The sequence below is a fragment of the Rousettus aegyptiacus genome, unplaced genomic scaffold (genome assembly GCF_014176215.1).
Source record: "Rousettus aegyptiacus isolate mRouAeg1 unplaced genomic scaffold, mRouAeg1.p scaffold_m13_p_2, whole genome shotgun sequence".
Taxonomy (NCBI): domain Eukaryota; kingdom Metazoa; phylum Chordata; class Mammalia; order Chiroptera; family Pteropodidae; genus Rousettus; species Rousettus aegyptiacus.
In genome coordinates this window covers 120,474,870-120,600,429 of record NW_023416295.1, presented here as the reverse complement: position 1 = coordinate 120,600,429, position 125,560 = coordinate 120,474,870, and the positions used below count along the sequence as shown (strand labels likewise).

At 39.8% G+C, this 125,560-nt stretch overlaps 2 protein-coding genes, 1 long non-coding RNA gene and 3 pseudogenes across 4 annotated transcripts; 4 read left to right on the top strand and 2 right to left on the bottom strand.

The window, feature by feature from the left end:
• Positions 1-6,074: 6,074 nt before the first annotated feature.
• On the top strand, positions 6,075-71,879 carry RASSF3 (Ras association domain family member 3). 2 transcript variants are annotated; one of them, XM_016139907.2, is made up of 6 exons: positions 6,075-6,355; positions 61,225-61,332; positions 63,680-63,917; positions 65,840-65,949; positions 69,339-69,470; positions 69,622-71,879. In XM_016139907.2, exons 1-6 carry the CDS (start codon positions 6,245-6,247, stop codon positions 69,625-69,627), a joined length of 705 nt encoding a protein of 234 aa, XP_015995393.1. In that variant the 5' UTR covers positions 6,075-6,244; the 3' UTR covers positions 69,628-71,879. The 2 variants fall into 2 exon arrangements, with proteins under 2 accessions (XP_015995393.1, XP_015995392.1); XM_016139906.2 differs by having other exon boundaries at positions 6,076-6,355; positions 69,339-71,879.
• LOC107508203 lies at positions 21,020-34,126 on the bottom strand (annotated as a pseudogene).
• Positions 71,880-80,495: 8,616 nt separating the features above from the next.
• GNS (glucosamine (N-acetyl)-6-sulfatase) lies at positions 80,496-117,833 on the bottom strand. Its single transcript, XM_016139905.2, has 14 exons — positions 117,486-117,833; positions 113,337-113,396; positions 110,186-110,392; positions 108,412-108,477; positions 107,882-107,980; positions 106,198-106,365; positions 104,535-104,617; positions 103,003-103,121; positions 101,211-101,314; positions 92,924-93,025; positions 88,681-88,788; positions 87,602-87,712; positions 86,130-86,290; positions 80,496-83,212 (listed from the first exon to the last, which is right to left on the bottom strand). Exons 1-14 carry the CDS (start codon positions 117,675-117,677, stop codon positions 83,140-83,142), a joined length of 1,653 nt encoding a protein of 550 aa, XP_015995391.1. The 5' UTR covers positions 117,678-117,833; the 3' UTR covers positions 80,496-83,139.
• Positions 83,212-92,770, top strand: LOC118613659. Its single transcript, XR_004955630.1, has 2 exons — positions 83,212-83,694; positions 84,823-92,770. It is a non-coding gene; the product is annotated as an uncharacterized LOC118613659 (long non-coding RNA).
• LOC118614544 lies at positions 94,388-94,506 on the top strand (annotated as a pseudogene).
• Positions 104,298-104,416, top strand: LOC118614871 (annotated as a pseudogene).
• Positions 117,834-125,560: the final 7,727 nt, after the last annotated feature.

The following is a 125,560-nucleotide window of genomic DNA, read 5'->3' as shown; positions in this document are numbered from 1 at the left end:
GTCAAGGGCTTTGAGGATCTAAGAAAAAAGGTAATGGATCATAATGATAAAGAACGTTTTCATAAGATATGTGCTTTCCCTTGGCCAGTTCTTATCAGAATAATGAGGAAATGCAGAAGCTTCAGATGAAATCTACTTGAGCACAGACACCAAACTATATTCATGAAATTCTCACACTGCATAGTATCCCTTGCATGAACTATTTTTGCTCATCCGCGTAGGTCTGAGATATGTTGGATTGACAAATCTAGTGATATGAGAGACGATTCGTGTTTCTCCTTATCTTGTTCTATACACCTAGGAAACCTGCAGGCTCATAGGGAGCATATCATTTTTGTGGGTACAGAGGATGTGTCCAAACATGGAAATATCCTTACATGTAATCATATAATTTTTTGATTTAATCCCTATAAGAACTCTTCAAGGTAAGTACTATTATCCCCCATTTTCCAGATATGGAACTGAGGCTTAATCAGATGAGACAATGTGCTGTGGAGCACACATCTTAGCCTGCATTTTCAACATCGGCAGTCTGATTTCCAAGTTCATGTACTTAACCACCAAATACACTGACTCCACTTATTATATTGTTTATTTCTGTTATTGTTGTGAATATGATGGAAGTAAACAGAGTGATAGTCAGTGTAGTAGTGTAGCTACCCCACTGCCTCTAACGACAGGCAGCCCAGAAGTAACCAATTTCCACATCTTTGAGTTGGAGTGTCACAGAATTTTTTCAGAGAAATTTTATCACATCTTTTTTTTTTTTTTTTTTATTCTAAAGCCATTTTAAAGACCAATCCTTAGGGGGAAAGTTCTGTTTGTTTAAATGTGAGAGAATACCTTTTCTGAATTATTTTCGGGAGAACTATTTAGTTATAATTTTGAAAATCTTATCTCTGATTCTGTATCTCTATTGATTCTATTCAGTGTTGATGGAAGAGAATAGAACCTGGCAGAAGTATGATTGGAGGGACTTTTCCAACAGAAAATAAACAAACTAATAAATAATGGGAATATATCAGTTAGGATGATATGGGCTGACTGAACTGGCTTACACAATACAGAAAATATATTATCATCACATAAGAAAGAGTCCTAATTAAGGCTGCTCCAAAGTCAGTTATTTCAAGGACCCATGCCAGTTCTTTGCATTATTATGCATTGCCATTTTTAGCCTGTCAGTTTTGTCCATAAGATGGCTACAGAATTCCTAGGTACCACGTTCAGGGATGACAAGGTCTAGGGGAAGAAGAGACAGTCTTTTTTTTGTGAGTCTTTTTAAGATGGGGAAATTTTTCCCAAAAGCCACCCAGCAGACTCTGTCTTAGGTCTTAACGACTCAGTGGCCAGGTCTGTGACACCTGTTCATGCCTCAGTGGCAAGGGTCCACCATAACCCTCTGAGACTCGGGCCTTACTGCTGGGGTTGGACCTCCTTCCTCTAGAGGGGAAGATTCCTGAACAAAGTCCTTGTTTGGCTAACAAGGAAGTGGGTAATGGATGTTGAGTATGTAATGTGGCCTAATATTTGAGGTAAGAAAGACTAAAACTTGCTTGGTCCTATTCTATGCCAAAGGCTTTATATGGTTTTTCTTGCTTAATCCTTATAGTAAACTAATAAGGGTAAAATGGGGACACTGTTATTCCCATCTTAACTCACGATAAATGTGAGGCACAGAGAAGCTGATGAAATTGTGAAAGGTCACACAAAAATTAGTGACAGTGTTATTCAAACTCAGGTCTGTCTGACCTCCAAAGCCATTTTTTTTTCCCCTGTATGACATGGGTATCAAAGTAACAGTTGTCAATCACATGACTTTTTAAAATAAATCTCTCTGATAAATTATCTTAGTTCTTAGCACATCTTAAGGATATTACCTATGATTATAGTCACACAGATGTAATTATAGTATGTATGATATTTTATGACCTGCTTTAAAAAATACTTGCCAATCTCATGAGTAAAAAACATACCTCTTTTCCATTTGCTAGATTTTCATAAGCCTTAATAGTCTATTCTATAGTCAGCAACCAAAGGAGTCCTTTAAAAATGTAAGTCAAATTATGTCATTCTTCTATTCAAAATTTCCAGTAGTTTCTCACCTCAGAGCAAAAACCAAAATCAAAGTCCCTATAATTGCTTCTTAGGCATTATAAAAACAGTAACTTCTATGTACCTATTACTTTTCTGATAGCAATTCCTACTCTTTTTCCATTCATCCATTTCAGACACACCAGCTTCTTTGTACTTGCTGTCTTCCCTGCCTGAAATGCTTCCCCAAGGATATCTGGGTGGCCAGCTCCTTTACCACCAATGCATCTTTCCTGAAAAGTGACCTTCTCAGTGACAGCTTCAATAACCAATCTATTTAAAATATTCTTTATCTTTCTTCCATGATTTATATGAGAGTATTTATTACCTTCTCACGTACTATATAATTCCCTTATTCATTTTGCCTGTCTTCCTCCAACTCACACTAAAATATATACTCCACTAGAACAAGGATTTTTGTCTGTTCTGATGTATCCTTTGTGCTGAGATCAGTGTCTGACAGATAGTATGTGCTCAATAACTATTTGTTGACTGAGTGACTCTTTTAAGGTATAAATGACTGCTAACTTATTTATATTTCTCCTTTTAGGAACTGATTGTCATGTCCTTTGGTTACTTTACTAGGTGTTCAAAGTTTTTATTCATTTATATGAACTCTTTATATTTAAGAATATCAATTATATGGCAAATATTTCCCCCATTTTTTTTACCTTTTATCATTGCATATGTTAAAATATTTAAACTTTTACATAATCAAATCTAGAAATTTTTCCCTTTGTGATATTGTTTTATTAGGACATGTTGACAAAAGGAAAATTTTACTTCTAAATAAATGTATTTAAAGGGTGAGCAGCACCTATTTTTTTCTGCATTTATTATATTTATTTGAGTTTCTATTTGTGTATATATAAAGAATCTGAATAATGATTTAAACTTTTTGATATATAATCACATTTATACAATTATTTTTCTTCTGTGAGGTTTATCTGTTGAGCAAGAAGGGTAAACCATTACTAAAGCCTCTCTTTTATATTAAGTTAAGGAAAATAATTTGATGTTCAGGATGATTAAACTTAGAAAAACATTTGTGTTTATAATATTTACATATATTTATTGTTTTAAATACATTTCCAATTTAAATAAAAGGTTACTAGGCTATAAATCTGAATCATTAGGCTCTTGTGTCACTGAAACATTTATGATAATAGAACCCACTTATAAATTCTATTCTCTGTTTGACAGTAAGTCTTTTCAAAACTTGGTTGCATGCATTTATTTATTCCACCTCTTCCTTGAATTTTAAATGTTAAAAATGTCTAGTTGCTTAATGTGACATTTTGAATTTTTACAGACAAATACTAATTTCATGAACCAAATTTTAAACTCATAATATTTTAAAATCAAGAACACTATCAGAAAAATGGAAACATATGATTATGATGTTGCGTTTAGGAAACAGAATGCCGATTCTCCTTTCCTTTGGTTTTTCCTTTTTGTTTAAAAGCGTTGCTTCTACTTCATTAGTCAATTGTGCCTTTTCGTTATTACTAATTCTAATGGTGTGCTGACAGATATGAAAATTAATTCAGTCCCTTGTAACTTAAAAATAATACCATGAAGAAATCCTTTTTATGGTATGATGAATCATAAAGCACTTTACTGTACTTTTCCTTCTAATATTTTTCTTCAAAGTACTCAGAAACTTTAATTTTTTCTGAGTGGGATTATTTTCCTATTTCCACATACAATAGAACAAGTTATTTAAATTCTTTAACCTATGCATTATTCTTAAATTGGAGTATTCAATAGGGATTATGTTAATAAAATAATGGAAACCAAATAACAAAAATCTATCATGAAATAAGTAAATCATCTTATCCCCTTACATTAGTTTATTTTCATGGTACATGTAGGGATCAGCTTAGACAGGGCAAAACAATATGGGATTTAGAATTTCTGGTTTCTAATTATTTGGAGCTGCGTGGCTAGTGTGGGAGAGGAAAAACAATTTTCCTCTAACCCTTCTAAGTTCTTCTGGCTGGACTAATAATCAAATTAACATGAGATAGATTAATAAGAGAAAATGACCAAATTTATTACACATGTTCATACAGAGGTTCCATAAGAATAGAGGGCCCCCAAGACAGATCAGGCTGTTTATATGCCATCTTGAGCTAAGGAGAAGGAAAGTTATGGTTTGGAACTTTAAAGAGGAGAAAGGTAATTCACATGGAGATGGAAAAGTAAATGTATGGTAAAATAGTGTTTGCTAGGCCATCTTTAACAATGAGAAAGAGGACTTTGGTCAAAGTGGCCTTGCTATGGTCCATTCCATCTATCACACCTAGTTCATATTACCTACAATTATCTATGATAATAGCTCCTTTCCTGGAGCAGACCCTCTATCTAAATACTTTTAGGCAGAGAGATGGTCTAAGGTTTTTCTTGAGTCATTTAAAAAAAAACAATCAGCTTAAAATAATATATATAAAAAAAGGCTTATTTGGGGTGGCAGACTTTGCTTCCCCTCACTTGGAAGGCTTGTATGTTGCAGGGTCTTTAAAATGGGTTGCAACTGCAAGGCCTGCCTGATAGAGTTGTTGTGAATCATTTGGGGTTAAGACACAAGTTTAAAAGCTGGATACGTGAATGAATAAGCCTGAAAGAAGGGAGAGCAGGCTTGCAAGACTGCTTTCAGCTGGGGATAGGATGATTCATGAGCCAGTTCCCTCCTTCCCATCGTCTGCCGTCTAGCTCTCCCTCCCACCGACCAGGGACCAAGCAGAGGACCTAGAAGGGCATCTGAAATACTTCAGATCAGAATGTGCCCAGCCCCATCACCTACAGTTATCTTTCTCTTTTTAAGCCTCATCTGCTCTAGGTGTAAAATGAGCATGAAATAATACTATCTACCTTATAGAGTTGTTTTGAGGATTAGAGATAATGCAAGAAGGTTTAGCTATAATGGGTGAAAAGTTTGTTTCCTAATCCCTCTCTTCCCCTCCTAATGAAATCTCTCCCCAAGTCCGCTCACCAGAGCAGCGCTGAATGAAGCGTCAAAACTATCTGTCAGGATCTCCGCAAGGAAATTAGTGTGATTTAAATAAATTCAATAACAGTAAGGTGTAAATGACTGGCAGTCATAGGTGGCTCGGAGGGAAAATTTGCATTTTAAAAGCGATTTACCTGACTGGAAGGATTTCAGAATATATGGACTCCCCCTCCCCCCTTTTTTGGTAGGAGAATAGAATTCCCTGAACCCTTTACTCAATCACCAAACCATGCCTTGTCGGTTACAAGTGGATTGTGGGAGGCGGCATTTAGAAATCACATTTAATTAATAAGTACTCGAACTATAGAACTAGTTCATTCCCCTTTGCACCAAGTGGCCTCTAAGATCATATCTGGTAATGAACCCTTGCTAGAGAGAAGGGCGACAGGAAAAGACCGAAGTTCAACTGAATTAACAGGATGTTTTCATTAGAATAAACTCAACCCAGTCGTTACCTCCCCACTAATCTCCGCTAACTTTTAAGTTAACCCTCCTGGAGGGGCGAGCTGCCCGGGCTCTGCACAACGCAAAACCGCTGCAGAACGCCCGAGGATCTGGGGGCCCCTCGGCCGGGCAATCTCCACCGCCACCCGCTGCACCCGGGGTGGGGGCGAACGGTGTGGTGACAGCGGAGAAAGTTCCCTGCTGTGCTCTGGCCCTCCCCAAAACCCGAGCTAGCAGAGCGGGGGGAGGGTGGACTGATCAGTTTCCGGAAGGCTGGGGGAGCGACTCCGAGCGCAGCTCCACCAGACGCAGTCATCGAACCGGGTTTCCCCGGTTCTACAGCCGCTGTAAGGGAAGACCAGCGCGCCCGGGGAGGCGGGCCGCGCGCCCGGACCTGCGACTCACGGGGGCGTGCCGCGAGCCGCACCCCGAGGGCCACGCGGGGCGGGGGCGGGGCCGCGGGAGGCGGGGTCGCCAGGCTCTCCAAGGCCCCGGCCGCGCCCGCAGACCAGCGGGGAGGCGGCGGGAGGGGCCGGGACGGCCGGATTGAGCGGCGGTCGCAGCTGCAGCAGGACGGCCCGCCGGCGGCTCGGGGCCGCGCGCCGGGAACCTCGCGGGGCGGGCGGGCACGGCACCCCCTGCCTGGCCGCCTGCGCCCCGGGGAGGCTGCCCGCGCGCGACGGGACCAGCAGCATGAGCAGCGGCTACAGCAGCCTGGAGGAGGACGCCGAGGACTTCTTCTTCACCGCCAGGACCTCCTTCTTCAGGAGAGCGCCCCAGGGCAAGCCCCGCTCCGGCCAGCAAGTGAGTGGTGCGCGCGGCTGGAGCCCGATGCCACGTGTCTCCGCGGGGCGAGGATGCTCGCAGGGAAAAAGGAGGGGGCCGCCGAGACGTGGCTTCTCCCTTTTTGGATGCCGGGGTCGTGCCTTGCTTGAGCTAGTGCATGTGGGCGTGCGGGCTTGCGTTGGGGGCGCCCCAGGCGAGGAAAGGAGGAAGGGCGGGGAGGCTGAGGCCGGCCCCTGCCTTCCGTGCCAGATGGCCTCTGCGGCTCCGTCTCGGGCGGCCGCTGCTGGGGGGCTCTTCTCAGCCAGGAGGCGTCCCCGGGCCGCTCCCGGCGTTTCCCCTGCGTCCCAGGACTCACTTCGTCCCACCGCCTCCCCTTCCGCCCCCCCAGGGGCAACGGCCGCGTCCTCGCTCGGGCCCTTTTTATTGGTCAGTTCGGTGGCCTGTGGCCCCTCGAACGGCTTAAGGGGCCGCGTAATAGCCAGGCGTGGCCGTGGTGACCTGGCCTCGTCCACCTTTGGGGTCCAGGCGCCTCATCTGTGTGTTGGGGGGGATCGCTGAGAAACGCGGGGCCTGATGATAGTAGGCGCTCACTAAATCTTTACTGCGGGAGTCCAGGTGGTGCGTTTCCTGTAAAGTCAAGTTTATAGGCGCCTTGAATGTTTTGCAAATAAGTTCCGGGACTAGGTAAATACTAGCGGGCGATAGCTGAGCCTTAGGCCGGTTTCTTCCTTTTTTGGAGGAAGCATTCTGTGGGAAGCATGACTTGGGAAGAGATGGGAAGAGAACTTGGGCCAATTTCGCTGACCGTGACCGTGTTTTTCAGGGAGGCTTTCCCCAAACGGGACACTTGGGCTGGACTTCTAAGTCTGGCGCTTGAGCCCCGCGGCCTCCTGGTCCTGGAGCCACACCAGGAAGCCCTGCCAACCCAGCCAGGCTCACATCAGATTAGGGAAGGCTGTAATGGAACAAATTGGTTGCTCTTAAAAAAAAACAACAGGCGCGCACCAACATTGCCGTCAGATTTGGTCCTGGAGACTAGAAGCAAGGAAAATCGTTCAGGGCCGGATGATGAGTTTTGGGAGGAGTGAGGACAAGTAATGTGCTAGGATTTCCTTGCCAGACCTTTTAAGTTTCTTTAACCACTTTCTGAGGTCAAATTTCTTTTTCTTTTCTTTTTTTGATTTGGAGGTTCTAGTCTTTTAAAACCTCTTTACTCCCAAACCAGAATGGGGAGAGGAACAGCGAAAGGCAAGAGTGAAGTCAGGTGCCTTTATTCAGTAGCAGGTGATCCTGAGTAAAGTCCAGATGATCCTGAGTGAAGTGCTCCCCTCTTTATTGTTTCTACGTCTTAAGGCCGCACCACTTAATATTCACTTCAAGAGATGTCTTCGTCATCTGGGTCTGCTGTAACAAATACTGTGGACTTGGCGACTTAAACGATTATTTGTTTCTTACAGTTCTGGAGACTGGAAGTCAGAGATCTGGGTGCCCTCATGGCTGAGTTCTGGCGAGGACTCCTTCCTTGACTTCCTTCAGTGTCCTTGCATGGAATAAGGGCTACCTCTCTTTGTCTTATAAGGACACTAATCCCATAATGGGGGCCACCCTCTTGACCTAATTACTTCCCAAAGTCTCCACCTCCAAATACTATCCCTCAAGGGCTTCACCATGTGAATTTTGAGGGGTCGCAAACATTCAGTCCATAGTAAGTGAGCTCTTATTTTCATTAGGGTGTATTCTAATGGTGAGAGTTGGCCTTGAAGTTTGGAAATTAGAAATACCCTGCTTCCCCCAACCTGTTATGGAAAAATTGTATTTTCTTATGCTTTTTTCACTTTTCTTTTTTTTTTTGTGGCCTCTCCCCTTTCTTTCCATTTTCTGCTTTGTATTTTCTCCTTCCACTCATGTTGCTCTTATCATTTTACAATTTGACCGAAACTTGTCAGAGATGGTTGTGCTGGTTTGAAGTCTATTCCAGAGTTGGCTAGCGATCTCCACAAAACTTAACTGATTCTTGGATTATCCAGGTGTGAGGTACTTCTTCACAAGGGCCAAAATAGGTTGGAATGGTCTGAGAATGCTTTAGTGCTTTAAAAAGTAAAAACATGTATTTTTTTTCTCGGTTTACACATGTATGATGTTCGGTTATACTCATTTATATAATATTCATCTAGCATATATATTATACTCATGTTATTTAGCATTTAGATTTAATCTCACATTAATAGGTATTTTGAAGTATCGTGCCGAAAATCAGGATAGTAAGACCTAGTTCTTTGCTTGAAGAATTTAATATGTATTCTGAAGGTTCATTACTTCTGTATTTCCCCTTCTAACATAACACATGCTAAGTGCTGAGTTATAGGACTTGTTTGTAGGTGGAGAAAATGTTCCACACTCTGAATTTTAGTAGGTATTTTAGTTTATTTAAAGAGTTGATTGAATCTGTTACATTCCTAATAAGATTTGTGAATTAAGAAGGTAGAATTTATAAATATAAAGCAAGGCACTCTCGTAGAACATTTTTTACCTAAGGTTAGATAAGCCTTTTTCATTTCAGTATGCTGGTGATTCTAAGAATAAGGTATGCACTCTGACATAAAGTGTGATAGTGAAATTTATCTTTTCTCTAGAGAGGTGGAAAGAGAGGCGTTGCCATAAAGATCTATTATTGATAATAGTGATTTTTTTGGTGCTGAACCACCTGGTGGAAAAGCCAGGAAAATGCAGTTTCTAGAACTCTTGAAAATATCCAGAGAAAGCAAGATGTTTGTGGTAAATGCAGGATGGGGAGAGGAGGGAGGGGGTGAGAAATTTCTTTCTTCTTTTGCCAAGCAAAGGAACATAGCCCAACGTTTTTCTGTCGCCAACAATAACAAAAATTTTACAGATATAACACAACTGTTATTACAGTTCTTATTTTATGTTGATATCCTCTTTTTTTTTTTTCCAAAAAGTGTTAAAAACTTGTATGGTGGTTATAAAGGGAATGAACACAAAGCCCGTTTGTGGCAGTTTGAATGTCATGTTGATTGCTGTATCCCCAGGGTTCTGCTTAGTACCTGACACACAGTGATTGGTCATTGGATACAGTATTAGTTAAATGAATGGATGCTTTCCTGGTTTGCTAGTAATTGGCTCTTCATAGGGTTTGAATGTTCCCTATCTTATTTTCCCAAGAACCCTCCAGAGCATTAACCTAATGAAAGGTAAGGCCTTGTTAAGTGGTTTGACTAAGGTGCCACACTTAGGAAAAAGGCTGGAACTCCAATTTTCTTGTACAAATTCTACTTTTTTTGTTACTTTGTGGCTATAAAAATAATTTAAAATTTTGATTTTCCTGTTGCAAATATGGACGTCTATAGTTTAGGAGTTTCTTAAAGTGTTGACCCTACTCGCTTTCTGCATGTATCTTTATTACAGTATTTGTAATTCATACTTGTGGGTTCACTATATCGTTTCAAGCAGAACCACGAATGTGGGCGGTTTTGTAATTCATAATTCTCCTTTCCTGATTTTCCAATAAAATAAAACTACCTAAAAATACAGGATACATTATTTAGACTTCCAAGAGTAGAAATGGACTAAAATCATTAATATTTTGGAGCATGTCTTCCCCCATATCTAAGGTGATCACTTTTCTTCCTGAGTGTTTGGTAGTTAATAGAAATAAGAATATGGGACACTTGTTTTCCTTTGAAATATATTAGCCAAGAGTTCTTGAAAAACTTGAAATTATCCTCCGAACTACTCACACTTTTCAAAAATTTATACTGAAAGATTATTTAAGAAGGCAAGTCTCCACATAAGACTTCACATAACAGGCCTCAAGCTGGCCCTTTGGATTCTCTCATTATTGTAATTTAAATATTATTATGGCTCTCTGGTACTGTGTTTTATTGTTAGAATCAGTAGTAATGAGTTACACTACTGTATTCAGTGTTTCCATGGGGGTAAAAAGAATGTTTACAACATCGAAAGTATTTTGGCTATACTAACATTTTACATTAACTTTTAATCCCTGTGTCATTATCATTTTCCTCATTTCCCATTTTATTTGATGAGTTTGATGAGTTTGGTTACAGGTTTATTAACTTCATTTTTCTTTTCAAAGAACCAGCTCCTGTTTCAAACTACCAAGATCTTTTGTATTATCTTTTTAGACTCATTTATTTCCACTCTAATCTTTATTATTTCCATCTTACTCACTTTAGGCTTTGTTTGTTCTGTTTCTAGTTACTTTAGGGGTAAGGATAGATTGTTTATTTGGGATCTTTCTTGTTCCTTGAGGTAGGCTTGTATTACTATAAATTTCCCTCTTGGAACTGCTTTGACTGTGACCAATAGATTTTTGGGTTGTGTTTTTATTTTCGTTTTTCTTAAGATATATTTTGATTTCTTCTTTGATCTCATTGTTAACCCATTTATTGTTCAGTAGCATGTTATTTAGCCTCCATGTATTTGTGTATTTTTCAGTTTTCTTCTTGTAATTGATTTCTAGTTTCATACCATTGCGATCAGGGAAAGATGTTCAATATGATTTCAATCTTAAATTTGTTGAGACTTTTTTAGTGGCTTAACTTGTTTTGTGGTCTATCCTGGAAACCGTTTCATATGCACTTGAAAAAAATGTATATTCTGCTGCTTTGGGGTGAAGTGTTCTAAAAATGTCTAATGTGTCATTTAAGGCCACTATTTTCTTGTTCATTGTCTGGATGATCTATCGATTGATGACAATGGGGTGTTAAAGTCACCTACTATTGCCGTATTAATGTTAATCTCTCCCTTTATGTCCGCCAATAGTTGCTTTATATATTTAGGCCTGCCTATGTTGGGTGCATAGATGTTTACAAGGGCTATATCCTCTTGTTGGGTTGATCCCTTTGTCATTATGAAATGTTCTTTGTGTTACAGCCATTTTAAAATCTGTCTTGTCTGGTACAAGTATTGCTACCTTCGCTTTTTTTTGTTTCCATTTACATGAACTATCTTCTTTCATCTCTTTATCTTTAGTCTGTGTGTCTTTCGATCTGAAGTGGGTTAATCCCTATATTGCTGAATGTAAACATTCCCACCAGTCCTTTTGCTTGGTGCACAGTGACTTGCACATCTTGTCTCCATGTCTGATTTATTCTGCTCTTCTTACACAGTATTAATCCACTGGAATTTTGTGTTTGTGTGAGCAGGACAAAGACTCATTCCTTTAACTGAATTTCAAAAGAAAATTAGTCACCAATGTCATATATTCTTATTTATGAACAATATAGTCTTTACTCCATTTTTTTCTTCTGGCTAACTCGGAAGATGTGGAATTATTTGGAAAGCAGTGACACAAAACATTTATGAAAAGAAAAGCTAAAAATATCCAATAATATGGTTATTCTTTTTAGACTTCCTTTGGCAGTCAGTGCATGTCATAACTATAAACATTCATTTTCTGGGAGAAAAACCGAGGCTGACCAAATGCTTTGCACTGTGTCCTGATCACTGACTTTTAGCCCCAAAGCAGCAGCTCATGCTAACCCCCAACTTCCCCACACAAAGTGGCTGTCTTTTGATAAAGGTCTTGGTTTGAGGCTTGCTTTTCACTTCTAATTTAGCCCAAGGCCATTTGCTAGCTGGCCCCTCTTCAGAAGGGATGATGAAAAGACTGAATAGGATCTATGATAGATACATGCTCTTATATGACATACCTTAGCTAACTTAGCCTGTTTGCATGCTTGTCTCATTGAAGAGCTAATACACATTGCCTAGTAGGAGATTTTATTCTGGCTAAACAAATATTGCCTGTATTAACAAGGCTCAGCTCTCTGATGCAACATCTTTTACATAATAGCATATAACTAGGATTCTAGTCATATTAGCCTTCTCTTGGTTCCTTTCAGGATCCAAATTATTCCCCATCACAGAACCTGGACCCAAAATTGCTTCCCTCAGTTCTCTTTCACATGTCAACTTATGTGACACCTTCTTGGAGAAGTGTTCCAGTCCAAATAGGCATCCCTTCCTCTTAAAGCCCTCTCCTCTTTTCCTTCATAGCAGAAATTATAATTTGTTATATTTTCTTTATCAAGTATTGAGACTAGCATGTTTACCAACACATAAAATAAAGGCCTGGACTTAGTAGAGAAATGAAAGGCTACTCTTTACGGATGGATGTCCCAGTACTTGGTACTCTTTAATTTTCCTTATATACAAATGTACACATTTTTTTTGCCCTCTGCCAGCTAGACCATAGGTCTCTACAATATCTTAAAAATGGTGATATCTGTTATTACTAGTTAGCTATAAATCACTTTATATTTTCCACTCATTTTAAGAAAGTCCATTATTAATGGATTCAACAACTTATTGAATGCTGACTGTGTGCCCCACACACATAGGCTTGGCCCTGGAGATAGAGCAGTGAACAAAATGAAGTCCCTAGCCTCACTTAGTAACATTTTTTTAAGAGGTTGTCAAATAGACAAATTAAAACATCTCTCTAATTTTCCTTTAAAGATCTTGTTCCTTCAGTATAAAGGAAACTTTAAACTGTTGACAGTTTTCAGGAGCACACCTATTGTGTAAAATGTGGTGTGGAATTGTTGACTGAGAAGCATATCCTTGAAAAACTAGTCTCATTTCCCTGTTGACATCTGTCCTAAAATTGTAGGTGACTGTTCCAACAGAAACATGATCATGCTCAGTATATAAAATACATTACACAGAGTTAATAACTCTAACCAGAGTTTACCAAACTCTTGAACGAAGTTAATTTTACAGGTTTCTCTTCATAGTTCAGTTCTGGTTTGGCTCTCAGTGGCTAGTCAAATGGTTTTTGTTTACTTGTAAATTTTTTTTTTTTAAGTGGAGAGGGCCAGAGTTGCACTACAAAGGATATCAGAGCTCATAAAAAATAATTAAAATGTGAAATACCTGTAAAAATGTTATGGGTAATTCTGAAATAGAAGTGACCACCATTCTAAAGCCATACTGTCCAATATGGGAGTCACTAGCCACACATATGGTGATTACACCCTTGAAGTATAGCTAGTCTTAGTGGAGTGCTGTAAGTTTGAAATACCCGCTGGATTTCCAGGACAAAGGAAAGAGAATATACAAGATATCAAAACAATTTTTAATATTGATTATGTTTTGAAATGATAACATTTCGGATATACTGAGTTCAATAAAACTAATTTTTACCCATTTCTTTTTTAACGTTTCTGTTGGAAAAATTTTTAGTTGCATACATGCTTCACATTAGATTTCTGTTTGATTGTGCTGTTTGCTAAAGCAGAACTGCTAGCTCTTGCTAGGGTTTTGAATCTCCATCATCTAGGTGGCTGCAGGTGGGTGGGTGAGTGGGTGAGTGGGTGAGTGGGTGGGTGGGTGGATGGATGGATGGATGGATGGATGGTGTTCTAGGAAGATTTTTCTCTGTGAAAGGGAGCTTGCCTGTTACTGTTGGAAGTAGTTTCCACCCTATTTTTGGGTCACACACACCAGCATTTTGGGGCCGTGAAACTTTTGTGTGGTGAACTTCCCTTTTTTTCACATTGAGCTGATAGGATAAAACTGCTCTACATTCAAATTGCAACTTCGCTCTCAGTTTACAGAGAATAGGGCTCATTATGTCACAGAGTATTAAAACAACAAGAGTAATATACATTTTTGGACCATAGTTGCTTACTGATGCTGCATGATTTAGTCAGCTAAGAATAATTTACTAATTATATATTGCAGCACTCAGCTCTTTTTTCCAGATGCTAAACAAAGTGAGATAATTAGAGTAAAAAGGATGAATTTGGGAATTTGAGACCATAAGAATAGATTTAGAAGGTCTTGAATTTAAGAGATTTAAAATGCAATCAGCAAAGTGTTTTCATGGACTTAATGCAGGTCTGGCAGAGGGTGTGTGTGTGTGTGTGTGTGTGTGTGTGTGTTAAGATTGCGAGGGTGGTTTTCTAAATTCATTTCCCAAGTGTCTGTTGATTATTCACAATGTGCTAGCTAGACTGGTACTGGGGCTTTGGTGAACAAAACGGATTGAAACCTGCTCTCATGGAATTCAGTTAGTAGTCTATATAGGTCATCTCTCATCCATTGTAAAAAGCAAAATCTTAATTAAGAATTTGGCTCCATATTTTTTGAATATGCTAAGAAACTGAGTAATTTCCTATAAGCATATCTTTTTTTTTTTTTTTTTTTTGTAATGGAAGGACTTTAAGCTTTTGGCTTTAGGGGTAGTCAGAGCACTATGTTCTTAAAATTTCTAGTTTTTTTTTTTTCTGTCATTTGTCTGTTTTATGTAATAATCATACTGTAGTGACATTTAAAAAATTGTGGTGTTATACATAAAAATTTTTATCTTAACCATTTTTAAGTGTATAGTCCAGTAGTGTTAAGAGTATTTACGTTGTTGTGTATCCAGTCTCCAGAACTTTTTCATCTTGGAAGATTGAAACTACCTATTAAATAATTCCCCATTTCTCATCCCTCAGCCCCTGACAACCACCATGTTTACTTTCTGTTTCTATGAGTTTGCCTATCCTAGGTACCCCTTGTAAATAAGTAAAACCATACAATATTGGTTTGTTTTGTGTTTTTTTGGGTGACTGGCTTATTTCACTCAAGGTTTATCTATGTTGTAGTACATGTCAGAATTTCCTTCCATTAAGTCTGAGTAATATTCCATTGTGCGCATAAAACACATTTTGTTTATCCATTTGTCAGTGGATGAGTATCTGAGTTGCTTCTACCTTTGACTATTGTGAATAATGCTGCTATGAACATGAGTATACAGATATCTTTTAGAGACCCTGTTTTCAATTTTTTCAGATATATAGGTATATCCCCAGAGGTGGCATTAGCCAATCATATGGTAATGCTGTTTGAGGAAAACTGTATTGATGAATTTGAATCCTGCTATTTAAGCTTAGAATTATGAGGTGTTGCTGCATGATTTCACCAGTCGTTTTCAGGTCTACATTGTGTTTTCTTGAATAGGCATTATTCTCCATATATTGGAAAACTTGGATGCTTTTAATTTTTGCAACCATATGTAATAATATACTGAACATCTTGGGCAAGAAACCGTTTTCCATTATGGATTACTTTTTTCAGATGGATGCATAAAATGGCATTTAACAGAACATGAGGGTATGACTGTTTTTATGGCTATAGTTATATATTGCCAATTTAAGGCTATGTTTTTTAACTAATGTTGTGCACCCTTAGCTCCACTAGAGATAGTCATTAAAATGGAGGGGAAAACTTTGTAAAGGCACCTCATCGTTATTTCATTTGCATTCCTTTAATTAACATTACATTAATATTTTTCTGTACTTCTAAGTGGCTGTTCCTCTTGATGTGAGCATTGTTCACGCACAGCCTTGACCATGTGTCTCTTAGGTGGGTGGAAATCTTGAGAGCACTGCTCTTGAGTTTCATGCATACGTATTTAGCTCAGTAGATGCTTCCCCTTTTTTTCAGTCAACTGAACTTGAGGTTATTTTTTTGACTTACTGTTTGTACTAAAGGGTCATTACATATTCTGGCATTTTGAAATACCTTAGAGTGTGTTTAAGGCTGACCTCACTGAAACAGGGAGCAAAATGCTTGTTACTCCTATAATTATGACACAGGAAAGGCATTCCTAAGAAAGCATCAGCGTCCTGTGAATACACCATGGAGTACAGAGGGTGGGGAGCTGGATGATATGTCTCTTACTAAGCATGCCAAAAAGGGCAACTGGAAGTGCCTGTTTATCTTTGAATTTCGATACATCTAGTGCCAGTTTTCCAACTACTGTGATAGACTTAGGAGGAACCTAAGTTATCTTACAAGTAGGATGGTAGGACAAATGAGTAAAAACCTCACCTACCAAAGAGGATTTTTATTTTTACATTGTTTACATATAAGCTTACTGTCTTTTGTTGGAAAATTGCAATTAAATGGAATCTGGCATCCCTGTCTACTTTAAGGGCTAGACTTTGACAAAAATTGTTGCTTAATCTCTCATACTCTGATTAACTCCTAGTTTGCTCTGATTGAATTTGTTTCTTCTTTCAGAGTGGTTTAACTGAATTGTTTGAAAAGATGTAAAGAGTTTTTCCTGACTAGGTAGACTGTGAACCCTCCTTAATCCTCCTTATTCTTAGACAGCTCAAGCTTACACTGATCATTTCCCACAAATGCTTATGTCGAGGAATATTTTTTTGATATTTTGTCAGTTGTCATAGAAATTTGTGTGCATATGATATAGTTCTCAAACAGCAAAACAAAGAAACACCCCCACCCCCAAATTTTATGAAAACAGAAAACAACATTGCTACATGCATTATACAGGAGGAAAAATACTAATACTGAAATGAAGTTAACATTCTATAGGGTCTTAACAGTTAATAGAGCAAGGGAATTAGAATTCACTTGATTTCATGGATTCTAATTTCAGTGGAACATTGAGATGGGACATTAACAAAAATTTTATCGGTTTAGGCCTTAAGCAGATACAGATTAAATGGCACTGCACAAGTGAATTCAGGGATTCTTGGCTGTAGTCACTAATTTCTCAGCTATTAGAAAATGTAAATATCATGTAGATGATTTAAGAAACAATAATATTCTATTACTTTTGCCCATTAAAGGTCTGTTTCTTTTTGTTTTAAACAGGCTTGTGGATTGCTTTTTCTTGCCAGTTTTCCTTTGAGAGGAAGGTACTGCCCTTCCAGATCTTTCTGAAGTTTGAAAGTTGTGGTACTGCTTTTGCTGATGGCCAGCAGTGGCGTTTGGGGGATGGGCAGTCAATTGGAATGAGTTTGGTGGTGCCGCTGTGTGAGGTGGGGGGTTTGATCCTTGGCTGTCCTGTTTATTCTGTGAACTCCACCGAAAGCATGATTATTCCTGCCATTTGGGGGAGAGGATTTTGGTAGAGAAAAGAGAGTACCTTTCAAAAAGGCCAACCTATCACCAATATCAGCAGGTCAACTTAAAATTCATTCTCACCAGAGGTAGTTGTTTACAGTTTCAAAATTAATATTACAGTGGGTCTTGACCTTTTGAGCTGAGGGCTAAAAACTTTTACTACTGAGAAAAAGAAAGGGAACTGGATTCAGTTTTTGCGATGGGCTAGAAGGGTGTATATTCATAATTGATGATTGGTTGCAAATAGCTATATAAGGCAGCTGAGTTAAATCAGTGCTGTGTTGTCTTTGGCTGGTCATCGACCTCTTTAAGCCTCAATTTCCTCAACTGTAAAGGTGCATACTTGGCGAACAACAAACAGTAATAAATGTCAGCAATTGTTATTTAAAAGGTTTTACAGCGTGTGATTATGTGATCATGTACTTCTCATTTGAGGATGCTAGGCTGAATGGAGAATTGACAATGATTGAGAAATGTGAAGTGAACTAATAATCCAGCGAAAGAATAGAAGACGGCAGGGATTAGTTTGTATCTCTTTGGCTTAATCGATCAAAATGAATTGGGAAGCTCAATGTAATTGATCAGGAAGGAATTTAAATCATCCTGGAGGATGCTTAATTTTTTCTTCCTTTCTTCCTTCCTTCTTTTCTTTCTATTTTTCTTTCTTTCCTTTTTTAAAAAAAATCTCAGTAGCACTCTGGTGCCTTTGTTTTCTGGTAAAGGGGCCGTTTCCTTCTCACCAAGCCTAGGCCACCTATCAAAGTTTTCACCAGCTTCTTTTCCCTTTAAAGCAATCCACCACTGGAAAGAGAATGAGCAGGCATATGAAAGTGTGGTTCTTTAGCCCAATAGTTTATGTATAAGTGAACACATTGTATGAAAGTTTTTTTTCTTTTTTAAACTTCTATTTTCCCTCTCGAATCTGCCTCTGGTTGCAGGATACTGGCTGCAGTTTTGCCCCAGGCTGCTGGCTTGACCCATGACAAATTCCACTTCTTCCTGGGGGCTTTCCTTCCTCCAGAAGGTCTAGGTCGCCTTGCGCTCATTGTTTAGGGGCTTAGTCACTGTCTTGGTTTCTGGTTTTCATAAGATCAAATCAGATGAGGTAATTTATGTGAACTGTGTAACCACTGCACAGGGAGATGCTGCGGCTGTCATTGGAGTCCCACTCCCTGGCCTGTGGCTGGGTTGCCAGCCCTCTGGTCTCCCACCATGGCACATCCAGCTCCTCTTTGTGCTGTCAGGCACATCCGCAATCAGGAGACAAGCTCGCTTACGCAGAATTCGCATGCAGGCATGAGAGCTCAGTGAGTCAGTCATGTGATCTGTTTGGCTAACTCTTTAGAGTTCATTTATGCTCTGTAAAACTGGGATGAGTGTTGGAATCTGGTGGGAAACCTCTTCCTTTGGGACACGTGAGCCCCTTGGGATTTGCTATTCCCTCTCCACCCCTAACCTCCCATTCCTTTGGTTGTGCGTCTTACAGTAAATTGGTTGTCTAAAACTGGCTTTATATTCCGAATACCATTGTGAATATTTTTAGTCACTTAAGATTTTTTGAAATTTGTCTAGCTGTGGTTTTACTGATACACTCTTATGTAAATGGTTAGCATTAATTCATATAAAGGACTCAGTGTTATCTAGCATGAATATACATGTTTAATAAAGGTTAACTTATTATTTGTAGTAGTATTAGCGTTATTAATTTAAAAAGTTTGGTAGGAGCTTTTACTAAGACTGTAGTTCAGTAGAAAAGTCTAGGGATCTAGAACTGGGAGACTATCTTGGTTTTGGGTCTGTCATTTACTAGTTCTGGGAGCTTGAGCAGGTTCCTTAACTGCTTTGAGTATCAGTTTGTCAATCTTGAAAATAGAGGAGGATTAAATGAGATGATGTGTGTGGAAAGTGTTCCTAGATTATAAATTGTTACATAATTGCAAGTGTGACGGTATCACAGGTGTTTAGAGACCATGATAAAATTGTTTTCTCCTACTTTTAATATATATCTTGTCTCTTGTAAATTGATTATAAATTCTCAGCTTATAGTATTTTGGATGTGACACTTATTTAATAAATAGTTGTTGAAAAATGAATATATTCCTCCATCTCATTCATGTTGGTGTTTATGAGGCACTTGGATGCTTTTGAGAAAGATGATATCACTGTTGGATGAGTCAGGGGACTTGAGCAAATTTAGTTTTTAAGCCTTCCGGATTATCCTGTCTGTGAGCTTAATGAGGGCAGGCCACGTCTGTCTTGTTCACCACTGGATCTTCATTGCTAGTGTGGCACCTGCTGTAGGGCACAGAGGAGACTGTCAATATTCGATAATTGATCACCTGATTTCCATTTGATCAGACTCGTATCAGAGTTATCAAGAAAAAGAAGTTGGATAACAGCAGTGAAGTAGATTTGTTTTGGTTTCAGGGGGAGTAATAGTAAACAGTGGTGATAAATTCTGTATCATGTGAGAGTGAGACATGTAGGTGAAATGGAAAGTATATTGGGCTGGGGTTGTGGAGACCTGGGTCCTAGGCCTGATCCTTTATTAACTAGTAGAGGTAGCTTTGAGCGAGTTACTTAACCACTTTGGGCTTCAGTTTCTTCCTGAAAGGCCCTGTCCAGTTCTGTGACAAACAGTAAATTTATTCCAGAGCTGAATTCCTGATTGGGGGAAAAGTAACGGAGATAAAATTTAAAAGGGAGTCCATGAAATGTATTCCGATGCCAAATGAATTAGTTTGGAAACAGCAATCTTAGGTTATATCTGGTTGGGTGGAGTTGAACTTAAGTGAATTGATTAGTCATTGTTGTTTGAGAAATGAGTAGACTATGTAGAACTATTTCTTTTCCTAAAGAGGGCATGCCTTGGAAAAGAAATCAAGGCGAGGAGGTTATGGGTAGAGTATTTAATTCATCCGTATATGGTGTCAATAAGATGGGTTTTATGCAAGCCGCAGGGAACATTTAGTTGTTCTGAACTTATATATTGCAAGAGTTATTAATAGAGTGTCAAGAAGTATTTAAGAAAGGGCCCACGAGCAGTGCCATATTCCTCAAACTCAGGGCAGGGTGGATGTGTGAGAGTCATCTGCTTCTTGAGAAGGCTAGGACAGTAGGAGTAGTTTGGTCACTGTGCTTCCTGGAAGGGGAGATGTTTGTGAGTTGGTGTGCAGCATGTGGGAGTGAGGAATTTCCTTCGGAAGATTTAATTTTTTGTTTTCTGTGTGTCTTTTATTCCAACTGATCTTCACTTACCCTTGACAGGTAAATGTTCTTCGAAAACTTTTAGCAAGTTAAATCCTGTTATAAACCACCAGAGTCTATTGTCTAATACAACATATCGAAACGTGAGGCTTCCAGAGACTTCTTACCCCCCTTGTGTAGAGTGCCTTACTTGGCCTCTCCATTCCCAAATCCTAGAATACCAAGTTCAAGGCGCATTTCATATGTCTTGTCCTCTGATTGCACAGAAATATTTTAGTATTGCCTTCCTGACAAGAATGAAAATGCTTAAGGGCTAGGAACGTTTGCTTTATAGAGGGCATGTCGAACGATTCACGAGTGTGATGATTGACTTGATTCATTATTGAGGCATTGTCTTTCCTGAGAAGAATTATTTTTAATCTGAGCAATTTATTTAGAACTTTCATCTGTTTCTAATTCCATATATACTTCAGGGAACATTTTTAGCAAGACCTATGGGGAAAGATATTTCTCATTGGTTTTTTTTTAAATGAGAGGACAATACGTTTTTATTTACTTTCAATAAGTTTAAATCCTTGAGGGATGCGGCATTACACGGAGTCCGTATCCAGTGGCCTTAGCAGGAAAGTTGCTTTGGAATTTGGCACAAACCCTGCTGCTGTTTCCATGACGAGTTACCTTTCCCCAGATTACCCTGGTTTTGTTCTCTTTGGCACCACAGAGTCACTATGCCATTCTCTGCCTTATACACATAAGCATATCCCTTACCTAGATGGAATTCAGTTTCATCTGGAGCATAAACCCCTTCAGTTTTAAAAAGAGCCATGTGCTCCCTCTGGTTCCAGAGACCCCACTTATAGCCAGCAAAAGTGTAGGCCTTAGACTACAGGCTTCTAGATGTATTTCTTATTTTAGAAGTCCTGTTCCCAGCTGGCCTCCACAGGCTCCAGGGTGGAGGGAAGAGCAAAAGGTAATTTATTTAAAATTTGGCTTTTTGACGTTTGAGGGATTATTGATAATTTAGAATGATATAACTGTAACTCCAGAGATATAGGCTAGGTGGAATGGTTCCTTTAAACCTGAAGAGTCCGAGGTTTTCTGCTATTTTTTTTTTTTTTTAGCTACACTGAATGTGTTTAAATGCATAATTATATGAAGTTTTGTTTTCAGCCATGAAAATCATAGAAAATTATATTTTTCTTGTAACTCCTGTTCTTTTCAATAAACATATCCTTGTATCCCTGAAATCTGTGGTGCATTTTAGATCTGGAAAATGTGTGATATGATAATATAAAGAGACGGCTGATTTAACTACTTACATTTTGTGTTCATTTGAATTTGAAATGTTGGCCATATGAAATGAGAATCATGTCAAAATGGTTTAGGTGAACTAAAATGTGTGTGAGCATTTTGTGGCAAGTCAAGCACTGAGTTTTCAGATCCTAAATGTTAGTTGTTAAATATTATTCGAAGTATCAGAATTTACACATAAGCATTCCATTCATTTAGGCACTTACTGATTTTAACAATTTTAGTGATCAGAAAGGAAAATGTGGACTGAACTATAAAGATGTGTAATTTGTCACCAAAAAAAGTTAGTCATACAAAATTAAACACCTTCTTGGAAATATTGAACCTTTCTTCTTGGCTGTCGGAACACGTGTTATCCAGTCATGTCCACCCCAGGAGTTACTTCTCTGTAGCCAGTTCTCTGTGGCTGTTTAGTTCTTGTGGTGGGGAATGAAGGCAGTGAGAGTGGGGGATGGGCCAGATTGGAGATATTGATGAATCGGGAGGCTTTGGTAGCATTGAATGTGAGTGTTGAGGGCGATGAGAGAGAGGAGTCAGGAATGAATTGTTGGTTTTTGCTTGGATGACAGCAGGATTGATGCTGTCATTCACCAAGAAAAGGAATAAAGAAGAAAGATCAGATTTGGGTGGGAAGATAAGTTCAGACAGTGTATTGATTTCAAGTAGTCAGTAGATACCGAATGAATGAACCTGGATGTGTTATTTGAGATGTCTGTCGGGTATCAAAATTTCCCAGGCTGGTCGTCCGGAAGACAGAGGAGGAGACTTGATCCGGGGAGAGAGCTTTGGGATTTGTTGAAGCCACGAGGTCTTCAGATAGAAAGAAGCATGGAGGATACCAGCATTTAAGGGGTAGGCTGAAAAAGAGGCTGTGCCTCTGGAGATAACCAAGATGAGTAGCTAGTGAGGTAGGAAGAAACCTAGGAGAGAGCGGGTGTCCTGGGAGCCGAAGTAGGGGCCCAGCTCAAGAACGAACAAGGGGTTGGTCAGTAGGACAAGTGCTGCAGAAAAGCCAAGAAGGACTGGGGTCGAGCCCTTAGGGGGTCTCTGGAGACCCTGAGAGGCTCTTCAGTGAACTGGAGGGTGGAGGTCAGACTGCGGAGGCGGGAGGAGGAGTGAATAGCTGTGGAGGAAATGGGGAAAGTGAGTGCGCGCTGCTGTTCTCTGCAGCTTGGCTGGGAGGAAAAGACAGTGTAATAAAGTGAGGAGGCCATAGGTGAAGGGAGGTTCTAGGGCTCTTGTCATCATTTTTAGATGAGAGACTTGAGTGGAAAGAAAGAACAGATATCGGGAGTGAGGATGAGGGTTAGGAGAAGGGGGCTGTTGAAAGAGAAGGCTGCCTTCCCAGTGAGAGGGAGGGATGGGATTTGGACCACAAGTGGAAGAGGACTGCTTAGAAACGATGGCTGCTTCTTGGAGAAGGGAGGTGGCAGTTAAATCTGGAAGCAGGCACGTGCTAAAAAGGGTGGGTGGGTAGGTGACTAGGGGTTTGCATTAGTGGCAGGTGGGCATGGATGGAGGAGGGGTGTGTGTGTGTGTGTGTGTGTGTGTGTGTGTGTGTGTGTGTGTGTAGAGAAACGTTCAGAGGCAGAAGACTGAGTGCTGATCTGTTTGAAGAACCAGCTGGGGTTGTGGGGGGTGCAAATGGTGTCATGCTCTGGGTGTGGTCTGAGTAAGGAAGAGTCATTTAGGGAGAAGTAATGTGGCCGGATCTGTGATTTTGAAACCAATGGCAGTTTATGGCAGAGTTTAGAGAGAGAGGGAGAAATATTGTTTGTGAGGCTGTTACAGTAACCTGGGTGAAGGTCATTAGGGCTTTAAATGGGGGCAGTTGCAGCGGGAGAGATGATGATTCCAGAAGTTTGAGTGGGCAGATTGGTACTTGTTGACCAGTGGGGGGAGGGAGAGGAAAGAGAAGAGGGAAGGGAAGAAGAAGGAGGTGGGAGGTGCCTGAGAGGACGTCATTGTGGAAGTAGAGAACACAGGAGGAAGAGAAGCAGGTGTAGTGAGGGGGTGGGACAGTTCAGTTTTAGGCACATTGACACTAGCTTTTGTGTAGCTAGTATCCATCTGGCAACCAGAATCAGGGGTCTGTGGTGCAGGAGAGTGGTCGTGGTGTGAGATCATTATCCGTGAATTGGAACTAGTTAAGATTTATTTGAAGGAATGAGAAAAATCTTGACGTGGCTATGGACTTTAAGAGTAAACTTCTCAGACTATTTTAGCATATTTTTAACTTTCTTAGAAAAAAGCCTCTGATGACCAGAATGTGGACATGTGCCCCAAATAGCTGAAAATTAACATGACAAGATGTTAGGGAATAAATTCAAGAAGTTTCAGTAGAAATGCTGTTATCTTAGTTTTTTCTTCTTTGGTTAAAATCTGTATCTTCAATCCTTTTATTATTTTTGGTAAGAGACTTTAGAAGACTGGTGGGGAACAACTGGTAGCATTTCTGAAAAGTCCTTGAAGGTGAAATATACTGTGTTGAATTGTGGTGTCATTGCATTTTATTCCCTTGCTTTTGTACCAGTGGATAACTAAAAATTAGGTATATTGATGCAGTGTCCAGAGATGAATTAAAAAACAAGGTGGTTTAAATCTCTTTTGGGGAAATAGGCTGATTACAATTTATATTTCGCTAAATACTGGTTTGTAGAACCTTGCTTTGGGATTTTCCACAGAAATCTACCTTTTTTTCTTTTTGCTTTCCCTTCTACAATGTGTAAGCAGGTAATATTTCTGTTCTGTGGAAATGTTAATTAAAACAGAAGTGAATTTTTAAATCGGTGGGATTTCCAGCAGTTTGGTGGGCGTTCTAGAATCTATATAGGGATGTGAGTGATGGTGCGTGTTCTCCCCAACCCTCCGCTACTCTTTGTTGAATTATTGTACTACTTCCATTTTGATTTAATGCTGTAGGAGGGAGATTACTGTTCATGCTTTTATGGTATCAACGAACATTTATTGAGTGGCTGCTTCATACCCAGTGCTTGGCTCTAGGGATTCAGAGACAAATAAGCCAATATCCTTGTCCTCAAGAGCATACTTTGTAGTGGAAAGTCATAAAGAGCTGTTGTGATATTGTGATTTATTAAATATATATTTACATTTGGAACAAAACTCCTAAAACCCATGGAATTTTCTAATTGTTAAGGGCTATAAAAGTGAAGTGTCTTTTGTTTTTCATAACAAGCCCCTTTCAACCACACTTAAGTTTATGTTAATGAGGTGACTTGAAAGCCCCTAAGGATTGGGAGGCTAGTTGCCAGGGGAACCAACCACATGACTGGAGAGTCTGGGGGAGGGGATAGGGACCAAGGATTGGATTGGCCAGTGATTTAATCAGTCATGCCTATGTAATGAAGCCTCCATAGAGTCCTCACTGATGGAGTTTGGAGAGCTTCCTGGTTGGTAGATACCTGGAGGTGCTGGGAGGGTGGCGTACAGGGAGAGGGCACAAAGCTCCGAGTCTCTTTCCATACACCTTGCCATATGTGTCTCTTTCTTTGGCTATTCCTGAGTCACGTCCTTTATATTAAGTGGGCAATAGTAAGTAAAGCACTTTCCTGAATTCTGTGAACCATTGCAGCAAATTATCAAACCAGAATTGGGAGTTGTGGGACCATCAGAAGCACAAGTGACACCCTAGACTTGCCATGGGCATCCGAAGTGGGAAGAAAGATTTGTAGGTCTGAGCCCTTAACTTCTGGGGTCTACATTAACCCCAGGTAGATAATATCAGAATTTAATTAAATTGCAGAACACCCTGATGGTGTCTGCAGAGAATTGCTTGATGAGGGGGAAAACACCACCATATCTGGTGTCAGAAGTGAAGTTTGTGAGTAGTAGAGCAGAGAGTCCAGAAAGTTTTTTCTTTCAACTGGAAGGAGACCATTGCTGATACATGTGGAAGAGGCATCGTGACTGCTGATAACAATGATGGCTTGCGTTAGTGGCATACTTAAAGTGCATGTTACCTTTGTAGGTTCAGTTCATCCTCCTACCAACTCGGTGAAGTAGGCAAGGTTATTCTCTTTGCACAGAAGAGGCACAGAGAGATTGAATATTAGCTGGTAAATAGAGGAACCGTAAGTAGAAACTGAGCAGTGTGGTATGAGAACCCACACTTCTAAAGAGTGGGGAAGTGGCAGTCAGCCTAGTTAGTGTGACTCTGCCACATTAGCAGAAATCGGGATGAGGACTTAATGCCGAGTGCATGGTGCTTGGGTTGGGAGTTGGGGGAGGGGTGGGGTGACAGAAGGGGAAGAAATCAAAGAGTGAAGGTTAAGTTAAGCCTGGATGGACTAGCCAGAAGGTGATGATGGAGACCAGATTATGAAAATAGGCAATGACTCCTTTTACATCAAGGTTTACTCTGTGATCCCTAAAAATACATAGTTTTGCATATATTACTCGTTTACCATGGACATTCGGAGAAAGCCTAGGACCTTTTAGTTTATAGTGTTCTTATTTTCATACTGATTACATTCATTGTCATCCCCAAAAGTACATGTATAACATGGGTAGAAATTATGATGAGGATAATGGGAGCAGCTCACAATTCCGAAAATGTTGGGGGTTTCTGCGTGGTTTATTTTAATGTAAAGAGCAGTCTCTAATTAGTAGGCTTTGGAAATTCGTTTCAAAAAATGTAAATGAAGGAGTTCAAGAAGCTAATTGTATACTGCTGCATTTTTGTTTTCCTCTCAGATCAGAAAGAAAAGTTAAAGGACCTGGGTGTGTTCCAAAAATTAAAGTAAGTCAGTCACACCCTTATTGACACATTGAGATTGCTCAAATATTTGCAGTAAGTATTACTGAGCAGGGCCGAGGCACAGAGCTTAGTACTAAATACAGTTGGGTTTATTACCAGAATCCTCCTTCCCTATAAGGAACTCTCTGGGATTTTATGGGGAGACCGACATAATGGGATGCCACTTGTGAACAGTAACAGCTGTGGAAATGAGCATAGAGCAACCCAGGAGAGATTAAGATGAATACATTTAGGAGACCCATAAAAACACCCTTGATTTATTCTTTTGTGCAACTGTTGAGCAGTTGAGAGACTGAAAAGAGGTATACCTATTGGGAATACCTCCTGAAGGTGGAAGAAGCTTGGCTTTTGGGTGTTGGAAGGATGGAAGCTCAAACAATGACTTATTTTTTTTTCTGTAGAAAAGGCACTAGTGCGTGTTTTGAAAAGGTTTAGATTGCTTCAAAAACATAATGCGTTTTATAGACTTAGTTTCAGAAATGCTGTGTGTCTCTAATAGGGATCATCTCCAGGGGTAGGTAGGTAGTATGAGTAGTTACTTTCAAAAAACACTGCAAAGAATGTGTACAAGATTGGGATAGCTCTTAATTTAGGATGTTCCCTTCTACTCTTTCCCATAGTTATCAAATCAGATATTTCTGCAAGAGAGTCCAAGATTGTAATAGAAAGGAAATTAAAGGAAATTATGTTTTGAACTATTGTCAGAGTAAATAAGAATTTCTTGAAGCAGATCAAACTGTTAGGAAATAGTAGCTTTTCACTATCATAAAGTAATTCAGAATGCATTTATTACATAAAAGTAGCATGAATACCTTTTTTGTTACCATCCTATTTAAAAGATAACACATTGCAGATATGGTTGAAGCCCCTGGACTTACTTCCTGGCTACATTTTCTCTCTCTTTCTTTCTTTCCACTTTTTTTTTTTTTTTTTAATAATTGCTGCCCATTTTATACGTTTGCAACTTGTGTCTGTGTAAATTTCAACATTAGCAGTGTTATTGTACTGCTTTTAAAACCTGTAGACGTAGTATATGACATGTTTTCTTCTATAGGCCACTTCTGTTGTTCAACCTTGTTTTTGAGATCGATCCTTCTTGCTCTAGTTCATTCTTTTTAACTGCTGAACACACTATAGTGTATCCATTTTCCTGTTGACATTTAAGTATTATTTCCTCCCATTTTTCTCTATAACAAATAAACATCTTTGTGTTTTTCCTTTTGCATGTGTGTGAGACTTTCTATAGGTTATGATCCCGGGAGCGGAATTGCTTAGTCATAGGTAAGAGAATGTATCTTCGTGTTCGTTGGCCTTAGGTAGCACCTGCCTTAGATAAGTGCATGAGCTCAATCATTAAAGTGGAAAGCTTGAGAATTAAATTATTTCCTTTTAATTTGTATGCTAATATTTTCTGGAACCTATAAAGGAACTGTGCAAACTTGTGGTTTGGGGGAAAATGGGATACAGAATAAGTAATATTTATTATGTGTGAATGGTTTGTAACGTCAACTGGTGGTGGTTGGCACCAATTTAAAGCTAATGGGTCGTCAGGAAACGAAACCAGCAGAGGCATTTCTGGCCCTCAGGCTGGGATGCAGAGGCCTTGGAAGTGGATGGAGTAGACCGAAAGGGGACTGAGTCGCTAGCTGTCCAGCCTTTTAATGGAAATTTAAGAAGGCATTCCCTAGGAAATGTTTATTAAAGCAATCCCAAGGTGTGTGTGTGTATGTGTGTGCGTGGGGGGGGGGGGAAGCCAACAGGAATCCACAGTTTGGGGTGCGGTGAAGAAAGAAACTATTCAGTGCAGACAGCTCGGTTTGACACAGAGCATGTCTGCAGAATAGCTCGATAGTGTTGCAGCTCAGTTATGGAACCAGCGGGGCTGTGAGATGGTCCTGGGGCGAAGTGGCCTTGGTGTGAGGCCTCCCTCCACTGTGGCTGCTAGGCTCTGTGTTTTAAAATTTGAACCAAGTTAGCCACAGGAGCCTTTGCTGGTAGTTATCTTCTTTCTCAGGGTCCACAGTCACTTTTGTAATTTTTGTAAGTTTCTGTTTCATTGAAAAATACATGGTTGTATGTTTTCTTCCAGAACCACAATGAAAGATTTCTATTAAAAAAATTTAAATTGTATTCGATTCTCAGCACACACTTCAAGTTACAGTGAGTGTGGCCTGGTGGGGCAGGGGAGACTTCCAATAGATAACATATTTGTGGCATTAAAATTTTCTATATCTCTAAACCCTCATGTCTCAGGGCAGTCAAGTAGAAGGAAACAGGTGTCTGAATTGTGAAGAACGGCTTAAATCAAAGCAGGATCTTTTTAAAAGAATCTGGTGTGTTCCCTTTTGGTGAAAGAGAGTTCTGTTTTTTTTATTGTAGTCTTCCTGCTCAAGCTGCCCAGGTTTAGTTTGCGGTTCCTAAGATACCTGTTGGACTGGCTTTAGGCTGATAATATCAGTGCTTTCATATTTCCTCCACATTTTTTTTAAAGAACATTTATGGTAACATTCTTCAATAAGATCCTCAGACCATTTGCTAGTAGGGTTTAGTTACTTCTCCAAACATTTATTTCCTTCTGGCAGGAATTAATAAGCGAGCTCTTTCTCATGGATCTTGCCCACGGTTCTATGATGTGTCTGTCATTATTGACAGAGACCTTTTGAGGAAATGCAACATGAATGATCTCCTTGGCATCTATGATGAAGAAATGAGGGGGTAAACTTTGCATTTTATGTGGATTGAATGTAGATTCACTAACTGATTTATCTGAGACTTCTGAAGGCCTTTTATATTTTCCTCCACAGGTTTGGATGTAGAACTTTAAAGCTGGTGATGGTTAAAATTAAGAACAAATGGGAAACCCTATGGATGTGGGTTCCTGTGCATCTATACAGTTGTTGAGACTGGGTTTGAGAAGTATCTGATTCCAAGGGACATTTAAGCAGTTAATCCTTTGATGAATACCTACCAACATTTATTCGATACTGTGTAGCCAAGTCTCCTTTGTGACTCTGCGTACCTAGTGATTCTTCTCCCTGTATTTGAAGCCACCTAATTACAGTTTGTTGCAAATTTTCTTTCTACTGCATTAGGCTTCCTTGTAAACTGATCAAAATGAGCTCTGGTTGACAGCTCACCTGGTTATTTAAATTGTTTGCTCTATCCTCTGATCTAGCTATTCTGTTTCTAAAAATTTATCCTAAAAAACAAAACAACAAAATAAAACAAAAAAAACTTAACAAGGATACATTAAAAGATCTTTTAGAAGAAGGCTCATCAAAGCATCCTTTTTAAAAGTGGTGAATTTGGAAACAGTTTAAAGGCCCAACATCAAACCCGTCTGATATATAGACGTAGAACTACTTAAAATTGTTTGGAGAGTACAGTGGTTAAAAGTACAGGGTCCGGGTCCAGACTATGTAAGTTCTAATTTTGGTGCTGCCACTTAGAGCTGTGTGACCTTGGGATAGTTTCTTTCTTTTATTTTATTCCCTTTTTAATGTAAGATATACATAACAAAATTTATCATTTTAACCTTTTTTAGTGTATAATTAAGAGGAATTAAATGCATTCAGATGTGGGCAAGTTTCTTAATAGAATTGATCATTGTAACTAACAGCTATCTTTGGATTATTTGAATATCAAAGAAGTATTAATACATGTAAAAAGCGTTAGAATATATATTCATATATATATGGAGAGAGACAGATACACACTTTTAAAATAAAAAATTATATGTGTTTAAGATACACAATGTGATTCCTTGATATACGTATACATAGTGAAATGATTACTACAGTCAAGCCAAGTAACATGCCATCTCCTCACACAGTTACCTATTTTTGTGATGAGATACCTGAAACCTACTCTTTCAGCATGTTCCCAGTATTAAATACAGTATTATAACTATAGTTATCACACCATATGATAGATCTTTAGATTCACTCACCCTACGTAAAGGCAGCTTTCTACCCTTAACACTTCAGCTATTGTTGTTAAAGTATTCAATACACAGATATTCATGAAATTTTAAAATGGAAAAGGTTTGAAAACAGCATGTATAGTTTATCATTAAATACAAAAATAGAAAAAAACTGGAAAGACTTACATCTGGTTGATAGGATAATCTCTTTTTGCTTCTATTTTTTTCTTTCCTGTAATTGCCCTGTTTTGCTTTTATAACTGGAAAAAAAATTTTTTTTTTTGCATACAAATTTTATTCTGGGTTGTTTGGGTGAAAACACCCAAAGGTCACTGGCAGGGTTAATCCTAAAAAGAACAATTTGATTTTTCATTTTATCACAGAGTTTTATTTGTTCCCTGTGACTATTTAAATAAAGTTAAGATTCATGGTGGCAAAAATACACTTTCATACAAATACAATTTCCTAAGAGTATCCTTAAAATTGTATATAATTTGTTCATCTTATTGTGGCATTTTGTTTTTCTTAACTATAGTTTCCCGTTCATTCAATTTTGCATGTTAACATTTCTGAAAATAAATATTTTATTCAGTGGGGTAGTCGGCCAGATGGCGGGGTGTTTATAATTCAAGGAAATAGCCTAAATTGTCTTCAGTTGAAATCACATAAAAAGCTAGCAGTACTCTGATTAGAATTTTATAAGGTACAGAGCCAGGAATTCTACACTTCCTGTGCCCAGGCTATTCAAACTGTTCCTGATATGAAGATGGCGAAAGTGAAGGAGGAGCTGAGGGCTGGGATAGGGCAGGAGTGAGAGCCAGGCAGTGAAGCTGGAAGTGACTGGCAGCTGAGGGCTCCCTTCTCAGCAGCATCACGTGTTACCTTAAACAACGTTGTAACTTTCTTAATATTTGTTTAAATATAAATATGCTTGCTTCTGAATTTTAAGTGAGATTGCCTCAGGTATATATACCATGTTTATCCTAACTTCCAGTGTACCTAGGAGTGCTCAGAGATTTGTGTATATGCTGGTGTGAGAGGCAAGGCCTAGATAGCTTGGGTATCATGGATTCAGGTGGAGATTGTTTATGGTTTGCATGCTCTGAGAGAGCTTCTCTGAGTTTATTCAACAAATATTGAACACCTGTTCGGTTAAGAATTTTTGTGGCTTGGGCTGAAAGGGAGTGAGGAAATAGACAAATATGTCAAACCGTTATTAAGTGATGAATATGTGCTGTTTTAATATATGTACTGGATTTATGAATTATTAAGTGATGAATAGGTACTGTGTTAAGTGCTTAATTGTCTTAGTTATTTATCACAGCAGCCCTATATAATAGGTACTGTTACCGCCCTCATTTACAGGACAGAGTACATTAGAGATTAATTTATCTTAAAAATTTTTTCATTTTGAAAATTTGTGTATTTTAGGTGTTTATTATATTTTATTAAGTAAAACCTTTTAAACTATCTTTTTATTAAAGTTTTTGGTTAACAAAATCATATAGGTTTCAAATATATAATTCTATAATACATCATCTGTATATTCCATTGTGTATTCACCACCCAAAGTCAAATCTCCTTCTGTCACCATATATTTGACTTCCTTTACCCTTTTCTACCTCTTCCCAAACTAAAACTTTATTACTAGTCTTCTATCCTGCTATCTCTTACCAAGGAAAACAAAAAAAAGGAAAGGAAAAAAAAAAAAGAAAAAAGATTGTGGTTAAGAATGGAGCATGTTGTGTCTTCAGACACAAAATCTTGATCTTATTCATGTAGATACTTGAATTTTAAAAATTTAAACTAATATAAAGCAAAATGAACAAATCTTAATTGTATAGCTTAATGCATCTCTCCCTCTCTCCCTCTCCCTCGCTGTCTTTCTCTTCCTTTGACTCGCTCCTCTCCTTCTCCCCCTATACCGACCACGCATATCAAAATACAGTGCACTTCTGTCACTCCAGAAGGTTCCTTTGTGTCCATTCTTAATCAGTAATCTCCTCGCTCCTTAGCTAGAACCGCTATTCTGATTTATATCACCATAATTTAACCAGCCTCATCTTGAACTTCAAATAAATGATGAACTCAACTCACACAGTTTGCAGTTTTTTTTTGCAGCTGACATCTTTTGCCTCGTGTAATGTCATGTGATTCATCCACATTGTTGCATGTGTCAGTAGTTCTTTATTGTGTGATACTCCATTGATGAATATGCCATAGTTTATCCACTTTCTCAATGAACACTTGGATTTTCAGCTGCTTTGAACGTTCTTGTAGTGCATGCCTTTTGGAGTGGACTGCTGTCTCCACTTATCCATGGTTTCACTTTCCAAAGTTTATTATCCATGATCAACCGCTGTACGAAAATATTAAACAGAAAATTCCAGAAATAAACAATTTATAAGTTTTAAATTGTGCACCGTTCTGTGAACTACACTTCCTCTCATCATGTAGGCATTATATTGTCTCACATTATCACCAGAAGAGTGAGTACAGTAAAGTACAATAAGATATTTCGAGTGAGAGACCACATTGATAACTTATTATAGTAGGTTGTTATAATTGTTCTATTATTAGTTATTGTTAGTCTCTTACTGTACCAAATTTATAAATTAAACTTCATCATAGGTATGTATGTATGTACAGTAAAAAACAAAGTATACATAGTCTTCAGTACTATCTCATTGTCAGGCATCCACTGGGGATCCTGGGGCCTGTCCCCCATGCATGAGGGGAGATCAGCTGTGTTGCCTTTTCCAGTGTGGTTAGACCAGTGAGCATGCCCACCAGCAATGTATGAGCGTTCGTTCGCTCCACATCCTTGCCGTCAATCTTTTTTAGATGTTTGATTTTTAATTGCTTCTTCAAATAGGGAGCTTGGGAGAAGGTTGTTGATTGGTGTGACTTGGATGGGATGAAGGTAAATTACCAATATACAACTGGCCATAAGGTTTTGTCCAGCAACTTATTTAGATGTATCAGTTGTTTCAGTGACAACCAAAAAAAGGAAGGATGAATTCTACCCTAATCCACTTTTACTTTAAGCCAGCTGCGTCAAAATTCTAGTCTAATTTTGTTTTTCCAGAATAAGAGACTCATCATCCCCTATTTTTCTTCCTATTTTAATGTCGAAATATTTAAAAAATCACTTTACTTCAAATTCCTACAGGAAATGTCGTACTTTAGAAAAAGATCAGCGTTTGATTTCTCCTCTATCCATTTCTTATGTTGAAATGGAGTGAAAGATCCAGAAAAAAAAAAAATGCCTGTGATCCAGAAACAATTTGATGATCCAGTAACTATTATGACAGTGTTTGTTGAGAGCCTCCTTTGGGTCAGGCTCTGTGCTAAGCAATTTGTATTCCTTAGCTCATTTACTCTCTATCACAACCCGGTGAGGGATAGGTACTGTTATTATTCCCATTTTACAGATGGGAAAACTAAAGCCCTGAGAGGTTAAGTAATTTGCCCAAGTTTACGCAGTAGTAACTGCAGAAGCTGGAATTTTAATCCAAGTCTATCTAATAACAAAGGGCGAAATTAGACTCCCTCCTTATGATTACTAGTTTGTCAATAATTAACTAAATGATAGATCTCTACATAGTTATGATTTACCAACACGAGTTCTCTTTAACTGAGCTTTCCCCTCCCTCACCGCCATCCTGCCAAAAGATAAATGAAGTGCATATTTGTTTTATTCCCCAAGTTAATTGTTTTTAGTTCCCTTGAGGAGTATAAAATAAAATGAATGGGAAATAGGCCCAGTCTTCAAGAGTGCTGAAGATTAGAAATGCTAATGGCCAACCGGGGCATAGAAAGTATGCAGGAGAGGTCCCGATGAAGTACTGTGGCTGCCGAGGTGCCAGGCTTTGTCTAGGAGGTGTTTGGCCTGTGCCTGGAAAAGTGGCTGTACCTCAGACATGGGGGCCGGCGGTGGGCCACCGGTTAGGGAGTGGCATCTGTGCCCTAAATTGCATAGACTTGTGTTTGATGGGGCATGAAATGTGTGACAGGCGCAAAGTTGGTGGGTAAGTACCCCTCAGGTCCCAAGCAGGTCAAGGAGGCTCACTCTGGAATGTCTGGCCACGCAGCCTTTGGGAAGATTAGTTGGGCAGAGTTTGGCATTGCAATAGGATATCTGCCAGTGGGACCGAAGGTTGGAGGGAGATCTGGGATTGGGGAAGGAGACATGAAACTGGTTGTAGGCGCAGTGGGAGTGGATGAAGTCTCCTAACAGAGCTCTTGAAATTACACCAGCCTGGGCCAACCTCAGAGCTTCCGATTGGTGGTGGTTCTGGGCTTACAGCAGCAGTCTCCTTGGCCTGTTCTGATGCACTTTACCTCCCCATTCTGCAGGTAATGTGGGTCTAGGGTTCCCCTCTAGGACACCTTCACATCTCAGGAGGAGAATCAGAAGACAGATTCTGTCTTGATAGCCAAGGGAGCAGGATTAAATGTTCCTAAAAGGTCTTATTTCCAAAGTGGTCATGCCATCCCGGCTGTAAACCTTTCCAGAACAAAGAACTTGCGAACTTCCCAGGCTGCCACTTCTGGACAATTTTAAGGACCTGAGAAGCTTTTTGGTGAAATATGCCAATTGTCTCCTTGTATAGCTTTCAAAGAATGGGTCTTGCTGGGCGCACAAGGCTAGTCCTGCCTACCTGTGATACTCCTTATGGTTATAAACACAGTTTCTACAGCTCCCCAGTGTTCCTTTTCCCCACACCAAACATCTTCAGTGTACTCTGTAGTTTTCAGAGCCTTCATTCTGATTCGCTTTAAACAATTCCTCCATGCCACTATTGCTCTTCAAATAAGACATCCCCAAATTTAGGCATCTGACCAGCCCAGAGAAGATTGGGACCATTCAGTCCTTTCTTGTTATATAGATAATACACTTCTGCATTTATTTATTTATTTTTTTGAGAGAGAGCATGGAGGGATCCCAGGTATAGACCTTAACTATATCTTTACTTCATCTTGGAGTCTTCTGTTCTTTGAGCCTGTGCATCTTAACTGTGTTATCTGGCCCTTCTCCTAGCTATTTTTATTTTTCCCCCAAGTTGATAAGCGCATTTGATCCTCTCCCAGCAGAACGGGAAGCAGTGCCTAAAGCTAGGCCGAGGCAGCCCTGCCTGGATGTCTCTATCACATGACTCATAATGTGTTCAGTTATGAGCTGACAGATAAGACCAAATTCTAATATTTAATGCCTGACTAATGAGTTGTCCTGGGCATGCTAAAATAAAAAAATTGCCTTTGCACCCCAGGAGATGTTTACTAGGAAAGGAATTTTGCGGATCTTGTCTTTTCCTGTACCTTAAAGAAGCAGTTGGCACTAAAGTGATGTGTTGTTTTTGGTATTTCATACTGATTCTTACACACTTTTGCTTAAACTATATTGTAGTCATTGGAAAGTCCCGGCCCTGAGTATTTACTTTTAGTCACACTGTTCTGTAAACTTTAGGATTGGGCATGTAAGAGTGTTTACATGGTTGGTTTTTTGCCTTTTACCTCTGCTGCCACTAACACTGATTTCTTATGTGCTTATCAAGCAGCTTTCGAGAGGTATTTGCTATATGTGCTTTGCTGAATTTGATATAAATAGATTTGAGGTTGGTGTTTGAAAGTGCCCTATAACCATGTGCGGAGCTAACTTACCAAGGCTATGTTACTGCATTTCAGACACTCAAGTCTAATAATAGAAAAAGCAATCTCTTCACAGGCTGAGTCTCTCTGGTGCCCCTTCTTTTTTTTCTTTGGTTTAAGTGCTGACTAAACGTCAGGAACTTTGCTAGCTTACTTAATTTAAGGCCCAGGATCTATGGAGAGGCAGTAGAAAACGATAATGACCACTATACCTTGAGATGAATATATTAAGTTGTTCTTACGGTGCCATTTAATATTTAATTGTAGACTTGGTGACATGTATGAATTGTTTAAACATTATTATTTTGAATTATTGGAAGTGCTAAGGCAATAGTTTTAAAATTTGCAGGAACAGATGAGTTGATTAAATATCGGATATCCATGCTTTTCAAGATATTAGCCATTTCCTTTTTTTTACTGAATAACAATGAGGAAGCGTTATCTTAGCTAGAAGTTAAGGCTGAGGTTCTAATGGCAGAATAAACATTGCAATCTTATGGTTTCTTGAATGATGTCATTTTATGAATAGGTGATATATTTTGATTTTGCTTTATAGTACCAGATCTGTGATTTCTTCAAAGACACTGTCCCCTTTTAAACTTTCTGTATATTTTGGTGTTTGCTGTAGCACAGTGCTTTCTTCATTGTAGGCACTCAGACTTTTCTTTTTAAAACACATCCCTGGACCACAGTTTTACAGACATTATATCTATTTTCTAGAGGAAACAGATTAATCTGCTTCCCTGGCTGGTGTTTGAGCAGCCCTCCAACTGGGGGAGTGTCCAGTGCAGGTTCATTTTGGCAAAGGATATTTTTGCTCCAGTGTCAGATTGCCAGTTCTGCTGTTCTCCCCACTCTGATCCCACTAAAATCAATTTAATAGCACTGGGATGAGTCATTTCTACCTTGGCACAATAATCTTGCCAGTAGTCTAACTTTTATAATTAAAACTCTGTATCCCACCTGGAATGAATTCACCAAGTGAACAATTTCAGTCATGTTTCCTTAGCTATTGATATTGACGTCTGTGAGTACTATTATAAGAAACTACTTATGGTAGATTTATTGACAGAAGAACTAATGACACTAGTACCTGTCCCAGGAAAAATCAGCTCCAAAGTGAAATGAGAGCAAAGGAAGATCTTTAATTCAAAATGGTTTATGGATGAAGCACATGCATTCCTCTAAGCAACACTGGTATAGATCCGTAGAGGCTTTCACATCTTACATAATGCTCACAAGTTTTTCAATGTAGTATTCAGCTCTCTGTGATTATAAGTAAATAATTTCTTTTTTAAAAAAGCTTGAGATTACATTTTTATTGCTTCATCTAAGAGGATACAACATCAGAATTAAAACACACACACACACACACACACACACACACACACACCCCCTTCCCGTTTTTGATGGGAGAGAGGCAGGAAGTGCTGCAGAACAGGTGGGCACATACAGTCTTCATGATGGCAGTGAGGCTGGGGACAGAAGAGACCTGGAGATTCTAGAGAGGAGTCCTCTCTAGAAGTACATATCTTAGCTACTGTTACCTCTTTAAAAGCTTGTAATCGTAAAAAAAAACCAAAAACTAAAAGATACTACTCTTTTAGGATCATACATTTATGGTTTTCGTTTTTTTTTTTTTTTTTCAATCATTAAATCTTTTAATCCTAACTATAAACTCAAGTTACTTAAGGAGAAAAAGATCTCGAGATGTGCCTAGTAACAAAATTTCGGAACACAATTGTTTACTGGAAAGAATTATTTTTGGGGTTATTTGTGGTACATGTATATATGCATTTGAAGATAGTGGACAAGTAGTTATTGGACTTTTTAAGTTCTTGCTAAGTACTTTGGGAAATGTAGAAGGAGTACATGACTATCAACTAGATATAAACATTAAGATCATATTTATGGGAAAGAGGTGTGTGACTAGTAATGGTTGTAGTGTTTCCTTTTAGGTTGATGAAAATATTGTAAACTTAGATGGTGGTGATGGTTGTACAACTCTGCATATACGAAAGTCATTGAATTGTAAACTCCAAATGAGTGAATTTTATGGTGTGTGAGTCGTGTCTCAATAATGATGTTTAAAAAAGATCTTATTAATGAATTTGCACTTCAGAGAAGATTCCAAAATTACTTGGTGTTTCTGCGTGGCTTTTTGTATTTTCCAGATCACTCAAAGTAGGTGAAATTAAAGACGAGGAATGCCAAACACTTGTATCTCCTGGTGATGGGGAAATGCCGAGTGCTCCTGTATTTGTGTGGTGAAAGTTGTTTACACAAGCCTGAGTCTGTAAGCCCAGTGATAAAAGTGCTGAAGACCCACTCAGGCAAAGACTGACCAGAGAAATGGGCCTGCCTGGTGGGAAATCTAGGATTTCCTGATAGTGGTCCCTTAATTTGTGGACCATTCTGGGCTGTCAACAAAGTAGTAGTCTAAAGCAGCGGTCCCCAACCTTTTTGGCACCAGGGACCCATGGTCCTATGAGAATCTAATGCCTGATATCTGAGGTGGAGCTGAGGCTGTGATGCTATAGCGCTGGGGAGTAAGTGGCTGCAAATGCAGATGAAGCTTCAGTCCCTCACCGCTCACCTCCTGCTGTGCGGCCCTGTTCCTAACAGGCCACATCCCGGAACTGGCCTGTGGCTTGTGGGTTGGGAACCCCTGGCCTAAAGTAAGAGTAAAATTCCGACATGCTGGAAGTGGATGAACCTAAAAGAAATTACGCTAAGTGAAATAAGACAGTCAGTCACGAAAGGACAAATACTGTATTAGTCCACATACATGAGCTACCTAGAGTGGTCAGATTCATGGATAGAGAGTAGAGTGGTGGGGGTAATAGAGGGTCATTTTTTAAATGGATATAGAGTTTCAGTAAGGGAAGATGAGAAAGTTCTGGAGATAGATGGTGGTAATGGTTGCACAATTATGTGAACCTACTTAATGCCACTGAACTGTACACTTAAAAATGGTCAGGATGGTAAGTTCTGTGTTAGATATATTTAACTACAATTAAAATAAGAGTCAAGCCTCTTAGAAGAAAAGAGAGTAGTAGGACAGGGTATTTGGATTCTTTACCAGACTCGACACCTTTTTTGACGATCTCACTTCTGCTCTTGTCCTGAGTGTATGTGAGGGACAACCAGGATGCTTTTCGAGGTCCTTACCTGCTCCACCTTCCTTCTAGTTCAGCAGTCACTCATGGAACATCTCCTGTGTTCCAGAAATGGAGCTTGGCCCTGGGGAAGGATAAAAGTGTGTGCACCCCAGGGCATTTATAATCCAGAGGGAGGTCGGGAGAGATGCATTTGCTTAAAAAAAAAATTGTCACATTGCACTGCGTTCATTTGTGGTAGGAAGCGTGGGTGGCACTATTTAGGTAGTATTTGGTGGGTGACAGTGTCATGTCTGAAAACCTAATTTAAAGTAGTCACATCAACATGTGGCAGAAATTTGATACCTGCAGACATATTCTTTAAAAAGACAGAGCAGCTCTAGAAGAATAAGGGTTGCTATAGCCTAAAAATCTTCATGGAAAAAAGAAATCCTCGTGGTGCCAGAGGAACTGTGATCTCTCTGTGAGGAGCCACCAGATGAGGATGGAGGTGAACTGATGGCTACTGTTTCCTGAAGCAACGGAAGAAAGACACATCTCGTTCCTTAGGGGACTGGTGAGCTAGTCAGTGGAGAAGACTAAAATACAAATGTGTATTTAATTTGTAAACAAAACGGGTTTACAGAGTGTCTTGGTCCATTTGGGCTGCTCTAACACACCACCGTAGACTGAGTAGCGTATAAATAAACCACAGAAATTTATTTCTTACAGTTCTGGAGGTTTGGCCGTCCAAGATCAAGAGGCTGGCAGATTTGGTGTGTGGTGGGGGCCCACCTCCTTGTTCACCATAGCTTTTTTGCTGTATCCTCACATGACAGAAGGTCTCTGGGATCTCTTTTAGGAGGGCACTAAGGCCTCATGACCTAATCACCTCCCAAAGGCCCTACCTCCTAATACTTGAGGGTTAGGAATTTCACATATGAATTTTGAGGAAACACAAACATTTAATCTATAACACAAAGCAGTATATAAATGAGAATTAATTGACAGAAGAGAAGCATGAAAGCCAGGCGGGTTAGTGACAGTGACCATGAGCTCAGAGACCTTATTTTCGAAACACATCGTAGTCCTGTTAATGTTTTTACGGAGATATCATTCTCAGAGGCAGTCTTCATCTGTTAAATAAATTCTTTACAGGGGAGGTGGAAAAGAGGTGAAGTCGGGGCAAGGATGTGATATTTTTGGAACAGTTTGAAATACCAAATAATTTCCTGGTAAGATTAGATGGTTAAACCTGAACTGTGGTTATTCTCTTACTAATGAAATAGTCAAAAAGCAAACTGGAAAAGCTCGGAAGAACTGGTTTTCTGGCTCTTGTGCTGAATTCTGAGTTGTGTCCTGAGCACGCTGAAAAAATGTTGGCTTCATTCAACAAAGCCGGAAAAAATGTTGGCTCCAGGTGAGGGAGGAATCAGTTTTTGTGGACTACCTTTTTTGTTTTGAGGTTTGTTTGTGAATTTCATAATAAAAGTAAATCAGAGTTTATTTTCCTTTCAGTTTTCCATAGAGGGGAGGGAGTCTGGGAAGTTTGCTCCAAGTCAAAGAATAGCAAATTTTGAAAAATCAAATGCTAAGGATTATTAACAATGTTTCTGGAAACAAATCCTTTGTCCCCTACCCCCAACCTGATCCGGAAAAGGAAAACTAGAAAAACACTTAAAGTGATAATTCTTCTTTTCACTTATTCACAATTCCATTATCATTAACCAGTTACATTTAGAAACCATTGTTTGGTTAGGGACAAATACAACTTCACTTTTCATAAGAAAGGCTAATACTTTGCCCATTAATCCAATTTCCTGACCTTTAAAGAGTAAGTAGGTCATGAATCAAAATTTTCTTTTTTTAAATAGGTGGTGATACGATCATTTGTTTTTTTTTTCTTATAAAAGCAGGGACATTTTTTAAAATGTATTTTTTTTTCCCAATGATGAAAACAATACACACTCAGTACAGAAATGTTGGAAATAAAAAAATGGAGACATTTCAGTCTCTTTCACGATAACCGTTGGTTTTGTCTTGAGCAAGCTTCGTCCCTGTGACCTGCCTTTTTTCATTATACTGACCTTTCTGGTTTAGAGGACGTGTTTGTGGAGGGAGGGCTTGTCAGGGACAGTGGAAGCAGTTCTCTCTGGTCTTTTGAATTTGGAGGATTTGGGGAGGCAGTTATCCTTTCTCACCCCATCAACTTGTCTTTTTCTTGGAGAGCTCAAGGAGCTTCGCTTTGAATTCGTTAAATGTTAAATTCCATAGTTCTGGATAACAGAACGTTAACAGAACATTCTGCAGCAGCCCCTTACTTGTGAGGGTGTGTTCTCAGGGTATGTGTCTAGGTCAGGGGCGTGAAGTTGGAAGCTTCTGTAGAAGGAAGGAGCCCCCATGCAGCAGGCATTGGGTTCAGATTGTCGCCACTCACTACTCAGCGAATTGTGGCTGTGACAAGTTTAATGCAGTTTACTCGTGTGCTTAGTAACAACATTTCTTAGGTTAAGTGGTCTGATTTACTTCGTGCAGAGCAGGCTCTCAGACTTCTCTCCATAGGTGCTAAATGCATAAACATCTGTTTGTTTCTTTTATTCAGGAGTGTTTCTGAGTACCACCTATGTACCCAGGCCTTGCTCTCGGTACTTACTAGACACCGAAACAGAAAAATCCCTGTTTCCAGGGAGTTCAGATTCTTGTGGGGAAGGCAGTCATAAACAAGCTAAATGCCTAAAATATAAGATATAGTACATAGTGAGTACTAAGAGAAAAAAGTAAAGCAAGGAAAGGAGGAAATGAATGTGTGTTGATGTGTGTGTGTTGGGAGAGAGGGAACATTAAATTATTTAACCTGCAATGTAGCTGCAGGTTTTCATGTGTGATAGGCCTTTACTGCTGCAGCCGGAGGCCAGAATTCACCCTCTGCTGAAACGGACCATCCCAGCTGTCTCTGGCATGGTGTTTCCGGGATCAGGTGGGTTCTGGATCTCGCCTGGCTGGGAATGAGGGCTCTCGCAACAAGGTTTGGGGTTTGGGAGGGTGTGTGTGTGGTCTTTGGCCATACAAGAAGAGTGTTTAGAATATTGTCAAGCATTCAGTAAAATTTATCTATTATATATTAACGCTTTAGCCATTATGTTTTGTGTTATAAAACTCAAAGTTTTAAATAGAAACCCAAAGGGCCACTTTCTTGGAAAAGGTGCCCAGTTTGGAGCATAAACTTAATGTTGACCACCCTTCCCCCAATATTTTCCAGACTGGTACTTCTTTCTTCAAATCTCCTATCACCTCTCTTCCACCCCTTTTCATTCCCTGGGGCCATATTGGAGGACTAGGTTTTAAGGCAGGAACATGGGTAATGCATATAACAAAGGTAGCTTGTGTTGTCATCTAGTGAGTCAGGCAAAAGGAAGAAACATCATCAAGAGTCAGTTTTCTAAAAAATGTACATGGATAAAGGGGGAGAGAGGATAAGAAATATAGTAAAGGTGTGGTATATGCTGCTTAGTGGAGAAAGAATACTAAGTATAGCTAGTTTAGTGACTAAATTTGTGTTTTGGAAAATACAGAAATTCATTCAGGGATGCAGGCTTATTCTGTGTCACTCACACCTGCAATTTCTCATTACTGGTATCAAAAATTATACTCAAACTTTAGCGAAGCTACTGCTAATTCACTTCCCTATGTAGTATTTGTACCTCAGTTTAACTAAGTCATTTTAATAGATCTTCATTGAAAAATGTTAGAATTATCTCCCCTCCCTAAAAAACCAGAGGTTCAGAATTAAAAGGTATGTGGTTCTCTGTTGGTTATGGTATTTTGTGAACTAAATCATCTAAAATCAGGAAAGCAATGAAGTCTAGTGGAAATTTTTAGCGTGCATAAATTTGGGGCAGATTAGTCTCTACATCTCAGTTTTTTCACATGTGAAATAATTATCTCACAAGGTTGTGATGATTAAATAGATATATGTGTGTCTGGCACAAGGTAGATGCTAAAATTAAATCTGATTTGGCTTGTGTCAGAAATAGTTTGGACAGTCCTGATATTGACTGAGAACCCTCAGTCAGATTGCCCAATTAATAAGCATTAATTTTTAATGTTAGATTTTAATTTAATGTTATTATTAAACACCAAATTTATTTACTATTATTACAAATAGTAGTAGTAGTAATGACGATGGTAGCCAGCCAGACATTGTAAAGTGCTTTATATGGGTTACCTTAGTTACTGGTGGGAAGGGGGAGAATGTCTCTCTCCCTCCCTCCCTCTGGGTTCTTGTGGTTGGATTAATAGTAAAATTGACACAAGACAGATTAATAAGAGAAAAAGCAATGTAATACTTATGCACGGGAGATCATAAAATAATGCTCAGTGAGTGCCCAAGAGCTGGCAGCTTTTATATCTTTTACACAAACAATAAATTCATGAAGAATCGACAGGACAAAGAAACTTAGGTTTGGATGCTTATTAGTGAGGGATCTAAGCTTGTGCATATTAAATTACTAAGAGAGTCACAAATTTTGTTTATATATGCTCTATGGCCCTAAACTCTCTGTGGTGACCAGGATGTCTCTCTTATTAGCTTCCAGGTACAGGGAGGGCACTTTTCATATGGGAAGTTTATTCCTGCTTTCAGAGAGACAGAGACAGAGACAGAGAGACAGAGAGAGAGAGAGAGAGAGAGAGAGAGAGAGAGAGAGAGATATCAAAGTGTTCTTACACTGGCAGTTTCTTAAGTAACTAATTAAAAATAATATGCCACTGGGGATATTTTGGGTTGGCCTCCCTGGGCCCCCTGACATTACTCTGAACAAGGACCGTCTGAGGGCAGCTATTTTTATTATGTTCATTTTGCTGACAAGAAACTGAAGCTTAAGTGAGATTAAGAGATTTCTAAAGTAATGAAAGAAAAACGTTGTATTAAAAGATCACTTTTTTTTTGGTCAAGATAGCATGATTTGAAAAGTCATGGGAGGTTGCTTATAAAAGATAAAAGTAAGAGCTTTCTTTTTTGGATCAGTTCAGTGTTTTGCAGGACAAAAGCCAGTTTGCCCTTAAACAAATGGACACTCAAATATTTCTTGTTGACCTTAAATGAACAACCAGATATTTCTCCAGCAAAATGGGTTTATTTGAGAACAACACAGAACTGCAGCTAAGCACATGCAGTCTCATGGCAAATCATGCCAAGTCCAGAGAACAAAGGAGAGGGACTTTCTTTTATAGAGGAAAGGGGGAGTTCACAGGTACTGCTGTAAACAAAGAGTCCATTGGAGGAAACTGGGAGTTAAAAAGAGTAGTGGCTTTTCATTGGCTGAGTTGTAACAATCTTTCATTGGCTGAGTGTTTGCCAGGTGAGGAAAAGATCTTTTTTCGGCTGGAGTAGTAGAGTAGAAAAACATGCTCCTATTGGAGATGGAAGGCAAGGCTCTTCCGGTTTGAGGTAATTGACAGTGAGTGGTAGGGTGGGAGAGCTCCCCCTACAGGCCCTCCCAACTCTAATTTAAATGAGGTTTCTGTTTATTCACACTCTCATCCTCCAGTCTCTACACACGTAACCGTGTTTCATGCATATAATAACGGGCCATTAGAATACTGATTGAATGGAATCCTAAAGTCTGGTGATATTTTGGTCAAGGAAGGATAGCACATACAAAGGCAGTCCTATAAGATTAATGGAGCCAAAAAATTTCTTCTGTTCCTAGTAATATAGAGCAATGTATCCCTCATGTGTCTGTGATGATGCTGAATAAACAAATCTACTGCTCAGCCAGTTGTGTAAAAGTATAGTGTGTATATATATAAATATACATACTGCACATATAATTATGTACAGTATAGAATAATTGATACTATTCATAAATGACTATGTTATTGGTTTATGTATTTACCATACTATTTGTCATTATTTTTTAGAGTGTGCTCTTTCTATTTATTAAAAAAAAAATCTTGCTGTAAAGCAGTGCACCCTATTATGCTGGCAGCAGCCTCTTGCATGTCATGTTTGCTGTGTCTCTTGATTACATCTCGTTCTCTTGTGCTTAGTTTAACGTGTGTGTGTCATACGGTAACATGCTGTACAGGCCTGTAGTCTAGGAGCAATAGGCTATAACCGATAGCCTAGGTGTATAGTAGCTATACCATCTAGGTTTGTGTAAGTGCACTCTGATGTTTGCACAGGGACGAAATTGCCTACTATCACATTTCTCAGAATGTATTCCGTCATTAAGCGGCACATGAGACTGTATTTTCATAGTCTTCTTGAAAAGTCCGAAGAAGTTTCTAACTTTGCTTTCTTCTAAGTTGATGTGGTCACCTGGGAAATAACTGGCCTACTGCTGACTATTAGTTCCCACAGGAATGAGAGTCCAGCCTGTAATCTGTTTTTCAGGGAATGAAATAGGTTAGTTTGGTCATCGACACTCTGGGCAGGCTGGGACACCCTTGGCAGGCTGAGACGCTTGTGATTTGTATCACAATAACCTTTCCTTTGGGATTCCTGATGCTGAGACTCTCCAGGCAATTGGGAACTTGTGGTGAATCAGCAGCTAACCATCTTTGCATTTAGCAGTTTAGAATTTTGATACACCCAGTATTCCACTTACCTGGAAATGAAAAACTTAAGTTCTAGAATGCAACATTCTCCCCCCCCCCCCCAAAAAAAATTGTGCTTATTTCCTCTCTTTAATTAAATGTTGATATTTTGGTGAATATGGAGTGAAGTTATGTTGATTTCAGTGTTTAAAAATAAGACCAAAGAGACATAGCAAACCAGTATGAGAACCTTGATTGGATCAAAAACTATGAAAGATAATTTTGAGACAGATAGGGAACTCAGAATATGGGATGGTTATTGAATGATATTAAGAAATTATTATTGATTTTCTTAGGTATGATAAGGGTGTTTTGATTATGTAGGAGAATGTTCTTATTCTTCAAAGATTCATGCTTAAGGATGTAGAGGTAGAGTGTTATGTCTGCAATTTTAGAAGTGGTTCTACAAAAATAAATAAAGCTCACTTCCTACACAAGGATGGGGTTAAAACCACTGGGGGCAGGAACCGCATCTGCCCTGGTGCCTGACACACAGGAACATGCACGGTATAGTTTTTGCTGAATGGGAGGGAGAACATTCCTGAGAAATCAGCCTGTGCTGTTATCCCTGTCCTTTCCCTTACACTGAGCTCCTGAAGGGCAGGGTCTGTCTTTGAATCTTCCCAAAGCACCTCACATAGTGCCCGGCACTCATTAATCTCTGTTACACTAATAGGAAAATTGTGAACAGCACAACTAGCGTAATAGCAGTGACATATGAACGTGGGTTCCCTTTTCTTGCAGACGTTTTGACTGGCAGGAATCAAAGGATGAGGGGAATCTGGTTTCTTGTGGGCCTTTCCAGGCTGAATTAATAGCAGGTCTGAAAAAAAGAGGGGCAGGGCATTGGGTGATACAGCCAAGATCTCCAAGACATACATATTTTTTCATAAAATAAGCAGGTGCCACTGTGCATGGTGAAAGCTGAGCTTTCTGGAAGTTCCCATCCCAAACTTTGGAACTTGGTGTGGTCTCAGGCTTCGCTAGTCAGAGTTTTTAAGAGGTAGGGTAGGCTGGGGGTTGCCCTTTAGCTAGGAAATGTTGCTGGAGCCTGTTCTTGGGCGGTATTGGGAAGGGAAGGAAACTTACCATTTTGTGTTAATTTATTGCCTCTTGCTCATGTGTGTTTTTACATTGTTCACTGTTTTATCAAGATAGGCGGTGAGAAATAACAGCTGTAGGCAACTTTCTTCCCCAGGTACTAAGCAAATGGTGTGTTTCGGTATAGAATGGACTTCATTACAGAATGCCAATGTTTATTTTTCATTTTAGGATGAAAGAAATGAGGTACAAAGAAGGAAAACTATTTTTTCCCCTTGTAATAGAGTTTCTTTCTACTGAGAAGGTCAGAGTAGTTAACTGAAACAGACTAAAAATACCCGTTAGCAGCATGCCGCAGTATTTTCTCTTTGTCTAAAATTAGCTGATTTGAGCTGTATACTCTGTTTTTCTAAAGCCTTCCATTAGGTGCTCTAGCTACTTTTCCCCGTGGTCTTGTGAGCTCCGGATAACGTGTTTGATGGGGAAGCAAAGTCGGAATGACTTTATCCTTTTGAAAGAACTTACAAATACGAGGCGGGTTCGTGCTTCGATCCCACCTCCTCCAGCGTGCCTTCCTAAGGCTTTTCTCAGCTGTGCTCCCTCTGTACCACCTGTCACTTTTATCTTCCAGTAGCATCACTCTTCCTGTCCCACTGCTGCCCCGAAGGGCAGAACCTGTGCTTGGTTCCTTGTTCTGTTCCAGTGCCTCACACAACTATTTGGTAAATAGTTTGACAAGTATCTGTCAAATGCCAGAATGGGTCCATTTACGAGGCAGAAAGAAAAGCAAATACAATTTGTTAGTGGTGTACACAGGGAGACTTAATCTTTTCTCTTGAAAGTTAAAAGGAAGTGGGGACAGAAAAGAAAGTGGGAGAGAAACTAGCTGAGGTGGGAGTGGCTGGGAAGTGTTGACAGGGTCAGGGTGTGGTGGCAGAAGCCTTTTGTTTAGAGGGCCCGATGAGAATGTCTCCACCAGGTGGGGCGGGCAGCCACTACCAGCCTTTCCTCTGCTTGAGCCCTGGATGGCCCTGGATATTTCTAAGGCATATTTTTGTTTTCAAAATAATATCTGTGCTTTCAATAATGTGGTGTGCCTGCCTCAGTTGGGGAACAACGTTTATTTTTATGAAAGTAGGTGTTCTTTGTTAACAGTTTATGTTTGTCTGGAAATGTTTTCCGGTTGTCCCTGGGTGTGTGCGTGCGTGCGTGCGTGTGTGTGTGCGTGCGTGCGTGTGTGTTTGCTGTTACAAGTTCCTTGAGAGAAGGGAGTCATCGCTTGTATTTTAGACTAATAGAATTTCTGCCTTAGAAATGTTCCTTTGTTACAGGTGTTGGGGTACTCCCGGAGGGCCAAATTTCATTGTTTTCCTGCTGGAGTTCTGAATCAGACAGGAGTAAGGAAGGTGGAGACCAAAAATTTATTACCAATAGCAGATAAAGCTGATATGGAGTATGTGGCTTATCCCTGTGGGCAAGTGGCCTTCCTGAGGCTGTCCTCCGGTGTGTCCTATGGATAGTCCCCCTACAGACCAAGAGCAGAATGTTGGCCCCCAAGTGAGGCCAGAGGGAAGGACCGGCTATGCATGCACTTTCTCCTTCTGTGCTTGCTGATCCTGTCCTTGTAGGGAAGGGAGACTGATGGGTGGAAAGAGGAAACCTTCCTTCCCTATTAAGAGGCTTAAAAAAAAAAAAAAACAAGACACCCAGAGAGGTTGTGTATTTTCCTGAGGTCACACAGCTAGTTGGCAGCAGATTTTTGTCTTGGGCTCTAGAGGCCAGTCAGTATGAATAGAAAGGGCATCGTTTAGCAGTTGGCTAGGACTCATGTTCACATTCTACCTCTGTGACCTTAGTCTCCGTCACATCTGTATGATGGGGTTAAAACTTGCACCTCAAGTGCTCTTGGGAGGGTTACATGAGATCTAACCTGTGCCGAATAACCCGGGCCAGTACTTGGCCTCCATTTCTTCATCATCAGTAATGCAGACATCACCCAGCGAGTCCAGGGCATTTACTAGCCCCTTTTTTCTTCTTAATCTTGGCTTGGAGCCTCAGAAAACATGGTAATTGGGAGGTGGTTCTCAACAGAGTAGGATTTGGAAGTTGACTATTTTAACTTTGATCTTTTAGGAGGAATTCCTAAATTAAAAGAATTTTACACATCACATGCACCTGAGAAAAACTTCACGTAATGCCTGGAACTGATTTTGCAGTCGGGAGTCGAACAATGTGGCCTGTGTAACCTTGGGAAACAAATACCTTTCAGTTCAAAATATTCTCATTTATTTTCTAGGACATTCTTTAAGTGGCTGTTCTAAAGGTTTTGTTTTGTAGTTAGACGACTTTATGAAAAAGTGGCGGTGGGAGGAGGGTGGGGGTAGGAGAATTGGTGGCCTAAGCGAAGGGGCAAAATAGGTGAAATATTCACATCTTTGTGTAGAGGGATCTGGTGCAGGACTTGCAAAATGTAATACAGACCTTCTCGTCTGAGATACTGGATAAAACAGTTCCCTGTGCCCTCAGGGACACTGTTGTTTCAGGCGACACCCCACTCTGGCTAAGGATGCAGCTCTAAGCAGGCGTACATCCTGTGTGGAATACTGTGCGGGCCCTCCTCTGTCAGAGCCTGCTACTGGCTTCCTGTCCAGATCATTAGTGAAACACAGCTCTGAAGCTGCATCCACACAACTTTGATCCACGTTTGTTTCAGACCCCTAACGCTAATACATTCATTAAATTAAATTCAATTTCCCTTCTTTCTTCCACTACAAATCACATTTTACTTTCAGCAGGTTTACAGTCCACGCTTTTCAGCTGAGCTGCCCCTCTCTTTCCCCTGCATCCCGCCCCACCCCCGCCCGCTTTCTCTGCTGACCTGGCCCGGGTTGTGGGGGGAGGGTGGTGCTGGCTGGGTCGCTGACCCTCAGCACTGAGGAAAGGTGGGGCGGGAGGGCACTTCCTCCTGGGCCTTGGACTTCCTGTGCATGCCAGGAGGGAAACAGAGCTGGAGGGTGTGTGAACCTTCAGGTTAAACAAGCAACACAAATACTCCTGCACAAAAAAGAAAATTTAAATTGCTGTAAATTACAAAAAAAAATACTGGCAGGTCTATTTCCAGGGCAACTGGAGGGTAGCTGTTTTCTTTAAATTGGCAAACTGATAGGGTGATGTTAAACAACTTACCTTTTATTTTGGCAATTGTTGGTAATAGCAGTGTGTCTTATTTTTTTTTATTTTTATATTTTAATGGCTAGGGGAGCCGTTTTTATATCCTGGATCACAGTGGCCAGTTTTTACCTGGGAGGTTTCTGGTTTGCTCTCTAGAAATTTCCATATATTGAACATCATAAGTGCAGCTGGCTGTAAGCCTTAAGGAGAGTAGAGGATAGCTTTGCCACATCGGTGCCTCTGTTCTCAAAGGCGGAGTTGTTTATCTGGGGGCAGCTCCCCCCATGAAGGGCTGTAGACACATCAAAGCATGTTCAGTTATTCTGGCCAAGTGTCGAATTGCTTTGTGTTGACTTTTGTTTCCAAGGCTGGTTTGTAAATTTATTTTTTTATGCATGAAAGTCATTTTTTTCTCCCTAGATTTAACTTCCCCCACTTCCGCCCCCCACCCATACCAATGAACAGTCATAGACTTGGGAGAAGTTTTTGAAAATTTTGTAAGTTGTATAGAAAGAAAAAACACCACCTCAAACATCACCAATCAGGCATAAACACTGCTAATGTTTTAGAATATTTTCTTCTAGTCTTTAGGCACATAGTTTGTCATACTTGATAATACAGTTTCTCCTTGGATTTTTTTTTCCAGTTAAAAAACTCTTCTATTGGCTTCATGTTAACAGCTACTATACGGTCCCTCTTAAGATCTGAAGGTATTTATTTAGCTATTTCCTAAAAGCTGGGCATATGGTTTCTAAATTTTAAACTAATTCTCTGTGGTTCTGGAGGGATTACTAATGTCCTAGGAAATTGCTAGCTGTGTTAGTATTTCATCCTCCAAAACTCAGTTTGAATACTGTATATCAAAACTGCGAACCCTCCAGAAGCCAGCGATGTGCAAACCTGGGGTCCCCTGTCCTCATCGGAGGTACTCTCCTCCCACTTTCTTGGCTTAATTGGCTCTGAATCAGACAGACCTGAGTAGGAACCTTAATGCATGTTAATTCTCGTAAGTTTCCACTTTCCTATTTGCAAAATTAGATAATAGTAGTACCCAGTTCCAGGGTTATTGTGAAGATTCCAAGTCAGGTTGTGAGGGGTGTGGCACTTTGGAACTTGGTGATGATAGGGTTCACTAAGAGCAGCTGCTGCCACCCTCCTCCCTGCCTCTGTCCCCCTCAGGGCTTTGGGCTGGCTAGTTCTTCCAGGCCAGGGTTTGGAAGAGGGACCAGAAAGGAGAAGGAAGCCAGAAGGGGGAGGTGTACCGAAAGGACGTTTTTTCCTCCCTTCTAAGTATAAAGTTCAAGTGTTTGTTTTGGACACAGCCCGAACCCTCAAAGGTCTGGGCTGGGAGCGAGCCCCTGGCCTGGTTCAGTGAGGCGGGGGAGGTGGGCGGGCCAGGGGTGCGGGCCCTTGGGCATTCTTCTAGTAGGGGGTCTGCTCCCCTGGTCCTCTCCCCTTCTGGTCTTTCTTTGTGTGTCACCTGATTGATCCCAAGCCCCTGTCTGACTAACTTATGTCCCTGACATTCTCCTCGTGACTTTTGTGTTTCTCACCCCATCTATAAGGCAGAGGGCAGGAGAGGATTTCTGTAGAAAAGAGCATTTTTAGAAGGAAATTGCTTACGTGAAGCTCTTCAAGGTACCTGATTTTTATCAGAATTGCTCTAACATCTTTTTATGACTCCAGAGTCCTTTTACCTCCTTCTTATGAAGGAGGAAGGTGATTCCTCAGATAAAACCAACACCTTGGGCTGCCTTTGTGAAAGAAATGGCTACTGAGGCGGATGGAGCTGGATATGTGTGCCCTGCATGTGCTGTTTTCTGCACATATCATTGTAATTCTGAGAATGGAGGGCAGTATACGAGTATCTGTCTTTATTCTTCATGTATTGCCTGTGGCAGAAGAATGAACCCTTGTACACTTGGTACTTCAGCCATGCCTTTTAAGGGCTACGAACAGACTTAATCAAAAGAGCCATCTTGAGTGGAGTATAAGAGAGGAGGAGAATTCAGGAAGAGGGGATAGATTGAATTAATGGGAACAAGAGTGCTATAAAACAGCTTAACTTCTCGTGGCCCCCTCAGACTTAAAAGTTTGTCTATTTAAAAAAAAAAAAAACATTCATGATCTGGACACCTGGCTTAGAAGGACTGCCGAGTCTCTCCCTACTCCCGTGGCGCCATCCCTGTGCCTCGGATGGTGTGCGAGAAAGCTGTGCAGGTGTGTTGGGACTAGTGCATTAGTGACACTGCAAGGAGTAATACCTGAGGATTTACGAATTCAGGCCTTAAAGGAGTTACTGTGATTGTGTTGTGTCCCTGGACATTGTCATCCTGAACTAGTAAGTCGTCATCTGTACTTTTTAACTCTTTGTTGCCTGAAAACGTAGAACCTTAAGTCGCTTTTCAATCTTTTATTATTTAGACTCCAGATTATAATTGGCAAGGAAGAAGATAAGAGATAATATTTGGATAAGCTTGCTTCTGACAGTTTTTCTTGGAGTGCTGGTCTACAGACATTTCTAATTTTCTTGAGACTCTCCGTGTTCTGTTCAATTTAGGTGTCAGCTGGCAAGGTGACAACTCCATTTATTTGCAAGGCCCCTGATTTTCACCTAACATTAGTGGGGCTGGAGAACCCCGAGCTTGCTGAGTTGCCCAGATGGGCTCCACCTGCCTCCTCTGTGGTTGCTGCAGAATTCCTTCATGCTTCCTGTCTGGCTCACCTCCAAATGAGCTTGCTCATTTCCTTTCTCTGAACCCCCCCTTCTGACAAGGTTCAAAGGTTCCCTAAAGGATAAGGTGGTCCCGAGGCCTGGCATCCAAACTCTGACCTTCGTAAGAGCCTCTAGTATCCCTGGGCTAACCCGAAGTAGTGGACAGTGGTTCCAGAGCCATAGTTGTAATTGCTGTTAGCCGAAGGAAATGGGGGGCTGCTGGATGACCCTTAGAGCTGTGAGCATTGAGATGTTTAATCTAGAATTTAGGCTGGGCACTGTGTCACTGCCTGGCGTTGTAGTGTCAGTTATAACTTCCCTCCTGGCTTTGCCACAGTCTCATTTATTTTTCCAGTTAATTTGCATAATACCCAATGGACTTTTTGTAGGTACTTGATTAAGGTAGTGTTGTAGATGCTATAGAGCAGGGGTCCCCAACCCCCAGGCTGTGGACCGGTACTGGTCCGTGGCCTGTTAGGAATTGGGCCACACAGCAGGAGGTGAGCAGTGGGCCAGTGAGCGAAGCTTCATCTGTATTTGCATCCTCTCCCCAGCACTAGCATCACCGCCTCAGCTCACCTCAGATCATCAGGCATTAGATTCTTATAGGAGTGCCGGTCCCTGGTGCCAGAAAGGTTGGGGACCGCTGGTATAGGGTATTAGAACACTCACTGCTGGAAGGGACCATAGTCCGGTGCTCTATTTTAATAACCATGGGAGCCGAGTACTTGAGGACATGCTTTCCTGTGAAAACATGAGAATTCACTGCTGCTTCCATTCTGATGGAGACCTCAGGAGAGGTAGGCTGAGGCGGGAGTGCTGACTCACCTTCGGCCACAGTCTTTTGCTAATTATCAAGGCCGATTGGCCGGATTTGGCTGTACTTGGGTCTGAGGCCTCTAATAATCTCTCATTTCTTTGTTACCTAGCTCACCTAGAATTTGAAGAAAGTTAAAACCAGTTGTGAAATGTATCACCTTTCAGAAATGAATAGCATCTTAATTGACTCCCTTTGAAAACATGTCACTGGGATTTCTGAGTGTAATCTGGTATGCCTTGAGGTTGGGACCTCAAGCTGGGGCACTCTGGGGAGACTGGTCCACCTCCAAGTTTGTTTTCTGGCTCCAAACAAATGAGTGGCTGTTTGACTATTGGCACGCGACCCGGTTTTCAAAGTACAACCATATAGGGTATGGCGGACTGGTAACCAGGGGTTTTGAAAAGTGAGGTCATGGGAGGCCCAGATGAAACTCTTTTAATGTGTATCACAACTGCAATTAATCTTATTAACATGCTGGGCCTGTGCCTGCTCCCACTGCCCCGGGTGTGCGAGGGTATTTAAGGGGCATGCTTTGAAGGACTCTCTTCTTTGATGGTGCAGATGGATAACAGAAGCGTATAAAGCTCTGTATCTGGTATTATAAAGGCCTTTTGTGTGCCCTTGCAGATTCATCTAGTTTTGAGAGGCAAACAAAAAACCTCATGCAGATTGATAAGATGGACAAAAGAGGATTGATTGTAAACACAGTCTTGTAGCTGCGGGCTCTGTGGCCAGATAGAATCAGTCAGAAAGGAAGGAGCCCCTCCTGCGTGCGCAGTGTGGAGCTAGTTCCAGCACAGTATTCAGGATGGAGGTTTAAAAACACTGTCTGCTTGTTTGGAGGCAGGAGCAAACATAGAAACAGCAAACTGTAGAAGGTGCTGTGGATGCGAAACCTGCCCTGATGGAGTAGCATAGGGGTTTGGGGTTTGCAAGACAGAGGTGGGTGAGGGCTGTTGTGGGTAGGCCAGCTTCCTGGGTGGGGTGGGCTTTGAATGGGAGGATCGCCAGGTGAGGCGCAGGGTGGGGTGCACGTGGTGCTCTTAGGAGTGCTCCTAACTTGAGAGTTAAGCGTGGCCGAGTGGTAGGGCTGTACATGGTAGGAGGGAATAAGGCTGGAAAAATTTAAAGGCACTAGATGGCACACGTAGATCTCTCTCTCAGGCTCAAGTGCATTTGAGAGAAGGCTAGTGCAGTGTTGCATCCTTATAAGGTTGCTGCCTAGTTCTATTTTTGAAGTCCATTTTTTAGAAGTTATCTGAAATACCCACCTAGACTCCCTTCTGCTGCTCTTTTTTGTTTAACAAGTAGCCTTGGGGATAAAGAGGTTGTTTAAAATTGTTAAGTTCAGCAGATGTGGTTTGGGTGTGCTAATATCTCCTAATGAATACAGAATCCACTCACTAAGTGAATAATTAATAGAAAAAATATCTGTTTTTGTATAATGTGCCATTTGTTAATAATGAATGCCACAGTTACAACATCATTAGGTTTGTTCTCAAAGTTTTCTTGCTGTGTGCTTACAGTTTTCTTAATTGCTGGGCTTCTCAGAGCCTTTAGCATTCTAAAATACTTTGGGAATCTCTAAGGGATGGGGAAGGTGGAGGAGGAGGAAAGAGAAGTGCCTTTTCTGTTTGTAGAACATCTTGGAGAATCGGTGTCCCGTGAGGCACTGTTTGGGAACATGGTGCCCTCCTGTTCGGCAGTGCTGTGTGCATTGTCCTTGCCCTTGTCCCATTAGCCGCCCTCCAATTTTCCATTTACTTTTCCTACTCTGAGATAAGTGATACAAGAAAAATGAGGGGCTGTTACATCCCTCCCCTTCCTTTTTCTTTACAATTAGAAAACATGAAGAGCAAACAAGTGGGTGCATAGAACAGTTTCCTACAAGCTGAATTTGGGCAAGATGTGCCCCTGAATCCTCACATGAATGGAAAGGGGCCCTGACTCTATATCCTGTAATTTCAAAAAATCTTCTCATCTGGCAGGGGAAAAAATCCTAGCATGGCCAAGATGAATCAGCTTGCCATGGCCAGACACCAAGATAAGCGTGAGTCTCTAGACGTGGCACCCAGCCGATGGTCAAGACTGGTGCCGTGAGAACCCAGCAGCAAGCAGCACACAATACTTAATTTGGTGTCTCTGTTGGAATGGAGTTGGGAAGGAAGATGTCTCATGGGGTCATTACCAAAACCAAGGCTCCATTCTGCTCGAGCTATCCCCGAATTGCGTTTGCAGCAGGGCCCTCCGCTCCAAGGAAGTGTGGTCTTAGGATGATGGGTGCTCGATGTCTTATTCTGTACACAATGCAGGACTGGCATGTGTTCTGTCTGTATTGCACGGGGTACCCAGTTCTATTTGGGACATCACACTGGGGTTTTTCCACAGCTGGAAATGAGATGAAAAGTAGGTATCCATGAGTTTGGAATCTAGCCTCACTTAGAGAAAGCACCTGTTAGCCTGGTAAGTTGACCCTTCTCCATGGGCACAGGCTGGACCCTGAACCTGGCCAGGGGTAACAGGAGCTCCAGCAGCTCCATGTGAAAGCTGTGGGACCGCTGGTGGCGAGGTGATGACACCATTTACCGATGCCGAGTATGTCATGCCCCTGACATTGGGCGCTGTGCATATATTGTTCCCACTCAATCAGAGAATTATGCTATTTGCACTTTTTAAAAAGGGTCAGTAGTTTTATTTATTAAAGAGGTCTGTGATGCAACCCCCTCCAAAAAAGACACCCTCGCCCCCCCCCAAAAAAAATAGCAAAGAGATTAGATGGAGATAAGACAAACCTAAGTTGTCAGCCAAGAAAAGGCAGAATAGGCAGGAACCACAGCTATCTTCCCTAGCTTTAAGTGTTTGGCACAGAGCCATGCATCAGTAGGCAGGCAATAAATAGTCAAATAATAGGTTGTATCATTTTCATAACAGTTCTATAAAGTATGTGTTGGTTTGCACATTTTAATAAGATGAGAAAGCTGAGACTCAGGGAGGTTAAATAGCTTGCCTTTGGTCACACAGCTAGAACGTGGCAGAGCTGTACTTCAGACCTAAGTATATCCAAACCCTGGCCCATAAGCCTTCAGTAGGCTAAAACAGAGAGTGGCAGTCACATTCCTCTTCACGCTCCCTCTCTTGAACATAGCCACTCCCAGTTGTTTTATATATACATATAGTTGTTGTATTTTTAACTTAAATGTTTTTTAAAGTTTTGACATAATTTTAGAAACAGTAAAGTTAGCAAGAAAGAGTATAAATAATTCCCAGACCCTTTGGCCATGTCTATAGAAGTATATATTCTTGGAGGATCTTAATTTGCGAACCGTTTTAACATGAGATTAGGCCACACTCCTTTAGCACAGCCTGGGCCACGCTGCACGAGGATTGCTGTGTGTCTGTGGGGTAGGGCGTGTCCCCTATGAGAAAGTTCACCGGTGGAAAAAAAACAGCAGTGTGACCCCACCCAGGAACTGAAGAAACCCAAGAGCAGCCCTCAAGGACTTGCCGGATGAAAATGTGAGAGAGGAGTCCGAGGTTTGTAATTTTGCGTGGAAGAACTCTCCCTCTGAGAAACTTGAGGATTTGGGGGAATATAAAAGAATAGTCGCTTATAAAAAAAAAAAAAAAGATGACTTGCGACTTCCCAAACACACACGCCCAGGCGTGGTGGCATCGCACGCCTCCCCCCCTGCTGCCAAGAACAGTAACCGATGCGCTCGCAGGCTGCGCCCATGCCCTTTCCTCTCCTCGCCAGCGCGATCACAGATTAATGTTCATGCTGTTTTATCAGTGCCCCGCCACACAGGTTTTTTTTTTTTTTTTTTTTTAAACCCTCTCCTTGCCTTCAGCCTTCCTACTCATTGTACCTACTTTTTCCCTTCTGGCTTCCATGTTTTTCTCCTCCTTCCCACTAAGACAGCTGTATTCCCAAAGGCAATGTATTTGAAGGAAGGGCTGGAGGATTCTTCCCTATGTTCGAGGAAAGGGGGTCTCTATTAAAGGGGTAAATAATTTGGAAGTTTTCCAAATCGGGAGACTCTCTAGTTCTGACACTAAAAGAAACCACTGTCCTTCGCTCCAGGGCCTAAGCTTGTGACTCCGGTGTGTTTCCCCCTGCGGCTGCACTCCTCCGCCTGGAGAAACTGTGCTCGGCTACCATTTTGGAAGCCTTTTTTCTTTGACAGTCCTCGCTCCTCCTCAGCCTGTGATGGACAGTGAGCACCGTGAGAGTGGAGGTGACATCCCCACCGTCAGGCAAGTGCCTGGTGCACAGCAGAAGCCCAGCAAATATTTTAGTCAGTGAGCAGGCCTGGTTCTGTGGCCTTGGTGTGCAAATGCTGCATCAGTCGACTTATAAATATGGGATCACATCAGAGCGTAGATCGTAAAAGTTCTCATTGCAAGGAAAAAATAAACAGGTGATGGGTGTTAACTAAAGTTATTATGCTGATCATTTTGTAATATATACATATATCTAATCCTTATGTTGTACACCAAAAATGTTGTATGTCAGTTATATCTCAGTAAAAAAAAAGAACACACAAAAAACAAAAAAACAGGATCATAGCTTTTTAGGTTTTAGGTGCTTCTCTGAGATTTACTTTCCAGTTGATCTTTTAATACTGACGGTTCAGACTTGGAAGGGATCTCGAAGGTCCTTGGGTCCAGCTCTTTTCTGTTATTGCTCCCTATAGTTTCCTGGGTTTTTAATCTCTATGAGAGGTTATTACACAAGCATGTCTCAGTTATCCATTTGTGGACGATCTAGAGAATGCTTCTCTTCCCAGACTGGCTTTCTCCTTTGATTTTCCTCCATTTTCTGGGAATGCTGACGTGAGGAGCCTAAGGGTGGATGCTAAGTCCAGTAAGCATCACCCAAACCTGTAGTTAAGAACTGACCACACTGGTGCTAAGTGACATAAGTCAGACGGAAGAGGAAAAGAACTGTATGATTTCACTGGTATGTGGGATTTAAAACAAAAAGCAACAAAAGAACAAACAAAGAGACTCATAGATATAGACAACAGAATGACTGTTACCAGAGGGGGAGGGGGGAAAGGGTAAAGGGAGTCAAACATATGGTGATGCACGGAGTGGAGGACATAGATGTTGTGTTACAAAGTGGTACACTTGAAATTTATGTAACCAGTGTTACCCCAATATATTTAATAATAAAGAACTGACCAAACGGACTCGACCCTGCTCTTTGATCTTAATTGCTCCCATCGCCCCATCTTCTCTTCATTCTTAGACTTCTCTATTCTTATTTAGTAAGCCCCTGGGGTATATCTACTACAGTATTTGTACAGTTAGCTATTTTGTAAGGTTTTAATACTGAGTCTTTAGTTTCCTTGGTTCTTCAAATGATAACATCTTGCCCCATTGGTCACATCAGTGAGAAGAGCATTAGATCTTTTCAAGATTATCCAGCTGGGCCTTTAAGATGATCTACTCTGGTCCTTTTATCTGATGGAAAATGAGGGAGCAGACTAAGAGAGGTTAGTAAGCCCCATGGGTTTTAATTGGTGACCGACTCAGGATTAGAGCCCAGGTCTTGCTGGAATGGGGCACTTTCTACAGCACCCTTTGTCCCCACCTCCACCCCCACCCCCACCCCTACGAAATAGATCGGAAGGAGCAGGGTGAGCAGAGAGATGCCTTATGTGTTTTAAATTTCTTTGGAAATAGTCATTGAAGCTTCTGAAAAGTTATTTCAATCTGCAGCTTTCCCCTCCCCTCCAGCCAGTGACACCAAAAATAAGATTGCTTGGGGATTTTACGTTGGCAGATAGAATGCTCCCAAGGGAATTCGAGGCTGGCTCCTGATGTTAGTTAGGGAAGGATCATACTATCTTGTGCTGATATTTTTCCAGTTCTCTACTGCCGACCTGTCAGACTTCACCAAGACGGTGCCGAAGTTGAAAAGTTACTGAGATAGTTTATAGTCAGCAGACCCCTCTCCGGATCTGAAATCAAAGAACCTGAGACCTGAGTGGATCAAGAGCTGTTTTATACTCTTAGAGTGTTCTCACAGGTTCTGTAGTAGTCATTCCAAGCGTGTATATGTGTAACAGTAGCTCACAGTGAGTAGATGGGAACAGATGCTTGGACATCTCCAGCTGTGAGGATGGCGTGACCTATCTTGGCTGGGAGAGCAGCACCTCTTCAAAGGTTTTATTTGGAGGGATAAATCATCTGACTTTAATTGCTCTTCCTCTCTTTGTCTTGAAGATCGTCAGATCCCTTCATCTTTTCTGAGCTGCTACTCAGGTTCGAATCTGATTATGCAGCCTTTCTTTAACCTTTCAGACACCCTCGTGGGAACAGTGGACGCCTGCTTATTTGACTTAGTAGAAACCTGGATTAGATTTGAGCTTGGTTTCTTAATTATTTGAGTTGTGCTGGGACAGCCACTTGACCTCTGAGTCTCAGTGTGCCTGTCTGTAAAACGGGAATGCTAATTAGCTCATTATCTGAAGGATCAAGTGAGGACACCCTGTGGAAGATACTTAATGATTTTAGTAAATGGTCGGAGTTACTTTGGGATTTGGCTTCAGGTAAGTTCCATCACTGCCACAGAATTAAGTTTCTATGAGCAGGTTAATTTACTTAGCACTGGAGTAATATCTAATTGGTTAGGTTGTTGGGTGAATTAAATGTGATATGAGTCAGGTGTCTGATATAACCTGGCTTCACTGGGTCACAGTAGCTTGGCTGGCTGTGGGCACATTGGTCATGGCATCATGTTATACATTGGTTGAACTTTTTTAAACCATTAGTGGATTCTTCATAGTGATAAGAGCATTTAACTCCCCTCTAGAGAGCGGAGAGGCAGGGCTTAGAGTGGGTGGGTAGGAGAAGTCTGGCTATTTGCATCTTGACATGAGGATTTTTTTTTTTTTTTTTTGGAAGATAAATTACCCTCTGGTAGTTGTGTATAACTCGACAGGTCAGTGATTAGCGCCAGTTAACATTTATTAACTTCTGTACAATATCGTAAAGCTATAAATATCATAAAGGTCATAAAATTTGCCAAAGAGAAGCTTTTGGTATGTCTTTAAATATTGTTTAAAATGGAAATAGCCAATGCAGCAAGTACTCTTAGGTCATGGTGTTTTTGCAGAAGGGAAAGTTAGCAAAGATAGTTTTGCAAAGTAGTAGTTAATAAAGTATTGCTTTCAGCCACTGACATATTAATTTTATTTGATATATCTCTCAGGAAGACTGGAGTCTGAAGGAATGAGAACCATAATTGGTGGATGAACCTGGGGAGTTTGAAAGTTAGAGGGGGTGAATGTTTGAGGGTAGTGGTTCTCAACCTTTTTGGCACCAGGGACCGATGCTCCTATGAGAATCTAATGCCTGATGACCTGAGGTGGAGCTGAGGCAGTGATGCTAGCGCTGAGGAGCTTTGCTTGCTTGCCTGCGGCTCACTTCCTGCTGTGCGGCCTGTTCCTAACAGGCCATGGACTGGCGGTGGGGGAGTTGGGGACCCCTCCATTAGGGTTAGTGTTAGAGAGGGGCAGGGGAAAGAGAAGGGGGAGAAGGGGAGGGTTTCAAGGTAAAGTGCTCCAGAGGTGGTCATAGTGGTCTTGTGTGTCAGGAATTCTGGCTTATGTGCATTTTTCTATGATTGCTCATGTTTGGCATGGCTTCTCTTCTAGGATGTGGAGAAAGAGAAGGAAACCCACAATCACCTCAGCAAAGAGGAAATCAAAGAGAAAGTTCATAAGTACAACCTGGCAGTCACAGACAAGTTGAAGATGACCTTGGTAAGCACCTGCAGTACTCTAGGTTGATCGATGGCAAAAAACAAATATAAGTTGTTGGTATTACTGTCTATCCGTATGTTTTAAAACGTCCGAATCACACTTGCAAAAGTTTAATGGGCAAAGTAGGTAGGACAGGAAAATGGTATGTTTCTGCCTCTTTCAAATTAAAGCTGTATTTCGAAGAAGCTTTATGTTAAATGAAGTTAACTTTTAAAAGATTGTTGTGGGAACCCGCTCCTCTTAAAGGATTTTTAGCATTGTGTATAATCATTGCCTATTTAACAGATAGGTAGTACCTCAGGTTCTAATAAGGCTGTAGGTAAGTTTTGTGTAAATAAATTTGGAAGTATCAGGAAAAGGGTTTTGTGCCAATGGATTGGGATATAATTGAGCTGAGACTTTTTCTTAGCTGGTTGTCAAAATAAGATGAGGTATGGATATTCAGCTTCCTACACATCGTTCATTCAGACTTCTGCAACATTGCGCTAACACTGCAGCTCAGTGCGGGCTGAGGGTATAGAATGGGAAAGCACAGGGCCAGGTGGCCACGAAAGGAGAGCCGGCGACAGAGCACTCTAGAGTATTCATGTTCCTCTAAACTGGACTGGCGTCTGCCTCGCCCACCCATTTGGTGACTTTCCTCGAGGCACTTGCCATCCTTTGGTGCCAGGTTCCAGAGCGCTTGGACCCCCGCCTCTCAGCTTATTGACTGTGAACTGACAAGAGTTCAACAAAGAACAGGGCGACCTGTTTAGAACAGGCCCTGCTGAATTCTGTGGCCTTGGGGGAGGAGCTCTTAAATATCAACTTCGTGATAAAGGGTCGGTCCCTCGCCAGTGGGAGTCTGCCAGGTAGGGAGGAGGGCAGATAGACTAGTGGTTATTCTTCATTATTCCAGCAGGGATGTATGTGTCTTCCTCCTTTTTCAAACACAGTTTTCATCAAAGTAGAAAAATTACACCCCTCGCCCGTGGAGGTTAAAACAGATGCCAAGTTTCAAAGATAAAAAAATTTAAAAGTTATATAATACTCTCCACAAGACTGAACAAGTGAATTAGTATTGTGAATTGATCCTGTGGAAGGGAAGAAAAATAATGGACCATAAAGGAGGTTTTTAATGTTCTATTTTAACTGTGTCATTTTTTTTTTTTATATAACACCTGTGGATTTATTTAAATAAAACATTGCAATCATTTTTTTTTCTAAATATACTGACCTTCAAAAAAAAATGAAGACAAGATTGTTATTACTACTTTTGGCAACTAAGAAATAATAATTCTACCATAAATTAAGGCAAGTGCTAAAACTCATCAAATTGTGTATAGTATATATGTACAGGTTTTTTTGGTATAAAAATTTTATCTCACTAAAGCTGTTAAAATACATGTGTATATATAGAAGATGACATAAGTATCATGTTAAAACAAAAAAGACAACTGCTTATTAATATCTGTACTTCACACTGTAACTTGAATTTGTTTTACAAATACTGCTGCTTGAGGGGCCTGAAAAGCAGCAGCATGTATCCTGTGCTTTACGGGATATACGTTTTATGAAAGAGTTTAAGAAAAATTGGTAATCTATGCATATCATAATAGCCAGTAGGATCGAAAATGGCTTGTTTTCTTACTGTGCACTCCTTCTCGACCTAGCAGTTTCAAAGTCCTGCTTGTGGCCCGCCTTTTTTTGTGTAATAGCTGGTCATCAGTTGCAGGGGTCGTTTCCTTTGAGCATTTAGCCTCGACTTCGCCCCCCAAGCTTTAATGAGCCTGTGGTTTGGCTCGCATCTGCCCCAGCAGTCGCCACCTCACCAGCGGGCGCTGACCTTTCACATGCTGCTCCAGTGGCGTGTGAGGCTGTGTGAGGCTGGGGCTCCTCGGCTGCCGTCTTCCATGGCCACATCTGCCCTGCAGACCCTGCCTCTGGAAGCACTTTGCTGGGGTGCGTTAACCTCCCTCTGAGGTCATTCCCTTAGGGGCAATCTCTAGTGAAGTTCTGCCACAGAGCTGTAAAAGACAGGAACAAGAGAAAGAGTGTTTTGCCTTTTTTCTTTTCTAGGGAGAGGAGATAGACTGGAGATAGAGGGAGGAGGGAGCGGAGCGGCGAGAGAGGGAGGGATCTGGGGAGGATAGATCGATAGAGCGCTTTGTCTTGAGAGTGGCGATGGTGATAGGGATAGTGTTGTTGATTTTTCTCTTCTTCCCTCTTTCTCTCCCTTCTTTCCCTTCCCTTCCCACCTTCCCCCTTACCTTTCTTTTTCTTCTTCTTTTTTTTTTTTTTTGATGTGGTCTTTCTCTAAAATGCCACTATCAGCCCAGCTAAGTGTGTGCTTTTTTTCCCACTTCAGAATTCAAATGGGATTTACACTGGCTTCATTAAAGTACAGATGGAACTCTGCAAACCTCCACAGACTTCTCCCAACTCTGGAAAACCCGCTCCCAGTAGCAATGGCTGTACGAACACGCTTCACATCAGCAGCACGAACACTGTCGGGGAAGTGATCGAGGCCCTGCTCAAAAAGTTTCTCGTGACCGAGAGCCCTGCCAAGTTTGCACTTTATAAGCGTTGCCACAGGGAAGATCAAGGTACACTGCCACGCTTAGCATGCAGATGGTCTCTGCTTTTATTTATGTCTTTTGTTCTCATTAGCAAGGGACAGATGCTGGAAGCCATGGTGATCATGGCATGTGCTTAGTGCTTCCTGGCCGGCCGTCCATGGTTTTGAGTTGGATAGTTGTGTATCGGAGGAGCTCAGAGGCATCCGTGTGTGATGAGCATTTATGGAGGATTTTGAGATGTGCATGGGGGGAGAGCTTTGATTTTTTTTTTGAAACTTTTGTCTATATTATGCCACTCTTCAGCCTTGAGGTGGCCTCTTCTGTGTGTCCCTAGTTGTAGGGCGTTCGTTAAGCTAAACTTCAGGCAACTCCCAATGATGGCTGTTCTGTAGATTATTTGTAATTTTAATTTTGATGTAGTCATGAGAAGAGGCAAGCACAGGGTCTACCTCTTCTGCCATCCTGACCAGAACTTCCTGTTTTGTTTTTTTTTGTTTTTATTTTTTTCCAATCATTTTTTATTTTAATGTGCTTTAGGACAAAAAAAAAAAAAAAAAAAAGGAATCCTCTTTGCTTGAAAATTTCAATAGCACATTCCACATTCGATGAGCATCTGAACATGGAGTGGCCTGGGGGACTTGGAGTTCTCCAAGACCTTGAGGATGGGGAGGCACATGCGTATTACCACACACATGTCAGACTTACTGATGTACGTGACCCAGCCCCAGTCTCTTCTGATTCCTTAAGCTTATCTCACTGGCCATTACATTGGGGCATTTTGGCACCCAGCCCCACCAGAGGCACATACAGTGGATGAAATAACGTGGTCTGAGGTTTGCCTGTCTGAACTTAATATCCACATTCAGTGGATAAAAAGAGAATATGGACTTACTGCGTGAAACGGAATAACATATCCCAGGTCAGATACTAGAGCAGAAATTGATACCGTTGGTGGACAACGGTGACTGAATGATTCACTAAGTGCTAATTTGAAAATGGGGTGTGTGTGTGAGCAATCAACTGTTTACACTTTCTCTAGTTTTTCTGGTGAAGCCTAAAGCAGCTCTAGAAGAAAATATACTAACTGACATGGTAGGAATGCCTTCAGTTGCATGGGGATGAGCCCAGCTAGTTGCTGGGCGTGCACACATTTTTTGAACACGTACCATGGGTTGGGCCCTGCGGAATACAACGGTGAACAGGCTGAGTTTCCTACCCTCAAGGCCATAGGCTCGGCAGTGTAGGCAAGCTTATAGCTCTAGGGAAGTCTGCACTTACAAGGCGGCTATATCCAGAAGTGCCAGAATAATGTACATAAGCCCAGACGGCATTTTTATCTTGCCAGCTTCTTTGCCTGGTCACCTGGATTTCAGCTGTACTGTCTGACCGTAATAGCACCCTGTTGAAATGCTACCCTCGTGGCTGGCAAATCTCAACACTTCACGCAATGCCAGTACTGTGTGTCTGTGTGTAGCATGAGACACATATAGCTGCTTAAAGCCCCCAGAGCTTGTATTCTGATTGCTTAGTTTGTTTGTGGCTGCTAATTCTCAATTAATCTTCAGAGTTCTGATATCATGTTCTTTGGATGATATATTTTTATTGCTTTTAAAGGGGTTAAAGATTCTTTTAGTTTCTTTCTAAAAAGAAGAACAGAATTAAGCCCCACTTGGGGACTAATAACTATTTAAATTCATTCTTGGAGATTATTTCTTTTTTGATCAAAGCACAGTTTATATTGTGCAGTTGGAATGAGGATAGTATAGACTTTATTCCACTGTGGGCTGTTAATAACAAGATGGGCAGGGTGGTGACTTGGCTAGGGTAACACGGACTGTTGCCTCAATCTGAAGGAGGGATGGTCGGTGGTGGGGGGCGTGTGCGTGTGTGTGGTCTAGGGAGTGATTCGATACTCTTGTCTGTGACATGCTCCTTGTTTCCTTCCCCAGTCTACGCCTGCAAGCTCTCTGACCGGGAACATCCGCTCTACCTGCGTTTGGTAGCTGGGCCAAGAACAGACACACTTAGTTTTGTTCTCCGTGAACATGAAATTGGAGAGGTAAGCGATTACATATTATTGCTTTAAACAATACAGAGCAGCTGACCCTGTGTTATTGCTCTAGTCTAGTGACTTTACCAATGAAAAGGACTGGTGGGGCGGGGGAGGGAAATGGGGGGTGGGGGGTCGGCATGCCTGCCTGTCTGCTCTCATGAGAGGAGGAGAGGCCGTCCTGTGGAGGGCAGCTTTCTGTGTGTTTTTGAATTGTTAGAAATGAACCCAAAGTTAGTCTACAATATAATTCTTTTATAGCACTCATTATATGGGTCTCTAATTTTCGGAGTTGGAGGAATTAAAATTTTTCACTTGATCTCCACCCAAAGAGTCATTTTCATTCCTTCTACCTCCAAATTCCTAAAATCCAGCTGAACTTTGAAAGTTGATACTCTCCATATGTTTGCTACTAACAAAAGTCTCCAGGCTAATTTGCTCTAAAGGGAAATAAAAAGGAATTCAATTTCTTTACCAGGAAAGGCTTTTAACATTGTAGAATCTTTTTTCCTCTTTGCCCAGATGATTAAGAAATTGTGTGTGTGTGTGTGTGTGTGTGTGTGTGTGTGTGTGTATGTATATAAAACACACACACACACACACACACACACATATATATATAGCATTCATTTGCCATTTTCTCTCCAGAGAGGAGTGTATTTAGGCCAGTTCACTTGAAGGAAGAAGCACTTTAGACTATCCTTCTAGATCCTGTGTCAACTTTAAAACATTTGAGGAAATCTCTCGAGCTCTGGGTCTTAGTCTTTTGTTTGGACCAGGTAATGGTGTAAATAGTCTATTTTGTGATGTAGTGAGAATAGGGTTTCTAGGTTAAAAGTGAGGAAACCAGGACCCTGCTTCCTACTTACTCTCTTGTTAGATTAGCAGCGTGACCTTGGGTAAAACTAATGTTTTCAGTACTTGGTTTTAAAATCTGTAAAGCGGGACTGAGGACTTTAAAAGGTGATTTTAAGTCATAAATTAGAAATATATATAAACATGTTTCTAAATAGTAAGTTTATATGTCAGCGTAAATTGGAACTGTAGGAGGTTTTAGGAAGATAGTGATTTTGGACTTTTTGAAATTTCTTTGGATTCTTATGTTCTGAAGTTTTTAAAATTTACTGTCATCTTGGGGAAAGAGCTGGGTGCAGGAGTCTAATTTGGCTTTTTAGTTTGGTACATGGCAACCCTCCCTCTGAAAGCTTAAGCCAGTCGTGTCAGCATAGTTTTATCAGTGTTTTATTTTCCTCATATTGGTCTTTTAAGTGTTGCACATAGTTCAGTGCAATTAACGCCACATTGTCTGGGAGGGAATTATGTCGGCTTAGTTTTGAAATTTACATTGTATTTTATTGATCCAAACTGCTTTATTAGACCTCTCTGTGGTGTTCTCGTTTCTCTCGTTTTTTCAGGTTAACTGAATTGAGGGAAGAAACTTTCTATAGCTGTCAGGGAGTGGGAGGAACTTACTTTATTTTGGAGAACGTATGTGAAAAAAAAATAATTAAAAAAACTTAAAAATTAACAGAATATTCTAATGCGGAAAGTTTTGCTCTTTTAGTCCGTGTTTCTCATTTTCTTTAATAACAAGCTCAAAATTCATCTCTGGGAAATCTTCTGCCATTGAGCCCACTGGGTGTCTTTTTTCCGTCCCTTCTCTGCTCACTTGCATTAGCTCATCTCCTGGTTTCGCCCTGCCCCGCGGCCCTGGAGGTTCTCCGTCAGAATTGTCCCTGGCCGTGGCTGTGATTCTCAGCCAGGACTCAGGGCCCCCTTTTGGGAGGGGAGAATATGGAGTTTGAAAAAAACCTCCCAGAGTGGGACAGGGTGATACCACATACCCTTCTTGACATTTACTGCTCTTAAAAAAAAAAAAAAAAAAAAAGGTCCAAACCAACCCCACAAATATTTATTTTGTGCTTGCTACGTCCTGGGTGCTTTTAGAGAGACAGAACACAGAGTCTCAAGGGCAAGAGACAAAGCCCTAGATAGTGAAAAGTGTGACAGCTGCGGTGTAGGGTAAAGTGTAGGCAGGAGAGATACTAAACAAATAATTTTTATCTTTTGTGAGCAGCATTACCGATGCTCATTGAGAGCTTTATAACAGACTCAGTCCTGGTTGGGAAGGGATGGGAGGAAATAATGGAAGACTTCTTAGAGAAAGTGGCATTTAAGCTGAAACTTGAAGGTTGATTAGCAGCAGTTCTCCAGGCACAGTGGAGGAGGAGAGAATATGTACAAAGCCACTTGAGGTAGTAAGTGAAGGTGAGTGTGTGGAAGGTTAGGGTCTTTCACACTTAGCAGAAACAACCAAGGGAAGCTATTGAATGATTCTAAGCAGGGGAGGGTCACAACCAGATTTGCATTTCACAAAGAGTACAAGTGGTATCCCCTAATCCTCAGGGGACGTGGTTCAAGACCTGTGGATGCCTGAAACCTTGGATAGTACCAAACCCTGTGTAGACTGTTTTTTCCTTATACATACCTTTTCACTTCAAAGAAGCGCTCTAAGGCTTCTCTTTGGCATATCTGTATTGCCAGCATCGCTACTCTTGTGCTTTGGGGCCATTATTAAGTAAAATAAGGGTGACTTGAACACAGGCACTGGGATACTGTGACAGTCAAGTCAGTCCGGAAAACAAGACAGCTACTAAGTGACTAATGCACAATTTAAACTTATGAATTGTTTGTCTGGAATTTTCCATTTAATGTTTTCGGATCGCAGTGGACTGTGGGTAACTGAAACCATGGATAACGAAATTGTGGGTAAGGAATGAGGGACTTCTGTGTTCAGGCTGGCTATGTGGGGAACAGACTGGCAAGCAGGCATAAGAGAGGAGTGAGGAGGCCAGGTAGGGGGCCGTCCCAGGGTAAGAGAAGGCAGTGGTGGCTGGTGCTAGGGAGCAGTTGAGATGGGGACAAGCTGGCAGATTGGAGAACTGTTTAGGAAGTGACTAAATTTCTTGTGAGAGGTGGGAAAGAAGGCAGTGACGGTGATGACTCCCAAGTGGAGAGAAGAAAGTGTTTTAAGTTGGAGGGAGTGTGGAGTCGTTTCCGATGCTTCTGGGTGTCAAATCAGGAGTGAATGTGTCCAGTGGACTTCAGGGTATGGGAGTCCTCCACCTTCGTGAGGGCCGTTTTGGAGGGCTCCGGGAGGAGGGGAGCAGGAGGGCAGTAGGGCAGGCTGAGGTGGGGGTGGGAGGGGAGGGGGTGGCCGGGCTGGTTACACTGCTCAGCTCCAGTGAACCACAGCGTCTGAGGCGCCCAGATGTGAGTGCCCGGGGGTGGGGCAGCCACACCCCGACCCCGTCGTCCATGGTCCGTGCTCATGGGCAGCGTTCCCAAGTCTTGACGGAGTTAAACACCCGGACTTTTTCTTCTTTGCGTTCTCACAGTGGGAAGCCTTCAGCCTTCCAGAACTACAGAATTTCTTGCGGATCTTGGACAAAGAGGAAGATGAGCAGCTGCAAAACCTGAAGAAGCGCTACGCGGCCTACAGACAGAAGCTGGAAGAAGCCCTCAGCGAGGTGTGGAAACCCGATTAAAGTGATTAAAGTGCGGGGCTCCCTGTCACCCAGGGGTGGCGCAGGACCGCGTGCAAACCAGCAGCAAAGGTTTCTTCTCGGAGGGCTATGTTCTTGCCCTGTGATGCGAGGGTTTCCCCCTTTTTATCTCTAGATTTAGTTCTCCAAACTTGGTCACGCAACGTCCTGCACGTTTGGCATCCTCTGTAAGGGACTCTGCAAGCTTGTTCTGTTACAGCACTGCGGTGTTACCTCTCGGCAAGCTGTGAATCTGTCGTCTCATCTGGAGCATTCTAGAGTGCTTTGAAGCATGGACTCTGGGTTTTCGTTTTCTTATTTTCTTTTAGTTATTTGAATTATGTGATGATGATGATGATGTTAAGCTTAAGGATATTTTAAAAGCTTAACAAGGAACCTGTCTGAACATTTGTCTTACGTTGAAACTACCTGTCTTTTTTTTTTTTTTTTTTTTTTTTTTTAAAATATCAGAGGAAACATCCATGTGAATTGAAGGGCACAGGAAGCTAGGAACTCTGAGGAATTTGTGAAGGATTTTGGAGGAACTTGACAAAGAAAGTAAAAAGCAGGTTTGGAAGAAGGAGTGAGTAGAGGTGGGGCATTCTGAGGGAGGGTGGTTTGGCTGATGAGTTGATAGTGGAGAGAGAAAGGTATGTTTACTTGTAAGGGAGTTAAAAGCATTGAGTTTTGAGTCATTGAACCCACTGTAGGACGGTTTGATTTCTTGATGAGTAAAATGTGGGAACAGAGCCAAAGAAAGTAGGAGCTAGACCAAAAAGGAGGGACTTGTAACTGCAGCTGACTGGAAAAGCCTCTTTCAGGCAGGTGGGTCTTCCAGACCTAGGTGGACCAGCCCCCCACGATCTGCCTTCCTGGAGTGGAAAGTCAGTGGGAACAGCTTCTCTGGGCAGGTGGAGCAGTGATCATTCGCTGACTCCTGCCGAGTTATAGGTTTTCCCCAAGGTGGTTTTCAAAGCCGAAAAGAAGTTCGGGTAAGGGCGGCAGTTTCCCCCTGATTGGTAGCTGGGAGGTTTGTCCAGTAAAGAGCTCACAGCACACCTTTATGACAGTCACTCCCTCCATTTTCCCCATCCTCCCCTTCCCTCTCCCTGTCTCTTCTCTTCCAACTCCAACTAGAAATATTTTAACAAAAGTGCATGTTCTTGGTAACCAAAGAAATGCATGTGCAATAGAAACCTTCCTTAAAGCAGGTTAAATAACCTCATTTTATGCAGCAGCTAATCTGAAAACAATGGGAAAGGTGTGCTGTGGTTCTAGAGGGGGATTTGCAGTCTATTTTTAGTCTAGATATAATTTTTTTTGTTTATAAATTCCCAAGGAATTGTTAACACTTGGTGACACCTAATGGATTCTTTGTGAAATTCCAAGGTGCTGCAGTTCTTTGCCTTTTAAGTGAACTGTGCCTTTTATTGCATTTCTCTTTCCCTCTTGGGGGCTCTTCTGATTTGTCAGAGAACACCTGTCTCATTGGAGGCGGATGTAAGTGTTGGTTATGCTGTGCCACACACGTTGAAACAATCGTATCTTCCTAAGCTTTTAAAAGAAAGTTGGGGGTGAGGGGGGCGGGGAGTAAGACTAGGTATAAAATCTGTATGGCACATCTTGTTTAGTTTTGCATGTAGCTTCTTTTTAGCGCATTGATGAGGTTTTAGTGTCGCCGTCATCCAACACTTTACCTTTATTGTTCAGGGAATGCCTTCGTGGTTTTTATACTGGTTTTACTAGTCAGACTATGGCGCGGGTTTGAGTATACTATTACCAACCACCTAGTCTTTTAATTACCCATCCCAATAAGCTTATATTTTGTGAAGCATTTGTTTCTCAGCTTAAGACACTGTTAGAACCTAAAGTAGTAGCTGATGGGCATCTGTGAATTTTTTTTTTTTTTTTACTTGAAGTAGATTTGTCTAAAATAGGCATCCTGACCTGTATTCTCCAGAACCTCGCTCATTGTTGTGTGCACTACAAGTTGCAATTTGGAAAACTTACTGTACTGAAATTCTGTCAGTTCGTGGTTCTTGAAGACTGATGTTCTCTCCCAAACACTGGTTACTGCAGCGGCATTGTCGATGTGTAAAAGAAGAAGGGCCACTAAGGCCGCAGATTTTTAAAAATCATTGTACAAATTCTTATGTTAAATTAAACTAAGCTTTGCTGTAATACTGTTTTCTCTTCGATATGTGATGGTACAGGAATGATGTTAAATGAAGGGGTAAGTATTGCAGGGGAGCATTTTAAATCACAGACATAAAAAAGTTATAATATTTATAATTTTGATGAGTTTATTTTTATAGGGAAGATTTTTTTCTTCCCTGAAATTGTTTTTGGAATGGCAATTTGTTTCCATTATTAAAAGTTGATGTTGTTAGTTGATGTCTGTGTGTTTTTATTTATGATAATATAGCAGATAAAAGAACGTCACGGGAGTGGGGTGAGCTGCTTTTGCAGATACACTGGGACATATGCCAGAATGTGACAACTTTTATTAGATTTGAGCGGGACACATTTGTTCTTCCAAATGTCATTTTTCCTTTGCTTTATCCTCTGGTGAAAATAACCCTAGCTGAGTATCTGCCCATACAATACTATCCTAAAACAATTGCTTTAATCACGAAATATATATACATTCAAAAGTATATAAAATGTGTGAATAGTTTAAAGAATTATTTCGTAGCGGACTGCCGCATACGGCTACCACCAAAATAGAACGTTGTAGGTTCCTTAGAAATCCTCTCCCTCTGCCCTCCCCTCCCCTCTGCCATTCTTGCCCCTGAAGTACTCGCATCCTTGAAACCGACCACTTTCAACATAAAAGTATTTGCATTTTGTGGCCAGAATGACTCTCTCATGTGGGTAGAGAGTGTTTCGTGGTCAGCAGGGTGACTGGGTTTCCTTATGCCTCCAAGCCTGCTGTAGGCAAGTGTTTTTACTACTGCACTGCCCCCTAGAGGCACTGATGGAGGAGCGAGGCTGCACCAATTGGTGAGGGGGAATCATTTCAAGTACAGCAGGAGCACCTTTACAAGTGAAAACATTATGATAGAAAATGATAACTCTCTCTAGAGCTCCTTTTTTACTGAAATATCCAGAGGAATCTAATTTGGGTGTTATTATTTAGGTTGTTATTACCCAAGGTGCAGGGGGATGTTTTTGAATTTTTATCCCTTAAAAGGAATCAACTTTCTGCCCTAGACTTCTCTTCAGGATTTGTGTTTTTACACAAATCAATAACTGATCAATAACTTCATAAATATTCTTATATTGCAAAATTAGCTCTTAAGAATTGTGTACTGTGTTTGGGACTGTGTCAGATGATTCCAATTAGGGACTTTTTTTTTTTAATATAGAAGAGGGAAAGTATATGATAATAGCAGATTTAAACAAAGTGCTTAACATATGCCAGGTGTCACTCCAAAAAGCTTACTATGTATTAACTCATTTCCTCCCCCTCGTCCCCGTTTTGCAGGTGAGGAAACAGACAGGCACTGAGGTCCAGCAGCTTGCCCATGGCTCCCTGTGAGTGGCAGAGCCAGGACCTGGCAGCTGCGCTGCCCCTGCCTCTCCACTGCCTTTTCCTATGACCGGGTTCCAGATTTTCCATTAAACTGCCTGTTCAAAGCCTCCTGGGTGGCCTCTAATGGGCAGTTCATCTGAAAGCAGGTCTCTTTGGGTACAGTTGGGATTTGTGGGAAATGAAAGGGCAGCCTTGATAGCAGAATGCTTTATCCGTTGTTTTTGTTCATTTAGCATTCCATTCAAGTTACACCGAGTGAAACACCTGCCTGTGTTTTCATTTATAGGTTCTGTTGCATGGGCGGAACTGACAGGGCAGGTAGCCCAACCCAGTGTTCTCCCCGCAATTAGCAAGATAATTCCTGGAACCACCAGAGGAAAGGTAGCTTCAGAGTTCAAAGTTCCAGAGGAGCCACCAAATACTCGCAAGGCTGGAGTTTTACTCCCCATCAAGGAAGATCCTCTTCAAAGTAACATAGGAAACTAAGTATTTAAAGTCATTAAGGTGTACACTTGTCTTGTGGATTATTACTTGCGTAAGTGTGCAAGAGAGCAGCTTTGTGTAAGGATTAGGGGGAGAAGAGCAAGGGGAGGGTAGTGGGCATTGATAATGACTGCAGGGTTTTGTTTTTGTTTTGGGCTATTGGTTTTTGGTTTCTTTTCTCCTGTTCTTTTCTTCCCTCCCTCCCTCCCTCCCTCCCTCCCTCCCTCCCTCCCTTCCTTCCTTCCTTCCTTCCTTCCTTCCTTCCTCTCTTCCCTACCCTCTCCTCCCTTCCCCTTCTTCCTTCCTTCCTTGCAAATCTCTCCCTTTAATTCTATAAGATGAAAATGGCAGGGTAGAGGGACAGACCCTTTTCATCCTAAATAATAGTTTCCAAAGGCAGCTGTGATTCTCAGGCTTGGCTGAGGTAGCACTTGGTAGCAGCTGAACTCCTAAAGCTCCTCTCTTCCCATTTCCAAGAAAAGTGAGTATTGGAATTTTTAAATGGCTTGCACACAAACAGCAAAACATCAGAGCCCTCTTTATACTTCAAAAGAAAGTTGGGGTTTTGGCTTTGTTCTAGAGAGGGAATTACTATAATGAGGATAGTTTGATACTTTTTAGCTTCTAAACAATGGGTATGACCTTTAATGTGCCTCCATCTTGAGTGGCACAGATCTGGTTGCGTTTGTACCTCCCCTCAATTTAGACACCCTTTATGGACATGTGGGATTAATTAAGACGCGTGTGGTTCCTTTCCTTTGAAATGGATTGTAGGGGGCTCTGCCCTAGAGGGTTTTCTGATTTTCAAGTGCCATAAAAAAGCAAAAAAAAACTTGCTTAAATTCTAGGCATTCTGGAGCAGCAAACTAGTGTCTTTCCAGAATTTAGAATTTTTAATGAAGTATTGTGGTTGCAGGAGGGGAGGCAACAGCATCAATTCATTTTTTTTTTTTTTTTTTTTACTCTGAAGTATAGTGTCTTCAGATTCTTTTCGAAATGGCCAACATTTCAACTTTTTCCTGCACGTGTGATCTTCAAGGAAAACGTTCAAAGTCAGTTATATTTTAGGTAAAATCGAGCATGTCATTTAATGCCTTATCAGTGAAAAATGCTTGTCTAGCATATAAGGGCAGCCATAGAAATCGAGGAACTTGGGTCTCAGCCTCCAGAAAAGTCCAAGTTCCACTGCCTTTTTTTCAGATAAACTTTGTATGGGAGTTGGCATGTGCTGGGGAAGGGAGTGAGCTTCAAGGAAGATAACCAGCTAGTATGTAGAAGTGTGAGCAAGGCCAGGAAGAGTTTCTGACCTGTGTTACCCTGGTGTTTTCGTCTCCCAGGTTGCTTTTTAATATTTTCTTTTGCAAGTAAGGCTATTGAAGCCAGAGACACAATAGGCAGGTCTTGCAAAAAGTTATTTGTTGTGAAGTTGGTAGTTGGAAAAGGACAGTGTTAGGATCTGCTGGAAGAAATTTCAAGACAAAATGAGGTCCTCGTATTGAAATGTTTCCTTAAAAATTTTACTGTTAATTTGTGCAGAAAAGTGGTGAGTTCTACACATTCTTAGTTTTGCCTAGTGTCTGAAAAGCTTGCCAATGGACACTGATGTCGCTGCTACTACAAACTTCTTGGTTCCCTCAGGAATTTACAGTTTACAGTTATCTGCAGTGTATAGCTTTAATGCATATGGTCAGTAATATTCTAACATTTAAGCTTACTTTCATATTGGAAATAACAGTAGGGTTTAGGTTTATTCAAATGAGAAATACTGTTACGATACCTTCCCCTTCCTTCCTTCCTTCTCCTCCCTCTTCCTCTCCCTCCCTCCCCTTCCTTTTTTCTTTCCCAGCCAACACTTTGGAGCTATGCGTAATCATATTTGAGGAGTGAGTGTATCTGATTTACTGTTGGGTTCTGTTAAATCTGTATTCTTATAACCATCCCTTTGTTTTAAACTTTCAGTTTATATTCTGTTCTTTACACAAAAAGAAAGTTGAGTAGAATACCAAGTGTTTTCTTTCTTTCATTCAACAAATATTTATAAATCCCCCTGAGGATGTTAGGTGCTGGGTAGTTATGGTGAGAAAGAACATCACAGCCCTTATCTTCATGGGAACCAGAGTCCACATGTTATGCTAACTGGTAAGTGTCATGAAGATAAAGGATAGAGTTTTATGAGTTTATTATTTAGGTTAGAGAAAGCTTCCTGGAGGAAGTGGTTTAAAGCTGAGATCTTAAGGATGAGTAAGAGTTACCAATCAGAATTCATAACTTACATAAAAATTTCCTACATGGTGGGGGCTGGTTTCTGATGTCTTTTGGCATGATGCTTTATCAGCGTCATTCTTGCTGTTTTTCCTCTGAGAAAAGAACGTAAACCAGGGCTCAATAAGAAGGGCATGGTTAACATTTACAGTGGCAGTTGCTGTGCATCATGTCCAGTTTTCTTCCCCTGTAAAGTGTTTGCTTATCTCACAGGACCGATGTGAGGCCCAAGTAAGATGGAGAATGTGAAGATGCTTTGTACACTGTACAGCCCGATATGGTGCACGGCGGTGGTATTTTCCAAGTTCTTGTTCCTACAGGGGTGTTAATGTCTGCTTTACCAAGATGCTTACCTATCATGTTGACACTAAAATTCATCTGGAAGCATCATCTCAGCACACTTTTCCAAGCAAAGACTTTGTTTTTTAAACTCAGGGAAGGAAATGGAGTTATAAGCAAAACACTGATGATGCCAGGACAATTGGTAGGTCAAGAAATCAATATTTAGTGCCTTCCCTTTTGGTCCCCATAAATAAGTGGCAGAGTATTGTCTTTCTTCTCTGACAAGTTAGCGCCAACATTCTCAGAACAGCTGGGACTAGGGATGCTCATGCAGTTATGTCCTGGTAAGGTGAGAGTGATGCTGAGACATCCAGACCAGAGAGCCGTGTATTGGTGCAGTCTGAGGGCCTTCATCCTTGTTTCTGCTCAGTGTTGTTATGCATGTGAGTCCTCCCCCAAGATAGTAATCTCCTGGGGGATTGGACCACTTCTTCAGTTCACTTTGTATCTCTCCCAGCTGCAGGGCACAACATTTGTGGGACTGAAACATTTCATAGATGTGTCTGGAAGCAGCCACTGGGGCTGCTTTGAGATAGGAAGGAGCTCCTGTACAGGCTGACCTTGAGCTGCAGCTTCCTGCCTCTCATGCGGTCAGTGTTCACCCTGGCTGAACTCTTAACTAGAGCCTTACGTGGCATTACAGGAAGAAGAAAGGGCCCAGTGTTTGTTTTCCTCTGCTGTGCAGAGGACCCGAGTTGGCACCTGGGTTTCAGTTTTCTGTGACAGCATCCATAAAAGAATAGTCAAAGGCTGAAGGCTGCCCTGATAGATGTCTCGGTCAGTAGTCATTCATTCCAGATTGCTCAAAGAATCCAGGTTGTCAGGTTGATCTCAGACCTAATAGAGTTGCTGCTCACCTACTCCGGGAGATGCTGGGGAGATAGAGGAACTGGAGAAGAAAAGTACACCAAACAGCCACTTTCTTCCGAACAGCTGGGACTAGGGATGCTCATGCAGGAACTTAGGCAGGAACAGAATCAATTGCACTTGTGAGCTATTTTCCCAGTTTTGGGACCAGGCAAGGGAGAAATGACTGATGATCTTGATTTGGACAACAGGTGCCTCAGAAACCAAGCCAGAATCCTGGCATGCTGCAGCTGCTAAGAGCTGCTCTGCCCCTGTGCTCTGCTCTCCCCTACACCAACTTGTGTGTTATGGAGACCCCCTGGAGAGAAGACTTGGACTTGTGACTGGACCCTGCCAGCCAACAGAATCCATTAAAATATTTTCCAACATGTGTTGAGAACTACATTTTAGCAACCACTTCAACAAAGCAGCTTCTACTTGGTTTTGGTAACAATAGGCGGGAGCCAGTGTTTGTTTATATTCATCAAATATATAAGGTCCATAAGACATATTTTTCTATTTGGACATAAGTTGTATCTCTCCCACTAGATGGCTTTGCCCTGTTCCAGGTAACTACAGTTGGATAGGTTTTGACAAAAGGCTTGCCCCAGCTTTTCTCTTGGAAAACCAGCTTTGGTCATTAGGTTAGTCATCTATTGGTGCATAACAATTTACTCTAAAATCAGCAGCTGAAAACATTAAACATATCATGTGGTCTCTGTAGGTCAGGAATTTGGGAGATTAGCTGGATGGTTCTGGCTTAGGGGGGCTCTCATGAGGTTGCAGTTAAGATGTTGGCTTGGGCTGGATGTTGCCATGTGACTGGGGCTGGAAGATCTGAGATTGCTCCCTCACACAGCTGACAGGTTGGGCTGGTCATTTGCAGGAGGCCTCACATCCTTACCACGCAGACCTCACCACAGGGCTGCTCTGGTGTCTTCATGATATGGCAGCAGGTTTCCTCCAGAGTAATCTAAGAGAGCATGATGGAAGTGGTTTTGTCTTCTGTGATCTAGCCTCAAAGTCACACCCTCAAGTGTACTCTTACCTCGTTAGTTGCACGGGCCTGTGCTGATGCTTTGTGGAAGGCACTTGGACACTGGCTTACTGCAGCCATGCTGGAAACAGTTAAATGAGGTCCAAAGAGAGGAGCTGTTTTGACTTATTTTCCAATAGCCATGCTGTGCAGTGAGACAAGATGCCACTTGAAAGGTTGTGGTACCTCCCCTACTTAGTCTGAAACCGTAGTTTCCCTTTAAATACAGGTATCAGGGACAAGTTCTATATATTTTTTTCATAAGGTTAATATTTGCTTTATATATTTAGGTACCTCCTATATTGGGTATATAAATGTTTTTTCCTCTTGTTGGATACAACCATTTATCATTATGTAATGCCCATCTTTGTCTCTGATTACAGTCTTTGTTTTAAAGTCTATTCCAGCTTTCTTTTGATTTCCAGTTGCATGAATATCTTTTTCCATCCTTTCACTTTCCTTATATCTGAAATCTCTTGTAGGCAGCATAAAGATGGGAATGGGGGTGGAGGGGGTCTTTTTTTTTTTAATCCATTTGGCCACTCTTTTGATTTGGGAATTTAGTCCATTTATATTTAATTATTAAGTATGTACTTGTTGCAATTTTGTTGTTTTATGGCTGTCTCGTAGTTCCTCTCTGTTCCTCTGTTCACGGTTTGATGACTTTAGCATATATATGCTTAGATTCTTTTATGTCTACAGTATATGTTTTTGCCTTCTGGTTACCTGAAGCTTACATAGAAGTTAAATTTGAATGTATTCTAAACTTCTACCTCCCCCCCCCCCATTTTTGATGTCATATTTTACATTTTATCTTGTGTATCCCTTAATTGTAGCTATACTTTTTACTTTTCTTTTGTCTTTTAACCTTTACACTAACAATGTGATTAACTCACTACTTTTACTATATATTTACATTTACCAGTGAGAATTATACATTTATAAGTTACTAATTGCACCCTTTCTTTTCAGCTTAAAGTCCCTTTATTTCTTGAAAGGCTGATTTAGTGGTGATGCGAAGGCCATTTTTCTTGCCTGGAAAACTTTCTCTCTCCTTCAAGAATAACTTTGCCAGAAAAGAGTATTCTTGGAAGTTTTTTTTCTTTTTTCTTTTCAACCTAATATCCTGGAGGTTAGGAATAGAATAACTCCATTTCATAACCAAGCTCACTATCAGGTAGAGTAGGCACTCAGGAATATGATGGGAGGGGACAATCGTTAGATCACAGAGAGCAGAGTTTAACAGAAAGATGGCTTTGAAGCCAGATTTTTGAAATCCTGACTCTGACTAATTAGCTTTGTGAGCTTGGGTAAATTAAACTGAGGGGGAAAAAAAAACCCATCCTGCAGAGCTATTCTTATCATAATAAACACTAATTACAAGTATCCTTTGTATCTCTCTACCATGTGAGGTCCTATCAGCATCAGTCAGAGCTGCAGGTTAAGAGGATACCTATGGATCTCAGGTCTCCTGGGTGGAAGGTGGCCATGAACTGTCAAAGACCAAGATTTAGAATTGTTATCTATCTGCGATACTCTAAGAGCAAGCTCCCATGCCTCAGATTTAAACCCTGTCTTACCTAATTCCTAGGCCATCAGTAGCAGTCTCAGCACAGTTCTTTCAGCTTGTGGCCTTTGGGTTCTCTGGTTGTCTGTTCCTGCCTCCACAGACTTCAAGGTAATCATATAACCAATTCTTTAAACTAATTGCTAGTAGAGAAAGGTGAAACAAAGAATATTCCATAGGTAATTTGGTTCTATAGGGCAGGGTAGTCTCAGTGAGAATAAGTGGGAAAAATTAGAAAAATGAATCTGCTGGAGTCTATACTCATGCTAACTTTGTGAGTCTATGCAAACAGATTTTTTTTTTCCTTGTTGATGGCTAGGCATGTGATATGCCTGTTACCTATTTTTCTAGTAGTAACCTTGCAACTTCATGGGAGTCCTCTATCATCTCTACTTGCCTATAAAATATGAGGCAACCTACTAGGTCTGGGGTTGGCAAATCATGGTGTACCTGTTTTTGTAAATAAAGATTTGTTGGAATACAGCCACTCATTGAGTAGGGCTACTTTTGTGTTACAGAAACAGAGTTAAGTAATTTTAACAGAAGACTATATGGCCTGCAAGCCTAAAATATTAACTATTCCTTTTAGGAAAGTTTTCCAACTCTCCTATGAAGTCATTCTGTATTTGGGGCAATTGATCACATGACATCAAGGCAAAGCCTTCAAAGGTGAGCTTAGTTGATCTAATTTAAAGCCAGCCAAGTTTAGATGATTTTTCTCCAAAGCTGTAAATGCATATGAATTTTTCAGGAAGAATTTTCTCCATGGTGCTCACTTAGGGATCTTGGTCAGCAGGGACCACAGTTAGAAGAGCTTTCTACGTAAAGACTATGGTAACCAGTGTGGAAACAGCCCATCCTTCAGTACTAGGTGAGTGATTAAAACAGCATCATGTTAAAATTACTACTTGTGGACTAAAACAAAGGACACGTTTCCACTAGAACAGAAATAAATTTTAATTCGTTGAAAAGTGCAGCAGTGAACAGGGTCCTTTGAAGGGCACTTTCTAAGTCAAACAACTGAAGTGACATAGAGCCAGGGCAGAATAACTCCTAGGAACAGATGATGCGAACATAGGCCATAGGCAGTCACAAAATTCAGTGGGACCTAAGTGGTGGTGAAACTAAAGAATCCAAATATTCCCATCAAGTTCCATTGGTGGATCAGTTTAAATACCCTTTGCTTTTTCTTAATAAGGATCTTGGGGACAATTCATCTTTTGTTAAAAAAGCACTAATCCTTAATTTAGACACTTAAAAATTTAAGAATGTCTTACAGATTAAGGTATAATTTCCATGACTATAGTTACTATTTTGTACAAAATCCTAAGTGTTGTCAATTTCTATTGACAAAAAAATGTATTGACCACAAAAAAGTATATTTTGCAACAGCACCGTTGGTCGAATTCAAAGATATTCAAAAGGTGTTGCCTGAGGAAGAGCTTTGTAATAGGAAATCTTATAAGGCAAAGTCTCTTCGTTCCTATGAACTCTGTTCATTTCTAATAGGTATAGAGCTGTCTACTCTGAAGGACACAGATAAGAACCTGGCCTTCTTAAAAGAATCAAAATTTATATTAGTATAACTAAGAGAGAAACAAGGCAAGCCTCCTGCAGTGGGTACACAGACATTCTAAAAAGTTTATTGTGTTTTGTAGTCTGCTAGGCCTGTTAACAAAAAATGAATTTAGATTTTAGCACAAATCCAGAATGAAGCCAGTCCAAGAGAAAAATTCAAATTAGAAGCCATTCAAGAGTTAGGTAGGAAATGTACCAAATACAGGAGAGGTGCAGAGAGTGCCTCACCACATCCCCACCACCCAAACAGGAGTCTGCTGAATGTAAGAACCGTGTGGAGGGGAGATTAGTGGCGGCTGACTTGTGTGTCACTCTTATGACTTTCAGGAACCAGCATCATAAATTGAATTAATAATATGACATCACAGTACAAGACCTGGTTAAGAGTTGGTTTCTTTTATTCAGGAATAACTATGGTCAACTTGCATTAATGTAGAAGTTGACTGATTAATGTTATGAATCAAAAGTGTAGAATGAAGCCGATACCCATATTCAACATTGTAGTTTGCTTTCAGTTACAAAATTCTTTTCCCTATATTCACAGCAGAGGTGTTCATTTCATTTGCCTAGTTCACCTCTAAATACCACAATTAATGGGATTGCACGAGGTAAAGGAATAAACCCAATGGCTATAAACCCATCATGGCTATCTGGAATTCTGATAGAAAAACTGCTATGGCCGTGTCTTACAAAGTGCTTAAAGCTCAACCTAAGACCTTAAAGCTAAAATGACTGTTGCCTGAGTTGAACAGGTTATAAACCACAACTCTTCCTCCTTGCCTGCTGTCCTATCACTTATTAGTTTTCTTGTGAAGAAAATGGTGGAAACAGAATTTGCCTTTGAGCCAAGAAACATAAAAATGTATGTGTTCTGAACAGAGCAGAGAGAAGAATCCTCAAGATCTGGTTTTGACAGGGAAATAGCTAATGGGGCCCAACTTACACAAGACTCCAAAAACTCGGGAAGAAGGTAGGGTAAAGTAGTTGGTACTTTGCATCAATTGTAAGAAATTTTTATATCTTAAACAGAATGTCGGCAAAATGCAGAGAGGGTCAAAGCAACCTTATGTAGGGCTGAAACCCAGACTCCCTGCTGGACAGGCACTTACTGCATCCCAACTAGAGCCCTTTCTACAGAAGGCCCTCAGAAAATACAACCTTCACTAACCCTTGCAATTTCTTTCTCTCTGCTGAGAAACCTAAGCCACTTTATTTTTCAGAGCTCAGGGGAAAGCATTCATAGAAGAGACATTCCCTCACTAGCCCTGGTGTTAAACTGGTACTCCACGTGGTTAGCAGCCACTGGTAAGTAGATGGCTATCACCTTCAATAACTACTTGGAATTAACCTTCACCAAAAACTTACTGTTCTATTTCAGTGTAGCACCAGCCCAGAATTAAAAAAAAAAAAAAAAATCAGGGCTTGGTTGACACATTATAAACTTGTGACCTTATCACATTGTGATGGATGTTATTTATTTCTACTAACCTAAAAACAATGTACTTGTTTTTATAATCAGATGAATCAGCTCTAACAGTTATTCTTCAAGCCATGTGAGGTTAGTAATTTTGATCGTGAAATGCTCAATCTGAAAAGCTATATGCAGGTCCTTTGATTTTAGGTCAAGCTGTATACCAAACACATTTTCCCCCTAAAGTATTGCCATTTATCTGAATAGATTTATAAATTTAGACTTTGATCACATGAGGAATAATGGGGAACTGTAGCGCCAAGACAGATAGGGGACAGTATGGTGAGAATAAAGACCTCAGGAGCGTCTGTTATCAGCTGAATCAAGAGACCAGGGACAGCCACTCCTGACACATGGGCAGGGTTCACAGTATTAATACATTGCACAAGGAAGCCAGCTGATTGGGCTGCCTTTTAGAACAGGACTTGAAGCCAGTCCAGAAACTCTTCCAGGTATGATCTTAAAGACTAGCTACAGACACCTACTATAATCACTTCATCAGAAAGGTGTTCAGAGATCCAACTGCAGAGGTTGCTACAGATGTTTCGAAAACCTTCGAGTCCTGATACTGCCATGATTGAACATGAGACGAGGGTCAAACCTATACCTGGGGAAGAAAAATAAAAGATGTCACATAAACTGATGTTAGCCACCGAGTACTTAGAATGTTAAGTGGAAAGGACAGCAGGGAGAGACACGAACAATTACATCACGAGAAGGGAATCTGGTGGCAAAGTTCTTAGTACAAAACTGGAGTGCTTAATAAGGGCATTTCCATCACAAGTCAGTGAGCACAAAGCAATGTCACACAAGTGAAGTGGAGAGAAGGAAACTGAAGTAAGGTTAATCCTAAATTGAAAGCAGTATAGGAGGAGGCAAGATTTGAGGCTTTTTTGTTGTTGTTTTGAGGAGTGATGGGGTGATCCCTAAGGTATAAAGCAGCCTGATGGAAGAGTCTAGCCCTTGCTGAAAGCCCTACCAGTAGTTTCAAAGCCCTTTCTTCTTTTACAGTTAAGACCCAGACTGTAGTGCATGAGCACAGGTGTGTACCTCAGGCATGAGTTTGAATCTGGCTCATTATGAACTTGGGTAAGTCATTAACTCCTCTAGCTACCCATAAAATAGTAAGGCAATTCATGTACAATATCTGGCACATAAAATAACTTATTTTGCTATCCCAGGGAAAGAGTAAATGCCGAATGGTAACTTGAGTTGAGACATGGCAGATGCAAAGAATACAGATTGGCTAGAAAAAGATTTTACATGTGCAGGCTAGAAATAACATTGTATTTTACTTTTATCTACTATCTCTTGGGACAAGTGATTTTAGAGCGAGGGCTGGCCAACTTTTTTTTTTTGGTAAAGGGCCAGACTGTATTTTAGGATTTGTAGGCCCATATAGTCTGTCTCAACTACCCAACTTTGTCGAAGCGTAAAAGCAGCTACACACAATACATGGTAGCTGGATTGAGCCTGTGGGAATCTATATGCTTAACGAGTTGGTAAGAAAGAATAAGCTATGGCTAAGGAATTTAAAAGAAAATCAGTTCTAAAACTATAATCTGTTCTTCTACTCATTTGCATATAGTCCTATCATTTCACATGAAGATGGCTAAGTTACTGCTCTCCATCCTTAGGACATCATTCCCTTCTCCTAGAATCAGAGTTTCAATAGCTTAGGCTCACACCAGCAAAGCCAGCATCTAGAATCTTAGTTATAAGCTCCTAAAATGTATTCAACACAATTTAGTGTAAAAAAAAAAGTTTGCCTGGAAGTCAGGAGATCTTATCAGTTCCTAACAGGGTGACCCCCTTGGGCAAATCATGACTCCTAAGCTCCACCTCTGCATTTGAAATGGCCCTGCTTGGGCTCTAAGGGTTGTATGGAAGGTCTGTGGGTGAGTCCTTGTAACATTAAGGCCAGATGCTCAGAAGAAACGAGGTGGCTGCTGCCGCGCCCTAGCCAACTGGATGCCAGCTGGTGCAGCAGGTCTGTGTTCTAGCAGCAGCTGCTCAGAGACTACTGGCCAAACATCCTAGTCAAAGATGTTCATGTCCCTTGATCCTTAAGATTTAATTAGATGTTGGCCTTAAACCCCAAGAGTCAGCCAGACACTACTACAGACATCTAACTTTATATGGTTTGATAAAAGTAGCTATTGTAAACTGCAAAATCAGCATGTGTCAACTAGATGTCTTATGTTTTTTATCTTACAGACTGAACTTCCTATTTTAAGTAACTGGTAGGTACCATGTGACGACCCATTCCTCACTAACTTGGAGAAAAGACCAAAGCTGGGCAGTTAGAAGTTTGCATTAACAGGAATATCCATATGAAAAAGTTATTTATCTCTGTATTGTTATCTAGTTTTGGTTTGCTGGCGTCCATGTCTCTTTGACTCTGTATACGACAGGTGACTCTTGAACAACCTGGCGGTTAATGGTGCCAAACCCCACACAGCTGAAAATCCAAGTGTCAGCCTTGCACATCCACAGATTCAACTAATCACGAATCAAAAATGGTGCATATTTCTGATCCATGATTGGCTGAATCTATGGATGTGAAACCTGAAGATATAAAGGGCCGACTATACTTATTGAAAAAAATCCACATATAAGTATACCCGCACAATCCAAACCCATGTTGTTCAAGGGTCAGCTGTATTTAAAAACAAAAGTATTACATTTTTTAATAAGTAGTTTATAATCCAGTTTCTCTACTCATTAACTTACATTCCCCTCTCATTTAGACTGAAGATACCACTTATGGAGATCGCTAAAAATTAAGTTACTACTTTCTATCAGTGTAGGACGTTATTCTTCCCTCTCTCCCACAAAGTATAAAAACTGAAAAATCCTTTCCCAATGAAAATTTGATTTTTAATTTCACAATTTTCAAGCAAAAGATGACAGGCTTCTTGCCATAGGTGGCTCAAATGCGTGGTGTGCTGAGCCTAATGCTACTGGTGAAAAGATACTGTTTAAGAGAGTGGGAGAAACAGAGCTGACTTAATAGGCGATAGTTAAACATCTTTTCTACCTTCACATACTGCAGTGGGCTTATATATTTCAACATTTGAGAATTTACACCTTCTATTTCATTGTCTAATATATTAAATTTACTGGCATGCATTCACATTTCTATAATTAGGGTGCCTGAGAAATGAAGGCATATGCTCTTAGAAGCACTAGGGAGCAGGGTTAACACTTGGTCAGTTACTTTAAAGTAGCCGCAGGTGTCAGTAGTGCAATCAACTGGTGCGGAGAGGCAGAAGAGCCCCAGTGGTGAAGAGCAGGGCTACACCTCTAACTAAAGCACTGACTGGCATCAAAGAGCACAAGATTCAAACAGCTATTTTCTCCAGCACAGCAGGCTCATGTATCAAGTATTCCCACTCTAAAGCGGAAGAATGAGAAACACAGATCAGCTCAAAGCAAAAAGGACCCAACAGGCTCTCTCTGCCTTCAAGAGCATGACTGCTAGAAACAACTTGGCAAAGTCACTGAAGAAAACGGAAACTTACCCGGGGTCAAAAACTCCTGGAGTTCGGCAGGTTGGTCCAGAACAGGACTGTAACATCATTAGCCGATAGTTCATCTTTCCTAAAAGCTCTGGGTCTATACTTTTAGCAATGTTAGTGATTTGGTGTGGGTCAGCAGTTAAGTTATAGACTTCTACAAACACCTACAGGAAATGAAAAGATGGAGGAGAGAAAAGAGTAAGGGTTACATTGAAAGAAATACTCATGTGAATTACTTGTAAAAGGAAAGGAAGGAGGTAGACAACAATCAAGGCCAGGAAAAAATCTGGTCTCAGGATCCTCAAAGAGCCCAAGGGTATACATGAGTCAATGAAGCATCTGTTCTGGAGGTTAAATGCTTCGGTCTATGGCTCATGTGCTGGAGAGGGACCTGTTTTAGGCAGAGTCGGGTGGGAGCAGTGGGGGTGGAGGGATTTATTACTTTCTGTAATTAAAGCAGAGAGCAGAAGCAGGACCCTCAAATGGCAAGGTCTCAAATTAGACTTAGTTATAAAGTTACTGAATAGGAGTTGACATCTGAAGGTTTATTTTTGCCTTAGAATTCAAATAAGAATAGATAAGGAAAGACTCTTAACCTTTGTTACACAAAAGTTAGTTTTCCTATTTTAAAAAAGTTTTGGACATCTCCAAAAGGTACTATTTTTTTCAAACAATGTCTAATATCACAATCCACCGCGCCCCCCGCCCCACCCAATCTGTACTTGTTCTCCAAATTAGAGTCAAGTGATAGGCTAAGAAGATGGTAGGTAAATTTTGCCTATAATGGCTTCAAGTGGCTGCCCTCAGACTATCACTTATAGGTATGACACTGATACACATTATGAATGTTATGGGGGAAGGGGAACTCTCTTGCCTGTTGTCTAAAGTGCTTACTAGCTACAAATAAATGGTGAGCAAGTCAATTTCTGAGAAACTTGAGCATCAGCTCCATATGGCAAGATGTGGGTTGCCAGATGGGGCTGGTTAGCACCTTCTGATATAGTATGAAACCCCAAGGGACTGGAGTTCATGTGATCCTTCAGATAATCCACACTGATCCGTGTTGGCTAGAAGCCTGGTCCTGCCTCTGACCCCCACTACTAACCTATTTGAGCAGCACTGGACCATGCTGTCATGGGGACAAGTTTCTGAACAAGTTGAAGTGCCTTACCCTTACCCCAAAGTAGCAGGGAAGCAAACAGACTAGGCATGCAACATTCTGAACAAGTGGCCTGTGCATTTAAAGTTTACGTCTGGATGGTGGTAGGAGTGGAGAAAGCCCCATCCAGGAAGGTCATAGAGAAGTCTTGGGGTGTTCTATTTTCTTAACTGAAGGAAACCTAAGTGGAAGTATAGATAAACACATCTTCTCTAGAGAATCCTTGAAATTGCTCTTCTGCCATCAAGTCCAGCCAACAAAGCACTCTTGCAAAAGACACAAACACAAGGGTAGGGGAGACAGCAGGACTTCTTACCTCCTGGTCATCGAACTCGCAATACTGCAAATTCCACAGCGCTGACATGGTCCTCACACAGGCATAGGTGTTGTTATAAGCATCTTCACACACACAATCTGGGAAACATTGCTGAAGGGATATTTAAAAAGTTAAATGAAAACAGTAACAACTAGTTACTTGCCTGCAGGGGCAACCAAGCTGGCTCAAACCAGACATACTACTAGATAGAAATTAGGAACCTTCTACAGAGAAGTGAATCAAAGTAGATGTGAGGTTTTGTTCCTTTCTGATGGCTAACTTGGCTGTGGTGTGTGTTTGTAGACTGTTGCCATGCCTGTCTGCTAATCTGATAAGAATTAGTTGTAATGGGCACCTTTAAAATGTAGTTCATAGGGAGAGGAAATCAATACTCAAATGAATCACTTACAAGATATATTAGGAACTGTTATCATACAGGGTTGGAGAGAAAGGCTAAAATGAGCTTTGTGGAGCCATTTGCGATAAGTTATTTATGAGTTATCACTAAAAAAGATTTAAACTCTTAACTTATTTCTTCATTTCTCCCATACCGATTTTTGGTTGGTTCTTAACTATATCTTAACACTTTGGTATTAGGAGAGTTAACTCCAAATGGAAGCCTATTTTTCATTCTCCAAAGTTAGGCCAACGCTGTTGTTATCACCTCCATGACCAGCCTGGTCGCCACCAATGTAAGACCCTCATGGTGGTATGGCTACAGATGGGATCCCCGTCTCTCAATTGGATGCCACTGATAACATTCCTAATAAAAAATGGTACTGCTGTTTGGAAGGGTAGGAAAACAGGAAGGAGTGTTGATAAAGAAATATGGGTAGATATGTGCACTTGTTATAAAAATTAGAATTTGAAGTATACACTATGACAATAGGTCAACAGCATCAATTTTAGGATTATTTTCATTTTCAGAATTATTGCATTTTGTGCATCTATTAATCTCCCACAGTCACGTGACAGAGGACTCAGATTAAAGGTTTCAGTACTTGACACATCCATCTATACTAATGCCTTGCTGTGCTGTTGGTAAGAAAGCTTCTAAGCCAACTCAAACTATTACTCACAGATACTCCAGGACTCAGAGAAGGACATGTTGGGTCAGTGACATTACGACCTTCTCCTTGATATTCCACCAGGACATCTGATCGCCAGGTCACATTAGTGGCACCTTTCTAGAAGAACAAAAGTGGTTCCTATGAGACACATAGACTGAAAAAGACCAAAAAGTTATTTATTCTGCTAAAGGGGATTTGGGAGTCACAACTAATTATACTGTTCACTAAGTAACTAAAGGGAAAGACTACAACTGATGCATATGAAAGCTACTGAGTATCATATCTGGTATTTACAGAGCGCTTACAAGTGATGGTCAAATGCTTTGAGCATTTAATAGTTACTGCCCAAGACTATTTCTGTGAGGCTGGTCAGGAACATGAAACTACAAAGTGGCTAAGCAAGAATATCAGTTACAGGGCAAGGAGCTGGAAGTCCAGACTAAAATAAACAATTCTACATAAGAACTACTCTAAGCTCATACTAAGAAAGTTATAGTTTAATACACACAAGAACAAGTACTAACATATTAAATAGGGCTGGTGTGCTAAGGACTGTAATGGGTTCAAAGTACTACTTAATGGTCAGAACAAAGACACCATGAACTTGTTGAGGAGGGGGAGAATTCTCCCCCTCAACCCTTTAGTCCTTATGATTGGACTAGAAGTACAAACAGTAAATTGACACAAGACTAAGGAGAAAAACCAATCTAATATGTGTGCATGGGAAAATCGCAATATGATGCTCAGATCATAAAATGAGGCTCAAAGAGATGATCGAACCAGGTACTTTTTTACTTTTTAGACAAACTATAAATTTGTGATAAACTGACAGGACAAAGTTAGTGCTCATTAGAAAGGAATCTAAGCCAGGTTTGGGTATTCATTAGGAATCTAAACAAAGTTTGGGCCTGGGTAGTAAATTACTAAAGGCAGTACAAAGCTTGTTTATATAAGCTTTTGACTGGATTCTTTTAACTCTGATAAGGTTGTCTCTCAACCTCAAGAAACAAAAAGGGCAGCTATCAAATGGGAGATTCATCTCCTGCTTATAGGGGGATAGAGAGATCAGGGTTTTCTTCTTGAACAGGCAGTTTCTTAAGTAACTAATCAATCAGCACACCATTGTGGGATATCTTGGAGCAGCTTACCTGGGCCCCCACAGTATCCAGTATAAAAATGTATGAAGAAAATTAAAAGATGTAAACTTTCAATTCTAACCAAAGGCCAATATGATTTTTCAGGTGATCTGAAAAGCTGTTTTTGAAGTATCTGTAAGTGGTAGCTGGGATCCTAAGATCAGTGAGAGAGGTGTGCCCAAAGACTTAATTATACAGCTTTATAACAAGACAATATGATCCTGGCATGAGAGATCCATGGACTAGAAAAGACAATAAGTATAGAGAAAAAAACTGAAATGGGATCCTGACTCGTACAAGAAAATCAATTCTAGATATATACAGGACTTGAATGTAAGCACAAAAAGTTTAGAAGAAAATCCAGAACTGTTTTCTGACCTCAAGGTTCAGAAGCATTTTTATACACAAGACACAAAGAACACTTATCATAAAAGAGACAATTTATACATTTAACTCCTGTATTCTCATATCTTAACGAAGGGAAAAGATAAGTCACAAATGGGGAATATGATGGACAAAATAGTCACTTCGCAAGGAAGCTACGCAAAAGGCATATACAAAAAATGATTCACCGATCAAAAACTCAATTAGGAATGGGCAAGGGTCTGAACAGATATTTCGCCAAAGACATACAAATGTCCAATAAACACATGACAAGATGTTCACTATCATTAGTCATTAGGGAAAGGCAAATCAAAACCACAGCGAGATACCACTTTACACCCCCATGATTTTGATAACAGTAAGTGTTGGTGAGGATGTGGATAAATCAGAACCCTTGTATAATACTTGTGGGAATTTATAAAATGGTGTAGTCGCTTCAGAAACAGTACGACAGTTCCTCAAAAGTTAAACATAAAGTCACCATGTGACCCAGCAATTCTACTTCTAGTTATATATCCAAGAGAACTGAAAACATCTGTCCACCAAAAATTTGTACACAAATGTTCATAGCAGCATTATTAATAGTCAGAAAGGGGAAACCCAAATGTATATCAACCTACAAATGAATGAATAAATGTGGTATATCCATACAACCGAATATTGTTCAGCAATAAAAACTAATGAAGTACTGACATACATGTTATGATGTGGATGATCCTTGAAAACATGCTCAGTGAAAGAAACCAGTCCCAAGAAGTCACATAATGTTTGATTCTATTAACAAAATGTCCACAATAGACAAATCTAGAGAGACAGAATGTAGATTAGAGCTTGCCTAGTGCTGGAAGAAGGAGCAATGGGAGAATGACTGCTAATGTTCTGGGGGTGATGAGAATGTTCTAAAATTAGATTATAGTGTGGCTGCACAGCTCTGCGAATATACCCAAAACTTGTGAATTGTAAACTTTAGTGAAATATATGGTAAGTGACTTAAGCTATTAGAAAAAAAAAAAAAAAAAAGATTCATTAATGAAGAAACGCACTATAGGACTAAATATAATTTTGGTCATTTTTACCCACTAGATTGGCAGAAATTAGGTTGTCTAACAGTTTCATACATAACAAGAGGAATTCCCATTCATAGCAGGTGAGCATGTAAGTTAATGGTCATTTTGTAAAATGAACACGTGCAGTTCCTGTAACCTTGGTATATACACGTGTTCACTGGGAGAGATGTATAAGAACACTATAGCAGCACTGTTCCTAAAACAACACAAATGTCCACTGACTGACAAGGAAACAGGTAAGTTGTGATACATAAATACAGTGGGATATTAGACATCTGTGACCAACATGGATCGATCTGGAAACAATGCTAAACTGAAAAAAGTCCCGGATGACATCTAATAGGATGTCATTTTTAAAGCGCAAAAAAAGGTCAAAACTAGGTAAGCTGTTTAGGGATATGTACATGATACGTACTAAAAAATAAAAGCCAAAGAATGATAACTATGATATTCAGTAAAGTGATCACTCTCATGGGGCAGGTGAGGGATAGGATGGGGAGGAGCACACTGGTAGACGCACTAAGACTGGGAATAACCGAGTTCTTAAATGGGACAGGGGTTCATGGCTATTTCTTGTGTTTCATAACTAACGTGAGTTATATGGATTCTTTTGTATGAATATGCTACCTAATAATAAATGGTAGTAGATTTGGACAAATCGATGAGTAAGAGTCACCATATGGCTAAAACATTTTAGTACTGATCCTTCCAAACTTCTCTATGCTTAAACATATTCAAATACATTTTTAACGGAGAAGAGATGCTGATGTAAAACCTTTTCTCCCTATAGTATGTGATAGGGAGTCACTTTCCAAGTCAACATATACAGATCTTTATCATCTACTGTTGGTTTAATATTTATTAATTGTGTAGCAATGTAACCAATTCCCTACTGGACATTTAGGTTTTCCATTTTCTTCTATTAATACTACTTGTACATTTTTTATATTTAGCTCTGTGCAGTGTCAGGCACATAATAGGTACTTGCATATTTTTTGAATGAATTTTGTTTTCTTAGGATAAATTCCTAAGTGAGACTGCTTGATGTGTGTATTCTGAAGTGATATGTCTTGTTAAATTAGCTTTCTGATAGCTTATACCGATTTACACTCTTATGAACAGAGGCTATGTAGTTCACATTTTCTCAGACTTCTGCAAATACTGGGTATTAATCCTTTTAATCTCTGCTAGTTCCACAGGAGATAAAGGCCTCCTTCTGTTAAACATTTCTTTGATTGGCACTAACAATCTTTTTGCATTTACTTTGGTCATTTTTAATTTCTCTATGAGTTGGTTAGTTACTATTTCTTTTGCCCACTTTTCAATTAAGATATTAATAGTTGTTTTCTAAGAACTCGTTCAATAGGATTTATTAACCTTTTCCACAAAGGTTGCAAATATTTTCACAATTTGTCACCTGTCTTAACCTTGTTTATGATGCTTTTTTTGGGGGGGGGCATGAAAGGGGAAAGGAAGGATATAGACTCTTTATATGTGGTCTAGTCTTTTTTTTAAAAGAAAACTTCTTGCTGCAGATAAAAGAAAAATTCTATCTGTTCCCCAAATTTAACAGTTTTAAGATTTAAATTTTTAAGTCTAAATTTATACAACCTGGAATTTATTTCAGAATCCTGGCCCAGACCTGATAAAGGGGTTTATACTCACCAAAATTGGCAATAAAGACATCCCATCCATCTGTGTCTTATTCAGGTTATAGCCAGCAATGTCCAAAATAGTAGGACCCAAGTCAATGTTGGCAACAAGCATCTATGAACATGAGGAAAAAAATAAGCAATGTAGAAAAAGTTGGTCTTGTTTTCCTTTTCTATCTATACTTTCTTCCCCCCATGTCACCCATGAGACAAATAGCACTTCTTTTGTATAGCCCATATTTACTTAGGTCTTATTGATTCATATAGTCAAATATAACTATAATAATTTAAAAAACAAAACAAAGGCATAAAGGGTTATAATATATGCCCCTGGGGAGTTATATACTTATTCTACCCATATTGTTATTGATCAAAACATTTTTTAAAACTCCACAGGGATTGCCTGTAGTCTGTTACGAATCATGAGAAAAATGTTGGTCTAATTATTTTCTACAAAGTGTTTTACAACTTGATTACTCTTATTCATTTAAATTTGACTTCAAAGGAACTCCTGACATTTTCAAAGACCTCAAAGGTTAAATACTTGCCACCATAGTTTTTCAAAGTGATGACATTGCTAAAAAATTATTTGTAATAGGCTTTGAAGATGAGAAAACTTATTTTCACTGTGCATCAATAAGTTTCCTTCAAGAGCACAAAACTTAGATGTTTTAAACAAACATTCTACAAATTAGATATAACTGCTTAATGTGTTATATTACATGTATTCTCTTGTATTTATACATCTGCATTTAAACATTGCCTATTTCCTTGGTTTGTTGGACTATATTCCTTCTGCACACAATGCCTCTTCAGGACTTAAATAAGCACAATCCGATAGAAACATAATAGGACCATATATGTAATTTAAAATTATCTGGTGACCACATTAAAGTTAAAAAGAAAGGGGAAATTAATTGTACCTATTTTAACCTGATACATAAAAATATTACTATTTCAACATGTAAGCAATACAAAAAAATTAATGAGATTTCACTTTTTTGTTTCTGAATCAAGTCTTTGAAATATGGTATTTTAAACTACAACAACCTCGATTTAGACTATTTCGTATATGTTTTGGTTCAACAGCCACATGTGGCTGGTGGCTATTGTAGTGGACAGTGCAGGCCTATGTAGAACCTAAGCATACACTTGGAAGTCACTTTGGTCATAGGCTAGGAAAAGCTTTACAGTGGTAAAGGCAATCCACCAAGGAGACGGAGGGAACTAATGTTTACCAAGCACCTATTCTGTACCAGTATTTGGCATTTATCCTTGTTTAAGCCTCACCACAATCCTATGATGCAGTATTTCCCCCATTTTATGCATGAGGAAATAGAAGTAACTGAAACAAAGTCAACAGCTTGTAAATAGAAAAGCTATCGTTTACTCAAAGGAAATAACAGTCTTCAAAATTATTGAGAAAACTTAGATCATCTTAGGAGAGGCCAAATGAGGGTTGAAAAAATACCCTACTGTCTACAGCCATGCCACCCTGGACAAGCCTGATCCTATCTGATCTCAGAAGCTAAGCATGGTCGGGCCTGGTCAGTACTTGGATGGGAGAACACCTAGGAGGTCCAGGTGCTGTAGGCGTAAAATATAAAAGTAAGGGATTGTAAACTGACAAGGTCCTTGCAATCTGTGAGGTTAACTAAGGGTTGCCTCACCTAAAAAAACAAAAAAACAAAAAAAACTCTACTACTAATCCTTGTACTTTTAATTAAAAAACAAAAACAAAAAAACACCACAAGTACAGACATGAAGGACACGAAGGGCAGGAAAACATCTTCAGACCACTGCCAGGCTTCCTGATAACTAAGAAGGCAGTGATATACAGATCCTGGCTCTGGGTTAGTGTAATTCTGCAGCTGTCAGAAATGACAACTCAGTGGCAGGCAGCTCATGGGAAAAGCAATCCATATGTTACAAGGAGGAAAAGAAAACCCCACAACAATGTCTCTAGAGACCTAGGTTAGAGATATCTTGCCTAGTTCCAAGTCCCCCGAGCAGACCAAGCAGCTTGGAATATGGCAACAAGAGTGGGTATGAATATGGAAGCGATCATGTCAGGAGAGAAGAGACAAGGAGAAACATGATCTACAGAATCAGATTAAGGCAACAAGACCCTGATGTGTGACTAACAGCTCTTCAGTGATGACCGGAACATTAACAAAGTGAAGCCAAGTCCACAGGTATTACTAACATGTCCATGGCAGTTATATAAAAACAAGGGTAAACGGTAAAATAATAAAACCTAGAGATAAAATGTTGACAGCCTGTCTTACTAGGAATTAAGAGCCAGCAGCTACCTGATGCAAGGCTCTCCGTAATAGCGGTTTGCTCTATGGGGAAAAGGGAAAAGCTCTGTAAGTTCCAGTACACATGGAGAGACATTAAGATTTGGCACAAGTACCGCGAACACCATCCCAGGACTCTTTCATCTATGATAGCTACAATAATCACATCTTCCCTAAAAATAATGGACGAATCCTCTTCCCTTCCAGGATTTTGTAGGACTAATAAGTAGAGAGTCTCAAAATTAGCACACTATGTCACAAGATGGGAGACTTCTAGTGAATACCAAGTATAAAGTATTAACAGAGAATTACATCTATCTCTGGTTTTTACACGACCAAGAATTAGAATAGATACTATAGGTCTATTACCACAATGTCTTTTAGAAACCTTAGCGTTTTAAGTTTCTAAAATGGTACAGATACTCCTTGACTTATGATAGGGTTACATCCTAAAAAACCCATCATAAGTTGAAAATATCAAAAAATGAAAATGCACTTAATACACATAACCTACCAGGCATCATGGCTTAGCCTAGCTGGTTTCTACTGAATGTGTATCACTCTTGCCCCATCATAAAGTTAGAAAATTCTAAGTCTGAACATTGTAAGTTGGGGACCGTCTATACTGGTTCTACCATGAAGTATGAACTCAAAAATCTACTTATGGATTGGAACTGAAAAAGCTTTGACAAGAACAAAAGTAGATTTTTTCATAAATCATAGCATAATTTATTTAGGAATGTTCCTGGGATTTAAAAATATAGACATTCTGATCAAATAAAAGCCACTAGAAAACTCTGGGGCATGAAATCGAGGGATATCATGCCTTGAATCTGCTTATTTTTAGCTTTGGAAGAATGACAGTGCTGCAGAATTACTGAAAAGAATAAGGGGGCTCTTAGGAAGATATTGGGTTTTCAAAAAGACATTTAAAAGCTATGATGTTAAAGAATTCAAAGCACATCAGAGAGCACCCAAATCCATTTCGTGGAAAGCACTGGAACAACATAAGAAAATAGAAAACTCCCCACATCTTGGGCTGCTTCATCTGGATTTGCTCCTCAGCCCCAGCTTCTCTAACAGGAAGACACCACAGTATCTTCTAGTTACACTTCAGAATTTGCACTTAACAGTCTCCCAGTTTCACACGGGGAACCCATGCTTATTTCATCCAAAGTATTAAAACCATATGTGGTCTTCCTGACTCCCAATTCAGTTCTATTTCCCTTGGATCATGCTGTGTCGCTTAATTTTCCTACTAATCTTTTCCTTTCTTAAAACATGTTTGAAGAATGTCTACCACCAAATCTAAAGTTAGAATTAATTTCTAGCCAGAGAAGAAAACCTCGACAGCCAGTCTTTGGCAACCACACATACCACCTGCTCCTGCTCTCCCAAAGAGCCACGAGGCTAAATCCACTGGTCAAACGTGCCCTTGTTTTTGCCATTAGGCCACTGACAGCTCAGCTCATTATGCCCAACTCACAACCCTATGCCACTCATAAAGAACAACTGGCACTGAGACAAATGCTGCCAACACATGACGAATCACCCGCCACCTCTGACATTCTTGTGCTAGATGAAAGCCAAGGCATTTCATACTTCTCAAACTATATCTGTCAGTACAGCAGTGTAAAAAACCATGAATTTTAAGAATTGACACAGTTCATTTTCAGTCCTGGTTCTGCCACTTACTATGTGACCTTGGTAATATCCATTCAACTAATGTGGATATCTCCCAATATATGTTAGGAACTGGGTATTCTGAGCTTAGATAGTGCCTCTCTTCCAGGAACTCCTAAAGTAAAAAAGACATCAGTAGGGTGTGATAAGTGTGAGGCCATCTGGGAACATGGGAAGGGGTAGGGGTCTGTAGTGACTTCCCAGGAGGAACCCCTAAACTGAAGCCTTACAGGACAATTAATGTAGACTGGTGAAAGGGGCATTGAATGTGCATTCCACACAGAAGGAACAGTCATTGAGGCAAGGAGGTGAGAAAGATGGTTCACTCAGGAAGTGAAGATCGTTCGGTACATGTGCCACCTCTGTCCCTTGAACAAGCCAAGCTCATTCTTAATTCGTGCCATCACATTTACTGTTCTGCTCAGAACACCCTCTCACAGATGCATGTATGACTAAATCCTTCTTAACATCCAGGTCTCTGCTCTAATGCCTCAGAGGCTTTCACTGATAACTGTCGCTAAAGTACCTGGTTCTCCCTGACACAGAGAATTAAGAACTGATTTCCCCTGATTGTTCATTGCTATATATCCAAGACTCTTGGCATATTGTGCTGGAACAAGAAAAGACTTAATAAATACTTGCCTGAACTACAGTATAATGGTTAAGTATATTTCAGGATAAACTACATGTTAGGCCGCAAAACAAATATCGATAAATTTTAAAAGATTGAAATCATATTAAGCATCTTCTCTGACAACAATGGTACAAAACTAGAAAACAATTATAAGGAGAAAAATGGAAAGAACACAAACACGTGGAGGCTAAACAACACTACTAAACAATCAATGGTTAACAAAGAAATCAGGGAGAAAATCAAAAGATACCTTGAAACAAATGAAAACACAAAGACCCCAAATCTGGGACACAGCCAAACCAGTTCTAAGTGGGAAATTCACAGCAATATCTCAAGACACAAGAAAAAAATTCCAAATAATCTAACCTTATCCCTAAAGAAATTAGGAAAGAATGAACAAAGCCCAAAGTGAGAAAAAGGAAATAAGGATCAGAGTGTAAATGAAATAGATTAAAAAAAAAAAAAAAATCAATGAAACTAAGAGCTGGTTCTTTTAAAAGATAAACATTGATAAACCTTTAGCCAGACTCATCAAGAAAGCCAAAAAAATATCAGAAATGAATGAAAAGTGACAGGTGGCACAACAGAAATAAAAAGGATTATAAGAGGATTATAAGAAAATACCACGATCATATGCCAATAAATTGGACAACCTGGAAGAAATAAATTCCTAGAAACATACAATCTTCCAAGACTAAATTAGGAAGAAACGGGAAAATCTGAACAGATTAACTACTAATAAAATTAAATCGGTAATCAAAAAACTCCCAAAAAACAAAAGCTCTGGACCAGATGGCTTCTTAGGTGAATTCTACCAAAGGATTAATACCTACCCTTCTCAAACTACTCCGAAACAGTGATGAGGAGTGAAGGCTCCCAAAATCATTCTAGAAAGCCAGCAGTACCCTGATACTAAAATCAAAGACACCACAAAAAAAATAAAAATACAGGCCAATGTCCCTGATGAACATTGATGCAAAAATCCTCAAAATATTAGTAAACCAAATTCAGCAATACATTAGAAAGATTATACATCATAATCAAGTGGTATTTATTCCCAGGATGCAAGGTTAGGTCAATATCCTCAAATCAATCAACATGACACCACATAAGTAACATGAAAGATAAAAATCATATAATCATATAAACAGATGCAGAAAAAGCATTTGACAAAATCTAACACCTATTTATGTTAAAAATTCTCAGCATGGTGGGGTTAAAGGAAATATACCTCAATATAATAAAAGCCATATATGACAAACCCAAAGCTAACATCACTCTCAATGACGAAAAGCTGAAAAGCTTTTTCTCTAAGATCAGAAACAAGACAAAGATACCCACTCTGACGACCACTTTTTTTTTTTTTAACATAGTATTGGAAATCCTAGCCACAGCAATTAGACAGGAAATAAAAGGCATCCAAATTGGAAAGAAAGAAGTAAAACTATCACTATTTGTTAATGACATACTATTACATATAGAAAACCCTAAAGATTTCATCAAAAAACTGTTAGAATGAATTCAGTGAAGTTGTAAGACACAAATTAATATTCAGAAATGTTTTGCTTTACACCTAGTAATGAACTATTACAAAAAAATTAAGAAAACAATCCCATTTACAATCGTATCAAAAAAGAATAAAATACCTAGGAATAAATTTAACCACAGAGGTAGAATACTTGTACTTTGAAACTGTAAGACATCGATGAAAAAAAAATTAAAGACGACAAAAATAAATGGAAGGCTAAACTGTTGTAGTGGACTGAAAGAATATCATTAAAATGTCTATATTATCCAAATTGATCTACAGATTCAATGTAATCCCTATCAAAATATCTGTGGCAATTTTCACCAAACTATAACAAATCCTAAAATTTATATGGACCCAAAAAAGACCCCAAAGACTTAAAGCAATCTTGAGAAAGAACAAAACTAGAGGTATCATGCCACCTGATATCAAACTACATTGTAAGGCAACTGTAATCAAAGCAGTACGGTACTGTCACAACAACAGAAATATATATATCAATGGAACAGAACAGAGGGCTCAGAAACAAACCCACACTTACATGGCCAATTAGTGTATGACAATGGAAGCAAGAATATACAATGAGGTAAGGACCATCTCTTCAATAAATGATGTTGAGAAAAATGAACAGATACATACAAAAAAATTTAAACCAGACCAAAACCATAAAACTCCTAAAAGAATATAGGCAATAAACTATTTGGTGTTAGTTTTAGCAATATCTTTTTGGATATATGTCCTAGGGCAATAACAACAAAAGCAAAAAACAAACAAATGAGACTATATCAAACTAAAAATCTTTTTTGCACAGCAAAGGAAACCTTTAACCAAACTAAAAGGCAACTGACCGAATAGGAAAAAATATTTGCAAATAATATATCCAATAAGAGGTTAATATCTAAAATATATAAAGAACTCACATAACTCAACATCAAAAAAATTCCAACAATCCATTTAAAAATGGGCAGAGGACCTGAGTAGACATGTCTCCAAAGAGGACATATAGATGGCAAACAGGCACAGTAAAGATGCTCAACATAACGAATCATCAAGGAAATGCAAATCAAAACCACAAGATATCGCCTCACACCTGTCGGAATGGCTATTATCAGTAAATCAACAAATAGAAGTGTTGACGAGGATGTGGAGAAAAGGGAACCCTCATGAACTGCTGCTAAGATGGGAAACTGGTGAGGCCATAATGGAAAACAGGATGGAGGTTCCTCAAAAAATTAAAAGTAGAACCACCATATAAACTAGCAATACCACTTGTGGGTATTTATCCGAAAAAATCCAAAACACTAACTTGAAAGGATATATGCACCTTTATGTTCACTGCAGCATTATTTACCATAGCCAAGATATGGAAGAAACTTAGGTGCTCATTAACAGATGACTAAAGAAGGTAGATATATACAATGGAATATTATTCAGCCATAAAAAGAATGAAATCTGGCCATCTGCAACAACATGGATGGACCTACAGGGTATTATGCTAAGTCGGTCAGACAAATAATGTATGGTTCATTATATGTAGAATCTAAAAAACAAATTAAAAAATCAAAGCAAAAGCAAACTCAGACATGGAGAACAAATTGATGGTTGTATAGTGATGAGAGGAGGGGCAAAAAAGGTAAAGAGGATTAAGAAAGACAAACTGCCAGTTTTGAAGTTAGTCATGGAGATGTAAAATACAGTCTAGGGAATATGGCCAATACTATAACAACTACATATGGTGCCTGAAGGATACTAGACTTACTGTGATCACTTTGTAAGATATATGAATATCTAATCACTATGTTGTACACCTGAAACTAATATATATTGTATGTAACTATAATTTAAAATAAACAGAAAAAGACAAAAGCTATTCATGTTATTATATATATATGTATATGTGTATATATATATATACACACACACGTGTGTGTGTGTGTGTGTGTGAAGCGGGATACAGTTAATAGCAGGGGTAGGAATTTAGAAAAAAATCACTGTTTCCAAAACTTATTAATAAAATACATTTAAAAGATTTTAAGCCAATCAGCCTTTTTCCTTCACAGGAAGAGAAATCTAATTGGCCTCCTTTCTGGAGGAACAAGTCTTCTTTTCTCAAGCAAGTGCTACCTATAAACAGAATCATTTGTCAGGTACCTACCTTGCTTGTCTGATTTAGCTTGATCCCAGGTCCTCGAACCAACAGTGGAACTTTGATATCAAACTCATATAGCTGCCTTTTGTCTATTGGCAGAGAAAACTGTCCTGAAAACAAAACACATCGGGTAATGAAGGAGCCAAGATAGAAGTATTACTCACGCATTCATTCATTTAATAATCTAAACAACTTTGTTCTATTAAATTATGGTGTTTTAATAAGAAGCTTAAATTTGCCTGGGTGTCTTATTACTATAACGCAGGATGAACAATTAGTTGATCTTCTTTAAATAAATGCCTCGGTGGATTCCCTGGTCTAATACAGCCAAAATTAAGCAAAAAGAAAGACTGGAAAGTACTGAAACAAAGATAATTTATGTATGATACTCAACCTGATCATAATTTAATGAGTTTATTCTAAAACCTGTCAAATAAAGGGACAAAATCATTTATCTGGCCTTTCCTGAATAAACTGCATTTCAAGATAACCAAACAGCTGATGAGAGAAAGTTCTTCCCTGAGGAATTCCAGCTAATAAATGCAAAAGGACGGAGTTAACGAAGTCAACATTATGCAATTTCTGAGGGAATGATGGATTTAAGCAACAATCAACAGAAGCTTTAGCCACAAAAAGTTCACAGGACAGGCTCAAGCTGATACCACAAGAGCCATCAATCAATATTAATATCCCTAAAGTGAGGCAACCAGATACCACAGGCATCACAAAGTGATGCAATAGGAAGTACACAGCAACATCACCAAGAAAGCATTCTTGCTGAAAATGTAAATTTCTGTTAAGATTCTAGATCTAACTACCAACCTCTAGAAAATGTTGAATATAAACAAGTAAGGACAACACAAGACATCAATTAGCCAAATCCAGAATGTGCGATATTCTACAGGACAAAAGACCAGTTTTTCTAATAAATCAGTGGCAAATGACACTTTAGGACCTGTAAAAACTAAAGGTAACATGTGGACTTTGTCTAGATCCTCATACACAATACACTAGTCAGATGCAAAATCGAGTGTTCACGTGTGGAATCACAATGTATGGGGTTTCTTCAAAACCTTCTCACTAAAAAAAAAAATGGGAAAGGTAGAGAGGATTGAAAAGATTGGCCACACGGAGGTTATTTTATTAGTCTCTACTTTGGGTGCTTAAAAATATTCACAATAATGTTTTAAACGCCCAGTTGATCTGCTCCTATGTAAGCAAGGTTCAGGTTCATTCAAGTTAATGAAATTTATAGGTGGGGAAAGACAACAACATTGCTTTTTAATTATATAGAAGATCCAAGTAGAAAGGATGAAAGTCAAGGACGTGGGGTGACTTATACTGCAGTTTGGAAAAGAAAAAAACAAAACAAAATCCACTCACACTCACACACACATGCACACAAATCAAAATAACTAATTTCACAATTTCAAACTTCTCTTGGTTTTCCTGTGCAAAATATCTTACCTCTATTCTCTAAGATCTACTTGTCCTTGAAATCTAATTCAGTTAATCTCCTTCTTAAATCCTACCTCCAACCCATCAAGCCTACTCTACTTCTGACTCCTAGAATATCATGTAATTTAGCATATGATGTAGCAAATAATGAAACATGGTCTCTCAATGTGGGAATGAGTTGGCCCTTAACCAGAGGGGTCCTGAAGGGAAGACCCTCCCTCTGGGCTCTCCACTGCTATAAAAGGTATAGAGCTCCCTGCCACTGCTACTGGTTGGGTGGAAAAAAAATTTAAAAAGACACCTCACAAAGGTCACAGAAGTACCTAACCATGCCCCTTACCTGTGTGATAGCCATTGTCTGAGGTATAAAAGATGTAAGTGTTGTTGAGCTCCCCATTGAACTCCAACCTCTTGACCAATTTCTCCACAAGGTCATCAACTGAGAGTAGAGTTTGCCACCTGGGTGTGGATAGCAATAGGACCTCAGAGACAGTGGCTAAAGGACACCCGTAAAACCTCAAAACCACTCTCCCCAAAAACTCAAATCCCAAATTTCCTTTCCTCTGACCCCCCATTGTAAAAAAACAAAAAAACAAAAACAAAAAAACATAAGAAAAATTCAGAATATAGTTAGCTCATTCCAAGTTTAACTGTTTCCAAAGAAATAACTAAGACTTTTTATAACCAGTTAGCTTTATTACTACCACTGGTGATGAGAGTAGAAACAACTGGAAGGGAAAGTTGTCAATTTAGTACCGATTAATACAGATTAATTCAGATAGACCTGTGCCACAACAGTGTTTACTGGTCTAACCTAGGGGTTGGCAAACTACAGCTAAGGGCCAAAGCCTGCCCATTACCCATTTTTTCGGTTTTTAAATTGTGGTGAAAAACACAAAAAATTTACCATCTTAGCAATTTTTAAGTGTACAGGTCAATAGTATTTTCACATAGTGAAACAGGTTTCCAAAACTTCTGCAAATCTGAAACGTCATACCGTATCAAATGACAACTCAGTTTTTATATACACAAAGTTTTATTGGAACACTGCCATGCTCATTTACTCGCATATTACCTAGAGCTGCTTCTGTTCTCCTATAGCAGAGCCAAACAGCTGCAACAAAGACCACATGATTTGCAAGCTTATAATTATTTACTATCTGGCCTTTACATAAAAAGCTTGCCAACCCCTGGTCTAAAATATACACCTTTAAGAGAAAGTAATGGATTAAAAAAAAAATGACTTTAAAGAATGTCTTGAAAATTCTGAACAGCAAGGGTAAATATTTTGCTCTGGTCTAAGCTTTTGAGTCTTATGCAAATATTGGGGGGACTGATCTCTAACAAAGCTACCTTTAGATAGAGAAAACTTTTTTCTTAATCAAATGGCTCCAGTTTACAATATGTTTTAATGAAGCATAACAATGGATTGTTTAATAAGTCGTGGGGTCCAAAGGCTACCTCATATATCTGAATGTTAAGGAATCTCTGCTTCTGAGAAAGCAGATCCCCTATGAAAGAGTCTCCTCTGTCAACATGCTTTTGTCTCAAGGATAGCCATGTGGTACAGTGCCCTGTTCATAGGCTGATTTGGAGGGTCCTCAAAGATCACTCAGATTGAGAATACAGCAGCTTGTCTATGGCTATGACACCCTGAACAAGCCCGATCCCATCTGATCTTGGAAGCTAAGCAGGTTCAGGCTTGGTTAGTACTTGGATGGGAGACCACCTAGGAAGACCAGGTGCTGTAGGTGTAAAAAACAAAAAAATAAGGGATTGTAAGCTGACATGGTCCTTGCGATCTGTGAGGTCAACCAAGGATTGCCTGGACTGAAAAAGAAAAAAAAGAAAAGAGAATAAAGCAGCTCTTACCTTTTCCTAAATGCATTATCTAAAAATTGTATTGAAGAATTAGTCATTGGGGTCTTGGCTTGCCTAATTAACCAGTGCTTGTTCTAAAATTTGAAAGATAAAAAATGTTAACACTGAGTCACCCAAATAAACTACTAGAGTAGATAATTAAAAGAATTTTATACTTTAGTAAAAACTAAAACTTGTTTAAGCTATTTCAGACTTTTTTTCTTCCCCATTTCCCTCCCATGTTCCCAAAAATATTTTCTGTAGATTATCACTCATTCCTTAGATTCTTCCTTTGTCAACAGAATTGATAAGCATTAATAAGAGATTTAGTGAAAGACAAGGGGAAACTACTGGCTCAAAGGAGATTAAATTTTTAACTGAGTCTCTGCTTTGGGCCTACTACCCAAACCACAAAAGGATAAATATTAACTTTATTTTCCTCTAAGCTTTGCCCAATAAGTCAACATTTTATTGCCTTCTGTTTTCTTACCCAAGATAGCAATCATCCCAAACCTTGAGGAAAATCTCATCAGTCTAAATCTGGAGGGTTCTTCTCATTTAAATCAAAAAATCAATTTTTTAACAAAACAAAAACATTCTCATACATTCTCTTCTTCCTTCTTGTTCTTAAAATCCTAAGCTACTATCTCCCAAACTATGATCCTCAAAGTGTTCTTTAGCTAATATATTTAAGAAATGCTGTTAGAGCATATCCTCCTGTTGAAAATTCATGTTGGAATTTGAATAACTGAAATATCCTATAGCGGAGTGACTTACTTAACCTAAAGTTTATAAACTTACTTGGTCCTAAGAATGTCTATCAATTTCTTCTGGAACACAATTTGAGATGGCCTTCTAGTTTAAAATTCATTTCACTCAGCTTTAAAAATCATACTTAGTAAGTGCATGCTTACAATATTCCAGGCAATATGCTAGATGTTTCTATATACTTTAATCCATATAGCAGTCACCTTGGGGTTTAGGATCTCCCACTTTAGATTGAAAAATAAGTTACCATCTTCCTCATGCTTAGGTCATTTAGCCAAAAAGTGGTAGTGTTGAGACTAGCTCCAAGACTCATTCTTTCCGCTAACTCATAAGCAATTAAGATTTCTGAGTAAGAGGTATGTAGTAGAGGCCTTCTGCATTTGAACCAGTGCCAATTCCCTGTGCCAAGGGAAGGGTAAGTAACTGGCATATGAGGCAAATATATAGGTTGTAGCTCTTAATTATGTTCCCTTATCTATCTCACCATTCAACTTCCCTTCCCAACTATATTGCACTGTGTCACCCCTCTTTTTCCTACGCCTCGCACCTGGTGAGGGCCACCCAGAGGAGGCTGTTGCAGGCCCAACTCGGCTCCAAAGGACATGTCTTAGCCACTGCCAGACAGAGGAGAGCCAGCACAGAGGTTATCAGCAGAGCCTGTAGTCAAGAAAGATGGCATCTCTTTAACAATCCCTGTGGACTCTCCAGCTGCTCACTGGATATGTGGTAGGAACCTCATCTGTACTTTGAAGCAAGTTTATACTATCTATTGTACTACAGACAGGTGTAATTACCTTTCAAAGATCTGGAAGGAAAACCAACTACAAGGCTCAAAGGTTCTTTGACTAGTATATTATACAGTTACCTATACGGAGTATGGCTTAATTCAAGGAATAAGGGAAGCTACCGTTCCATGAATGTTGAAGTTCTTGTTTCTTGGTGCAAAGACATCCTGAAAGGTCTTCTGGTACTGAGGTGCGGCTGTCCACGGCGAATGAGGCGCTGGAGTGGAGATCATCATGAAGAACGGTTCAGAGTTGGACTTGTAATCCAGGAAGTCCAAGGAGACATTAGCCTGACATACACAAAGATTTGTCATCTCCTACCCTAACCACTAGTTGAGGACTTGATAGATATATGTTCTCTGGTGAACAGAAAGTACAAGGTCCTATTAGCCTTTAACCAATCTTAGCATACAATCTATGTTATGGTCATTTGCAAGCATACTGTCGGAACATATATGTGGCTTTTAGGCAATACTTACAAAAACTGAAAAGCATGCCGTCCTAAAAAAGCAAGTAAAATCTTGATGATTTTACATATCTAAAAATAAAGTGTTATGCTTCCCATAATAAATAGTAATTTGGCTATTTTAGTATTAATTTACATTAATGAAGCTCAGAGTATATACATTCAATACCTTAAAGAATGGAGTCAATCTAATTCACAACAGGAAAAGGTATACTAAGTTACCTTATTTTTACAAAAATGTGTGAAGTTGGTATCATAAGTTAGGTCAGCTAAAGTAGCTAAGCTAAATCAGTAATATTAAATCCAAGTGAATCAGACCAGGACTTTAATTTACATGGACTTATGTTCTACATTTGCTCATCTGGAGATACTTTATAAAAATGAAAGCATCCCACACATGCGAATTGTTCTAGGTGATTTAGTGTATGTGTTGCCAAAGCAAGCTCTGTTCTAGCTGACTTATAGCCTCATTTATTCCCGAGGCTAAATGTGAAAGACACTGACTGTATTAATTGCCTATCGTCACCCTGCCTACCAATTTACTATAGCCTTGTCAGAAATCTGTGGTTTCTCCAACATGCCAGGCACACTGCTGCCTCAGTGCCCTCACAGTTTCCATTCCCTGTCTGTGGTACTCTTTCCCCTGACCTTTACAGTTCACTCTCATCTCCTTGCTGATTGTTTAAATATTATCTAAGTAACCCCGATAGCATTTAACAAAACAAATGAATGTGTATGTACATACACATACATGTAAATAAAATCAGCCACTAAAAAGTTACTTTCCACAGAATCAAAGACTTTGCTTCATTTACTGCTAAACATCTGCTATAACAAGTGCTGAAATATTTGGTGAATGAATGCTCTAAGGAGTTATCATTAGAAACACCTTGGACAGGAAAGGGAAGTCCCAAATTCACCCAACTTCAGTATTTTTTATTAATATATAAATACACAATGCCTAAAGAACTCCCGTCTCCCTATCCCCCAACCCTCATGATGAAGCCGCCATCTTGTAGCTTGTGAGTAAAACTGCAGTCAAGAGTAGAAATCCTTACAAAGCGAAACCTCTCCGAAATAATCTCTTTAGTCTTAGAGATTAGCCTTTGGAAAAGGGATTGTTGCTGGGATTTCAAGAACATTAGATCTTAGCCTGGCTTTTATACAAAGAAATATACCCTTAGGAGTTTTTAATCAGTTGGAAATATTCTTTGGCAGTTAGATCAAGTTATTATTCATTCACATTGCCCAAGATGGATAAATACAACTACAGGTTTTCTAGGCAGAGTCTTCAATCAAGTGTGAGCCAAATCTGCAAGGACAGAGCTTCAGTAACTCACTAAAACATCTGTCAAGTAGTCCACGCTGTAGTTTTCACCATGCTTCCGTGCCTTCCCGTTGATAGAGAGGGTATAATTATAGTATTTAGAGTTCTTTTCCTATTAAACAGACAAAAATAAAATTTGTTATGAGGTCAGTACACAAAATGAAAGTCAGAAACCATGCTAGGCTAAACTATACTCTGTTTAAAGAGTGATAAGATATTGGAAAAAAAGAATTACTCAAGTCAACATTGGATTTTTCAACTACTATTTATTAACTACTAACATAGTTTCAATAATATATCCTACTCTAAAAAAAACAAACTAGGAGTGGATCAAGTAGAACAGCAAAATGTTGTTAAATCTTCTGTAATGCAGGAAAAATATCACAACAAAGTAACTCACAAGTCAAAAGACTTTCCTTTAAGGAGATAAAACAGCCAATCATGTGGACAAGTTGTGTCAATGTCAGAGCTAAATCAGAAAGTAAACATATTTTGCATTGGCAGGACTGTATGTAATTGTCACTAACTTCAATAATCACTCACCAAGGCATACCAATAACTCCATCCCAGAGGAACATGTTCTAGTCCACCTGCATCCGGAGCTCCATACTGAAAAACAAGACAAGCAAGGCATAAGAAGTCCTCAGATATGAACAGAGCACAAAGAAACAGGAAACTTTTGGAATGTTTATATCAGTCCCTGAAACATGGTCAAGTGCTCACTTTCCGCAAACATATAAACCAGCAAAAAGTAAAGAAAACTATACTCTTAGAGATCTCTGAGGCAGTAGTTAGCAAACTATGGTCAGTGGGTCAAATCTAGCCTGCCTACTGTTCTGTATGCCAGCAAGTTAAGAATTTTTTTTCCAGCCATTAAAAAATATGAACACAAATCCAAAGAGGACCATTTTGTGATATGAGACAGAGAACGTGAAATTGAAATTGCAGTGACAGTAAAGTTTTATTGGAACATAGCCACATTCATTAGTTTACATGTCTATGGCTGCTTTCAGGCCACAATGGCAAGCTGAATAGCCACAACAGACACATATTGTCCTATAAAGCCTAAACTATTTACTTCTAGCCCTATATAGAAAAAGTCCACAGGGGTCATTTGCTGAACTACTGAGAGCATAGGCTAAATAGTCCAACTGACCTGTGGCTAACAGCGAAACTAATCCGACTATTAACTATCAGCCTAAAACTTCAGTTGTCCTGCTGATGAAATTCTGGGACTCAATTTATTTGATAAGATGAATAAGTGAAGAGACCACAGAATCATCCCATTGTATCGTGACAAGGTTTAATACTGCACATGTAAGGCAGAATTTAATACCTGAGAACTAAATCTTTGTATTTCAAAGAATTTCTCTTTTATTTTGTATACAGGATAGATGACCTTTCATATATAAAGTAGCATAGGTTCTTTTTATGACCCATAGCCTTAACCCAATAACCTAGTATCAATTATTTCTCATTATTCTTTTCAAACTGGCTCATCTTCCTTCAAATCCACCTAATTATTGTGGGGAGGGGGAGAAGTAAAAGAAATGTGAGATCAGATATTAAAATCTCTAGCAACCACAGATCTAAAGCATATAAGAAAATGTACATCTTCTTTGTCTTGTATCCCTACTTTTACTAAAAGGGACAACCTCAAACACTCTCAAATATTCTATTTCTTTTAAGCTTGAACTCTGACTAAAAGCCAAGGCCAATTGTGGTGGATATGAGGCCATGAAATCTGGCACTGGTGGGTCACAATGAAGTATCTCTTCATCCATGTCCACAAGGCCATCAAACCCACTATTTGGCTGTATATTTTAATGTCCTGAAGATCTCAGGCTCTTGGTGCTCTTTATCATTGATTTCTCTACATTTTGTTCCTACTTTTCAGGTTAGAAAATAGGTTAAGCATAAGTTGTTCTAATTCAGAGAAGATACTAAGAGGAAAAAATTATTCACTCTGATCCTAATAAAGAGGAGATGGAAACAAAGATATCATGACAGCCACATGACAAGCAGAATTCTTGAGGAAAAAGGGGAAGATGCATCAGACGGCAGCAGTCCTGGGATAATTTTAAATAAATGCTCCTGAAAATACTTAAAGGAATAACTATAGTACCCAAGTCATGCAAATATGTTCATGTAGGTAAGTTCTTATTTAACAGGCAGATTAGGAGAAAACAACATATAACAAAACCCCTTTAACATAATTTGAATGGATGCTAAAATACAATTAATATGCATTACATTAATTCACATTTAAACGGCTGTTACTTTTTTTTAAAAAAAAGGATTAGATCATTCAACATACCTCATTTAAGTATTTCCCTGCAAAAAAGGTCTGATAACCACACGCTGATCTGAGAATTGCTGGGAAAGTATTCGGTTCCTGAATCTTCTGCCAAGACCTACTACTGCAGTTTCCCTCTAAAGTGTTGTTAACAACGTGATGATTATGTGGGTACTTCCCTGTCAAGATACTGGCTCGGCTTGGGCAGCAAAGAGCACTTGGCACATACTACAAAGCAAAAAGAACAAAGTTACACAAGAAAGATGGACTTCTTGTCATTTCTAAAGAAAATGTAAAAAGCTGCCAATACTTTAATTTCAAATTTCTAGTTTCCCATTGAATAGAGATTTTCTTTAAACATAACACACTTCTGAGCTGCTTTAAGTCACAAACTAGAGATAAAGCAAACCAAGAGAATAGATTTCTTTTTCAGATGGTTTCTTTCTGAAGGATAACATAAGTTATTCTAATCTCAGCTGCCTAAGAAATATTTACATGCAAGGAGCACAGTGTGGTGGGAGCCAGGTCTTAACTAAAGATAAAGGATACTACTTGAATGCAATGTAGCTAAGAAGTAGAGGGTAATTTTCAGGGTGAGCTATAGCTTTATACATTTCCTGTACTGCCTTATACACGGGACATGGATTTCTATGCTGTTTCTATTAGCTACTGTTATCAATATATTTAACCCATTATACTCAATAATATTTGTATAATTTTTAATACACATCACCAAGCCACTTTACAGATGGTAATACTAGCTTATACTTGCACCAGCAGAGAAGGAATGCTCATTTGAACACACCCTTATCAAAATTACATATTATCCCTTTTAAATACTTAGCATTTATTTGGCTTTTCAAATTGCATTTGACATTTTAAAATACTGGTGAGGATGAACATTCTCCACACGCATAGTGACCAACTGTTTATGTGAATGGTTTGTTCACGTGCTTTGCACATTTTTTCCTCCTGAGCTGTTGGTCTCTTACATCAAATTTAAGGATTCAGTCATGTTACAGATACTTCCCATTTTTTACTTTTGCCCTTTAATTTTGTTAGATGTTTGACTTTTGTAAGTTTTACATTGGTAACTCTTAATTCTTTCCCTTTTTTGTCTCCTGACCTATTTTTAGGCCAATATCACACTGTTTCCTATATCTGCATACTATAGTATAGTATCCAGTAGAGCATAATATATCACTCACAAAGTTCTGTAACTTTTATTTACAAAGATCTTAAATAACCATTACTAGCCACCACCAGCTATTCCTAGAGTCTACATTTTTTCCTGCTACATGAATGGGAACTTTTCTCCTGCTATATTTCTCTAACTGGTTTTATGGAAGAAAATTTTTATTTTTTTCATTTCTCCCTTACTAAATGCTATTAAGTTTTCCAAAAATTCTATTTTCTAGGTAGAAAATCCAAACAAGTGGAAACATTTGTCTTTTCCCAAAAGTTCTACCTCTTAATTCCATGAGATGTATGCCAACAACTAGACAGTTCAGAACAACATTAAGTGGAAGGTATTTTGCACTTGTCTTCTCCCTAACAGTAGGGGCATGAGTCTTTCACCTTAACTATAAGGTGTGCTATTTGTCTGAGGTATTCATCATAAGGATATATTCTTCCAAGTTTAATAAATTACCAGGAAAGGATGCTAAAACTTCAGAGGACTTCCAAGCATCTACTGAGAAGAACATATAATTATCCTTCTTTCAACTATTAATACCACGTTGGTAGACAATACAATTATACCCATTATGTAGTATCTGTGGGTTCTGTATCCGCAGCTTCAACCAACTGAAGATATTCATAATCGGGAAAAAAGTTATGTTGTTGATGTGAACTATATGTAATTAGGTCTATGACATGGGTACGTCTGTATGTAACATGTACGGTCTTTTTTTCTTGTCATTATTTCCTAAACAATACAGTATAACAGCTATTTATATAACATTTACATTGTGTTAGGTGTTATAAGTGATCTAGAGATGATTTAAAGCAGGGGTGCCCAACATCTGGGCTGTGGACCAGTACTAGTCCATAGCCTGTTAGGAACCAGACCACATAGCAGGAAGTGAGTGTCAGGCAAATGAGCAAAGCTTCATCTGTATTTGTAGCCACTCCCCAGCACTATCATCACTGCCTCAGCTCCACCTCAGATCATCAGACATTAGCTTCTCATAGGAGCATTGGTCATAGGTGCCAAAAAGGGACCAATGAAAGTATACAGGAGTATGTGTGCAAGTTACATACAAATACTATACCATTTTATTTACCTTCCACTTAATGTTGTTCTGAACTTTATTTAAGGGACTTGAGTATCCACAGATTTGGTATCTTGGCTGCTGGAGGATGGTCTAGGAAGCAATCTTTCACAGATACTAAGGAATGATTGTACTTTCTGTAAGTCAGGCACTGATATAAGTGCTTGCTTTACATGTATCAATTCACTTAACCTCACAAAAACCCTGAGATAGCTTTTAGCACCCCCATTTACAAACGTAGAAACTGAGGGCCAGAAAGGTTAATAACTCGCTCAACGTCACACAGCTAGAAAAGAGGTAGAGAACATTGAAATCTAGGCAATCTAGCTCTAGAGTTGATGCTCTTAAGCACAATTCTATGCTGCTGTTCAATGGATTTTCTGATATTAAGCTAGGCTACCACTTACTTGGGTATGTATATGGTTCTTGAATTTGTTAGTATTTTGAGTCTTTGCGTCTGTTTATATATGTTTTATATATACATATATATGTATACTCATATATACACACATATATGCAGTTGTGGGTTTTGTTTTCCTATTACCTTTGTCATGTTTGGCTATCAGGGTTAATTAGGCTTTGTAAAGTGGCCTGAAAGGTTTTACCATGTAGCAGTTTATATAGCATGAATGTCTGGTTCTTATGATTCATTTTCAAAGCTCAGTTTTAAAATTATCTAGTTCTGAGTTACAGATCAGATTGGCTTAGAAAATACCTGCAGTTAATTTTCAACTGGTAAGAAGTAATTATTTAATTGAAAGAATTTATATATCACATTAAATAAAGTCCTTCCTTCGGATCAGGCATTTAACTAGATAGAAACACACAGATTACACTAGACTACCCAAAAGAGAGTGTTTCTTCTTAGAACATAAAGACAAATTAGCTTCAAAACTTACAGCGCTGGAGAAAGTCATCCCCATCTCTCCGATGAGAGCCTTGGTTTTCTTTAGTGGTGTCTGTAAAGTAAATATCTGTTAAACAATTTCTTTAAACCAATAAACTACAACACACAGACCTAAATTCATGGTTTTTGCATCTTAACTTTTTTTCCCCAACGGATAAGCTCTGACACTAAGAAATGGCCAGGAGAGTGTGATTCTGGAGATGAAGCAAACAGGTTTGGCTAGTCAGCGCTTTCCTATGCAAAAGTTCAGGAGGTTGTAATGCTTTCAGGAAGGTAAAGTTCACAGCTGATGGCATTATTCTAGCAACACTGATTTCAATGTAATGAAATTTTGTGCCCTTTTCTCATTAATCACCAGCCCCCTTATGAGATAGGGCAGACCTCTAACTATTAATTCATCTCTAAAAGCGGGATGTGGGAAATCATATAAAAAGGGCCTTCCACCTCTTAAAACAAAATATAATACTCAGGTTCTGAAAGCCAGCAATGCCCTGAAGCTCGGAAACCTACTCAAATACCAGACATTCAGTGGTGGAGCCCAGAAACACACTTTTCGACTAACAGCTCACAGCTCTCTGCGCTAGATAAATCACCTCAGGTAAGGACTTGAACTGGATGGCAAACAGGTATGTATACAGAACCCTGTCAAGCAAAAGATTAATCAGAAATTACTTCGTTTCTATCCTTGCTTTTTATCTTTTGTTTAAAATCTAAGACACGGACAGGTACAGGGAACTATTAATACCAAATCCCATAGTGACAATAAAAGTATGAAGACGGTCCTTATGCTAATCTTCATTTAGATTCCACACAGCAAGAACCATTTAGGAGGCTCATTTTAGTCGTATTATGAGTCAGTTCATGATTCTCAAGTACTTTTGAAATCTAAGACCATACTGAATGCAGCTTTAAGTGTACTTTGTTGTATTCCTTAAAAATAATCCAAATATATGTTAACAACAGCCTCATTTTCAGTACTGCATAAATGACTGTCCTTATTGCTTTATATAGATAGTAGAAAACCTAAGGAACTTGTAAGCTCAAAAGGATGAGAATTCTTATTTAAGAAGAGCTTTGATAATTTCATGAGTAGATCCATAATAGGTTCCCAGGTAATGCTAGAGATATATAATGTCTTTGCTAACCTTTATAAGCAATGTCAGCAGCCACGATCTCCCACAAAACATCACTGGGTGCTACCCTCAGGTAAAGAACACTGGGCTGAATAAAACATCAGTTGGATGTTATAGTGAGGACATAGGGAAGGGAAACAAGACAAAGAATAAGTGGGGAAAAGGACCATGTGACTCAATTACATGAAACTTAATTATCAAATTAACTAATAAATATGCAAAGCTACTGAAAAATATCTGATTTATAGTAAGACTATACTGTGTGATCATGACACATGTGTTAAACACTTAATTTGTGCCAGGCACTGATCTAGGCAAATGATAGAATGTCCTTGCCCAGATGATTCTTATACTCATGTAAACAATCATTTTGGGCAGTGAAAAGTGTTATAAATGGAATAAACCAGGATTATGTGCTTACATATGGTGAGAGGAAAAGAGGAAACTACTTTAGATGGGTGGTCAGAAATGCCTCTTTCAGAAGGTTACTTCAGCACTGAGAGTCACATGATGAGTCAGCCATGCAAAGGTCCAGGATAAGATGCTTATTGGCTGAGTGAATAGCAAGTACAAAGGCTGCCAGAGAAGGAAAGAGGCACATGAGACAGAAAGAAGACCAGTGTGGCAGAAGCAGCACCGTAAGAGAGTGGGATAAAACAAGGTCAGAGAGTTAGGCAGAAGCCAGAGAATACAGGGTTGCATAGTAGGAAATTTATATTAATAATCGTAAAGACCTTCAAAGACGAAAGATTCCACATTAAACCACAATCACGCAAATACTATAATCGTTTCACCTGAGTTAGTTGGTCTAGGGGAATAATTACTATTTTGCCAACTATGGCGGCAATTCATGATCTTTTTTGGGGTCAGAGACCTCCCTCTCTACACAAAAATGAAGATAACGTACACAGAATATTATGTGTAAAAGAGTTCCATGACCCACCCTGGTGCCCCTGAATGTCACCTGAATGTGTAATTTATGGGATAAGTAACTTTGTGAGGTGAATATGGGAAATGACATCTGGTCAGTCAGTATTATCATAGTATTCTCGAATAGGAGAAAGCACAGGGCTGTAAGATCATAAGACACCAGGCTTGGCCCCTCATTAGCTATACGAAGCTTAGCCAAGTTACTTACCCCACTCTAATTTCCTCTGATTTGAGATAAGGACAATACCTACAGCAAACTACAGCAAAGGACTCCTGTGATAACTGAAGCACAAGTATAAAACAACTCACACTCTAGCTCCAAGTAGGATCTCAAATGCTGTTACTGTCTTAGCTCTTCCCCTTCGAGTCCCATTTGACAACTAGTAATAGGATATTCCGGAAAAGTCTACAAGAGAAGCCAGAATTCTCCAGGTAGTTGAGAACATTAAAGTTGTCTTCTTCCCTCCACTAAATTTGGGTTCTTCTGTCCAGTATAAATGAACACCTATTAAAAAGAATCTGCTATGGTTTAAAGAAGCAAATATTAACATGTTAAAGGGAAGAGATCTCAAATACATATACACAGACCACATCTGTGGTCCACAAGAACTGAAGTGAATTCTGAACACACCTTAAAAAGTGATGAATTTTTTTTTAACAGAGGTGTGAAAGCTTTATTTTTAAATTATGCTTTAGTCACTAAACTATTATTAATTCTTGATAGAGATGGCTTGCTTTTCTGGGTAAAATACTTTTCAAGGACACAAAATATATATTTTCTTTTTTAAAAACAACTTTTGTGAGGAGGATAAGCCTAGCTGTTGGAATGGTGGAAAAACAAAGTAAAATCCAGAAGGGCAATTAAGTCAAGATTCATCAATGTCAATGTGGCTGAGTAGAAACTAAAAGGCAATGAGGCATATGTAGCAGGAAGAATGGACTCAAATTGCAACCATCTTAAACCTTAGCTAGAAAAGACTATCATACTCTGAACATAGCCCTGAGTAAGAAACACATTTTAGTTCACAACCTAGAAATATACACATAGTGATACGCTTACCTTTACTACATGCACCATACACTTTCTATTCTACTTTATTTCATAGGAAAGTGAAAATGCTTGTAGCTACTCACTGACTTCACAACTCACTCAAGATGAAAGACACTAACCTGAGGTGTTACCACGCAGTAAAAATTAGGAACGTCTTGCCTGTTTTCATAATTCAGCACTTAGCTGAAAGCAAAAAGAGAACTGAAAGCAAGTACGCACTTAAAAAGAGGAATACCATATCCAAGGGCAGAGCACTAGTCAGGATTTTGTCCTGACTGCCTCAACTATTTATGTGCCTCAGGTGAGCCACTTTCTGGGCTTTCATGACTAGGGAGTTGGGTAGATGTTCCTGAGGGTCATACATTTTAGAACCCTAAGATACAGAAGCAAAACTGGGAAAGAATTAAGTCTCTTGACAACACCCATTTGATATAAAATGGAACACTGACAGTAGCTAATGAATCAGCCAGGTGTTCAATTAGGCTAATTGGACTTTCTTGATTCTTGAGAGGCAAAGCACACCCTCAATATTTCGAAAACCTACCAGATTAGTCCATTTCAGCATTTATTTTATACATATCAAGCACTGACACTGTCCACAAGGACAAAGGCAAAGAGGTGGCCTAAGTCCTCACAGAAGGAGCCTGATTCGTCCTCCGAGCCTCTAATCCTAAAGAAAACCAAACACGGCTTGCATGTTCTTAGCCAGCACCTGCTCCTCATTGGTGCAACCCACCCCTAACTGGCGTCCACCTGTTTATCTTGAGCTATGAACGCAAACTCCGCAGCAGTAGGGTCCAGACTAGCAGCTCTGTGTAGCCCTGTGTGGTGCGTGTATGCGTGTCAATCCAGAAGAGCTGCTGGAGAAAGGAGAGGAGAGTTCTGCAGCCCCTCAGACCTGCGTAAAGGGCCTGGCTTGGCAAAAGCAGCCAGTTCAGGGAGTCGGGTGGGGATGAGAAAAGAGGGCAAGAAACCGGGGAGTCAGCCCAAGAGATAGAGGGGCGGGGCAGAAAGAGAGAGGAGTTACCATGCCGCCGAGCACTTCATCCTGGTCGTCGGTGAGGAGCAGCACCACATTGGGCCTCCGAGAGCCAGCCGCCACCCGGGAGACCTCCAAGCAGCAGCCCAGCGAAAGCAGCAGCAGTGCTAGACTGCAGGAGGGGAGGCGGTGGGGGCTGCGCCGTCGGAGCCCACTTGGGGCCAGAGGCAGGAGCCGCATGGCGGACAGGGGTCCGGGGAGAACCCCGGGACGGTGTTGAGAGACCCGCAGGTGGCTAAAGGGTAAGAGGCTGATAAGCCACGAGAAGAAAAGGCCGTACTGCAAAGGCCAGGGGCTAGGGTCAGGCGTTTTCTCCCCGGGCGTGATCACGTGAGCCGGGACTGGGGCGGAGCACGCCGTGTGGTCACGTGACGGGCGGCCGCGGCGGGGCGGAGCTACGGACCGAAAAGAAGGGCAGGCGGGAGCAGAGAAGAGGGAAATCCGGAAGTGGGTCGAAACCGGCGAAGACCCGGGCGGAGTGCGGGGCGCGCACTTCTCTCTCAGTGTCAGGCTCTGGTTGGGTTCTGGAAGGACCTGTTTTTGAGTACTTGGTGCAAAAACTAGAATGGAGGGAAGATAAGTCGAAAAGGAGGAGAGATTCAGCCAAGTAAGCGATTAAGAGAAAGGAGGAATATATTTACTAGATAGTAAGATCAGCTGGTGGGAGTAAAGTCGGGCTCTACAATGTTTTAATTCCCCAAGACAACGAACACTAATTGAGGCTCCTTATATTTAATCGTTTTGATTTTGTCTACAACTCAGCTGTTAAATTTGGAGCTGGATTACAAGTCAGGTCTCTTAACTCTTAAGCCTGATTATTATTCTTCAGCTGTTACAGTGGTTTCCAACCAACAATTTTAGGGATATCTTGACAGCCTAATGTTTCTTGGTGAATTTTTGAAAGCCCCCTTAGAAGATGTGGAAGGATGTGCACATTGAACAAAAACAAAACCTCTGAAACATGGTCACCCAACCACATTATTAAGTAACCTTTAGGGAACAGTGGTAGCTCTAGAGCAGCTCTATCATGCCCCTCTGCTGAAATCTATGAAAACAAATATCCTTGATAGGGCGAACTGTCTGGCAAACCTTATTCGTAACTCAGAACAACAATGTGATCGCCTCCTGGGTCCTAACAAAGTGTATTTTCTCTAAACTGGGTGATTCAGCACAAAAGATCTTTTAAAACTTGTGAAAGCACTATACTATAAGGTCAAAATAATTGTGGAAGTACTTCGAAATGCTATATATACAACTACAAGTATTAGGCAAAAGGAAGTATTGCTCCAATTTTCTACCTGGAGGCACATTCTGAACCAGGGAGTCAGAGCATCCCATAAAGAACAAAGTAGAGTTGAGGGAACAGAGATTAAGTTTAGGGGAGGCCGAGGCAGCTGGAAGTTGTGGGGCAAAGTTCCAAACCGGAGAAAGCTGTGTAGATAAAAAGCTCCATAAATCTGCATAGATATCCTTTTGAATGCTAGAGGTGTGTGTGTGCATGAGGTAAAGGTACCTTAAGGTAAGACAATGAATGACTATGGAGATATAGTAATTTTCAAAGGAGTTGGAGATGTTTGAAAACCAGGCAGGAAGGAAAGATTCCTTAATCACAAGAGACATTTAGTTGAGAACCCAGAAAGGGGTGAAAAGTACTGTATGCCTATGATAACAAAATTTACAACAAGAATTCAAGATATGAAGCTGATCTGCAAGAACCGTAACTTGCCTGCCAAAACAAGGTCCTCATTCTTTAAAGGAAAACTACAAAAACGAAATATTCACAATATGAAATTCACAATGTTCTGCATCCAATAAAAAAATAACTACACAGGCCTCCAAACAGGAAAATATGACCAATAACCAGGAGGAAACACAGTCAATAGGAACATAATAAATAACAGAAATGAAGGAATTAACAGATCCGGGTGTTAAAACACCTACTATGACTATATGTTGTAACATAGATTAAGCACATCTAGACTCTCTGGACATCCTACAGATATCCATCTATAAATATCCATCTATTACATTACTGATGTAATGCTGATCAGGCAGAATGAATAAGAGGCAGCTAATGTTGCTGGAATATTTGATATGACACATGTACTCCAGATGGTGGGTGCTAGACATGAAAATTCAGGGACTCGGCGCTTCAGTTAACAATTTTAGGGTTTCAAGGGTGTGCCAGGGCATTGCCTCCAGAGAAAAAACAAGTTGCTACACCTTGCATTTCTTACTATAAAGAAGGAAGCACAGTGTTAGACCTTTTTGTATTCTGTACCTAACCCATTCCACCTGGGGATACTGCCACAGCTCACATAGTTCCCTCTTTTGCACAGTTTCACTTTCTGCAGTTTCATTTACTCATGGTCAACCATGGTCAGAAAATATTGTATGGAGAATTCTAGAAATAAACAGTTCATAAGTTTTAAATTGTATGCCATCACGAACTCTTGTACCATTTCTCCTCTACCCAACACAGGATGTGAATCATCCCTTTGTCCAGCGTGTCCATGCTGTATATGCTTCCTGTCCATTAGTCACTTAGTAACCATCTTGGTTATCAGGTCCACTCTCGAGGTTTTGCAGCGCTTATGTTCAAGAAACCTGCATTTTACTTAAAAATAACTCCAAAACACAAGAGTAGTGATGCTGGCAATTCAGTACGAAAAAATAAAGCCTCTTCTTTTAAAAATATTATATTACTTACAAAATTCAATGGGGTTTATCATGATACATGAGTAATATCAAAATCTTACAAACTGCAAAAAATATTTTTGGTGTTATAATTTATATAATACAATAAAGATACCTTATCAGTGTGATATCTTGATTGATTATGTGATTTTTTTCTGGCTTGCTTTCCTGTAAATCTATTTGTTAAGCTATCAAAATGTGTACTTTTAGCAACTTCATTTTTAGTTGATACATTTGAAAGCAATGTCAGTTGCTCTTGGCAAATGCATTATGCTAATATTTTTGATGATATTTAATTTTGAGGAGAATATTTCTTTCAATGTAATTGTTACCAGAGCTGTTAAGAGTATTTTATAGGGTGTATAACAATGCAACAAATTTTTGACAGATTATTTTAAAATAAAAATTTTAGCACATGTAGAGCTGGTGATTCTTGTGAAACAATTTTTCTGCAAACTTAATTGTTCCTGCAGATCAGTTTTATTCTGATATGAATTTAATTTTAAATGTAAATCATAAATATTGTAATTTTGCAATTACAAAATCATAACTGATGTAATAGCTACATTTTAATATTTCCTCTGACATTTTCTATAACTTGCGAAGGGTGTACAAGAAACCCCGAGGAGCTTCAAGCTTCTGTGTGCCTGTTTATGCATTCTGTCACTGCATCTTCAATTACAAGTGAAAATTAAATTGTTTTTATCACTACTAATTGGTTCATCTGGAGCTTCACATGAAAATAATATTCTTTTCCATCAAATGTGATGATCTTTAAATTTAATGTTCATTTCTAAGCATGTGGATATTTGATTTGTCATGTTACAGAAGTTTTTAAAACCAAAGACTCTAAACTTTTTGAAGAATTCTAATAATTTTCTGATGTGCTTTATTACAATATCTATATGTGTTTTTATTTTGTAATGATTTACAAAGTATATTATTTGAAAGTATATTATTTGAAAGCTGCAGTTCTGTTCCAGCTCTCAAAAATTTGTGCAAACATCGCAAAGATGGGATGTGGGGAACAGATGGGCAAGCTAGACCTCCATAGAAGTCCCAGCACTGGCCTTATATAGAGCGCCTTTTCTTTCCTACTGCTGTCGCCACCACTACTGCTTCCCCATTGTTTCACACTGCTCTTTCTGCTGTGGCTGCCGCCAGCCTGGGCTCCATTTTTGCTTTGGAGCCCAGAGACTCCCTGGACTGCCCTGAGGCATGCGCAAGTGACAACTGCTTGTTATTTGACTGCTGCTTCCTGATGTATCGCTGTCCTGCTTTATCTCCTCTGTTCGTGCATACAATCTCTGCCACTAGACTTCACTTAACAAGACATAAGTTCAAAGATAAAATTGGTAATAATTTCAAGATGGTGACAACAAAGCATTAAGCCAAATGTGGGGACCTTCTGAGAGTGAGGCTCTGTCGAAGTGCAGAGGTCACATCTTGAAGTCTGCCATGGTGGCAGGTCCAAACCTGTGACGCAAGTAACTTCTGTATGGGCCATACACTCTGGCAGACCCTATCATATTCCAGGGGTCAGAGGTGGGAAATAATGCAATGTGGAGCAACCCAATAGGAAACTCATAATACGAGCCCCTGTGGCTTTTCAACAGGGTCACACTATCTATAGCAGGAATTACACATCTTTTGAAAAACAGCTCCTAGTTTACTGAGACCTGATAGAGATAGAACTGTTGACCAAAAGGCACCAAATGACAATGTTTCCTGAACTATCCATCTTGAGTTGGGTCCTCTTGGATTTCACAAGTCATAAAGTTGGTCAGGATCAGCAGTAAAACTACATAAGACGAAAAGGTATATCCAGAACCAAGCATGAGCAAGACCAGAGGGCATAAACAAGCACATGAAGAAGTAGCCCCGATTCCTATATCACTCCTCATGGTTACCCCTTTACCCATCTCTCAGCTCACATCTAGGGTACTGTATGACCAGCTGGAGGAGGATATGTTGCTTTCAATTGGTTTCAATTGATTTATGGATAGAACATCTTGGCGTATGGTGCAAGGTGGTCGGACATGAACAACGGTTGCACGATAGCCTCACTCAGGGTTGGCCTTAAGCAACAGTGGTGAGAGAAAAGCATACTACTGGGCAGAGCTTTGGGTGCTACATCTAACTATCCAGTTCTTGTGGAAAGAGAAGTGGTCTGAGGTTAGAATATATATGGACTCATTGCCAGTGGTGAATGGCCTTGGATGACTGGTCATAAGCCAGGAATGAAAACGACTGGAAATGAGAAATAGGGAGGTCTGGGGTAGAGCCACAAGAATGGACATATAGGAATAGACACAGTATCAAGATCTTTGTATGACATATTTTTGCCTACCAGATGGCATTCACCAACAAATTAGACAAGAGCTTAGTCAATTGCTAGCAGGCCGTTGTCAGTGACTACCTGAGTGCTGGCATGAGAGGTACCTCATTTGCTCTCAAAAAATAACACTTGAATACAGGTGAGAAATCAGAATTTTGTTTTCCAGCTTGATATACATTTAGCAATCACAACTTTTGCTACTGCAAATGAAAGGTTATATTCTGTCACTTTGAAATCCAGTGTAATAATTAGTTATTAATTAAACAGTAATCAGAAGATCCGCAAAGTTCCTCAAATTTTATGACTTAAATGTCATTCAACATTATAGCTCTTATTTATTGACTGTCTACTATGTATTACCATGCATTTCCCAAAATCTAAGGTTTGATAGCTTTTATAAGTACAAAAATCCCATTTTTACTTCTCATCCCAATTTTTTGGATTGAAAAATAAGAGGCTTCTCCATGTATAGTTATTAAACTTAAAATAGAGGTTGTGTTGTATTATAAGAATGTACATAAATTATAATCAACAAAATTAAAGAGCAAAAGAGAGCCACCGGAGAAGCTGAAATCTAGCGATGACTTTTTACATTTCTCTTGTGACTCAAGAATGAGTAATCCCTGACAGACTAAAGTAAGAGATTAACTGCCAGATTTTAGAAATCAGCCATTCCAAGAATAATCAAAGTTTTCATCATAGCAATTCAGTCTTTATGTGTATCTCTGCACATGCTGAAAAAAATTAGCAGGTCATCAAAAATGCTGAGAGTTTTGTTAAGGTAGTTTTAAATAATGAGTGTCAGAAGGTTATTCACAAGATCCTGATACAGGTTTGAAAATAATTTAAATGTTCACGGTTTGTAGTTTATACACTAGATTTACATAAATTGCATTCAATAGACTATAGTAAATAATACTCAACTTGGAGATAGATGCTTCTTAGTTCCTTGTAAATATAATGCAGAATTGGCCCTTTTATCTATGATAAAATAATTGTTATAATTATTGAAATATTAAACCAAAGTCCCCAACAAATTAAAACATTGATTGTTATTAGTAGCATAATTAACCATACTAATGTTACGGGGACTGTTATAGGTGGTGGACATACATCGGTGAACAAAATAGACAAAAATTTCTGCCTTCAGGAGCTTATATTTTATTGGTGTGAAAACCCACCTAGTTGTAGTAAGTCTTCCTATGCCCAAACTGTCCATCTTGGTTGAAGTTCATGCTCTGTTTGGGTGTCTTTGGTGCCAGCTTTTTGTCTAGGGACTTAAAATGCTTGTCTGGTGAAAATTAACCTTTTAAAAAATGGAAGCTTCACTTTTTAAGGGAATAGATGCTTAAGAGCCACTTTCTTGACATCCTGCTGCATTTATATACTAAAATTACGACGCCCCAGTCCTGCAAATTTCTGTCTTGCTGAACCATAATTACTTGGATGATTTACAGTTAAAGTGGCCAACTTGGAGTTCTTTTGAAATCCCCAAGTTAGTCTATTGTTCAGTCAATTAGAAAAAGACTATGGAACTAAGTAAGACCCAATCTCAGGCCCTAATGGAAGCACCTATGCTACTGGCTGAAGCAACTGGAGATTTAAAATATATTATGGAAGCATAGCATCTAGCTGTTTGACAAAATAGAAAGAAAAGGTTAGAACAAGGCTGTAAATTTGACCCTAAAAGAAAACAAATGACTGACCATTCCTCCCTGAATGCATACAATATCATTTATTACAGTATGTACATGACTTAACTCACTAGAAGGCTGACAAAATGGTTTTATGGGGGACGCAATACTACTGGAAGCCAAAGATAGTTTCCCAGGTAGACCAAAAATGCCAAAAATGCTTACAGCACAACCCTAGGAAACCCATTCATACATTTATGGAGCATTTCCCCTTGCCTTTAGAACTCTTTGAGGTCTGGCAAATGGACTTTATTTGGTTGCCCCCTTCTCAAGTATATAAACCTGTGCTAGTAATTTGCGTATTTTCTCTTTGGGTGGAAGCAGGCCCATGCCACAGAACTGCCGTTTCGGCAATAGATAAAATACTTCTAGAAAAGATCTTCCCCACTTGGGGGAATGCCCTTAGAGCTCCATAGTGACCCAGGAACTCATTTCACAGGATAAATTATACAATCTGTTTATAAACTGGCTGATTTTACATTTCCGTTGTGTTTATCATCCCCAGTCTTCTAGTCTTATAGAACAGGCTAATGGAGCAATCAAAACTCAATTGGCAAAACCCATAGAGTCTTTTAACCTGCCTTGGTCCTAGGCTCTTCCCCTGGTATTGCTCAAAGATCTACTCCCTTAGGCAAACATAAATGGTCTCCTTTTGAAAGTATTACTGGCAGACCCATGAGATTAGATCAAAGAATGTATGAACCTACACTACTGAAAGGGGACCTGTTTACTGTAAAAAACTTATAAGGGACTCTTGTGACTAACTCATAACTTATAGAGCAATCTTTCCATGCCGTGCTCCTGGGAGACAGAAATCTATCATCTTATGATCTCCAATCTGGAGATTATGTCTTTGAAAATGCCATCTCCATAAAGATGCCTTTCAGCTCCAATGAAAAGCGCCATAAATAGTATTATTAACCCCTGTACTGCTAAACTTAAAGGTACTGACTCATGGATTCATGTTTTTCATTTAATAAGGACACCCACATTTGAGTGGTCATCTCAGCCTATTGGAGATCTTAAGCTGAAAATCCTAAACGACCCAAGACCACCACTAGAACTTTCATTCCTGGATCAAAGATGATGACACCTGATGTAGATGGCTCTTCCAAGACCCCAGACCTGGCCAGCATATGTGATTGCACCCAGCAACACTTGCACTCGTTCTTCTTTTTCCTAGCACTTCAGTTTGATTTCAAGATGAGCATACTCAGATTTTTAAGTCTGCTTACTGTCCTGTAATGCAAAATGGCTACCTTATTTGCCCTTCAAAATACTCTTTTGCTCCTTCTATCCATTGACTACCCAATAATACTAATTTATCTGACTGC

Bases quoted from the DNA above. Each gene is read 5' to 3' on its own strand.
- RASSF3 (XM_016139906.2), top strand. From the start codon at position 6,245: ATGAGCAGCGGCTACAGCAGCCTGGAGGAGGACGCCGAGGACTTCTTC. The intron at 63,918-65,839 runs GTACACTGCCAC...TTCCTTCCCCAG, and splicing joins TTGCCACAGGGAAGATCAAG to TCTACGCCTGCAAGCTCTCT. The intron at 65,950-69,338 runs GTAAGCGATTAC...GCGTTCTCACAG, and splicing joins GTGAACATGAAATTGGAGAG to TGGGAAGCCTTCAGCCTTCC.
- GNS (XM_016139905.2), bottom strand. From the start codon at position 117,677: ATGCGGCTCCTGCCTCTGGCCCCAAGTGGGCTCCGACGGCGCAGCCCC. The intron at 93,026-101,210 runs GTAGGTACCTGA...TCATGTTCATAG, and splicing joins AGCTAAATCAGACAAGCAAG to ATGCTTGTTGCCAACATTGA. The intron at 87,713-88,680 runs GTGAGTAATAGT...ATATCCCTTCAG, and splicing joins CTCTGAGTCCTGGAGTATCT to CAATGTTTCCCAGATTGTGT.